We start from the raw sequence: 144,179 nt of genomic DNA on the forward strand, positions 1-144,179 counted from the left end.
ACCACTCTTAACCACTCTTGGTTTCTGTCTTTTTTTAGGAGACATTCTGAAAACACCACAAACATATTTCACATACCTTAGGTTTTGCTGAGATAAGTACATACATTTGGTCTAAGCTATCTGCATTAACTGTGGCATTTCCCGATCCTACAAATTACATGCTGGAAATTGAAGGTAGATTCTTAGAAAAGACAGACATGTTTTCAAATAAAAATATACTGCTTTCTTCATGGTGTATTCCAGATTGTTTTGGCATACTCCATGGACTGGTCTGGAAACTGGTAAGGAACTGAAGGGAAACATAATAATGAGGGTAGGGAGGTGCTCAGTGCTTTCCTTTTCTAAAGGGATTCTAGTTAAGCTGTAGGAGGAGAAGTAGTGAGCATTCTGGCTAGTGGCCCAAGAAGGACCATTGTCCTCTATCTGAGAGATCAAGGGAGAGGAAAAGTAGACAAGAACCAGGAACGGGGCCTGTTTCCCATCACAAAAGAAGGGGTTTAAGCTTGAGCACGATGTGCCAAGAGAAGAGGATAAGTGAAGAATCAGATGAAGGGAGGATCCCAACAAAGTTAAGAGAGTGAAGCCATTGCTAGTTCCATAAACAAAAGGGGAAAAAGAATTGGAACCCATGAATGAGAATACATGGTGTAAAAAGATATAGGACCTGAGTCTTAAGTGTCTCCTGCTTGTTTGAGTCCAGTGAGAACTGACCCCAGGAAAAAGGGAGAAGAAATTTGTCTGATATATAGAAACTGTACAGAAAGATACAAAGGAGAAGGAGAAGAGAAAGAGAAAAGAAATGGAACTTGATATACTTCCTTTCTTTGGTTACAAACAAAGCAATTTACATATATACAGGCACTTGTTTTGTACCTGGAGCAATGTAGAGTTAAGGCCCAAATTCTGTAACCAGCGCCTATTTCGGAGGCGCCCACCTAGATCGGCGCCTATCTAAATCGAATAACAAGCTCAATTAAGCTTTTTAATCAGCACTGATTGAAACGTAGGCGCCTATCAAGAAAGCGCGATTCTGTAAGAAGGCACCTCTAAAAATTTAGACGGCCTTCAAAAAATTAGGCGCTATGCATGTTAGGCGTGGGCATGGCTACGTGTTAGGCACCTTCTTACAGAATCGCTGCTCTTACGCGTGCTTATGCGCTCGCATGGGCGCCTAACTTTTAGTTGTGCCTAGAGCTGGCCTATTTAATGGGCGCCTGCTAAACAGTGTACTTCTCAGCGTGATTCACTAAACAGCACCCAATTTTATTTGAATCGCGCTGAGCAGTGCCTATATCGGCACCCAATTTTTGGGCGCTTCTTATAGAGTTTGCCCTTAAGTGACTTGCCCAGAGTCACAAGGAGAAAGGATCTATTTTGTAAAAGCACTGAGAATCTGAGAAAGATAGAGGTTACCAAAGTTCTTATCTACTGAGAGACACTTACAGAAGAGCATCATCATACTTTATTTTTATGGACTGTATATCTATCTATCTATATAAAATCGGAGGTATGTATGTGTGTAAGTGTGTGTGTATGTGTGTATGTGCCGCGATCACGCAAAAACGGCTTGACCGATTTGAACGAAACTTGGTATGCAGATCCCTCACTACCTGGGGTGATATGTTCTGGGGGTCTCGCGGCCCACCTGCACACGTGGGCGGAGCTACAAACAGAAAATCAGATTTCACCCATTCATGTCAATGGAAAAAATGTAAAAAGCTGCCATTCTCACTGTAATTCAAAAACGGCTTGACCGATTTGAACGAAACTTGGTATGCAGATCCCTCACTACCTGGGGTGATATGTTCTGGGGGTCTCGCGGCCCACCTGCACACGTGGGCGGAACTACAAACAGAAAATCAGATTTCACCCATTCATGTCAATGGAAAATATGTAAAAAGCTGCCATTCTCACAGTAATTAAAAAATGGCTTGACCGATTTGAACAAAACTTGGTATGCTGATCCCTCACTACCTGGGGTGATATGTTCTGGGGGTCTCGCAGCCCACAACTCTATGTTGCTTGCTCAAGGGTGGGTTCACTCAAGAATTTATATGTTCTTGCTCCAGGAGGTGAAACTAAAATTGTTGTTTATAATCACGTTTTGCGTTAGTTGTATTGTATTCATTTTGTCAAATATTTCACATTATAATTTGAATATTGTACTTTTTATTAAGCTGTAAAAAAATAATTTCATTCACCACTATAAAGTATCTTTATTTGAATCCATTTACAGTGTTATTGCTATAATTAAATACCCGTGCAACGCTGGGGCATCAGCTAGTATATATATATATATATATATATATATATATATATATATATATATATATAAATTTTGATTAAAAAGTCATATACTGTAGTAGTTAGCTTTGGGAACCATGTGCTCTTCTGGGCTGGGATATTTTTGGATTGGGGGTGGTATCTTGTAGCTGGGGGGGAGGGGGCGGGGGGGTTTGCTTTTGACTTTGAGGGGGTTTTGTGATGGGAGGAGGGGTAAATTCCTGGGTCATCTTGTGTTGTTGTGGAGCAAGGGTTCGGAGATTATCAGAACACCGATCACCGAGCCTCTTGTTGTGGTAGGCTTGCTGGAGCTGGGATGCATCCTGTGGGTGAGAGGTATTGGGGAGGGATGGGAGGGGTGAGTGGATGTGTGGATGTGTGAGGGGGGAATGTTGTACTTTGTTGTGTCATATTCTTTACTTGACGTTTTGTTTATTGACAAATTAATAAAATGTTTCAACACTAAAAAGTCCACTCATAGCTTTGCAAATGTACTCTATCGTAGGCAATGTGCAATGGATTCTCTAGTCTGTGGAATTTTCATTTCTTCTTTTTTTTTTTGTTTTGCTCTTTCAATTATTTAATGTTATGCTTCCATACATTTTTGACAGGTATAGTAATACTAGTTCTTTATTTCAAACAATCCTAAAAGACCTGGATTCTCTAACCAGCACTGATTTTATTTTTTAGGCACTGGAAATGTAAGCCTGGAAAACCCTAGCCTACATTTCCGGCGCCTATCTTTCCCGGGGGTCCGATTCTCTATACGGAGCCGTTGTGTGATTGACACGCGATCGGTGCCTATTTTTTAGGCATGGCTCCTACTTAATGGCAATATTCAGTTCCCAAACTGGCTAATGAAGAGGATAAAGTAAGAACAGTAAAAAGTTTCAAGTTTATTATTATTTATATAGGCCCGGATTCTCTATAGGGCACCAATATTGGTGGCTGCCAATCGTCAATCATGTGACGGTGCCCTATAGAGAATCACACCTCTGGGAAAGATAGGCGCTGGGAAATGTAGGCCAGGGTTTTCCAGGCCTACATTTCCGGTACCTATCTTTGCCATGAAATGCGCCTATAGTCGCTTTAGGCTGCCTAATGCCACTTCTGGTGTTAGCCACATCCACAGTGGCATTAGGTGGTCTAAAGCGCCTACAGAAGCACGATTCTGTTGCCAATTTTATTTTATTTTTTACTGGGCTCGGGCGCCTTCCGGCACCTAAAAAATCGGTGCTGGTTAGAGAATCCATGCCTGTCCTCTGAATACTGGCTGGTGTTAACCTCTGGGTGACCGTGGATACCTGGATATTCAGTACTGGAAGCTGGAGATGGCCCAGCATTGAATATCCAGGCTCAGTTTTGCTTGTGGCAGTCAGCAACTTAAAAACTGCTGACTGCTGCCAGCTCAGTATTGATCCTGGTATTTATATACCATATGTCTACCAGCTTTCTCTAGTGTTTTTCCTCTTGTCGTTTACACGGGCATATCCAGAGACTGTTCAGAGATGGTTAAGCCGGCTTCCAGGGCCCCATTACTTTTTGTTCTGTGTACATGGGAAGAAACTGGTGAAAGAGATTGTAAAGTTTTATTTATTTTCAGTACTTATACAGTATGTCACATTAAACTAATGCAGTTATAGACATCAGACTTATCAACTATACTCACCTGTGGGATCTTCCTTATCTGTAACCTTGGCTATAGGCAGCTTTTAGCCACTTGGGCTAGTGGGGTACAATTTTCAGTCTCAGGACTATGCTCAGTTTACAATTTATTTATTTCTTGGATATACCACTAATTGTAAAAATTTCACATCTAGGCGGTTTACAGATTATAGGTAAAAATAACATTTTATAATAAAATAAAAATAAGACAAAATGGATAAACAATACATATTAATGAGGAATGACAGGATGGCATATGTAAAGAATATGAAACACAGGGTAAGCCTAATATACAAATGATTCAAACTGACAAAGGGTAGGGAAACTAGTGTGTGTGGGGGGGGGAGGGGGGAGGTGGGGGGTGTTAACAAACAAAGAGGAAAATGTCTCAGCTAACTTCCTAGTAGTGCCTTTGAAAACTGCCCTTCCTCTTGAATCCCTCATTAAGGAAGTCTATTCCTGGAAGTTAACATTGATAACTCCTTTGCTGATGTTGGCCAGAAGACTTATACCTGGGACACAAAAAAAAGCAAACCATCCGTGAGCTGCACAACGGTTGGATGAAGTCTGAGAGATTCTTGTGTACATGAGCTATCATAAATCACACCAACACACTGAGGCTTAGTGGTACTTTTATTAATTTCTCTGAGCGGTCTTTGCCCTTGTGGCTCATGAAGCCAAACGCCTTGTGAAAATCATTGATCATGAACTGGATAGCCCTTGTAACTTTCAAGTAGTCCAGTTGCTGGTGTGGAGGTACTCTTGGCCTGTCATGAGGATTTCTCTGAATATTGTTCACTTTTTTTAACCTGCTTTATTTGTATCAGCACCAATGTAAAAATATACTGTAAATAAAGAGTAAAAATAATATTTTTCTGCACTTGCTTTTTTTTTTTTTTTTTCAGGGGTTGGGTATCACATCATGTGAACAGGGCATTTTGTGGCACCCATTATAAAAAGCTGTGGATTTGCAGTGGGATATGATTGAGTAGAGAGCTTCTGGATGGCTCCTTTTACAGTCAGCTAACTACTCGTGGGTGTTCCACAGCCATCCATATCTACAACTTCATGTAATTTTCTAGTTGATGGAACCAGAACAAAGCAAAGATGTTGACCCAAGAAAAGGTGAGTTCATAGTGCTATTTGTGACAGATCGCTCGTAGCAAAGCTGTTTAAACCCTTATAAATTTTAAACAATTGACAAATTATACTTAATAATAAAACAAAATGCAAAACATTTTTAGAACTCGGTGCTACCAGAGGCATCGTGTCTGCAGTCCCCGAAGCTCTTTTGATCATTCTGCGGAATCCACTATTTATGAGACATCTGTTGTTAGTTTGCAAAGGGTTAACAGTTCATAGAACACAAACCAAAAGAAGCCACTGAATTTAGTGTCCTTGGCTTTGGCTATTCCGTTCATCTTTCAGTTATCTAACAGGATCCATATCAGCTGAAAAGCAACATTATTTTAGCATCCAATCCAGGAGCTGGATTTTACCACATGAATTACATCTTCTTTTTCAGTGTCATATTTGTAGGCTTTGGGTCCAGAAAAGAAGTAAATGAATCCTGAAATACAAAACACAATATGATGTCAGCTATTTAAACTCACTCTCATTCTATGACTAGAATGTCTGCCTTCTAACATGACTAGAGACAGAGAGGTGGCGCTGTTGCATTACATCTGAAGTTGTTTGCCCACTCTCCCTTTACAGGTTTTGTAAAGTGTTGGAAGGATGTGTTCATTGACAATAGTTGGAGAGAAATACACAAAACTGGGGAGGCCTGCTTCTGCCCCTCCTCCCCCCCCCCCTTTTTCCCTCCCGACAAACAGCAGTCTCAGTCCATAGTAAATTTTTATTGTAGGCCGCAGCATGGTTACATAACAATAAACAATACAGTAATTATCACCAACATGCAACTTAATTCCTACTTAGGTATAACAGTGCTTAGAACCAGCAATAACTACTTATCTATCACTTATTTCTACCCTGTCTAGTAGCTGTCCCAATCTAGACCCAGGGGCCACACTATCGCAAAAAAAGAAGGGGCAGCTGGGGCCGCTGCCATTTACATTAGTCATTTTCAGAGCGTGTAGCTGATTGTATATGAGTAGGCACCGCCATTCAAGCTGTGCTCTACTCCCACTTGGCCTGAGCCGCCGTCCAAGCTTCTCGGACCCCGCCGACTGCACCTGCCTCCCCTTTCGCCATTCCCGCGAGTGGTACCGCTGGTCACTTCTCGGGCATGCCCCTCCATCCAAGAGGGGTTTCTCATTAGCCATCAAGGGGTAGGAACTCTCACTTTAGAATGGCACAAATCCTAGTCCCCTTACTCCCACATGGACCCCCCCTCCACTCATCCTGTGGTCTCCTGGGTCACCAGTCTTGTTTGCTGTGAAGAGCTCAGCCGCTGCCCTAGCGGTTATGCCAGAAGTGCACTGACATGTAGCACAGTGGGTGGGAAGGTGGGTGTTCTCTTCCTCCTGGCGCACAACTGAAAGAATGGCTGTGCCAGGTGATGACCTGCTTTAAAAGAGGCCTGCACATACAGTAATTGGCATGCTGTATGCAAGTTGAACTAAATTTGTTTGGCCACCTTCTCTACTTGAGCATCCATAGAAAGGCATGAGTCCAAAAACATCCTAACCTATGAACTTTTGAACTAATTGCATCATCTAGACCAGGGGTAGGGAACTCCAGTTTTTGAGAGCCGTATTCCAGTCGGGTTTTCAGGATTCCCCTAATGAATCTGCATGAGATCTATGTGCATGCACTGCTTTCAATGCATATTCATTGCAGAAATCCTGAAAACCTGACTGGAATATGGCTCTCGAGGACCGGAGTTCCCTATCCCTGATCTAGACCCTGCACTTACAGATATCCCATATCCTGCTATAAAGATGTCCCACTGTTAAAATATCTGTTTTAGAAATATTCATTTGCAAACTATTATGCTGAAGCCAGTTTCCAACTGCTTTCAAATAATCTGCTAATAAAACTAAATATTGAGCTATAAAGAACAACAGGGCTGCTGTGGTGATGTCCTTCAAATAATCATAAGCATAGCCCTTTATTTCACTCACTTCCATCTTAAAAAAGATAAAAATAGTAGGGAATTTGATGCAATACAACACACAAAAGAAAAAAGGATAAAAATTTGCAAGTTCAGGAGTTTCAACAATAAGATGAATGTATTAATCTGGATAATTTATTGGCGACTGTAGACGATTCAGTAACAGTAATTGAGGAAAGAGCTACTTTTTTTAGCCTCATTTGTATTCCAATAAGCCCTCAATGCAGTAATGAAACTTTAATTTCGTAATGCTCAGATACCATATTTTAACAGAGGGTTTGGATTTATCCTGGAAAAGAGGATGGCATTTCTCACTTTGCGACAAGAGACAAGGAATTTATGTTTTGTCCGCTTTGCTGGGGTAAAATATATTTTTTATGCCCCAGACCAGTTGAAAGCCTTTCTAGATTTGAAGAAGATCTCTATTGGATAATGGATGTATGAATTAGGAGGATTTTGTCTCATAAGAACATAAGCAGTGCCTCCGCTGGGTCAGACCAGAGGTCCATCATGCCCAGCAGTCCACTCACGCGGCGGCCCATCAGGTCCAGGACCTGTATAGTAATCCTCTATCTACATGTCTCTCTAGAGCAGGGGTGTCAAAGTCCCTCCTTGAGGGCTACAATCCAGTCGGGTTTTCAGGATTTCCCCAATGAATTTGCATGAGATCTATTAGTATACAATGAAAGTAGTGCATGCAAATAGATCTCATGTATATTCATTGGGGAAATCCTGAAAACCCGACTGGATTGCGGCCCTCGAGGAGAGACTTGGACACCCCTTCTCTAGAGCCACAACAGACACTTGAAATGCAGGCCTGTACAATGCTGGCCTATATTTCATCTGAAAAAGTAGATGTGGCACAGGAATCCCCGACCAGCTGAGCAGAAGAAACAGCATCCACAGACACAAATACAAACAGGAAGATGGGCAATGGATAGAAGAGGGTTACATTTACAATGGCAATATTTCTATTTGCATCTCTTTGAGTCAGGGATCTTGAGAAAGCACAGGCTGGCTTTGCCTTATTGATGTTAATTCTAATATGTTGATTTATTAGGGACTCAAACCATACAAATTTAGAACGTGAGGTTCGGCAGGTGGCTCAGTTCTTAGAAAAGCCTCATGCAGGCACCGACCTCCAGCCAGCAGGTGTCAGTAAGCTACATTCAGCAGCTGGGTGCCCTAGCCTGTTGTACTTCTGCCTCTTCCTGTGTGCCAGAGCTTTTCTGCACTGCTTAGTTGTTGCCTTGTGCTTTGACTGCCTGCTATACTCCAAATTTATTCATTTTTAGATGCTCCTTTCTGCAGTATTACATCTTTGTAAAAGAACCCCTCTGTTTTTAGCTTGTAGCCCTCTACAAAATTACACTTTAAATGTAAAGTTTTCTGACATTATATAAGCAAATAGGTATTTAATACATAATACTCACCGTTCACTTCTACTGCTGCATCTACTTTGTCTCCTATTCCAGAGAATTCTTCTTCAATACTCTTTGGGTAGTCTTTTTCCATCTTTCTCTCTGATTCATCATAGCTTGGAAAAATAAAGATTGCTATTGAAATTTCACAATGACTAAATACAGAGGCAATATAGAAACTTCATTATGTTGAAAGGTCACTTGGACACACAAAGTCAGAGGCGTGAAGAAAGTACAAGAGGTTTATTACAGCATGCCGGACTCTAGTACAGTGAACAGCCTGCTTACTAGAGTGTTAGAATCAGGAAATGCATGGACTTTTATGCCCTTTTCACTAAACCTATGCAAACTAATGCATGCAAAAACTACAACTTCTCATTTGTTACTTCTATAACGTTTCTACAATTATTTTTGGTCCTAAGCCAACACTTATGATAGGTTCAGGGCTATAACTTATAGTCCTATAGGAAACTAGCTCATTTCTCTGCTTATCTAAATCTTACAGTCCTAAATGTTACATGTACAGGAGAGTAGGGTACATCATGGCTCAAACTCTTATCTATTTAGCTTACAATTTGGTAAGGTAGGGACATACATTTTAGGCAGATGAGGTCAGTAGATTGTACACTGTTTTCAGCTATGTAGGCCAGAGCAATATTTTAAACAACAGTTAACCATTCCATGACCCTACAATGTTAGCTTTAATTGGATCAATATTTAAACCTGCTAATAAATGCCTGCCATTGTTCAAAAAATACATATTTTTATCACTGCTATTCATAAAATCATAAGAATAGCCATACTAGGTCAGACCAGTGGTCCATCTAGCCCAGAGTCCTGTTTCCAATCCAGATCATAAGAAACCCAAACAGTAGCAACATTCCATGCTAGTGATCCCAGGGCAAGCAATGACTTCCCCCATAGCTAGGGCTACCAGACGTCCGGATTCCCCGGACATTTCTTCCTCTTCGAGGACATGTCCAGGGGTCTGGACGGCTTTTCAAAACCTGGCCGTTTGTCCAGGTTTTGAAAAGCTTTCCAGGTAATAGCGACATCGGGACGACATCTGCACATGCATGGATGCAACGTGGTAATGCCACATGCATGCGTGCATGTGTGCGATGTCATCGCGTTACGCCAGCGCATGCACGGATGCCCTCCCAACAAGCGACTGGTTTAAAAGGGGCGGGGCTGGAGGCAGGGCTGGGGCGGAATGGGGATGTGAATCAGTTGGAATGGGGCGGGCCTAGGGGTGGGGCCATGGGTCCAGATTTTCATTCCCGAAAATCTGGTTACCCTACCCATAGCAGACTATGGACTTTTTCTCCAGGAACTCATCCAATCCTTTATTAAACTTAGCCGCGCTAGCTATTCAGATAGGCAGTAGCGCTGAATACACATAGAGATTGCTCCCTGCCAGCATCTGTACATACATATTGCAGTAGTATTCTGGCACTATATAGATCGCTAAGAGATTTAATTAAGAACAGTCTTTGTGTATACTAAATATGTTATAGTTTCTTTGCTCTGCTAATGTTTAATTTCATTTTATGTATTAGAACAACACTAATAACATAACATACTAGATGACGGCAGATAAAGACCCGAATGGTCCATCCAGTCTGCCCAAACTGATTCAATCTAAACATTTGTTGGGGGGGGGGGGTTCTTCTTCTTAGCTATTTCTGGGCAAGAATACAAAGCTCTGCCTGGTACTGTTCATAGGTTCCAACTACTGAAGTCTCCATCAAAGCTCACTCCAGTCCATCTATATCCTCCCAGCCATTGAAGCCCTTCCCAGCCCATCCTCCACCAAACGGCCATATACAGACACAGACCATGCAAGTCTGCCCAGTACTGGCCTTAGTTCTTCAATATTTACAATTATTTTCTGATTCTAGAACCTCTGTGTTCATCCCACGCTTTTTTGAACTCCGTCATCGTTTTCCTCTCCACCACCTCTCCCGGGAGCGCATTCCAGGCATCCGCCACCCTCTCCGTAAAGAAGAATTTCCTTACATTGCCCTTGAGTCTCCCACCCCTCAGCCTCAAATTATGCCCTCTGGTTTTACCATTTTCCTTTCTCTCAAAAAGATTTTGTCCTACATTAATATCTTTCCTCTAAGGTATACATATTCAGGGCTTCCAGTCTCTCCTCAAACGTCTTTTGGTGCAAACCTCCTATCATTTTCGTCGTCCTCCTCTATAGATTATTGAATTAAAAAAAAAAAAAAAAAGAACAGTCTTTGTTCTGTTCTAAACTGCTTAGCTATATGGATAGTGGCTGAAAATCGCTGCTGTATGTATAGCTGGGCAGAATGCAGTCACTCCATCCTTGTGCTATTTTGACAGTGTCATAAGGCCTAATTCTATAAATAGTGCCAAATCGGTAGGCGCCAAGGGAAATGGTGCTGGCAACCAGGAGACACGCCGCCATGGTCTCCCGCGATCCCCCCTCCGCTCCCAATGGATCGGGGCCCGCTCCCCGCCGCGTGAGCAGCGGCCCCACGTCCCAGACACCGGAGTCGGAGGCGCCCAAAGGACGCCCCGCCAGCCTCCCGCTCTGCGGGAGCGCTCCATCCAGGTGAGAGACCAAATCCACCGCTGCAGTGGGTGAGCGGAAGGGAAGCCGCGTCCGCCTCGTGTGAAGCCGGATCGAAAGGGGCGATCTCCCCTCCGCTCACCCCTAATCTATCCTCCCCCCCTCCCCTCCCCCCCTAGACCTAGCCGATTGGCCCCAAGGCTTCGGCCGATTTGTGATCGCTCCTCCCTATGTGGTTCGGAGCTTGTTCTTAAGGCCTAATTCTATAAATAGTGCCAAATCGGTAGGCGCCAAGGGAAATGGTGCCTGCCGCAAGTCAATCAAATTTACCGTATTTGCCGGCGTATAAGACGACTGGGCGTATAAGACGACCCCCCAACTTTTACAGTTAAAATATAGAGTTTGTTATATACTCGCCGTATAAGACTACCCCTTCTTCCGATTCGCGACCCCCCCCCCAAGCCGGCAAAAACAGCTTTGCACCGCAGGCCCAGCCGCCCAAGACGAGTCGGAGGCCCCTACCCGCCGCATCCTGCACGTGGGCAGACTCAGCACAAACGCTGCTGATGGCCCCAATCGACACGCTGACCTCCCCGCGCACGCTGACCATCTTCTCTCTGCCTGCACTTTCCCCGCGGCCCTCTTCGGCGACTCAGCAGGGGCAGCGATCAAGACAGGCTGCAAACGTCGGGACCTTCCCTCTCTGAGTCCCGCCTATTTTGTTTCAACTTCCTGTTTCCGCATAGGCGAGACTCACAGAGGGAATGACCGCCTGTCTTGATCGCCCGAGGCTGGGAGGAACAGAAGATTTCTGCAAACACCATCGGGGCAGAAAATGTAACGGGTCCATCTCGCCGGTCCTGTGTGGACCGGCAGGAATTTTCTGCGGACCGGCACGTAAACAGTACCCGGCGTATAAGACGACCCCCGACTTTGGGGAGGATTTTAAGGTACTGAAAAGTCGTCTTATACGCCGGCAAATAATTTTCCCGTGGAAGATTTTTTGAAGCAGTTGCTCTCTTTCTAAAGATATTCCCCTGACGCAGCCACTTGGCGAAACAGGGTTTTGTCGGGAATACTGAGTTCATTCTTTGAAAAGTGTGTCTGGTTCCGTATTGGAGCAACGGATATTTATTTCCACTGCTTGTGGGAGATGAATGGAAGATAAGTGCAAGTTTTTACAGTTTTTTTTGCAGTTTAACTTGTGTATTTTAAACTGTATCTTTATGAATCTTTTCCATGGAGTTTTTTGACATGGGATGTGTTTTCTATGGCAGTTTATAACTGAACATATAGTTTCTTGGTTGTTTCCTTGAAACGCTGAGGTCTTTTTCTCCATGTTAGTTACTTGCCTTTCAGCCTGTTTCCTTCCACTATTAGCAGCTTTATTCTGAATATTTGTTGGTTATTTTTTTTTTTTTTTTTAAATCTAATTTAGGTGCCATTTGTAGAATCACCCCTTCTGACGCTTAAATTGAGTTAGGTGCCGGTAAGCATCTGCAACTTTTGCGCCAGTATGTTAGGGGCCAGGGTTTTCCAGGCCTAAAATACAGTCAAACCTCGGTTGGCGAGTAACGCGGTATGCGAGTGTTTTGCAAGACGAGCACAACACTTCAGCAAACTTTGACTCGCAAACCGAGTGTTGCCTCGGTAAACGAGCACTTACATGTCTATATTTCCTCTCTGTGTATGCAGAGGCAGCACCGGTAGAAACTACAGGGCACAGAAGGCAAAGGCTGCTGCGGGCAGGGCCCGGCACAGCTCCAGAGGCACCTGAGCGGCACATGGGGGTGGGGGAGAGAAAGTGGAGAGCGCAGGGAGGAAGTGGTGGAGGCAAGGCCGGCCTGAACCGCTGCTGTCACCAGAAAATGAAGGGCCGAGTCAGAGCATTCTGCGGGTGCCCACATGGCCAGCCCCCCTCCCCCTCAGTGAGGGCTGTCGAGCTACCGGCTGTCCACGCGAGGCCACTGGAAGCTGCTGCCAAGCTGTAACAATATGCGGAGACACCGGCACCACCTCAAACATTGCCGGAGTCTGAGAATGCCAGGGTTGTCGCGTGGATGCCTGTCCTCTTGCCAGCTGCGCACGCGCCTATTCATCCGCTTCCCACCCAACTGCGGGGCACTGGCAACCAAAAGAGAGCTCAGGGCTGCTGCCGTTGCACCATAAACAGGGCAATCCTGCGCTTTCCTGAGCTCAGGCAGGTGTTGGGTTGTTAAAAAGGCTACCGCTGACAATAAAGGACCCAGCTGGAGGACCTGTGGTTGTTAGAGGCGGAGACGCTGGCAGCCGGTTCGTGGGTGACGCTTCACGGAGGACTGCTAGTTCCTGGACTGCAGGTGGCAGTGGTGCTGGCACTCCGCCATGCCACACACACTGGAGCTCCCGACGCTAGAGAAGCTAGAAGTGAAGGAAGTGAGTCGGGCGATGAGGGAGGTACAGTAGTCGGTCTCGTTTGTTCTGGCTCCTTTTGGCTAAGGAATTGGGTTTCATTTCCTCTGCAGCTCCTTGTGGCTCTGGGCAGTCACTTAACCCTCCCTCTTCTGCGTCTGCTTACTATCCGTACCAGTTTTTGAGATGTGGAACGAATCATCCGAGTTTCAATTATTTTCTATGAGGATGGTGCACCCACATCTGGAATACTGCGTCCAATATTGGTCGCGTACCTTAAGAAGGCGTTACTCGAGAGGGTTCAGAGGAGAGCGACACGTTTGATAAAAGGGATGGAAAACCTCTCATACGCTGAGAGATTGGAGAAACTGGGTCTCTTTTCCCTGGAGAAGAGGAGACTTAGAGGGGATATGATAGAGACTTATAAGATCATGAAGGGCATAGAGAGAGTAGAGAGGGACAGATTCTTCAAACTTTCAGAAAATAAAAAAACAAGAGGGCATTCGGAAAAGTTGAAAGGGGACAGATTCAAAACTAATGCTAGGAAGTTCTTCTTTACCCAACGTGTGGTGAACACCTGGAATGCGTGAGCGGACCGCCGGGCTAGATGGACCTATGGTCTGCCCCGGCGGAGGCGACTACTTATGTACTTATGTACTTATGTTATAGGGCAGAGTACAGTACTTGGGTTTAAGAAAGGATTGGACAATTTCCTGCTGGAAAAGGGTATAGAGGTTTACTGCACAGGTCCTGGACCTGTTGGGCCGCCGCGTGAGCGGACTGCTGGGCATGATGGACCTCAGGTCTGACCCAGCGGAGGCATTGCTTATGTTCTTATGTTCTTATGACATGTGCTTTGATAAACGAGTGCTTTGGATTACGAGCATGCTTCTGGAATGAATTATGCTCGCAAACTAAGGTACCACTATACTGGCACCTAATGTCTTACATGCCCTAACTCTGCCCCTAACCAGGCCTACTTTTTCTGTAGGTGCCTTGCCGATTTCCACATGGAACTTAAATTAATAATTTTTAAGTGTTTTTTTTAAATTGGCTTTCAATGGAGTTTTCAATTGATGCCAATTAAGCCAATTATAAATTTGTAAGTTCTGCTCAGAAATTGGGCCTTGGAGGGGCATAATAAAAAAAAGTTTAAGTTCCTTTTTGGCTTAAGGCGCTAGGTGCCCAAAGTCGGCAGCAGGGAAATGTCCATTCTCGAAAAAAAAAGTCCAAAATGTGGTTTCTTTCGAGAATGGCCTACCTGTACGTTCAGGTGTTTAATCGCTACTACGTCTATCTTTAAAACATATTCCTGACCAAAAATTCACCCAAGTTCCAAATGCCCAAACCAAGACCTACTGGCGGACACCCCCCACCCCCTCAAAGGTAGTCCATCTGGATCCCCCGAAGTCCACACCCACTGCCCCCCCCCAGCCCACCCGTACCCCCTAACCTTTAATAGATGGCCGGACGGATGGGTCCTTCCTGCGTCCAGCTGGCAGACCCGCCTTCACTGGAATGGCGGGCCTGCCCCTTCCCAGTGCCTAAGGTCCTGATTGGCCCAGGCACTTAAGGCCCCTGTAGGAGGGGCCTTAGGCACCTGGGCCAACCGGAATTTTGAGCACCATATATAGTGTGGGGGAAAATATACAGAAAATTAATGCCTTATTACTCTTCATATTACCGTATTTTCACGCATATAACGCGCGCATTATACGTGTTTTTATAAACCGTGCATACCCTTGCGCGGTATACGCTTGAGCGCGTTGTACACATTTTTTTTTACATAGTTCCCCCCCCCGACATCCGATTCACCCCCCGCAGGACCGCTCGCACGCACCCGCACCCCCACCCCGAAGGACCGCCGACTCCCCGACACAATCGGGGCAAGAGGGAGCTCAAGCCCTCTTGCCCCCCTGACTCCCCGACACGATCGGGGCAAAAAGGAGCCCAAGCCCTCTTGCCCCGCCGATTTCCCAACTCTACTGGTTTTAGACAACACCATAGTACAGAACATTCACTAATTGGTATGACAACTTCAATTCAATATTTCTTGGATCATCATCAATCGGTGCTTTTAACATCTCTTGATCTCTCAGCAGCGTTTGATACGATTGATCACCAATTACTCCTTGCTAGACTTCAAGCTATTGGGGTTACAGATGATGTTCTAGCATGGTTTACATCTTATTTCAGTAATCGCACATCTACAGTAATTTTTAATGATTCTTCTTCTTCAACTTCACAAATATCACATGGGGTTCCACAAGGATCTATACTTTCACCTTTACTTTTTAATATATTTTTGGCACCTCTATTGACATTATGTCAATCTATAGGATTTCATGTTTTTGCCTATGCTGATGATATACAGTTATTGTACCCCCTAAACAATAACAACATAAATGAAATTTTGACAATTAATGAAAAACTTGAGCAAATTCATCATTGGCTGGACAAAAACAGATTGGCCCTCAATATCAAAAAAACAAATATCATGCTTTTTCCTTGGAAGGAAAGTTTTTCTTTAGTTGCTCCTATTTTGATTCAAAATATTCCTCTTCAATTAGTTAAAAATACTAAAATTCTAGGAGTAATTTTTGATAATAAACTTAATTATCATGATCACATTAGTAGTATTGTTAAAACTACCTTCTATAGGTTACGGAAAATTCGATCTATTTCTAAATTCCTCTGTCCCAAAGCACTTAATATTCTTATTCACTCTCTGGTGATGTCTAAAATCGATTATTGCAATTCATTATTTACAGGAATTGCTTTACAAGAAATTAAACGATTACAAATTATTCAAAATGCTTCTATTAAATTAATAACAAAATCTAAAAAATTTGATCATGTGACACCACTCCTTAAAAAGGCTCATTGGCTTCCAGTCATTCATAGAATTACGCATAAATTATGTACAATTATTTTTAAAACATTAGAAAATAAGACTCCAGCATTTTTATTTAGGTTACTTATCCCATATTCAGTTAAAAGAACCTTACGATTTAGTGAACGGAACCTTTTATCAATTCCTTCGTTAAAAATTATTAGTACAAGAAGACAATTTATCTTCTCATGTACAGCTCCCCAGATCTGGAATGCGCTTCCCATGTTTTTACGGGAGGAGAAGGTGTTTGGGAAATTTAAAAGCGAATTAAAAACCTTTCTGTTTAAAGATGCATTTGCAAATTAATTAAATTTTATTATAAAGTGTTATTTTAGTGAATTATTCTGCTTTTTTTTGTTTTTTCAACTTCCTTTTGTATTTTCCCTGTATGTTCTTTCTTTACTATAAAAAATGTATTTCATCCCCTCTTACCTTTTGTTTATATTATAATTAATTAAGTGTATGTAATGTTTTTGTTTCCTTATGGATGTATATTTTATTGTACATCGCTTAGAAATCCGATTAAGCGATTGAACAAGCCAATTAATAAACTTGAAACTTGAACTCCCCGACAATATCGGGCCAGGAGGGAGCCCAAGTCCTCCTGGCCCTGGCGACCCCCCCCCCCCCCGCTAGTTTTTTGGGCCAGGAGGGAGCCCAAACCCTCCTGGCCACGGCGACCCCCTAACCCCACCCCGCACTACATTACGGGCAGGAGGGATCCCAGGCCCTCCTGCCCTCGACGCAAACCCCCCTCCCCCCAATGACCGCCCCCCCCAAGAACCTCCGACTGCCCCCCCAGCCGACCCGTGACCCCCTCTGGCCGACCCCCATGACACCCCCACCCCCCTTCCCCGTACCTTTCTGTAGTTGGCCGGACAGACGGGAACCAAACCCGCCTGTCCGGCAGGCAGCCAACGACGGAATGAGGCCGGATTGGCCCATCCGTCCCAAAGCTCCGCCTACTGGTGGGGCCTAAGGTGCCTGGGCCAATCAGAATAGGCCCGGGAGCCTTAGGTCCCATCTGGGGGCGGGGCCTGAGGCACATGGGCCCAACCCGACCATGTGCCCAAGGCCCTGCCCCCAGGAGGGACCTAAGGCTCCCGGGCCTATTCTGATTGGCCCAGGCACCTTAGGCCCCACCAGTAGGCGGAGCTTTGGGACGGATGGGCCAATCCGGCCTCATTCCGTCATTGGCTGCCTGCTGGACAGGCGGGTTTGGCTCCCGTCTGTCCGGCCAACTACAGAAAGGTACGGGGAAGGGGGGTGGGGGTGTCGTGGGGGTCGGCCAGGGGGGTCGTGGGTCGGCTGGGGGGGCGGTCGGTGGTTCTTGGGGGGGGGGGGGCGGTCGTTGGGGGGAGGGGGGTTTGCGTCGAGGGCAGGAGGGCCTGGGATCCCTCCTGTCCGTAATGTAGTGCGGGGTGGGGGTAGGGGGTCACCGTGGCCAGGAGGATTTGGGCTCCCTCCTGGCCCGAACAACTAGGGGGGGGTCGCCAAGGCCAGGAGGACTTGGGCTCCCTCCTGGCCCGATATTGTCGGGGAGTTGGGGAGTCGGCGAGGCAAGAGGGCTTGGGCTCCCTTTTGCCCCGATCGTGTCGGGGAGTCGGGGGGGGGGCAAGAGGGCTTGAGCTCCCTCTTGCCCCGATCGTGTCGGGGGTGCCGCGGTTGGCTGGGGCAAGAGGGCTTGAGCTCCCTCTTGCCCCGATCGTGTCGGGGAGTCGGCGGGGCAAGAGGGGAAGCAGCAGGACACCGGTAGGAGCTTCTACATGATGGGAGGGGTCGGGAGGCTGTGGAGGTGCGAGCGGTCCTTCAGGGTGGGGTTGCGTGCGAGCGGTCCTTCGGGGTGGGGGTGCGAGCGGTCCTGCGGGGGAGGGTTGAATCGGACGTCGGGGGGGGATCAGGCTTTCAGGGTGGGGACAGGACTTCAAGGGGGAGAGGAGAGTCGGGGCGGGCGAAAGAAGAGTCGGGGTGGCCAGAGGAGAGTCGGGGCGGGCGACTGTAGAGTCGGGCAGCATGCACGGTATACGGGTGTGCGCAGTATACAAAAATTTCTGTACATAAATTTGTGTTTTCCGCGCGCTATACCCGTGTGCGCGTTTTACACAGGTGCGTGTTATCTACGTGAAAATACGGTACTTCTCCATTGGAAAACTCAGCTGATTTGTCTGAAAGCTCAACACTGTGCTTTAAAGAATAATTTCAGTCAATGTACCTGTAATATTCATTCCCCACAAAGAAAAGTGTCTTTTTAGAATCCTTTAGGTAGACAGCCGCATCTATTTTCTGCACCTTACTTGGAAACCCAAAGTCAGAAATAGTCCGGGGGGAGCCTTGCATTTGAAATCCTCTAGTTGCCCAGTAATGAGGGCCTGTAAAAGAGGAAATGTGATATGCACCACAGTAAGACAGAATAAGATCCTTGACTGCCTAGTTCAGGATTGTTTCATATGCTGCCCTATAAAAACTAAAATCCCGGGCTGCATTTAAACTAAGATAAACATTTTCTTCTTGGATGAATGAATATGAGTTCCTCCCCTCCCCCTACCTTGATGACTGATCATGTCTTCTCAGAAAGATAAATATGCCTGCATAAAATTCTTAACGATGATTTATTAAATACCTTTGAAGAAGTATGCTGTTCCTTTATCTGTGACCTCATATGCAGCGTCAACATTTGACATGAGCTGTGGGAATGAACTGGTAATTGAGCTTGGTCTAATATCCTTCAGCTGAGCCTGTCTTCTCCAAAATGACCTAATTAATGAGAAAGGGGAACAAAAAAGCATAGTTGAGAGCATAGTTTAAATTAGTGGTTCCCAACCCTGTCCTGGAGGACCTCCAGCCAGTCGGGTTTTCGGGATAGCTCTGCATATACTGGAGTTGACAGGCATGCAAATCTGCCTCATGCATATTCATTAGGGCTATTCTGAAAACCTGACTGACTGGTGGTCCTCCAAGACAGGGTTAGGAAACACTTGTTTAAATTGTAGATCAAAATACTTTTGCCCGGATTCTGTAAATGGTACCTAAGTCGGACGGCGCCTAGAAAAATTATGCTGGCCAAGTGTCAATCATGCTTAGGCGCAGTAACGTGGCAGAGTGAAATCCCCGATGGATAAGGCCAAGCAGTGCTGCCGGCCCGACGCTGCTTCAGTTGAAGGTAGGGCTCGCTCGCGGTCGGTGTGTGTGGGGGAGGGGGTAGGATGGAGGATCAGCAGGGGTTTGGCTACGCAGTGGGGGTCAGGGGTGCTCAAGGGTTCTGCTGCACAAGGGATTGGAGGGAGGGAAAGAAGTGTCATAGAAGCTGGGCAAGGATTATGCTGCACGAGGGATGGGAGGGAGGGAAGGATAGAAGCTGGGCAAACTTCTGCTGCACAGGGGGATGGGAGGGAGGGGAGGGAAGATGCTATACATGTGGGGGAGAGAAAGGAAAGAGAAAAAATTGGGGTGAAGGAGAGGGAGGGTGAGATGACCATGTGCATACCCTGAAAATAAGACCTAGTGCCTTTTTTTTGGGCCCCAAATGAATATAAGACACTGTCTTATTTTCGGGGAAACACGGTATTAAGGGTGGAAATGATCAATGTGGGCTAAAGTCAAGACCTGTTATTTTACTGTTAACTGCAGTTATTTGTAACTGGGTATTATTGCATAAAATGGGACCATTGCTAAGATAGTGGCATTAATGGTAAAATAAAGCCTTAACTATTGCTCACGTGGATAAATATGCTTTTAAAGGTTTATACTCCTGATACTTTTCTTACTTAGATTGAATTTACTATCTCCAAATTTACTTCATTGATTATATTTGTGCTTATAGTTGATCTTTTTACTATTTATATGTAATCTGTACCCACTGTATACTGCCATGAGTGAATCTGTCCGTAGGGCGGTTAATGAATCCCTCTAAATGAATAAATAAAGAAATAATATTGTGTAAGTGTACCTGTCTTTGAAGAACAGGAGCTCTTTTCCTAGTACTGTGACTGCATCGAATGACAAGTTAGAGTCACACTGTTCTGAAGTAGGTTGTTTCTGTGGGATATGCGGAGGACGGTGTGGACCAAAAGGCCTCTCTTTTCCACTTTGACGAGCTCCTAGAAATGTCAAAATATTTTAACAGATTTCATGAAACATTATTTATGCTATTTTTAGTTCTGTGGTGATGTGGGCAGGGCTTCAGTGGAGCCTGGGAGGAGCTAGCGGTTAACTCATTAGTTGTGATTAGGGTTACCAGATTTTTAAAGTAAAAAAAAGAGTATACGTGGCCCTGTCTTGTTCCCCCCACCCCCCACCCCCTTCCATTCACGTCCCGTTCCGCCCAAGATTCTAGGCTTGATGCCTCCAGAAATGCCTGTTTTTTTTTAATCATAAAAGTAGCCATTTAACCACACATCAGAAGTAAATTTCAAAACCTAGCATATTTTGAAAATCTGTCCCACAGTTCATCAGATCCTCTACCGTAACTTAAATTTATTGCATTCAAAATAATAAATAGTTTATGTCATACCATATAGAGCCTGGATGCCTTTTACATCATCCTTTGGAAGATGGAATCCATAGGGATGTTGATATCTATAGGTTGGGTACATCAAAGCAGTTGGATCAGTAGAATGTGCAAGACCAAGTGCATGCCCAAACTCATGAGCAGCGACAGTAAATAGGTTAAACCCTAGAATGTAAAATATATATATTTAAACATGTTGTTTTTCCTACTTATGTTTGGATTTGGAAAAAGTGACCAGTTAAATCTAAATCCAAACCTAAAGGACTTTGCTCTCGACCTTTCACAATATCTCAGATAAATCTTTCTGGCAAAATTTCATACCGTAGTACGGCTCATAGACATAATCGCGGAAGACAAAGGCGCGCGCCGAAGAAAATTACTGTTTTTAGGGGCTCCGACAGGGGTTTTTGATGGGGAGCCCCTCCCCACTTTACTTAATACAGATCGCGACGGCGATGTGGGGGTTTGGGGGGTTGTAACCCCCCACATTTTACGGGCAACTTAACTTTTTCCCGAAAAACAGGGAAAGAGTGAAGTTTTCAGTAAAATGTGGGGGGTTACAACCCCCAAACCCCCCCAACGCCCCCACAACGCGGTGCGATCTGTATTAAGTAAAGTGGGGGGGTTCCCCCCATGCCCCCCATCGGAGCCCCTAAAAACAGTAATTTTCTTTGGCGCGCGCCTCCGCGCTGCGCTCAATTGTCTGCGCGCGCCTTTGTCCCGGCGCGCTTTTGACCTGACACCCCGTAGTACTGTATATATTAGTGATAACAGTATACATATTGAGATCTTTAAGTCTGTCCCCATACGCCTTATGATGAAGACCACATACCATTTTAGTAGCCTTCCTCTGGACCGACTCCATCCTTTTTATATCTTTTTGAAGGTGCGCCCTCCAGAATTGTACACAATATTCTAAATGAGGTCTCACCAGAGTCATCAATACCTCCTTTTTCCTACTAGTCGTACCTCTTGCTATGCACCCTAGCATCCTTCTAGCTTTCACCGTCACCTTTTCAACCTGTTTTGTTTGGTTGTCTGTTAATTGGTGATAACAGAAACATATCTTGGATTACCAATAAGTTTATTGCCAGTTACCATAGTCTTTTCTCTGGTTATCCCTTAGTAGACAGAACAGATGTGTAACATTATGAGGAATTCAGCAGTGATGACTGTCTGAATTATTAGTGCTGTTATCATGATCATTATGTCTTACCAATGTGCTCAATGCTTTCATTACAATGTTCAATGCTGCTAAGGATGTTCAGCTAGAGAATGACACAGGGACAAATTTTCCCACCCCTGCAGGATCTATCTGTCCCCATCCCATCCCCATGAGCTCTGTCCCCGTCCCTGCCCCAAACCTGCAAGCTCTGTCCTCATCTGCACAAGCCTCAAACACTTTAAAATCATAAGTGTTCGAGGCTTGTGCGGCGAAGGCAGAGCTTGAAGGAATGGGACAGCGACAGAACTTGCGAGGATGGGATGGGGCTATTGAAATCCCCGTGCCATTCTCTAAGCACAAATCTCTCTGTTTGACATCAGCAGCCAGTGCTCCACTGGAGCGATTAGGGGTGGTCATCCCTTTAATTGCACAGTATTTTTGTTCCTCCCAAAATCAATACTTGCAAAGAAATATTGGACACTCTTAGAGCATAGGCTTTTGTTAATATTAAAATAGCTGGCTCACATGCATATTCTCCACACATGTTATAAAATACCAACACAAACAAACCACAGTGGAGATGTTTAGTAATGTTGGTGTGTGATTTTATTTCACAATTTAAAGAAATCTATGCGATGGATTGACACGTGTGTGCAGAAGTCTATACCGTATTTTCACTCATATACCGCGCACACGGGTATAGCGCGCGGGAAACTGTAATTTATGTAAAGAAATTTTTATATAGCATGCACACCCGTATACCGCGCATGCCGCTCCGACTCTCCCATCACCGCCCGACTCTCCTTTCGCCTTCCCCGACTCTCCTCTGGCCGCCCCGACTCTCCTTTTGCCCGCCCCGACTCTCCTCTCGCTGCCCCGACTCTCCTCTCCCCCTTGAAGTCCTGTCCCCACCCTGAAAGCCTGATGCCTCCCCCCCCGAAGTCCGATTCACCACCCCGCAGGACCACTCGCACCCCCACCCCGAAGGACCGCTCGCACTCGCACTTGCACCTGCACCCGCACCCCCACCCCGAAGGACCGCGCGCATCCCCACTGCCTCCTCCCCCCCCCATCATGGAGAAGCTGCCTACCATTGTCCTGCTGCTTCCTCTGCCGGCGGTCCCGCCCCTTCTCTGAGCCCTGCGTCTGCGCTGCTTCCTCTTCCGGCGGTCCCACCCTTTCTCTGACATCAGAGAAAGGGCGGGACCACAGGAAGAGGAAGCAGCGCAGACGCAGGGCTCAGAGAAGGGGCGGGACCGCCGGCAGAGGAAGCAGCAGGACAACGGTAGGCAGCTTCTCCATGATGGGGGGGGAGGGTGTGGGGGTGCGAGCGGTCCTTCGGGGTGGGGGTGCGGGTGCGAGCGGTCCTTTGGGGTGGGGTGCGAGTGGTCCTGCAGGGTGAATTGGACGTCGGGGGTGGGGGGGGAACTATGTAAAAAAAAATTTCTACAACGCGCTCACGAATATAACGCGCATGGTTATACTCGGTTTGTAAAATCGTATATAACGCGCGCATTATATGCGTGAAAATACGGTAAGTATCTTCTAATAGCATCCATAGTATTCTACTAAGTTTTCCATCGACTATGGGCTCCTGAGGCAGGCCATATTGGCCGAAACATGTGCATTTCGAGACATTGCACAGATTTCTTTAAATTGTGAAATAAAATCGCAAACTAACAATACTGAAGATCGCCACTGTGGTTTGTTTGTCTTTGGTGAAATTGTGGAGGTTTTCTCCTGGTTTCTCTGACCTAAAATACCAACATATATATTTATGTTGCTGTATTAACCCCATTGTTAGTTTAGACCAAAGGTTCTCAAGCCAGTCCTCGGAACACGCCTAGCCAGTCCGGTCTTTAGGAAATCTCCAGTGAATATGCATGAGATACTTTTTCATACAATGAAGGCAGTTCATTAAAGCCTATCTCGATCATTTTTATTAAGGTTATCTTGTGAACCAGATTGGCCAGGTGTGGCCTGAGGACTGGCTTGAGAATCCTTGGTTTTCGACATTGATGCTTCTAGAATGGATGTTCCTGCCACATGTAACTGGTGCATACATGTCTATTACTACATGTGTTATAAAACGGGCTATATGTCGCCAAATCCTGTTTTAAAATGCTAGTGGAACTTGACACATCCTAATCTGGTCGTTTCAATTTTGATTTGGCCATTCTATCTAAAATATGTCTCCTTATGTACCATATAACAAAGAAACTCTTATTCTACTGCTTTTTTTTTCTCGTTGGCAAAATATACTGCCTTTTTAATTATGGTTTTACCAAAAGAACTTTAGCGGTTCCCGTAAAAATACTGCATAACTCCTTTAGACAACAAAATCATACAACAATAGATTGACCTCTTCATTAAGGGGAATTCAACAAGGAGTACTAAAAAATTTATCACACACTAAACGCTAAGATGCCCATAGGAATATAATACGCTAGCGTGATTAGCGTACACTAAATCGGTTAGGGCCCCTTGATGAATTCCCCTCTAAAAGCACTTAATACTATGCAAAATGAAATATTGTGAGTTTTCCAAATAAGAGAAAAATAGTTCAGATTCATTTTTATTTCTTAATTAATGTATTCAAATTTATTAATTGTGCAATCAAAAAGTGCTCTAGTTGGCACACAGATTCATATGAAAACAATATTAAAAAATACATAAAAATTATAAACAAACACACATTCATATGAAAGCAATATAAAAAATACTGATAAATTATAAACAGATATGTTGAGGGCCATTTTCAATAGGACATCTGACTTTGGACGTTTCCAGCAAGACATCCAAACTTGAAGGTGGACAAAAAACTATTTTCAAAACCAGTAAAACTGTTAGACATTCATATTTTTAGTTTTTGAAAATTGCCTAATTAGACATCTTCAACGCCAGGCCATCCAACTTTATTATATCCAACTTTATTCACCATTTTCTACCACAGAAGCGCCCAAGTGCAAAACATCCAAATCCAGACCATTTGGACATATAGGGGCAAGCATTTAATGGACTGGACACACAGACATTCCAACAGAGCAGTGCCTTCAAGGGCACTGCTGCAAACTTCACATAAAGGGTGCTAGATGTACATCTCACCATATGCCTCTTATAATTTATGCTGAGCCATCCAAGACTCTCCCAAAACCTATTATACCCACCTGTCTACCATCCCAATAGTTCTTATGCTGCAGGTGGCACCTCTATGGCAGTATAGTAGGATTTGGGTAGGTTTTGGTAGGCTTATGGATGTTAGTGGCTTATGGGCCTGGGTCCTCCTGTCTATGGCTCACTAGCCCACTTACCAGGCTACTTAAGACACCTGTATGATGCTCTACTACGCTTTCCCATACGACAGGTATGTACTGTTTCATTCAGATTTTTGGTGGGTGGGAAGGGAGGTCAATGACCACTGGGGGAGTGTGGGGGAGGGCATGTCATAACATAATACCTCTAGTGGTTATCTGGTCAGTTTAGGTACCTTTTTGGCGCTTAGATGCTTTTAAAACAGGTCTAGCTCACAATGTCTAAATGCCATCCAAGATGTTTTAGGAAAGGTTTATTATCGCAAGACGTCCAAGTCTCAGCCTGCCCAAAGACCACCCAGAACATGCCTCCAACATGCCTCCCTTTTGTTTTGGACACAAAGTGGCTGGGACGCCTCACAAGAGATCCAGAAAGATAGTTTCAAAAATTGGCTTTTGGACGTTTTGGTTAGAAAAACATTCAATTGCAAATGGTTGTAGTTTTTTGGGATGTCTAAGAGTTTTCAAAAAGGCCCCTAATAATATATTAACAAAAATAAAAATATAAACAAGCCAGCAGGTCATAAAGGGCCATTCTACTAAATGGTATTAAGCACCTAGAGGTATACCACAAGCCACAGTATGACTAGTAAAATAACCCTAGCTACTCTTTGGAGCATCAGACCACCAAGCTGACCTCTAGCACTAGAATCGCAAGCCTAATGCTAGCGCTCATGGCTGCCATTTTAGCCATATTAGAAGGAAGAGCAAGTGGGGATCGCTTCTGCCCCAGATACTCTACTGGACTACCAGGGGTAAGGTAGGACACAAGAGAGGGGGGTGCTGTTCCTGGGGAGGAGGGGGGCCTGATTGTGGGGGCTGTGATCACAGGGGCTGATCTGGTCAATGGGGGTATCCTAAATGGAGATCAGAATTGGCTGGTATGCAAGGTGGAGAAATATATGGACAAATGCTCTCATGTGAATCCCAGCCAATATTCAGACAGTATCTTATTTGGGTCCTGGCTAAATATTGGCCTGGACCTCAAGTTTCAAGTTCATTCAAAATTTGTTGTACACGCAATGTCAAGTACTTCAATGCGTATAACAATTTAAAAATAAGAGACAAAAAATAAAACAATTTTATACAAATAAACATACAGCATATATGTACAAATAACTACCGATACACAAGGAAAGGGGAAAGAACTACAATTTTTAAAGAAAATAAAGAAACATTTAGGGAAAATACATCTAATCAGACCCAAATACTCAAAGCCTGTGCCTAAAAATATGCTGTCTGCCGCTGGCTGAATATTGAATGGATCATATTTTCTAAGACTCATAAAATATATTCTAATAAGTGAATATGTACCGTTCACGCCCATGGTCCATTTTTCAGCATTGTCAAAGTGAGTGTCTCCTCCTAGTCCTTCACCTGGAGCAAAAGCATGAGCTAATGTTCCCCTTGGGCCATCAAATGGGTAGGAATCGCCATGATCTAAGAAACAAAGAGCATTTCATCAAGAATTACTCCGAAGAAATGTTTAGTCTAATGTGATGCATATGGCTTAAACAATGTACCTCCATTTTCAAAGGATATCACAATATCAGCTTCTCCTTGTTCTGTTCTGACAAAATTCAGCGGGGCGGCATCACTCCAGGCTTTCAAGCCCATCTCCACAGCTTTATCCACCTCAGGACGACTCAAACTGGAAGTATATTTTGCAACTCTAGAAAAGAATACACATACAGATGAATAAATATTCTTATTTTCAAAAATATTAAAGCTCATATGCTTTTAAATTAAATTTAAGTTTACCCCTGCTCCCCTGTTAATATAATACAATCTGTTAACTGGCAAAAACTTAGGGGTAAATATGCCGCTGGCAGCAGACAGTGTTTATTTGCTGCTGCTGGCATTATGCCCAGATGTTCAATGCCGAGCCTTGTCTGGACCACAGCATTGAATATCTGGGAATGTATGAGCAGCTGTCACTTATCCAGTTAAGTACAATATTTAGCACTTATTTATTTATTTTAAAAATGTATTACTCGGGGCTGCATTGAAGAATCAAATGACCAAAAAAAGAAAAAAAAGATACGATGTCCAAGGTGTAAAAGTCTTATCTTTATTCAAAGAAATACAATGTAGCATTCCAAACAGTGGTTCTCATGTATGAGTACACAGGACCCAACACGGTCCGTGTTTCGGAAAATACTCCTTCCTCAGGGGTCCGGGATGTTATGGTACATAATCCCAGAGAACCTTATTAAAAAAACAGGTAATCCTTGAAAAATGACTTGCAAGTCTTTTGAGTTGCAGCTGGACAAAAAGTATTATGTTGCCAGTTTTTTCAAGAGCGCCTCGGAAAGCTGGGACTGTTCACCCTCGAAAAGAGGACACTGCGAGGGGATATGATAGAGACTTTTAAAATACTAAAAGGATTCGACAAAATAGAGCAAGAAACATCGTTATTCACATTGTCAAATGTGACACGAACAAGAGGTCATGGACTGAAACTGAGGGGCGGCAGGTCCAGGACAAATGTCAGGAAGTTCTGTTTCGCACATCGAGTGGTGAGGAGACTACTATTCTGGGATTCAAGTGCAAGTTGGATGCACACCTTCTTGCAAATCACATTGAGGGATACTGGTAATCAAGGTCTCCATCAGGGAGCACCTAGCAGCTTGGCCTCCGCGTGTGCGGGTCACCGGACTAGATGGATCTAAGGTCTGATTCGGTGAAGGCGTTTCTTATGTTCTTATGTGTCAAACTTGGATGCTCCCACAATCATGAAGCTGCCGCATTTTGAGCCAACTGTAATGCTTGAATCATGTACTTTGGCAGACCCAAATAAAGAGAATTACAATAATCAAACATAGGTGGCAGCATGGCCCCTATAACCGTTCGAAAATTCTCCACTGACAGATACTCTCTTAACCTTCTTAGCAAACGATGTCTAAAAAGACCTTGGAAATTCCCATCTTGACTTGTGGCTTAAAAGATAGCATCGAATCCAATATAACTCCAAGATATTTACACCGACTTGACACTGGAATCACTGTATTATCTAGCACAACCTCTGATGGAAATAAATGCAGGCGCCTTTCACAACCAATACACATACGACACTTCGGTCTTACCCGCCTAGTTTAAACTGGACAAAAATAGACGTGTGCTAAATGCTCAATATTAGTAGAACCCCCCAAAAATGTTAATGGATATGTGTGGAATTGTATTACTTACCCCCCCTCTTTTACTAAGGTGCGCTATGCTTTATAGCGTGCGGTAAATATTAGCACACGCTAAACAGGTGCTAAACGCTAATGCATGCATGTTATCCTGTGGACGCGTTAGCGGTTAGCGCACGTGTTGATTTAGAGCTTGCTAAACGTGCGCTAAAACGCTTAGCGCACCTTAGTAAAAGAGGGCCTTAGTGTTCAGCTGTGCATTTAAAATTTTTTGCCTAGGGAAAAAAACAAAACACTTCAAGCGCCCGCGGCTGCCTGATTTTAGAACTTGTCTTTACAGGCCAGCCTCTTGCGAGCTGTCATTAGTCAAAAAAACCCTTGTTTAAGGTATATCTATTCATACAGTATTTACATATTTATACGATGATGTAAACCGGTAAGCACAAATTAATAGTGATTGTACTTAGCTTAGTATCATAATGTCCAAGCTTGATATTGGTGCTCAAGGGTACTGTTATAACTTAAATCTCTCAACACAGTGTCCCCGTTTCACTCTTCTTTGAGCTTCGTCAGGAGTGTAATTACCTTGTTATTGGCCTACGCTAAGGAAAAATGATTGATCTTCCTCAGTCAGAGCGGTGTGTCTGCCCCTCATACTACCCACAAAGTTGCCAGCTATGAGTCTGGCAGATAGTGTCCATGAAAATCAGCAGATAGCCTTGCACAAGCGATCTAACGAGGCAGGAGCCTCTCCTGTGTCCATTTCAATTGCTTTGAATATCAACTCCTTAATGACACCTTAGAGACGTGTTAACTTTTTGTGCTACTGCTCACATCCAAACGTCTACTTTACCATAGGGACATTGATACCTGTGTTAACGCACGTCTCTTTTGTATCTCATTAAGCCTGTCCATAATGCTCATATTAAACATTATGACCCAGATTCTATAAATGATGTCTAAAGTCAGGTGCCTAGATTGCCCCACCTAACCAATCATGGCGCCTATCTTACGGCCCCTGCTATCAAGCTGCACTAGTTTGTAGAGCGGGCCAGTGCGGTAAATGCTCTGATGCTGATAGGATTCCTATGAGTGTCGGAGCATTTACCTCAACAGCCTGCTCTAAAAACCTCTAGGGCAGCTTGATAAAAAGGAGAGAACATAAGAATAGCTTTACTGGGTCAAACCAGTGGTCCATCAAGCCCAGTAGCCTGTTCTCACGGTGGTCAATCCAGGTCACTAGTATCTGTCCAAAACCCAACGAGTAGCAATATTCCATGCTACCGATCCAGGGCAAGCAGTGGGAAGGGGGCTAATTGTTTAAGAAGCCTAATTGGCACCGATAATTGGCAATTAAAAACTTGCAATTGACATTAATTGAACATTATTGGATTTTAGGCATTTAACATGGTAGGTGCCTACCAGAAAGTACGCATGGTTAGGGGGCAGATATTGACCATGTTTTACTTAGGTGCCGGTATTTAGGGCAAGAAAATCGTGGCATAAATATGATGCGCCTAAGGTTAGGTCATCTGTCGATGCCTAAGATCACTTTAGGCACCGTTAGGTGCAATTCTATAAAGTGTGCCTAATTTTTATAGAATCATTATTAAGTACCTCACTACTCGGTGCCTACGTTTTAGGTGCAATTTATAGAAACAGACCCTATGGGCCCAATATTTAGCGTTTTGCTGACCACCACTGGCATCATGTCCAGAAATTTAATGCTGACCATATCCAGGCTCTGACCCTGGCAATTTCCAGATTTATGGAGCCCTTGAAACCACAGCCGCTTAAGGCCAATATTCAGCATTTAATAATAATAATAATAATAATAACTTTATTCTTCTATACCACCACAATCTTGCGACTTCTAGGCGGTTTACAATCAAGAGAGCTGGACATTCAGCGAAATACAATAAGTAGATATTCAGAGGAAATACAGAGATCAGAGACCTCAGGAGGCAATAGTATAGAAATACAATTTGCTGAGCGAAAATGTAATATGTACATTTTAGTAGGTAATGTCCGACAGGACCTGTTGGGGATAAAGTTACGATAAGATGAAGATAACAGATTATATTTATAACAGTGCTGTAAGTTCAGGTGGAATAGGGAGGGGGGAGAGGGAGCGCGGGTCAATTGTCATTTAAATGGCTATGAAGAACTGCTTAAAGATAGGACTGACTTTTATGCGGCCCTGACTTAAGAGAATGACAAGGAGACAGAATTTGTCCCCATCCCTGCGGTTAACCTTGGGAGACCATCCCCATGTCATTCTTTAAGGAGAGAGGGACGAATCAGAGTATGAATAGGCTTAGCCAGTGAAAAATGCTGGCGTAGAAGGACTGGGGCAGAGACAGACACTAAAGAACGACACCGGATGGTTACTCGCAGTTACCCCCATGTCATTCTCTATCAGCAGTTTACCTTGGTCAGGTACTGAATATTGGCACTTAATGGGTCAAGTTCTGACTCTGCCCTCCAGAACACCCCCAAAAATTGCCAAATTTTGCTTTGGGTGCTCACTGAATGTTTTTTTAATTGCCTTTTATTGCACTTTTGAAATTTACGTTTCCCAAAGGAAAAATAACAAGCAATTACTTAAATTTACCAAGAAGAGAACAAAAAGATACAAACTGTAAAGGAAACTGTAAAGGAGTGTGTGGTGCAGTGGTTGGATCTACAGCCTCAGCACCCTGGGGTTGTGGGTTCAAACCCCGCGCTGCTCCTTGTGACCCTGGGCAAGTCACTTAATCCTCCATAGCCCCAGGTTCATTAGATAGGTTGTGAGCCCACCGGGACAGAGAAGGAAAATGCTTGAGTACCTGATTGTAAAAAACCGCTTAGATAACCTTGATAGGCGGTATATAAAATCCTAATAAACTTGAAAATATCCACAAAATAACTGAACATTTTTAGTATCACTATATACAGACTCCTGTACCGTAATTCTGCTTTGTCTTCCGCTGTATTAATACCTATGCTAAACTATGTACAGTCCCCTGCATTGTAACTTGCTCTCAACTGCATAGTACATTCCCTTACATTGTACCATCGCTGTATATGTACAGTCTCTTACACTGTAAACCGCTCTGAACTGTTTGTGGTACTGCGGTATACAAAAATAAAGTTATTATCATTATTATTATCCTGTTTCGTGCTGCCGAAATTATCGTGTGAAGGTTCAAAAACAAATCCTTCCCAAAAAGATATATAATAATGAAACACAAGTGTGGAATTTTATCAGTCAGCACGAAACAAGCGATTTAACTAGCTAGGAGTTATTTTAGGACAGTTACGAGGGAGCGCTGAAAAGCTCTCAACCCAACCAAGAAGGGAATAATCAGACGGAGCAAGATCTGATGAGTAGGGTGGATGGTCTATGCACTGAAACCCCAACTGCATCAACATATCCTTTGTTTTACCAGCCGTGTGAGTGGGTACATTGTCTTGCAAAAAGAAAACTCCTTTCCGCAGCTTCCCTCTCCTTTTTTTCCTTTCAATGCCTCCTTTAATTGGATTCAGTTGTAAAGATACAGCTGTATTCTGCATTAACTAGTTGGCCCCTTAGTCAGTCATTACCACACCTTCCTGATCCCTGAACACTAAGGCCATGACCTTTCCTGCTGACTTTTGGGTCTTGAATTTCCTTGGCCATGGAGATCCCGGGTGCCTTCCATTGCATGGATTGTTGCTTTGTTTCAGGATCATAGTGGTGTAACTAAGTTTCATCAATAGTAACCAGTCGTTCCAGAACGTTGGCACAGCTCACTGAAAATGCTGCTAAAATCAACTTGGAAGTGTCCCCTTGATGTTTCTCATCAGCATTCAAACATTTGGGCTGACAGCTTCTGCATACCCAGCTGCTTGTGGATTATACACCCAACATGCTCCCTGGATATCTCATAACCATAAAATCATATATTGAATGAAAAAAAGCATAATACAAAGGTTCTTATGAGGACAGCTACCATACGCTAAAATCGTGTGGCATTCTGAAGAACTTTATGCAATAAGAATGGTGGCTAATTTAAGTTAAGTTTGTTCATTGATACGAGATTTTGTGCACTTTTTTTGTTTTGATTCGTCCCTGGATATCTCAGCAATTGTTTTAGTTGATATTCGCTGATGTGCCAAAATCAAGCCAAGGGCATGGCCAGTAATTTCAGGAGTTGACACCGTTTGAGGCCTCCCAGACCTTGCTGTATCTTTGGTTTCAAAATCTCCACACTGAAAGTTTGCACGCCACTTCTTCACTGTGGAGTATGATGGGCATTTGTCACTCAATGTTTGCATCAAACATTCATGGATTTCCTTAGGAGTTTTCTACTGCAGGAATAGAAACTTCATGATGGCTTGGAGCTCCACACTTGAAAATTCCACACTTTTTGTTGACATGGTTCAATCGATGATATGAAAGAATGTCAAAACATAGCATTACAATTCTGCAAATTGGTACTTTGCAAAATAAAATAACTGTTTTCAGTTACAGTGGTGGCAAAATAACACTTAGAATTTAGGAAGTGGATTGGGCTGAGAACTTTTCAGCACCCCCTTTGAATATTGACCCCCTACCATAATGGATAATGTTAACACACCTTAGTACATTGGCCCATAACTTGTTTATTCTGTTGCAAGTGCTTGTTGTACATGAGTGGAATTTGCATACATCCACATAGGAACATAAATGATTGTATCATTCATTTCTAGATCAAAATGTTTATGGTTTGAATTTATGATACAGTTTTACAGAGGTTTATCTAATTACCTGTATGTCAAAGTACTTTTTGACCATTTGGGTTCTCCTGGAAATAGGCGGTAATTTGCCACATCAGGGACACCACAGCGTGGCCTCTTCATTACATCCATTGTTGAATAATCCAGTTTTCCAGTAACCCGAAGACCAAAGAATGACTGCATTTCTTTGATCTTACCTGCAAGAGGTATGCTATCAGCTATCATTTCACCAATCTGCAGTCTTCCTTTCTTGGTATAATATTTGTCAAGGTAGTTCTGTGAGTTGAAAAATGATAAGAAACTGCATCATTTGCTTTGGCCGCACTCTTCATGCACAGTATTTTATAAAAATAATAATCAAATGTTCATAGTAAATCGGACATCTAATATAATAAAATGCTAGGCCGCGCATGCGCACTCCCATCACGTGGGTCCATTTTCCGTGAGCTGTAGCGACCCATAGGAAGTGCGCATGCGCGGCTTACGGTTCTTTGAAGATGCAGCGGTGGCTACTCTCACAATCCCCGCCTGCGTCGGACTTTCGACACAGGTGGGGATCATGAGAGGAGCCACCGCCACGTCTTTGAAATAAAAAAAAATACGGCAAGGCGGATGTCGGCCGCAGCGGCTGTCAGCGGCTGCAGGCCGCGGCAGCTGTAGCCCGCTGCAGTCGAGCACGGAGATGGGCCAAAGTTTTTTTCAACTTCTCAAAGACGCTGCAGCGGCTCCTCTCACGAGCCGCTCTTGCGTCGGAGAAGGCGGTGATCATGAGAGGAGCCGCCGGGAAGTTACACTGCTGGGGGCTCGGGCTGTTAGGTCCGTGCAGGCTCCTCTTGCGGTAAATAGAGGGAGAGGGAATGCTGCGGCTGCTGGACAGGGAAGTAGGGAAGGAGATAGGAAGAAAGACACAGGGACAGGGGCAGGGAGAGAGACAGAAAGACAGACAGCGGGAGGAAGAGAGACAGAAAGAAAAAGACAGGGGTATGGAGAGAAACAGAAAGAAAGACAGACATATATTCTACCACCAGGGGGAGGAAGGGAGACAGAAAGAAAAGAAGAAAGACACAGGGACAGGGAGAGACAGAGTAAGACAGACAGACAAAGGGGGCCAGGGACAGAGACAGACAGAAAGAAAGACAGCAGGACAGAGAGAGAGAGAGAGAGACGGAAATAAAAACAGACAGACAGACATATATTCTAGCACCCGTTAATTTAATGGGCTAAAATACTAGTAGAAATATATAAATTGATAGCACAGCAAACCGCCAGGGTCATATAATCTGCTGACGATATTACAATTGTTATCCCATGTTGTACTACATTATCCAACCATACTCAATTTATTGAGTCTGTGCTAAATACGATGGAATTCTGGATGCAAGAATTCAAGCTGAAACTAAATCAGGAAAAGACTAAATTCTTCTTTGTGTCCTCACAAAAGATTATCCCTGAACCAACAATTAAGATCAATTCAGTATCATTAACAATAAGCTCCACAATTAAAAGTTTGGGAGTTGTTTTTGATCAGTGTTTGACTATGAAAACTCCAATAGAAGCAGTGGTTCAGAAGAGTTGTCATACCTTGTGGAAACTCCGTACCATCAGATCCTACTTTGACATTACTTTTGAGTATTCTAGACTACTCTAATATTGTATACTTGACAAGTTCTAAGAAAAATTTGACCAGACTGGCCTCGGTCCAAAATACACCTGTAAGAATGATTTATGGCCTGAGGAAGTACGATCATGTCACTCCTTATTATCGTGAGCTGCATTGGCTCCCAGTGGAGGCCCGGGTGATTTTCAAGTTGGGATGCCTATATTATAAAGTTGCTTTTGGTGTTGCTCGATCATATCTTGTTGATAGATTTGTTATCATGACACACGAGAGGAGTAGAAAATCTCACGCCCTATTTACATTCCCTTCAGCAAAAGGCTGTAAAAGTATGAAACATAATGGGCATTGTCCTTCTTATCAAGCTGCTTCTTATGATAAAGATTTCCATCCATTATTGATTAGATCTATATCGTATAAACATTTCAGAAAACTTTTGAAGACTTTTCTTTTCTCCAAATTCTTGGCTAGCTACTTTTATATGCATCATATTATTTCTGTTTTTTCCCATAGCATAATCTTTTGTTAACCGCATTGAACTAACGGTTATGCGGTCTAGAAATCTGCTATTATGTTAAGATATGTTATATTCTTATATCCATTACAGTTGCTTTATCTTCTATCCATTACTTGCTTTATCTTCTTGATTTCCAAGAACACTGCTGTTCTACCTTCATTGCTGTGCAATTGCATGCATCTGCCTCTTTTGCTGTGAAGAAATACTTTTGTTTCTAAGCCTGTCCATTTCTATATTCGAGTTTATGAATCAACATATATGTATGTTACTAAATAATTTATGCCCATTCTTGTGGCTCCTAATTAAGTGGCTCCTAATTAAGTGACTCCTAATAGAATTACCACTTTAATGGTCTTACTGGTTTAATAAGTAGGACTATGCATTTGTCAGCATATATTTGATGCATTTTGAAGTCTAAAGATGTTTGTATGCAAATTGATTTGTGCATGCAAAAAAGTTTAGCATGTGCACAAAAACATAATGCATAAAATCATAATTAAAAAAAACCCTACATGAACATTATTTATTTGGTTAGTTTTATATCCCATCCTCCCCAACGAGCTCAGATAGGGTAGAAGGGTTGACATACGTAATGCACAGACAATGAATTTACATGTGTACAGTAACATTAGATATACAGAGTCAAGTTTGGCATACAATGTGGTCATTTTAAGTTAACATATAGTTATTTTAAGTTAAAATATAGTCATTTCCATCTTCAGTTAACAAACAGAGTTGGTCTAGTTCTGCATACATTAGAATACACGGTGGCCTCTTTCCCGCAGTGGCTTGCTTGTTTGGCTGAGGTGGGCCGCTATGAAAAACAGCGAACCCCCAAGTCAGGGCAACTCCGGTGTTATATTGCCCTTTGGCGGAAGGTCTTGCTCTTGTGTCCTGGCAATACTGTTGCTGCTGTAGATCCTATGCACTGACCCCTAGGGGGACCAGTACCGCTTCTTCCCTGGGTAGATATATGGTTGTATGGGGGTATGTGTGGTTGGGTGCATGGTGAGTGTCTGTTATGACTTTGAGGATGGTTGGCTGTGGGTTGATTGTGCATGGTTGGGGGTTTCTTAATACTTAAAATGTCAATTGTGATGGGCATCTACTGAGGGTTTATTGTTCCTTTTTGTACTATCGCTAGCCTGTTTTCCCCTTGCTGTGGTACCTTGCCGTTTTGCACTGATATTATTTGCACCCCTTTTGATTGTATGTTCCTTTTGCAATTGCTAAGAAATATAATTGGGTGAAAAAAAAATACATATGGTTGGAAGGGAGAGACTGGATTTATGGGAAGAGGTAGGTTTTTATTGCTTTCCTGAAAGTTCGGAAGCAAAAATGTTTAAAATGAAGACTGCACACTCTTATTGATAGGGAATTAGGGGAGAATTCATCAAGAGGCACTAAACAATTTAGCATGCAATGTATTAGCACGCGCTATAGGCTGACATCTATTATATTCCTATGGGTGCCTTAGAGCTTAGCATGCGCTTAATCGGTTAGCGCTCCTAGATGAATTCGCCCCTCACGTGTACAGATTTTTATTGCTTAACTAACTTATAATATCTTTTCCTTTCCGATGTATTCTCTCAAGGGCATCATTGGGGAGTGTGTGATGCAGTGGTTAGAGCCACAGCCTCAGCGCCCTGAGGTTGCGGGTTCAAATCCCACACCGTTCCTTGTGACTCTGGGCAAGTCACTTGAGCCCAACTTCTGTAACTGGCGCCTGAAGTTAGGCACCTATTTTGGAGGCGCCTATCTAAATTGAAGAACAAGCTCAATTAAGCTTTATAATCAGCACTAATTGAAACCTAGGCGCCTATCCTTGAAACAAGGCGCCTCTAAAAATTTAGGCGGCCTTCAAAAAAATAGGCGCTATGCACGTTAGGCGCCTTGTTACAGAATCGCTACTCTGAAGCGTATTTAAGCGCTGGCATGGGCGCCTATATTTTAGTTGTGCCTAGAGCTGGCCTATTTATTGGGCGCCTCCAAAATAGGTGCCGTTCAGCGTGATTCACTACATTTACTTGAATCGCACTGAACAGTGCCTATTTCGGCACCTAACTTTTGGGCGCTTCTTATAGAATTTGCCCTTTAATCCCCCCATTACCCCAGGTACATTAGCTAGATTGTGAGCCCACCAGGACAGATAGGGAAAAATGCTTGAGTACCCAAATGTACACCGCTTAGGTTATAAGTGCTATATAAATATAAATACCGTATTTTCACGCATATAACGCGCGCGTTATACACGATTTTACAAACCGTGCATAACCGTGCGCGTTATACATGTGAGCGCGTTTTACAACTTTTTTTTTTCATTACGATCCGGCATCCCCCCTGCGAACCGGCATCCTCCCCCCCCCGCTCGCGTCACCCCCCCTCTCCCACGATCCTACATCCCCCCAGCACCATAAAACATCTCTTACCCGATTGGGCACCGGCACCATCACCAATGCACAGAACGTGCCAGTGCCAATGCCCGAAGATCCTCCCTCGTTGGGCTGGGCTGTGTGGTGCAGGGAGATCCTCCTTCTTCCCTGTGCCGGGCTGGACTGGGCTTTGAGCATTTGCGCATGCTCAAAGCCTTCTGATCTCGCTCTCTCCGAGATTCTCAATCGGGTAAGAGATGTTTTGCGGTGCTGGGGGGGATGTAGGATCGCGGGGGTGGGGGGGTGACGCGAGCGGGGGGAGGATGCCGGTTCGCAGGCCAGAAGAGTAAGCCTGAGTGGGAGGAGGTTATAGCAGCATGCACGGTATACGCGTGTGCGTGGTATATAAAATTTTTTTTTTACAGACATGCTTTGGACCCGCGCACTATACGCGTATGCGTGTTATACACGCATGCGCGTTATATGCGTGAAAATACGGTAAATTGGATTAGTGGTCGGTAGTTTATCTTGTAGTATATTGAGAATACTGAACAATTTGATTTAAATGTACAAACCAGAGTTAGGATTTTGAAAACATAGCTGTTCTCTTCTGTAATGTTTGCAGCTTAGACTATGAAACTGCTGGTGTATTTAATGTGGCCACTACAATCGTTGAGAAGGATACACATTATGTTTAGTTTGTATTCAATCATGCAATTAGCCTGGCTCCAAAGAATTTGTACTCGGCATCCATTTACCTGATCCTTTAATCTATACAAAGTTGTTTTTCAAGAGTCGGAGGGGTTTCACTACTTCTTTAAAATGCTAATAACTACTAGAGGACCAGCAGACCAGCCGACGTTGCAGGCTAAGCACCTTCTAATGTGTACATGTCTTCTAAGAAAAATGACATCATGTCACGAATAACAACAATTATTTTGTGTGCACAGACTAAAGCGATATGACACGTGTACGCATGATGTTAGCTAGGCTTTGGGCTTTTAACTGTTCCAGATGGGGCATCGAGTGTCAGTAGATACCCACTCATCATGATTTTTGATTAATTAAAAGATATCCCTGAAAATTAATGTCAGCTTCATTATCTTTATTGATTGCATTTCAGAACTTTGCAAAGTATACAGGAGGAAGAAAGGATGTTAGTCTTCCATCTATATTAATGTTAACCAAGTCATATTTATACTGTCACATAGGGCTGGATTCTATAAACGATGCCGGTATCAGTGGCCACCTAAGAAGCGCCAGCCCAAGTGTCAATCACGCATAGGCGCCGTTCATAGAATCGCGGCTGTTTTTTTTTTTTTAAACAGGCGCCTTAAATGTATGTCAGCATTTGAAAGGCCTACATTTAAGGCGCCGGTCTCATGCCTACAGAGGGGCATAGGGACCCCTACGTACACCTAAGGCCACTTCCGGCACAAACCATGTCCCTGCCAGCCTTAGGCATCCCTATGCGCCTCCATAGGCACGGAACTGGAGCCTTAGAACAGCGCCTTCAATTATTTTTAAAAACGTGCCCCCTGATTGGTCAGTTAGGTAGTGGTAGGGCGTCTACCGCCTCCTATGCGCAGCGTATCATTTACAGAATTTGGGCCATAGTGTCTAGTACGAGAAAAATGATTTTAATAGTTTGTAAAGCTAAAGGGTTCAATTTACTTATTTCAATGCTGGCCAGCGAACTATGATGTTCCCTTTAAGAAAATTCAAGGTGCCAGAATATGATGAAGCCACAAGTGCAGAGGTCAGAAATGTATTCACCTGGGAGCACAAATCTAATTCACTGTGGGCCAGGGAAAGCAGGGAAGCAGTTAGAGAGTACCTGTGCTTTCTACTGTTCTGATAATACAGATTCTCCTTTAAAGCGTTGTCAACTCTTCATTCATCTGCTGGCTTTGGTTATGCCAAGACCCTAACAGAAGAGTCAGGCAAAATTATCTTACATGCAATCCATATGTTAGAGGTAGGGCCTTTGGGACCTCGAATAATGAGTGTATTACGAGTACATATAAAACCTTCTCTAATCATGGCATTCTTACTACCACAAACTTGTAGAGCCAAAATTGAAGAGGGGTCAATGAACAATGTAAACTAATACCATAGCAAAACAAGGAAAACTGCAGACGCACGTACAATGATGCAGGCTAATTTTATTATATCACACAAGTGCAGTTAAAATTAACATCTTAAAACAAACCAAAGGACCCGACACGGTCCGTGTTTCGGAAAAGACCTGCTCCTAGTTCTGTATCCCTGCGGAGAAGTTAATCTATTATAAACAGCGGGACGTGCCCCTGAAGAAGGACACGAAACGGGGTACTCGGTAGGGCAATCACCGGAGGCACCCCCTTCTAAGGAAGCATTTGAACTCTTGCGGACATCGTAAAGATAAGTTTCCATTTATATTTATTTTTTGAATTGTGGTGGAAACTTTCTTTTTTATAAGGACCTAAGGGACTCATAAGCGAAAGAGAAAAACATCCAAAACCCAGCCAAAGTCGGCACTTGGACGAACATTGTCAAAATACGTCCAAGTGCCGATAATGAAAACGGGTTTTGGACATATTTCTAAATGACATAGACCTTCATGGTGCCACTGAATGACCAAAGCTAAACGGGGCTTTTCAGGAGGAGTGTCGAGGGCGGGAGTTGGGCGGGACGTGGGCTGGCTTAGACTTAGTCGTACAGCATGTATAACCGAAAGACGAAACTTGGACACTGTGACTTAGACCATTTAAAACATGGTCTAAGTCACAAAAATCCACCTAAAGTCACCAGATAAGCACTGCAAACACATAATACAGACCCCCCACACACTACCCCAGTAATCACCGACCCCCCACCCCATAAAAATCATAATCACACCTTTAAAATTCAGCCTCCAGACCTTCATCACTTGGCAACCTCGCATAGGAAAGCCTAGTCATCCAGCACAGAGGTGGGTTAGGGACCCATTGGAGAGGAGGACCCATGCCCATAAGCCCCTGTAATCACTGCATTGATACTGATACATGTGCACTCACCAATACACCCCCAAAACCCTTTTGTACTGGCATATGGATTAGCGGTATATAAGAAATAAATTACATTACATTACAATATGGGTGGCTCCTGCAGCCATAAGGGCTATTGGGGTGGTAGATAAGTGGGTCTAGGGGATTCTGGAGGTAGTTTGGGGGGCTCACCATGACCTATAAGGGAGATGTAGTAAGATGATGACATGGCATCCCTTTTGTGAATTTCACAGCAGTGCCCTGTAAGGTATTTAGGTGCCATGTCTGGGTGTTCAGTCCATCACTTTGCAGAACAGGGCTTGTTCTAGGCGTTTATGATTTGGACGAAAAGTTGGACGAAAATGTGGTATAAAGATGAACGATTTAGCGACTTGGATGATCAGATCGGTAGGACGTATATTTAGACAATTTTCGAAACAAAAAAAAATTTTGGACGTATTTTTCGAAACTGTGTCCTAGGCTGTTTTTTACTTTGGATGACTAGCGACTTAGACAAAAATGGACTTAGACGTTCCTTTCGATTATGCCCCTCTAAGGGTCTAAGCGACTTTACACTGAATACAACCTGCTTCGCCAAGATAGAGAGGGTAAGTTGGGAGGTGGGGTAGCACTTTACATCAAAGAGAACATCAAGACAACTAGGATCACAGATGTCAAGTACACTGGGGAATCCATCTGGGTAAACCTGGCCAGAGGCGGAGAGAAATGCCTATACCTCGGTGTGGTATACAGACCTCCAAGACAATCGGAGGACAAGGACACAGAATTAATTGAAGACATTGAGAATATCACCTTAAGGGGGGACGTTGTCCTGTTAGGGGACTTCAACATGCCTGATGTAGACTGGAACACATTCTCAGCAACAACTTGTAGTAGCAGGAGGATATTAACATCCATGAAGGGAGTACAGCTCAAACAAATGGTGCTAGAGCCCACTAGGGCCCAGGCCATCCTGGACCTGGTACTTACGAACGGGGAAAGCGTCACGGAAGTCTCGGTGGGAGAAACGCTGGCAACCAGTGACCATAACATGGTATGGTTCAACCTTAGAAAGGGCTTCCCTAGATCACAAACAAAAACGAAGGTACTCAATTTCCGGGGTACTGACTTCACAAGCATGGGTGATTTCGTCCATCAAACGCTACAGGCTCAAGAAACAACGGATGATGTGGAAGCTATGTGGTCAACACTGAAAAGGACACTACACGAAGCAACTATCCGCTACATAAAATCGGTAAATAAACAACAAAGAAAGAAGAAACCCCGTTGGTTTCTATGTTTCTTGATATGGCAGCTGGGCTTCAACGCCAAGAAATATAAGGTCATGCATCTCGGTAACGGAAATCCTTGCAGAACTTACACCCTGAATGGAGAAACTTTAACCAGGACTACGGCAGAACGAGACTTAGGAGTAATCATCAGTGCTGACATGAAAGCAGCCACTCAAGTGGAGAAGGCTTCATCTAAAGCACGGCAGATGATAGGTTGTATCAAGAGAAGCTTCGTCAACAGGAAACCTGAAGTCATGATGCCATTGTACAGAGCCATGGTGAGACCTCATCTGGAGTACTGTGTGCAATTCTGGAGGCCACATTACCGTAAGGATGTGCTCAGAATTGAATCGGTTCAGCGGATGGCCACCAGGATGGTCTCGGGGCTAAAGGGTCTCCTGTATGAAGAAAGACTGAGCAAATTGCAGCTCTACACTCTCGAAGAGCGTAGGGAGAGGGGAGACATGATTGAGACATTTAAGTACATCACGGGACGGGTCGAGGTGGAAGATGATATCTTTCTTCTCAGGGGACCCTCGACCACAAGAGGACATCCGCTCAAACTCAGGGGAGGGAAGTTTCGTGGAGACGCCAGGAAGTGCTTCTTCACGGAGAGAGTGATCGAGCATTGGAACAAGCTTCCAGTGCAGGTGGTCGAGGCACGCAGCATCCCTGACTTCAAGAACAAATGGGATACCCATGTGGGATCCCTACGAGGTCATGCCAAGGGATAGGGTCACTAGGACTTGAATGAGCGGGTCAGTAGAGTGACAGTATAATTACAATTATACTTTAAGGGGTCAGAAGACTTAAGAGGGTGGGTAAATAGTGTGGGCAGACTTGATGGGCTATATAGCCCTTATCTGCCGTCATCTTTCTATGTTTTTATGTTTCTATGAATATTTTTGATTTCTCTATTTGATTTTTGCACTTAGCACTTTTAAAACATTTTAAACACAAAATAGCACTTTTAAATTTAAAAAATCACATATAGGGTGGTGTTATATGGTGATTGTGGGTAAACCCTGCATTGCACTCTACGGTTTAACACAGTTTATTTACTTGGAGAGGTTTGATATTGCTCTTCTTGTGCCAGGGCTCATTGTGTTTCTCGTGTTCTATGTCTGTGTTATAAATAAAGAATTACAAAAAAAAAAAAAAGAATTGATAGAAGGTTCCCACTGATGAATCACCCTTTATGAATAATGGCAAATTGTGTATATAAGGGTCTATGTTCAAATTAGAAAATTAGAGAACTCGGAGCAGGTCTTTGGTATTAGAATTCATACTACCAGATATGCTTTTAAATTCACAAATTTTACCTGACACGACAAAATCCTAAATTACGTTGCAATTTAGATACAATTTAGATCCATTAACATGGATATGTACTCTTCTGATCTTATCTCAAATATGTCTTCAAAGCTTGATCCAATAGCCGACTAGTGAGCTCTTAATGGCCTCCAACTGAACTCCTACAAAACTGAGGCTATTTGTTCTCCTGGCAGCTTGTTTCCTCTCGTCCACTGCTATCTTTTATCCATGGTGTTTGAATACCTCTGAGAGGTTCCATCAAGATCCTGAGAGTAACATTTGATAAACATCTAACTTTTGATCTTCACATCTCCAATGTGGTTATAAAATCTCTTTTTGCTTTCTATCCACTTTGGGCTTCTATCCACTCATCATTTAATGCCTTGACTACTCTAACTCATTACTTCAAGAGTCAACGCAAATTTCAGCTACTATGAAATACATCAGATAATACATGGTGCTAAGAAATTTGACCATGAAATTCTAACCTTTGCTCACCGCATCTTTCATTCTGGCATCCTGCCCTTTCTTTATAGCTTACTAGAGAATGACACAGTGACAAAATTCATCACCGTCCCCGTGGATAACTGCGGGAAACCATCTTCATGTCATTCTTTAAGGAGAGAGGAAAGAATCAGAGTATAATTGGGCACAACCACTGACCCGCTTTGCTTTGAAGAATGCTGGTGCAGAAGGATTGAGGTTGAAATAAATACTAGAAAATGATATGGGATTATTTCCCGCAGCGACGGGAACGGTGATAAATTTTGTCACCGTGTCATTCTCTATAGCTTACTCATCCCATAAATACTTTCCTACTTTATTGATATCAACAGCTGAAACAAAAAATGAAGAGGCAAAAAAACTATAATCCTATGAGCATAATATGCAACACAAAATGTTCACGGACAAAAGATATATAAAGAATTATTTTAGCACACAAAAAGCTTGAAAAACTGAAAAGGTGCATTCCTATACTTCTGCAATTCATTTCTATTTGTTTGTAGCAGTTAATCTTAAAAAATTTTTAAATGTTTTAAAAATGTTTATGAGAATTTAAAAAATGTTTATGTTTCTGGGTATGCTCCTCATGCACGGTGTCCTCGGTGCCAGTCTACCCCTGCAGGCTTGCTTCATATGTTCTGGTCCTGTGATCGTATCCAAGCCTTTTGGTCTTTTGTTGCACTGTATTTGCAGTCTGCTCTGCACAAGCAGATTCCCTTGCGGGCAGACATTCTGATTTTTCTCAGGGAGCGCCTTTGGGCTTGTCCAGAGGGGGTAACCTGTTATTGCAGAAGGTCTTCTTGTTGGCCCGGAAGTGCATCCTTTTGTTGTGGCGCCAAGCTGAAACGCCTATGTGGAGAAATGAATTGTTTACTTTGTTCAAATTTGAATATCTGGATGTTCGGAGGGGGGGAGGGGTCCTGGGCCTTGGAGGAAATTCAGGAGGATATGGGCTCCTGTTTGGGAGGGATTGTCCCCGAGAGCTCGTAGTTCTTTACTGAACTTTTGAAACTGGAGTGTGTGGGAAGGGGGGTGGGGGATTCTGGTGGGTTGGGTGGGGTTGGTTTCTGAGGGTCTTCGTGAAGGAAGACGCGAATGACCCGACTGTTTCTGCTGTTGTCTTGTTTCTTTTATTGGTGTGTTTGCATTGCTTGCTCTTGTACATTTGAAAAATTAATAAAAATGATTAAAAAAAAAAAAAATGTTTATGAGCTCTTACAGCAATCCTGATGTTACTGCAACAGAATACGTATATTGATCCAAAATTAACAGCTCCAGCGTAGACTATGTTTTGCCTGCAATGGGCAGTGTCGAGAAGTGGATAATTTCAAGGTCTCTGCTAAGTATTCACATAGCAGCAACATCAAAGCAGGTAAGCAAACAACTACTACCACCATAAATTAATGCTTTAATGTTGTTGACATGCATCTACTTATCGGAGACCTTGTAGACGGTTCGTTCCTTGACAGTAAGGGTGATTTGTGTGGGAGGCTAGTTATCCTTATACATTGTCACAAAACTGGAAAATCGGAGATCTAATAAATCTGAACTCACTCCAGCATTCTTTCCAAGGATCCTCCTCTAGCTTGACTCAAAATTCTGTTACAAGTAGCTCTGTTCCTCCCACTTTGTCTACAGAAGAGAAGATGCATTGAGGTATAGTTCAAATATATACCCTTAGAGGTTAGACCAAATGGAAATATAATCATCACCCTGGCCTTTTTTATAAGGAATGCAGCTAATTACAAGTAATAAACACCAAGGGCTCCTTTTACTAAGCTGCGCTAGCGGTCTTAGCTTGCGCTTAGCACGCGCAACAATGCCCTGCACGCTAGACACTAACACCTCCACAGAGCTGGCGCTAGTATTTTCCGCATAGCGTGGGGGTTAGCGCGCGCTAATCTTCAGGGCGCAATAAAAACACTACCGCAGCTTAGGGCTCCTTTTACTAAGCTGCGCTAGCGGTCTTAGCTTGCGCTCAGCACGTGCTACAGTGCCCCGCATGCTTGACACTAATGCCTCCATAGAGGTGGCGTTAGTATTTTCCGCGTAGCGCAGGGGTTAGCGCGTGCTAATCTTCAGTGCGCACTAAAAACACTACCGCAGCTTAGGGCTCCTTTTACTAAGCTGCGCTAGCGGTCTTAGCTTGCGCTCAGCATGCGCTACAATGCCCCACATGCTAGACGCTAACACTTCCATAGAGCTGGCGTTAGTATTTTCTGCGTAGCGCGGGGGTTAGCGTGCGCTAATCTTCAGCGTGCACTAAAAACACTACCGCAGCTTAGGGCTCCTTTTACTAAGCTGCGCTAGTGGTCTTAGCTTGCGCTCAGAACGCACTACCACGCCTGGCACGCTAGACGCTAACATCTCCATAGAGCTGGCGTTAGTATTTTCTGTGTAGCGCATGGGTTAGCGTGCGCTAATCTTTAGCGCGCACTAAAAACGTTACCACAGCTTACTAAAAGGAGCCCCATGTGTCACTAACCCTGAGTGAGAAAGGAGATATCTTTTTTGTAGCATTGTTGGCCACCCTTGCTGTGATATTGTATATACTGGGTTAAATTTTCAAACATTCGGGAAACAAGAGAATGATTTACCCAGTCCCTCCCCCCATTTTTTTTTTTTTTACAAAGCGTAGCATGGTTTTTAGCACCGACCATGGCAGTAACAGCTCCGATGCTCATAGAATTCCTATGAGCATAGGAACTGTTACCGCCGTAGCTGGTGCTAAAAACCGCACTCTGCTTTTGTAAAAGGGGGGGGGGGGAATCAGGTTTACCCACATGAAAATGTGTTTTGATTCTTGCCCACTCTCCTCACCACATGTGAAAATATGCACACTGCTCACAAAAAGTAGGAAAGGGGAGAGGTCAGGGGAATAAAGTATCGAGGAAGATGGCACTGTCACACCTCTGTATATTTACTGCATTTGCACCTGCTCCTATCCATTTTGTATCTCTCTTGTGCGCCTCAGCTCTTGGCAGGAGTTTCCCTTTGAAATGAGCTTGCAATCCCATGAGTGCTTTGCAAATCCCATAAGCATCTTACAAATACAGTAGAAGATCTCATGTCCTGTTTATTTTTCCATCGTTTCAAGGTTGTAAAAGCAAGAAATACTTGGATCATGCATTAGCATTTCAGGCAGCTTCCTACGACAAAGAATTTTGACCGCTGTTACCTAGAGCTTGTTCTTACAAACATTTTAGAACCCTGTTGAAAACCTATCTTTTCTCAAAGTATTTGGCCAAATAGTTCTAGGCATTTTTAATGTTATTTTATTATTAATTTTTTGTTAACCGCGTTGAACTTCTGCTTACATGGTCTATAAGCATGATGTTATGTTATGTGCACTTACTGCCTTCTTAAACTTTACAAAAAAAGCTGGACAAAAAAATACCACTGACCAGTCTAAGGACCCCTATACTATAACTATGAAATTACATAATGAAAAAATATGAAAATAATATAACATATGAAGGAAAAGCCATGTGCTCAAGCCTACATCATCAGGAGCAAAGCACAGTAGCCACCAAGTTCATCATTGCACATGAAAAAAACCTCCACCTAACTCAATAATATTTGCAAAATTAAATATAAAAAATATAAATTCTTATCTTTTCTGCCGATAGGGAAGTCTGGAAAAATATTCTTCCTCATAAGAAGAATCTTTCATTTATGTCAGATGTCTCATCCAGTTAAATACTGGCTTCTTCAGGGAGTGCAAAACCTACTTACAGCAAAACTGCATTTGCCATACAAATTTTCACCGACAAGGTTCACTCATCTGCTAAACCCATGTCAAGAATAAAGCAAACTTTAGCCAACTTGGAATAGGGGCATATTTTCATAACTTGCACAAATCTGACCAAAGAAAAAAGGTTGTCAGGGAAGAGAGGGGCAAGCTGGGATAGAAACATAGAAACATGATGTCAGATAAAGGCCAAATGGCCCATCCACAGCATCCACTGTCTCCTCCTCTCCCTATTGGCTAAGGCTCTTAACACTTTCATTGTGATGTCATAGAGCTTTATGGTTATAGAAACATAGAAACATGATGGCAGATAAAGGTCAAATGGCCCATCCAGTCTGCCCATCCACAGTAACCATTATCTCTTCCTCTCTCTAAGATCCCACGTGCCTATCCCAGGCTTTCTTGAATTCAGACACAATCTCTATCTCCACCACGTCTTCTGGGAGACTGTTCCACACATCTACCACCCTTTCTGTAAAAAAGTATTTCCGTAGATTACTCCTGAGCCTATCACCTCTTAAATTCATCCTATGCCCTCTCATTCCAGAGCTTCCTTTCAAATGAAAGAGACTTGACTCCTGCATATTTACGTCATGTAGGTATTTAAACGTCTCTATCACTGCATTTTCAAAAGTATATATCTAGATGGCATCTCTTTAAGGTACCTAGCTATATACTCCTTTGTTTACATTACATGCAAGTTCTTTTAATATAAGCGTGTATAATGGACTCGATATTTAACTAATGGCCATCAAGATAGCACATATCTATGCACTGGTATTCAATGGGAGAAAAATCATCTGAAAAGTATATGCTTGACTTTACAATAGAGAGTTATCCCTATACAACTGCAAGGAGTACTAGCTGCTGATCTCTGCCTGATAGAAAAAGCAATAGTGACAATAGGTTGCTGAAAGATTGCCACTCCTATGCCACCCCTTTTCCTCTAGCTTATCCTCCTGGGCTAACACGATGATATAAGTTGCAAAGAATGTGGAATAGTTTCTTTAAAAGAGAGTGACTATACGAGTGGCAAGGCCTTTAAGAGGGGAGAAAGCTTTGTCAACTTTCTTCCCTGTGACATGTCGCAGAGTAAAATGCCATGACTTGGCCAGCTAAGAAATTTAATAGAATCCCTCCAACATACTTTAAAGCAGGGGTCTCAAAGTCCCTCCTCGAGGGCCGGAATCCAGTCGGGTTTTCAGGATTTCCCCAATGAATATGCTTGAGATCTATGTGCATGCACTGCTTTCAATGCATATTCATTGAGGAAATTCTGAAAACCCGACTGGATTGTTGCCCTCAAGGAGGGACTTTGAGATCCCTGCTTTAAAGGTAGCTATCTAAAGAATGTTCTCTCTTAGGTAGAAGGAGACATATAGCTAGGCTCTTTGCATTGATGATGGCAGACTCTGTTCCTCAGATCAGCTGCTCTTAGCTGTACCCTTCTCCTCCACTGCCAATTTCAGACTTTGTTCCTTTCATCTAGCTGCCCCCTATGCCTGGAATAAATGACTCGAGTTTGTCCACCAAGCCCTTTCCCTTATCTTGTTTAAAAGCAGACTGAAAACCCACCTTTTTGTTTTTATATAGCCTTCAATCCATAACCCTAATCCCCACTGTCCACCAACCCAGCCAGCAGATTAACCATCCCCCTTTTATCTATTTCTTATGCCCTTTTATCTATTTCTTATGTAATAAGTTGTCCTTTTATCTATTTCTTATGTAATAAGTTGTACCCTCACCTCCTGCATTCTGTAATTCGCTGATTGTCCAGCCTTCTTCGATGTGAACCGCCTAGAAGTCTTTCGACTGTGGCGGTATAGAAGAATAAATTATTATTATTATTAACTATATCCATGACATCCTGTTTGGCTGCCTTGTCTGTTTAGATTGTAAGTTTTTTGAGCAGTGACTGTCTTCTTTGTGACTCTGTACAGTGCTGTGTACATCTGGTAGTGCTATAGAAATAATTAGTAGCAGTAGTAGGAAATTAAAGGGAAGGGATTTGATATGCCTTTCTGTGGTTATATGCTATAAACAGGTATTTATTTTGTACTTGGGGTAATGAAGGATTAAGTGACGTGCTCAGAGTCACAAAGAGCTGTGGTGGGAATCAAATCCTGTCCCTCTAGTTCTCAGGCCATTAAGCAATTTCTGCACTTGTTTTGTGGATGGAGCAAAGGCTGTTAGTAAAACCATGAGCGGTGAGTTAGTTTCCAGAGCGCCTCAAACTTCTTTTTAACGCTTTCCCCCAATATATTTTTGTTTCTTAAATTTCCTGCCTTTACAGCAGCGACAGTTTGGCAAAAAAACTCAAATGTCCCCAAATATTTCCCGAAAGAACTCAAGATGTTCAACCTACGTTATTAATGCCAGTCATATTTTTAATATGCTGCCAGGTTACTCTCGACGTTACGACATGGGCGTTTCTGAAGCACAATGAAATCTTTTTTGGGAGGGGTAGAAGATGTCATATGAAAGCTTTCTTATTCTTTGATTCCACATGGCCCAAAAAGTGTTCATAACTGGTAAAAACGAATAGCATATGTAAATAATACATTTTTAAGTGCAATTGCTCTGAAAAACTGGAAGTGTTTTTGCACCGTTCAGCTGCACATCTATCTGCCAGGAGGTATGTTGGAATGCTATCAGTTCTGATAATCATTTCATTGGTCAAGACTGTTTGAGCTGTTGGTGGTAAAGCAATACGATTCCACAGTTTTCACTTGTGTCCTATGAATGTGCTGGTAAAGAAAATGTCCAAGAGGTCAAACAAGTTGCCAAGTGCCCTGTAAAAAAGTAAGTTCTCCCTATGGAGTAAAATTCACTGTAGCTCCATAAAGCCTTACAATACTACTGTAAATATATAGAGACAAGAAGACATCAAATGCTTCAAAAATAAGCACATGTCAATTAAACCCCAGGCAGTAACAGCTAATCCACATGTTTGCTCTCTAAATTCACCACCTTTTCCTTAGTTCACCCTCTGGTTTTATCCCCCCCCCAGTGAACGGTTAAATCTTTACCAACCTGTGCAGCGTAGAAATCCTTCCAGTGCGCTCTTCCTGCAGTTGCGAATATTGCTGGTGCCCCTGAGCAAAAATTCAGAACTCGGTCCAAAAGAAAAGGAAACCAAAGGGCACGAAGCCATTTCATTTCTCCTTTGCAGAAAAATGCCTTGTCGTGTAAAGCCAGATAGAATAACGGTAGATATCAAGTGAGGCAGAGCGTGCCCTTCATTTTATAGAGCAAAGCGTGTCTATGAAATTACAGCCGAGATGATTCATGTCTCAGAATGTAATTATACAGCTGAATTTGTTGATGAAGGGTTAAGACAATGGTGTATATAAATGTTAGGAACGGTTGAATTCATTTCTACTCAGAAAAGGTAGAGCTCACCAAAAGAGAGAGAAAGTTGCACAACAGTGTTAATAAAAGTGAATAATTAATAGTGGTTGTAATTTGGGCATTCATGCAGTCTTCCAAAAAGTTAGCAACGTATAATATAGTAGGCCACAATCTTGAAAATTCTCATTTACTGCATCATTTATACCTGTAGGTTGTACTCTAGGGCAAGAAATAAGTTTGTAGCGATATACTGCGGCACAACAAATCGGACTGAAGGGCAATATTCAAAGTCCTTTGCCTGGGTTTGGAAATTGTCTTTGAAAATTGTCTTTCCATGCCTGACTAATAGTAAACTGGGTTTTCATAGTGCGCTCAGAATAAAGAACCTGATGGGTCAGTACTATTTATGCTTTCTTTTAGCCATATTAAAAAGTTGCTGGTCCAGTCTACTATACTGTCAACTCTGGATTATTGTAATATTGTTTATATGGGAGCTACCAAAAAAGATTCGATTAAGGCTTCAATTAGTTCAGAAGGCAGCAGTTCGTTTACTCTTTGGTCTCAAGAAGTATGATCATGTTAGTCCTTTTTATGCTAGACTGCATTGGCTGCCTTTTGAGGCCAGAGTATTTTTAAAGTTTGGGTGTATCTGTTATAAAGCTCTTTTTGGTTTATTAGCTTCCTATTTGGTATCTTACCTGAAACTGTTTAATTCATTAAAATGTACCAGAAATTCAGGTGTGTTCCTCTTCCGTACCCCAAGGGCCTGTCGCTATAAGACTTTTTTGGACAGGACACTGGAATATCAGGCAGGGAAATTGAACTCCTGGATGAGTCCACTGATTGTTCAAGCTTATTCTTATCTTACATTTAGAAAATTATTGAAAACTCACCTATTTGATAAACAAGAATGTTGATATTTAAGAAGGTTTTTATATTAGGCTCTGTATTTTAAATGTACTTTTAATCTGATGCTGTATTTAATGGATGTAGTAGTTATAACAGTTGTGTTTTTTGAAATTCTATTTTTTAATTGAAATGTTTCAGTTCTTCTGTTGTGAACTGCCTAGAACTGCTGGTGGGGCGGTATACAAGAAAATTATTATTATTATTAATAATCCTAAGGCCATTCAACAAGGGGCATTCTATTTTCAAATATATGCAGGCTATTTTGTCTCTACTCAATTATGAGCACAAATAGTAGATGCTAAATATATGGCCATTTTTTCACCATCAAAATTACCCCGCCTCCCCCTCCCCCTTTATACAAAGACGCAGTAGTAGCTGCTGTGTGGCAAATGCTCTGACGCACATTGAATCCCTATAGGCGTTGAAACGAAGGGAGCCTTATGTTCTTAATTTCATAAGGTACATAAATTTACTTCCCCTTTTACTAAACCATGGTAGAGGTTTCTATCACTGCCTAGAGCGCTAAATGCTCCAACGCTCATAGAATTCCAATGAGTGTCGGAGCAGTATCAGAGCATTTAGAGCTCCGGGCCGCGATAGAAACGTTTACCGCAGCTTAGTAAAAAGGGGGGTGTTAGATATCTATGATGTAGGTAAAGCCACGTGTTATGATTAAATTGGGCAAAATTAGAGATCTAATGCTGATTTTAAGCATCATGCAACTAATTTATATGCATAACAAACATATGCAGTGAAACTTGTACTTAAAAATATTAGCATGGGTTTGCAATAATAGTTAACTGTCCTGTTACAAAGTCACTTACCCTCAAATTCTAAATATGGCGCCTAAGGTTGGGTGCACACATTGGTGTACATAGCCAATGTGTGTGCACAACGTAATTGAATAATTGGCCTAATCAGTGCTAATTGTCAATTAACACCTCTTAATTAATGCTTATTGACATTAAAAGTTACATGCACAATTCTATAAAATGTATGCACTAGTTACAGTGCATGAATTTGAAAAGGTGGCGTGGTCAGGGGAGGATCATGGGCATTTCAAAAAGTTATGTGCATTGTTATAGAGTATGACCAAAGCACGTACAACTTAAGGGCAGGCCTTTAGTTTTATCAAAGTTCAGTTTCAGTTTATGATTCCTCATCCAATCTTCCATTACGTTGATAAGCTCATTGACTCGTCTTGACCAGTGGTTCCCAACCCTGTCCTGGAGGACCACCAGGCCAGTTGTGTTTTCAGGATAGCCCTAATGAATATGCATGGAGCAGATTTGCATGTCTGGCACCTCCATTATATGCAAATCTCTCTCATGCATATTCATTAGGGCCATCCTGAAAACCCGACTGGCCTAGTGGTCCTCCAGGACAGGGTTGGGAACCACTGGTCTAGACTCTTTTGATGATAAGGAGGGGATCGGAAGGAGGACAGTGATGCTATTTAGCCATTTAGCTATGGCTTTTTACTCCTATGGATACCAGTTAGCTCTCTGGTGAGCACAGGTAGATGTTAAATAAGAACAGTAGGAGAATAGTAAGATTAACTAGGTCAAAGGTACCGCTGAGGTCGAATTGCAAGACTAGAGCACCATGTCTTCTGCTGAATAAGTGGTGAGTATCATTTAACAACGATGCTAGTACTGTTATGGTGCTAAAAATTGGTCACAATCCAGACTGGGAGTCATGCAGTATGCCATGCTGTTCCAAATAGTCGAGCAGCTGTTGATATACGAGGCCTTCCAGAGCTTCACAAAGAAGGGGATGGATTCAACTGGGTGGTAATTAGTGACCGAGGAGACTAATACATTGCTGTGTGTAACAGTTAGTGTTATCAAGATATGCCCTTTGCCATCAGGAAAGGTGCCATTGTCAAGCATCTTATCAGTCCAGCAGAATAGCAGAACCTTAAAGGTCAGTGGGGAGGACTGCAAGAGACCTAGTGGGCAAGTTTCCAGAAAACAGTGTGCATGCACATATTTGGCAAATAGTTTTTGGAATAGGGCAAAGTCAGGGGCACTGAGGGTATATCTCATAGATTCTAGAAAGGAAAAAAGGTCCCTGATAGGATGGGTGTCTGTGAGCTCCAAATGTAGATTAATGTCTCCTGCTAGGAGGCAATAAGGGGTCGATAAAAAATTTCTGAGGACAACGTCCATGAAATTGTGTTGAGTGGTTATCCAGCTCCCTGGGGGTATGTAGAACAAAATGCAGGTGAGAGGGCAGTTATCTTTAAGATGTCAACAGAATTTCCAGGTTTTCAGTTTGGTAAGAGTCTAGGAAGGTAAATTTGAAGGATTCCTTGACCATGAGTGCCTGTCTTCCTCCTCTCTTATTGAGCATATGAGCATAACTTATTTGAAGTTCCTCATGAAAGCCTCTTGAGAAAATTAAAAATCAAGGGATAGGAGGCAATGTTCTTTTGTGGTTTGGGATCTGGCTAAAAGATAGAAAAAAGAAAATAGGGCTACATGGAAGGTGAATAGTGGCGAATCCCATGGATCTATCCTGAGACCAGTGCTATTTTATATATATACTAGCTGATGACCCGGCGTTGCACGGGTATTTAATTATAGCAATAACACTGTAAATGGATTCAAATAAAGATACTTTATAGTGGTGAATGAAAATATTTTTTTACTTTATAAAAAGTACAATATTCAAATTATAATGTGAAATATTTGACAAAATGAATACAATACAACTAACGCAAAACGTGATTATAAACAATATTTTTAGTTTCACCTCCAGGAGCAAGAACATATAAATTCTTGGGTGAACCCACCCTTGAGCAAGCAACATAGAGTTGTGGGCCGCGAGACCCCCAGAACATATCACCCCAGGTAGTGAGGGATCTGCATACCAAGTTTCGTTCAAATCGGTCAAGCCGTTTTTGCGTGATCGCGGTACATACACACACACATACATACACACATACATACCTCCGATTTTATATATATAGATAAATGATCTGGAAATGGGAATGACGAATAAGGTGATTAAATTTACAGATGCCACAAATCTATTCAGAGTTGTTAAATCGCACGCAGACTGTGAGAAATTGCAGGAGGACCTTAGGAGAATGGAAGACTGGTCATTCAAATGGCAGATGAACGTTAGAACATAAGAATTACCATACTGGGACAGACCGAAGGTCCATTAAGCCCAGTATCCTGTTTCCAAAAGTGGCCAATGTGGAAAGAAAAAAAGGTGATACACTAAGGGGTCCTTTTATTAAGGTACGCTAACTGATTTAGTGTGTGCTTTCCTCCACTAACTCCCCAACCCCCAGAAATAACATACTCTACTCTTTATTCTCCCTGAAAATGACCAGACATCTTCTGTAATCCACATTCTATAACTCTTTTGTAATCCGCCGTGAATCACGAGGTAATGGCGGAATAGAAATCCCTAATGTAATGTAATGTAATAACATCCGCGCCTACGTTGAGTGCTGGCATTATACCAGATTTCATTACTGAACATTAATTGTGAGATCTGTACTAAGCTAGTATTCTGGAAAGGGTGTACAACCTGTGCAGAATGCTAGTTTAGCGCGGATCTTTTTGGCATCTATCCTTGGGTGCCATTTACTGAACCTGGCCCAATGCACAGAATAATCTAATCTAAAATGTATGAGTCCCTCTGTACCTGACTAGGTTCAAGGCGACGTACAAATCAATAAGAATACAAAATGTATTGACGGACATGGAGGTTAAGTGGACAGTGATTAAGAGGGAGAGAAATATAAGGAAGAGAGGATGTAAAGGGAGCTATGAAGATGACATTAGAGGTACAGATAACACTGAGTGGAGTTATGACGCTCGTTGAAGATATTGAGTTTTCTAACCTTTGTCAATGGAGTCTATTGTCCCGAAGAAGACAGCTTTTAGTTTCTTCCAAAACCTAAAGTAGCGGTGTTCTGCTTTGAGATGTTCCAATTCTTTTTGCCAATGTAGGTGATGAGTATGTTAAATATATGCTTGGTGCAGTGATTAAAGCCATAGCCTTGGCACCCTGAGGGTGTGGGTTCAAATCCCACACTGCTCATTGTGACCCTGAGCAAGTCACTTAATCCCCCATTGCCCCAGGTACATTAGATAGACTGTGAGCCTCCAGGGACAGATAGGGAAAAAATGTTTGAGTTCCTGATTTAAGCCATTTAGAGTGACTATAAGTTGTATATAAATGCTTAAATAAATAAATAAAATAAAATTTTAGTGATGGAAGGATCAGAAGGAGTTTCTTGATGTTTCTGGCTGAAAGGGACCTGGAACTGATGAAAAGGTTTATGAGAGCTTCAGCAGAGCTCACATATAAGATGTGGTACCTTATGCATGATATTTTGAAGTTAATACATGCAGAGATAGGCAACCAGTGAAGGCTATTGTAATAAGGCAATATGGAGTCAAATTTTCTTAGTTTGAAGATGTCGTATTGCCGTGTTTTGAATTTGTTGTAGTTTGTGGTTGAGTTCAAAATTTATGCCTGCATAGAGGGAGTTGCACTAGATCAGTGGTTCTTAACCTTGTTGGAGGTACTGAACCCCACCAGTTTCATATGCGTGTTCACCGAACCCTTCTTTATTGGAAAAATAAAATATGATTTTTACAAATTCAAAACATAGGTATACAGTGAGGGAAAAAATAATATCAATTTTGAAAACAAAAAAGTTCTCCTATATTTCGAATAATAATGCAATTAGGACGCTGACTCCCGTCACGTTCCGACCACTTTCGTATTTTGCTCGACATAGTTAGTAAGGGATTCAAATATTAAGATAGGTATCACACGACGTACCATCACAACAGTTACAATTCGACTACTGTGCGCATCAAATCCCCTGCAGCACAGATAGGCCAAGCAATGTTGCGTGATCACCTGCAGCCAATTATGGACAAGCGGGGCGTATCATCACGAATCATAAGCGCTTCGGTCACGTTCAATCATCTATCAGTTAAATCACAAATTTTGATCAGGAATTGATTGATGCATATAAGGCGTTAGTTACAGATTGATAGATCAAGAAACCGAGTACACGATCAGTCTTGATCAAAATCACTGAATAACTGATTGAACTGATAGATGATTGAACGTGACCGAAGCGCTATATGAGTCGGAGGTGTGTTTTGACCTCCGCCGAACCCGCGAGACTGACTCACCGAACCCCTGGGGTTCGGTCGAACCCAGGTTAAGAACAACTGCACTAGACAAAAATGTGTAAATGGAGGAAAGTCTTAAAAGTCTGCAATGGGGCTCTTATAGTAGAGTGCAAGATGCTGTAGCTTTGGGATCCCAAATAAGATAATCCTTTAGCATGTTTACTTCAGCGTTCTAGATTCTGAAAGGTTGCAATACAATTCTATCACTATCAATTATGCTAAGTGCAATTTACTATAGTGAACTGTATTTTGGAAGTCAGTGAGAGATTTTTTTTTACAATTACAGGGTGCTCTGTGTATGGAACTTCAAAAGCGCACATAGCACATTCCGATCAAATAGTATACTGTCAAAATGTTGTTCTACAGAGCCTATTTACCAAATTATAGGGTAATTTAAACTTATGAATCAGCATTTTTTTAAGAACATAAGAATTGCTATAGTGGGACAGACTGAAGGTCCATTAAGCTGTTTCCAACAGTGGCCAAACCAGGTCCCAAGTTCCCAGCTAGATCCCAAGTAGATTTTATGCTGCTTATCCTAGGAATAAGCAGCGTATTTCCCCAAGCCATCTCAATAATGGTATATGGACTTCTCGTTTAGAAAATTACCCAAACCTTTTTTAAACCCTGCTAAGCTAACAGATTTTACCACATTCTCCGGCAACAAATTCCAGGGTTTAATTACACATTGTGTGAAGAAATATTTTCTCTGGTTTGTTTTAAATCTACTACTTAGGAGCTTCATTGCAAGCTCCCTAGTCCTAATATTTTTAGAAAGAGTGAATAACAGATTCACATCTACCCTTTCCACTCCACTCAGTATTTTATAGACCTCTATGATATCACCCCTGAGCCATGTCTTCTCCAAGCTGAAGATCCCTAGCATCTTTAGCCTTTCCTCATATGGAAGTTGTCCCATCCATTTTTATCATTTTTGTCATCCTTCTCTGTACCTTTTCTAATTCTACTTTATTTTTTTGAGATACGGTGACCTGAATTGCACACAGTATTCAAGGTGCAGTTAAACCACAGAGCGATACGAGGGCGTTATAACATTTTCATGTTTGTTTTCCATGCTTTTCCTGATCATTTCTAACATTCTATTTGCTTTCATAGCCATGGCATCTTTCTTTTTCAAGCTTACAGTTGTATAAAGTCCTGAAAAAAAGTTATTCTGTATAACTGATGACGTTGCACCCATTGAATGTTTATCCTGAGGTTCTTGATATTTCCAAGTAAAAAAAATCTTCATTATAAGAACATAAGTATAGCCTTATTGGGTCAGACCAATGGTCCATCTAGCCTGGTCCATTTTCATGGTGGCCAATCCAGGTCACAAGTACCTAAGAAAAATCCAAATAGTGGCAACTTTCCATACTAACAATCCAGGGCAAGCAGTGGCTTCCCCCATTGTATGTCTCAATAGCAGAATATGGATTTTTCCTCCAGGAACTTGTCCAAACTTTTTTTTAAAACCAGCTCTGTTAATCGCTCTTACCATATCCTCTGGCAAAGCGTTCCAGAGCTTAATTATTCTCTTAGTGAAAACTATCCCCCTGTAACTTTGAGTGCCCACTAGTCTTTGTAATTTTTGATGAAGTAAAAAATTGGTCCACTTGTATCCATTCTACACCACTCAGGATTCTGTAGACTTCAATCATATCTCCCCTTAACCATCTCTTTTCCAATCTGAAAAGCCCTAACCTCTTTAGTCTTTCCTTAATCATCCCGGTCACTCTTCTTTGAACCTTTTCTAGTTCCACTATATGTTTTTTGCGATAAGATGGCCAGAATTGAACACAAAACTCAAGGTAAGGTTGCACTACAGAGCTATACATTCTTAGTCTTGCTTACCATCCATTTTCTAATAATTCCTAGCATTTTGTTTGCTTTTTTGGGTGGACGATATCAGCGTATTGTCTACAATGTCACTCAGATTTTTTTTCTTGGGTGCTGACCCCCAAAGTGGACCCTAGCATTTAGTAACTGTGTATGATTTGGGTTATTCTTCCCAATGTGCATCACTTCGCATTTGTCCATATTAAATTTCATCTACCATGTGGACACACAGGGCCAAATTCTGTAAAGGACATCTGAAAGTTAGGTGTCGATTAGACATCTAGTGGGAAAATGCTGAGCATGATTCTATAATGTATAGATGTCCTATAGAGAATTGCGCTCAGCGCCGCTCAGCGAGTCTAGACGCATCTAAATAGTTAGATGTCCTTTACAGAATTGCCTTTTAGGTGTAACATGGACATCTTCACATCTAAAATGTTATCGCGTCTCATTATTATGATGTCATTAGAAAGGCAATTTTATGCAGTTCTTCATTACAATTGTATGTAGTGAAATGCTGGCACCACTATTACATTTTATTTATTTTTTAATGCTTTTTTTCACTTTGCTTCTGTCACAGAGAGCAGAGTGGGATTTGAACCAACAACTGAAGGGTGCTAAGGCTGTAGTTCTTACCACTGCACCACACACTCAGAATTAAATTGCATCTCAATTTCAAAACTAGGTCATTTGGGCTTTATTTGGGCGCTGGTTAGGTGGGCACGACCTAGATGTCACTTAGGCATGCTGGAGGCATCCACATATAGGTGAACAGGGCTTTATTTTGGGGGGTATAGAGTACTCCAGGTTGATATTAAGGTCAAAATAAGGGAGAGTGTGGTGCAGTGGTTAAAGCTATAGCCTCAAACTCACACTGCTCCTTGTGACCTTGAGCAAGTCACTTAATCCCCCCATTGCCCCAGGAACATTAGGTAGATTGTGAGCCCACCAGGACAGACAGGGAAAAATGCTTGAGTACCTGAATAAATCCATGTAAACCGTTCTGAGCTCCCCTGGGAGAACGGTATAGAAAATTGACTAAATAAATAAAAAAAATATGTTTCATAATGCATTACTTAAACAAAGCACATGAAAATATATATACAGGTACTCGTCGACTTACGACCTATTCAAGTTACGACTGTTCGACTTTACGACGCATTTACTACAGTTTCCCCCACCAGCTGTTAGCAGCGCCAGTCTCCCGCACTCCCAAGTCTCGCTACGCAGCAGTAATAATATAAAGTGGAGGAGGCGCCATAACGAATGTTCACCATAAAGGGATTGTGCTGTGCTTGACTTAGAAAGTAAGAAAATGTTGATAAAATATCACTTTAAGATGATTACAATATCATTACCCAGTCTAATACAGTATTCTTACCTTAGTCTAACATAGGCCGACTTATGTCCCGATCAATTTATGACCTGTCAGTCGGAACAAATTACGGTCGTAAGTCGACGAGTACCTATATATATATTGCATACTAAAGCTTCTATTTTTATCCTAAAGAGGACTCTTCTTTGTTAATAATAAAAAAAAGATGTTTAGGTGATGCATTATTAAACATATTTTGAGCTTAATATCAACCTGGAGTCCTCTATACCCCTCAAATAAAAGCCCTGTTCACCTATAAGCGAGCGCCTACGGCATGCCTAAGAGACACCTAAGTTGTACCTGCCTAACTTGCATCCACTTAACGCCCAAAGTAGACCTGGTTTTGCAACGCCTACATTTTAGGCGTTAGATAGACGCGTTGGGGTGCTGAGCGACATGCGATTCTCTAATTGGACGTTCAAATCAAGGCCACTCCCATGCCTATCTTTTAGATGCAGCTTTTTTTTTGGGCATCCACGAAATTGTGGACGTCTGTTTTGTGAATCGTGCACAGCCTTTGGACGTCTAACTTCCAATTAATGCTCATTAAGTCGTTAATTGGGTTTGTTATCTACTTTATTTGGACGCCTAACTCACACCTAAAGTTAGACGTCCTTCATAGAATTGACCCCCACAGTCTTCCAATTTCCTAAGGTCTTCCTGCAGTTTTTCACAGCCTGCATGCATTTTAAGAACTTTGAACAGTTCAGTGTCATTTGCAAATTTAATCACCTCACTTGTCATTCCAGTTTCCAGATCATTTGTAAATAAGTTAAATTGCACTGGTCCCAGAGCAGATCCCTGTGGCACTCTAGTATTTACCCTCCTCCAATGAGAAAAATGTCCTCTATTTTCTGTCTACCTATCCTACCCTCTATTTTCTATCTGATAATCAATTTCTAATCCACAATTGAACATTGCATCCTATCCCATGACTCTTTAATTTTCTCAGGATCTTTTCATGAAGAGCTTTGCCAATAGCTTTCTGAAAATCTTAACTACATCAACCTGCTCACCTTTATCTACATATTTATTCATACCTTCAAAGAAGTCAAGCAAATTGGTGAGGCAAGAACTCCCTAGGCTGAACCTATGTTTGTCTACGTGTTCCAAAATTTTATTTTTTATAATTGCTTCCACTATTTTGCCCAGCACTGAAGTTAGGGTTACTGGTCTGTAATTTCCTAGATCTCTCCTGGAATACTTTTTAAAAATCAGCATAGCTTTGGCCTCCCTTCAATTTTCAGCGACAGGTTATAGATCACTAACAGAAGATCAGCAATTTCATGTTTGAGTTCATTCAGTACCCTGGGATGTATACCATCCAGTCAATTTGGCTTATTACATCTTCCAGGTTCACCGAGCTTTCTTTGAGTTCCTCCGCATCATCACCCTTAAAAACCATTTCCGGTTCAGGTAGATTTCTTATATTATCTAACATGAAGATCCATATTTTTCTTGTAGGCAAATATTGAGAAACAATGACTGCAATGACTATAGGATGAAGATGGGAGAGAGATTAAGTAAAATGTTCATTGATCCCACCAAATTTGTCAAAGTATAGGAGCAGAAGAAAGAATTCAACTCCATGTGCTATGCCTTAAAGATGAAATTGTGTAATCTTTGCTTGTAGGTACAAGGTGCATTGTATATCATTCACCCTGAGATGTTGAATCAGAAAACTGATCCCATGATCCTACCCTGGACACTTAAAAACTGTGAGTTTCAGCAAGAAAAACTAAAAATCTAGTAAAAGTACATTGAACATTTTTTGGTGATTATTACAATGACCTTAGTTTTAATTTTTATTGACATATAAAAATAATAAAAACACAAGAATAGCCGTACTGGGTCAGACCACTGGTCCATCTAGCTCAGTAGCCTTCTTCATGGTGGCCAATCCAGGTCACTAGTACCTATCAAAAACCCAAATACAAACAATGGATCCCTATGCAGTGCACCAGAAATCATCTGGGAATGTTCTGCTTTGAGTGGCCATGGGAGAGGACATCTTTTTTATACTCATGGAAAGCAGAATATTGCTGACCCCCCCTATCTTATCCCCCATAACCCTCCCCCATCCCAAGGAGCAAGTACTGCTCTTGAGAGCAGATCCAGAGAAAGTTGGAGCACCAGCAATGGAAACTGAGATGTTTGATTCAATAAGACCCGCCTCTGTGTGTGATGCCATCAAATTGGCTACGGTGGGAGTCTCTGTCCCCAACAACTCAGCTTCCACTGCTCCTCCAGGGCTCTCCAGCTGTCCCTCTCACTGGGCAAGCAAGAGTGCCTCTCCCTCCACAGAGCCTTCTTTCCCAGGTTGAAGAAAAGCCTGAATCTCGATCGGGCTAAGAGAATACCTGATCTAAACTAAGGTTCGCCACGATATCTGGCATTCCTCCTGAGGCTGGTAGCATCTCTCTCTGATGACGCGGGCGTCAAGCATCATCTGGATAAGGTTTCTGGAGCTCGAAGCAGCCGGAGGATTCGGTCGCGTAGCTCCCTTTCTCTTCGCCATTGAGCGCTGTAATGAATTCAAGCAGGCAAGCCGCGAAGATCAAAACCAACAATCCGAGAGCGAACAGGGTCAAAAAAATTCAACCCTGCGCTTCAAACAAAGAAAAATACAGCTTCCTACTGAGGGAGAAGGAGTAAATCAGAGCTCAATGCCAGACGTCCGACTCAAACACCATCTTGGATCCATAAGGTCTCCTTTTATCAAGCCACATTAGGGCTTTTTATCGCCGGCCACTGCGGTAAAAGCTCCGATGCTCATAGAATTCCTATAAGTGTCAGAGCTCAGTGATAAAAAACCCCTAACGCGGCCTAAGTTCTTTTATATGGTTCATAGACAACCCCGCGAAAGACAAAGGCGCGCGCCGACAACTGAGCGCAAGATGGAGGCGCGCACCGAAGAAAATTACAGTTTTTAGGGGCTCCGACAGGGGGTTTTGTTGGGGAGCCCCCCCCAGTTTACTTAATAGAGATCGCGCCGGCGTTGTGGGGGGGTTTGGGGGGTTGTAACCCTCCACATTTTACTGTAAACTTAACTTTTTCCCTAAAAACAGGGAAAAAGTGAAGTTTTCAGTAAAATGTGGGGGGTTACAACCCCCCAAACCCCCCAACGCCCCCACAACGCGGCGCGATCTCTATTAAGTAAAGTGGGGGGGGGTTCCCCCCCATCGGAGCCCTAAAAACAGTAATTTTCTGCGGCGCGCGCCTCCGTGCTGCGCTCAATTGTCTGCGCATGCCTTTGTCCCGGCGCGCTTTTGACCTGACACCCTTTTATATAATTCATAAAGTTCTCAGCCCAACTAACACAGCTGGGGTAGTCTTCATCGAGGGCTATATACTTAGTCCAGTGATTTTCCACTTTTTTCATTCCAAATTTTTCTGACAGAAGGTAAAAAGTAGAAAAATCACTGGACTAAGTATATAGCCCTCAATGGAGACTGCCCCAATGTTGTTGGTTGGGCTGGGAACTTTTGAGCGGCCTCTCATAAACCATTTTGATTGTAACCATAGAAAGGAGGCATATCATATCCCATCCCCTTTCCTAAATTGGTCCATCGAGGGGCAGAGAATAATTTGAGGGTGTTTCTCTCTTTGCTGTAAGGTAGTTTTTCTGTGATGTGCAATTATTCATGGTGAGAGTATGATTTATTATATTAAAAAATTAATGATATGATTTTGAGGATGTTTCAATAAATGTTATTTTTCATAGTTTTTGTTTGAAAATTATAATCCATAGCTTCTTTGGTTATTTTATTCTTCATTTAAAAAAAAAATATATGGATAAGAGTGTTTTGGCAACAATTTTGGGGGGAGGGATTATTGAGGAATTCCTGTCTCAATCTATGCTTACAAGCATTTGCATTAACTTCCTATGAAATCTGTTCTATCCAGCATTAGGGCTGTCGACACTGTTACCAGAGTTTATTTTCCAGGCTTCAACCTAAACAATTACAGAGCAGACATAATGCTGTCTATGCTACATGCTGTAATTTCAGAATACCTACCTACTATGGCAGTGTAGTTTAACTGTACTGCACCACCAAAATGACTACACCAGCAGAAATGAAGCACACACACACATGGATATACGCACACACACACACATGCATACATGCACACACACACACACACATGTATACACACATGCACACACATGCATACACACACATACCTGCATACACCCTCCCCCCCACATATATTTTTAAATATTATGCTTTAGTCAATGCAACAGAAGAAAAAGTAAAGGAAGACCAATATAATTCCAACATGGGGGTAAATTTATCAAATTTTGATCAGTCTCGATTCAGATCTGTGTTCTGGCACAAAGGTGCTTGCCTCTAGAGTCAACAATTCAATGTGGACGACTACAAGTAACATATTCAATATTCAATAAAATGCACACAATATTCAATAAAATGCATAACACAATATTCAATAAAATGCATAACTAGAACACTGAGCACAGAAACATAGAAACATGATGGCAGATAAAGGACAAAGGGGGTGGGGCTGGGGGCAGAACGGGGCCTGACTAGGGGGTGGAATGGGTCAGGGCCACATGTCCTCTTTTTTTTTTTGTACTTTAAAAATTTGTTCATCCTAAGTATTGGGAAACTGAAAAATAATATTTTGGTTATGTGCTGGTGTCAAGAGTTCCTTAGAGATATACATAAGGACATAATCTGGTCCCCCATCCTCGCCCTACCCCCGACCAATTATTTTCCATCTACCGCCTAACCCCATCATATCGCCATCATCCCTGTGGATTTCATGTTATCCCTGTCTCCGTGTACATCTCTTTCCCCACCTTTATCTTATTGTTCTGCAAGCCACTGAGGCTTCAGGTCCACTTTTCACTGGGAGGCATGCGGTAGCTGCTGGGGCACCAGGCCCAAACAGATCACTGGAGCTCTAGGCCTAGTTGCTGGTACTTCAGGCCTGTACCATTTGCTGGCATCAGAAAACTACAGTGGTGCATCCATTTTAAGGCTACCCCTTTAAAATGGTCGGAGCTCACTGGTTAGCAGCAGTTCCATCACATCTTGTCATCTTTAAGGAGCAGACTCAGATTGCTTTAGCTCTAGCATACCACTAGCCAGCATCGCTATCACCCAGCAACTGAGGCACCCACCAAGAGATGCCTGATTACCTCATAGGGCAATCTGCCACTGGCAAAGAGGTAGCATGGCAGGTTGTAGTCATTCCAAAGTAAGGCTAGAAGTTCTGTATTACTATTTACTGCCACACATGCCAACAAAGTAGGGGCTTTGGCCTTATCAAAATACAAGTTTTACAAACTGAAATAAGCACTATAATCTGAGTCTGTATATGCTTAGTTTTGTCTTTTAGGACTCAAATGCTTACTTTTTTCTTTTTTTTTTTTTATTTCCACCATAATTTGCAGTTTTAGGATTATAAGGATTTAAAGTACAAGATGGACCAGTAAAACCTTTGCAGCAGATCATTTCAGATTATGTAATTACACCTTAAGATGTTTGTTATTCCAAATCAAGTCCAGTCATGCCTCATATCCTAGAGATCCTCAGCCAGTTTTTAAAGCCTCTGTATTATCTTGTCTGTAGTCTTTGCCTTTTCATATAGTTGACTTTATATTGAGGTTGTAGTAAATGATCTTCCTGAAGCTGAATGAACATTCGGTGTGAATGGAATAAGACTGTCACGTTGATGATAATGTTATACATTATTTTATCACCAGGCAATGGTTTACTCTGTACAAGGTGAGGGAAAGGCTAGGGATCGATGATCATTTGCAAAATGAGCACATAATTTTACGACTGTTACTTGTGATGGATGAGGAGGATGTGAAATAAAAATTAAATCCAAGATGACGGAAAGCATGATAGTCTTTTAAATTAATAAAAAATTAAGCCACAGAGGTCAATGTTCAGCTGTCAGTGGGAAGCCTTTTACTTAGCATCAACAAAGTTATTCCCAGATATTCAAAACCTGGTCCTGTGTGGGATATAGGCCAATAAACTATAAATAAAAAATAAAAACCAGGCAATACTTTGAGTGACAATAGGAGGACTGATGTCACTGTCATTTTGTTCTCTACAATACAGTACTCCCCCGATATTGTTGGGGGTTCCGTTCCAGGAATCTCCGCAAATGTTGAAAAACCGTGAATACGGTTTTTAGCGGGGGAGACAGGAGAGGGCAGCTGGAGAGGCAGGAGAGGGCAGCCGGAGCGCCGGCGAATGAAGGAAATCACTCGCGGTATGCTCCGACCGCCTCTTCCTGCACTAAAGTCGGGCCTCACCAATCAGGAGCTGAGTGTCAAAGCAGCTCCTGATTGATGATGCCCGACTTTAGTGCAGAAAATACCGTGAATGACTGGGACAGCGAATCGCCAACCGCAAATGACCAGGGGAGCACTGAATTGCTAAAATCAGACCCTTTCTGTCTGAGTGCACTGCCAAGACCCTCCTACATATCCTCATCACCTCTCACCTAGACTACTGCAACCTGTTCTCACTGGTTTTCTGCTAAACCATCTCTCTCCCCTTCAATCTGTTCAGAATTCTGCTGCTCGCCTCATATTCCATCAATGTCGCTAGGCCCATATTATTCCTCCCCTCAAGTTACTTCATTGGCTCCCTGTCCATTTCAGCATACAGTTCAAATTCCTCATACTGACCTACAAGTGTATTCGTCCCACTGTATCTCTCCTCTTTCCTCTCTCCCCCACACTCCCTCCTGGGCACTCCGCTCATTGGATAAGTCTCTCTTATCTGTACCCTTCTCCTCTGCAGGCAATGTCCCTTCTACCTTATGCTTGGAACAAACTGCTTGACTTGATACATTAGGCTCCATCTCTGGCAGTATTCAAAGCCAGACTCAAGTCCCACTTCTTTGAAGATGCTTTCAATTCCAAACTTCAACTCACCTTCTAAGCACCAATATGTGTCTTATCATTCCCTCTCTAATTCCCCAATCTGATGCACCTTCTTGTCCAATTTGTCACTTGACTAGATTGCAAGCTCTTTTAAGTAGGTTCCTATAAAAAAAAATAATCAGCCGATTGAGAATAATACAAAATACAGCAATTCGTTTGATTTTTAGTTTAAGAAAGCATGATCATATCAGTTTATATTATCAAAAACTTCATTGGTTGCCATTTGAAGCCAGAGTGTTATTCAAATTTGGTTGTATTTGTTTTAAAATCTTATTTGGTTTAGCACCAACTTATCTCTCTTCCCATTTTAGATTTTATGCTATTAAGAAAAATACCCGAAGTTTAGGTTGGTTCTCTTTCCCCTCAGTTAAAACATGCCGTTAAAAAAATTTATGGATAGGACTTTGGCATTCTAGGCAGGAGTAATGAATTCATGTTTGAACGCTCTTATCTCTCCATCCCTCGCCTATTATCAATTCCAGAAAGATCTTAAAACTTATCTATTCAAAAAATATGAAATACAAAATTGATTTTATTTTTTAAATTTATTAAGGTATTAAGCTTCCAATCAATTTACGATTATTCGTACAATCAACTATATTGTGCAATTTCTATTTACTATATTGTAATTAATAGTACTGTGTAATCATTACGTTCTACAAGTCTTACAAGGTTTTATCTTTTGCCCAGTGCTTTTATTCTGAATTTTGTTTTCTCTTATTTTAACAATTGTTTTATGACTTTGTATTTTTATTCCCTAGTGTAATATCATTGTGTAGTCCACCATGAACTTATGGTTTAGCGGTATATAAAAATAAACTATTATTATTTTAAACTATTATTCTGTGTTTTGATGTACAGTGCTGTGCATGTCTAATAGGGCTATAGAAATGATTAGCAGTGATAGTAGTATTCCAGAACTCCAGGAATGGACGGGCAATCAGATTTTCTCTCTGAAAATCAGCTCTGACTATGAGGGGAAGAATAACGGTTCTACTCCTGCACTGAGATGGTCAGAAGATGCCCTCTGCCTGTGCTGAAGAAGTGGTAAGGCATATACAGAAAGCTTCCTGCAGGAGTTCATGTTATAATTTTCAGTATACAGAGCTCTGCAGCATCAAGCTATTCTTAACCTCTTTAACTGTGTATTATGGAGAAATGCCAGTTACCAAAGGGGTCATTACAGTCCTGTTCCCTAAAGTCAAGGTCCAGAGGCAGTAGAGGAGTTATATATTAAAGGTAAACACACCAAACAAACACAAAGAGCTCCTTACTTTTAAATGTCTTCCTAGGGTGAAGGAGAAAAATATAGCTTACTTTAAGTAAACAGCCCAGGTGGAGATAGTGGTTACCGCGGATGGGCATACTGGATGGGCCATTTTGCCTGCCATCATATTTCTATAACCATAAAGCTCTATGACAACACAATGCAAGTGTTAAGAGCTGTGGAGGGGCATAATCGAAAGGGACGTCTAAGTCCGTTTATGTCCATCTCGCAAGTCCTCCAAAGTTAAAAAGAGCCTAAGACACATTTTCGAAAGAGACATCCAACTTTTTTTTACTTTCGAAAATCGTCTAATTATATGTTCTGCCGATCTGATCATCCAAGCCGCTAAATCGTCCATCTTTATACCACATTTCCGTCCAAGTCCAAAATGCCTAGAACAAGCCCTGTTGGACGTGGGAGGGGTCTGCAAAATGATGGACTGAACACCCAGACATGGCACCTAAATAGTGGGGTACCTTACAGGGCACTGCTGTGAAATTCACAAAAAGGGTGCCATGGCTTCTCCTCACTACAGCTCCCTTATAGGTGATGGTGAGCCCCCAAACCACCTTCAGAATCCCCTAGACCCACTTATCTACCACCCCAATAGCCCTTATGGCTGCAGGAGCTACTTATATGCCAGTCAAAAAGGGTTTTGGGGGTGTATAGGGCAGTGCACATGTTTAAGTATCAATGCAGTGATTACAGGGGCTTATGGGCATGGGTCCTCTTCTCTAAGGGTCCCTAACCCATCCCCAAGATGACTTAAGCTGCCTCTGGGCTGGACGACTAGGCTTTCCTATGCCAGGTGGCTAGGTGATGATGGTCTGGAGGTTGAAATTTAAAGTTGTGAATATTATTTTTATGGGGGTGGCGGGGCTTGTGATCACCGGTGTAGTGTGTAGGGGGTCTGTGTTATGTGTTTTCAGTGCTTATCTGGTGATTTTAGGTGGTTTTTTGTGACTTACACCATGTTTTCCATGGTCTAAGTCAGTGTTCTTCAACCACCGGTCCATGGACCGGTGCCGGTCCACAGAAATTTTCTGCCGGTCCACAGGGCCAGCACGTGCATCAGGCCCAAAACAGTGTTCTTCAACCGCTGGTCCACGGTGCGATCGATGCGGAGTTATCATCGAGCCAGCTCCCTCTTCCTAACTGAATAAAGCCACGGGCAGTGGCTCCTATGGGCATCCTGCGCCTGAACCGGAAGCCTTCTCTCTGCCGTTGCAACGTCAGAGGGAAGGCTTCCAGATGAGGCATGGGACGTGCAAGGTGCAATTAGTACTATTATGGGGGCGGTGTCTGGGGTGGAGATTGGGTAGAGATGTGTGGGGTCTGGCCCACAACTTAGCCCAGTGTTCTTCAATTGCTGGTCCATGGACCGATGCCAGTCCACAGAATAATTATTTTATTTCTGCCGGTCCATAGGTGTAAAAAGGTTGAAAAACACTGGTCTAAGTCACAACGTCCAAGTTCCGTCTAGGCTCTGTTGTTAAACTTTCGGTTAAACATGCTGTACGACTAAGTCTAAGCCGGCCCACGTCCTGCCCAACTCCCGCCCTCGACACACCTCCCGAAACGCCCCATTTAGCTTTGGACGTTGAGCGGCACTATGAAGGCCTAGGTCATTTAGAAATACGTCCATAACCCAGTTTTATTATCGGCACTTGGACGTTTTTGAGAAATGTTCATCCAAGTGCCGAATTAGGCCGGATTTTGGACGTTTTTCTCTTTCGATTATGAGCCCCTTAGCCAATAGGGAAAGGAGGAGACAGTGGATGCTGTGGATGGGCCATTTGGCCTTTATCTGCCATCATGTTTCTATGTTTCTATAAAAAATAAATAGAACCAAGAGAGGCTGTTAAATAAATCTATATCCACATAGCACAACCTCAAGAGTATAGGATAACAAGTCCAAGTGTTACTCTTAAGGGAGAAAAGACCTCAGTGTCTAAAAGGGAAAATCAAAGCAACCCATATAGACAGGCTAGTTGCAAATATCACTTACAGCCAGCAGATACATCCTCGGTCAAAAACTCCCAAAAAGTTGAGGACACAATTTCACAGTGAATTTCAACAGTCTTAATTCTAAGTCTCAAAAAGTTTAAAAAAAACAACACTTATCTAAAAATTGTTGTCTTCTCAATCAAATTGCAAACACAAGAACGTGATCCTGGAGCTTGGAAGCAGGAGAAAATCACTCCATAGGACAGAAATTGAAGCGGGTGAATCGATGCTGTGAGTTGAGCTGCAGTGGAATATATGTTTTCCTGTCTTTTTAGAGTTTTTTTAAGCTCTGTTTTTTTCCAGCAAATCCCTGAAGAAACACACCAGCGAAACAGGGAACCCTGTTGGATTATGCTAGTGGTGATATTTAGTAGCTGCTATGCTCTGAGTTTGTCTCCTATGGAGTGATTTTCTCCTGCTTCCAAGCTCCAGGATCATGTTCTTGTGTTTGCAATTTGATTGAAAAGACAACAATTTTCAGATAAGTGGTTTTTTTTTTTTTTAAACTTTTTGAAACTTAGAATTAAGACTGTTGAAATTCACTGTGAAATTGTGTCCTCAACTTTTTGGGAGTTTTTGACCAAGGATGTGGCTGCTGGCTGCAAGTGATATTTGCAACTAGCCTGTCTATATGGGTTGCTTTGATTTTCCCTATTAGACACTGAGGTCTTGTTATCCTATACTCTTGAGGTTGTGCTATGTGGATATAGATCTATGTTTCTATATCCATAAAGCTAACTTATTGATGCCTAAGTCATACCACACCTATTCTTCACCCCTAACCATGCCTATTTTTGGGTACGCACTGGTAGGCGCCTCGGTTTAGGCATCGGTAGGCACCGTGCTGAATTCTGCGTGGAAATCGTAATTGTTTTATGCACTTCCTGAAGCAGAGAAGAACTGTTTGGTTTTGTCTGCGCCTTTACTTTCTGTCCCCACAGCAATAGATATCAAAGTGGAAAGGAAGCTGCAATGAGAGACTATGGCTCCATCTTCATCTGCCTGGGACCCACTCTGCCTGCTGCTAGTGTGTTTATTAACATGGCTAAGAAGCAGCTAAGGGGCAGTTCAAAATTAGCTTTTGCAATGACAGTTTTACCCTGCGAGGGGCACCAGCCTGGCTAGATAAAAAACACAATTTGACTCAATATCAACCAGTTGACAAATCTAGGGTCACTGCATTTTAGTACATACACCTCTAGGTTATAAAATGATTGGTTTTGTAGTTTTATGATCTTTGTACATCACAGATGATTTGTCATGTCTGTTAAATCACCTTTTTTTTAAAATGATGGACCCAACACGGATCATATTTTGGTATCTCTGCCTGCGTTAGGGGTCAGAAAACCTTGCAGTTCAGTGTAAAAGTTTAAAACAAACAAACAAAAAAAATCAATGAACAAAATTTTGCCCAAACTTGTGGAAAACATTAACTTAGATTAACAATTGTTAATCTGATACCACAGAGAGCTTATGCTTATGATTTCAATGTGATATTATGGTTGAATGATTGAGAACCCCTGCAAACTTGAAGGTCCTTTGTGCTTTTTTTGTGTTCCATTGTAGTTTGCACTTTGAATCCTCTTCTTTTCTAGTTTGTTAAATCATTTTAACATGTTTGCTAATTCTAGTGCATGTTTAGTTCATAGAACCCAATATTATATGTACAAAAGAGCTGGTCTACCACTTTGAACCTCCCTGCTTCTCCTGTATGGTATTCTTCATTTTGTAAGATAATAGTGCCCTCTAATGGACATTATAAGAATTGGTATCATGGAAAAAATTTCTCCACTTCCAGGCAAAATTTTATTAAGGGTTTGATTTATTAACGCTGTTATCTCATTCTGAGTCTATGCAATACCATTCACACTAGGCTCACACTTGAAAATCACTACTTGTGTATAAAAACTTTCCACCAAAAAACACAAGTCCACTTTGAAATAAATCAACTCCTTATTCAAAATATTTTGAAAAAAAAAATTAAAAAAAAAATGATGTGCTCAGATCCATAACCAAAATGCCACAGGTAAGACAAGGGTTACTCCGGGACCATCATAGCCACATCAATGTCCCAACCACTCGTGCCTTATTATACTTTTTATCAGCATCTCTTTTCTATCTATCTATCTATCTGTCTGTCTATCTCCAGTGTACTTATCTTTATACTGTGACTGGAGGTTCTTCCATTTCATGACTTGCCTTGCAACCTGGACATTAATACCCTGTTTGAAATGCAACACACAGACTCCCCCCACCCCCACTTGAGTTTCACTGATTTTGGCTTCTTCAGGAGGGAATGCCTACTGGCTTTACACTCAGTCCACCGTTCACTTCTCGTCAGACAATTGTTGCTTCAAAGTGTCTATTGTTGCTTCTGAGTCTATGGGGATAAAATCTTGGTAAAACAGTCCCCAAGTTAATTATTTCTGCTATTTTCCCTGTAGAGCATAGCTCACTGCTTACTGCCAAATTCCTATGCATAGATTCAATAAAGATAACCCAAGTTAGGCGTGGGAATGTTCTACACTAAGCTAGTATTCTATTAAGGGTGCTCTGGGTGGAATGCCCTTTACAAAATAATGCCTTGGCATGCTTTCCACACCTAACTTTAGGCAGGAACACTTACCCCTGCCAAAAGGTGGTGTAAATGCTCATACCCAATTGACAGCAGTTGGGCCAGCAAATGCATGCATTCAATATCACACTTAATTTCTGGGCATGCCCATTGTACACCTATGGCCACGACTCCATTGCAGTTACACCTCGAATACTGAGTGCAATTCTGGTCATCATATCTCAAAAAAGATATAGCGGAATTAGAAAAAGTACAGAGAAGGGCGACAAAAATGATAAAAGAGATGGGATGACTTCCCTATGAGGAGAGGCTAAAGTGGCTAAGGCCCTTCAGCTTGGAGAAGATATGGGTGGTGATATGATAGTGGGTGATATGATAGAGGTCTATAAAATACGGAGTGGTTTGGAAAGAGAAGATGTAAATCCCATGTTTACTCTTTCCAAAAATACTATGACTAGGAGCCATGTGGTGAAATTACTAAGTAGTAGATTTAAAACAAACTGGAGACCATATTTCTTCACACAATGTATATTTAAACGCTGGAATTTGTTGCTGGAGAATGTGGTGAAATCAGCTTAGCAGGGTTTAAAAAAGGTTTGGAGAACTTCCTAAAAGAGAAGTCCATTGGCCATTATTGAGAAGGCTTGGGGGAAATCCACTGCTTATTCCTAGGATAGCAGCATAAAATCTGTTTTCTTACTTGGGATCTAGCTAGGTACTTGGAACCTGGGTTGGCCACTGTTGGAAACAGGATACTGGGCTTGATGGACCTTCAGTCTGCCCCATTATGGCAGTTCTTTTTTATAACTTTATTTTTATTGAATTTAACATACTTTACAAGTATAACTACTTGATTTAGAAATACAGAATCATGTTCCAAAAGGAAAGCATCATTAAACATTACGATCTTTAAAATAAATATATATGAAACTTAACTCTTCCTTAGACCTCAATTAGAAGGAGGAAAAAAAAACCAAAGATATTATAGGGAGTAATATTACAATGATACAACAAAAAAATAAAAGTAAAGACTTAAACGCTAGAACCCAGCATTTCCTTTAAGCTACATTCCCTCCACTAGATAAACCTTTGAGATCTAAAAAGGAACGTAGATGATCTGGTGTAAAATACACATATTTCAGGCCCTTAAACTTAATGACACAGTTGCATGGATAGGCTAGCAAAAAAGTAGCACCTAGCTTCCTTGTCTCTTCTCTCATGCCCAAAAACATTTTCCGTCTTTCCTGGGTTATTCTAGTTACATCATGATATAACCATGCATTCTTGCTTGACTTTTAGCAAACTTTCAGAAAAGTTATCCATTTTCTTAACCATTACCTCAATATCTGAGGCAGTCTTCTCCACCTTCACATCCAGTCTCTTGATAGCCTCCAAAAGTATCTCCAGTGTCACTGCTGGGGTGCTTGTTGGTGCTCCTTCTCCTTCAGCAGCCCTTCCACCCAGCGTTCCAGCTAGGGAAGTAGCTCCTCCCATTGCCTGCTCCGGGGTCTCCAACTCCTCTCCCTCGGGGCCAAGCTCGACACTCTGCGCCTCTGCTGGACATGGAGGCGCAGAGAGATGCGGTGGAGACAACGATGTCAGCAAGTCCAGAGACCCGAGTGCTCCCTCACTCAGGTCCGACGCGGAACTCTCCCGCCGCGGGGACATCTGGGCGTCGGCTGGGCTCAGCGGCTGCAAAAACCGCTGAATTGACTGCTGGGCTGGAGACGATGTGAGCAATGGCAATTGCCCAGCTCTCACACTCCCCTTCCTCTTCGCATGAGGCATTCCGACAAAGTAAGTATCTGGTTCAAGTATTGATATGAAGAAAAAACGCTAAGCCTGCCGAGCACAGCTACATAGCGTCCGCCAACTTGTATTCCTCCTCCCCATTATGGCAATTCTTATGTTCTAATGTGAGCCAAGTACAGGACAATCAAGGCATTGTGACATCACTGATGGGTTTGACTCTTAGGCATTGGTGGAATGAGGCTTTATGACATCACAATCTCAGCTCTGGAATCTTGCTATTTGGGTTTCTGCCAGGTACTTGGAACGTGGGTTGGCTACTGTTGGAAACAGGATGCTGGGCCTTCAGTATAGCAATTATTATGGGCTCAATAAAAAAAATTATTTAATTAAGGGCATCTCAATCATTCAACTATAATATGACATTGAATTCATAAGCACAAAAACATGAAAAGTAAAAAACAGTGGAGAAAAACATACCTCAATACACAGACCGCCGGGACATACAGTACCCTAAGCAGTCTGTATCATCACTGGTCTGTAAAAATAAAACTCCACACATACATATACTTTCTCATACATTCATACAGCATTTATATCAAAAATGTAGATGTGCTTTCAAATAGAGGGAATATCAGAATTCCACAGCAAAAAACTAGAATGGTGATGACTACTTGGTACTGGGGTTCAAAAAAGGATTGGACAATTTCCTGTTGGAAAAGGCGATAGAGGGGTATAGATAGAGGACTACTGCACAGGTCCTGGACCTGTTGGGCCATTGCGTGAGCGGACTGCTGGGCACGATGGACCTCAGGTCTGACCCAGCGGAGGCATTGCTTATGTTCTTATGTTTTTAAGAGTGATATAACACTGAAGGCTCCTTTTACTAAGCTGCGGTAGCGTTTTCAGTGTGCGCTGCAGATTAGCGCGCGCTAACCCTCGTGCTCTGCAGAGAAATTAGCGCCAGCTCAATGGAGGCGTTAGCATCTAGCGCGCATAGCAATTTAGGAAAAGGAGCCCTGAGTTTTCTGTGATTGATATCTGTCTAAGATTGTGTGTTGGATTTTGCCTCTACTTTGACGGTTCTATCTTCCCCCTGGAGTGCTATCTCCATTGGGGAACCTCTCTTTGGACCAAAGGGCCGCCGCGTGAGCAGACTGCTGGGCATTATGGATCACTGATCTGACCCAGCAGCGGCAATTCTTATGTTCTTATGGGATCTTTTCCAGATAAGCCCCGCCTCTAATGGAAAAAGTGGACGCGCCGAAAGTTAAGCCCCGCCACCTTTTGCCAGCGCACGCCACCTTAGCCAGTGAAGTTCTCAGCACAACGGCCCCACAACGCGGCGCGATGTGTATAAAGTAAAGTGGGGGGGGGGTTCCCCCCCACGCCCTCCCCCGTCGGAGCACCCAAAAAAGATTATAAAAAAGAGGATATGAAACTTAACATTATAAAAAAATAGGATAAACTGTCGACCATTTTTTTAAGGGCTCCGACGAGGGGGCGTGGGGGGGAACCCCCCCCCCACTTTACTTTCTACAGATCGCGCCTCTTTTTTATAATTTTTTTTGGGTGGCGGGGGTTAACTTTTTGGCGGGGCTTATCTGGAAAAGATCCTTCTTATGTTCTTAGTTGCAGTGTTGTTCCCCTTCCCACCTGTATTTGAGGCTTTTCTCCTTCCCCCTCCTGCCATGTGGAGAATCTGGATTTAGTTCTCAAGCCAGAACTCTGCTTTACTTGCAGAGCAGAGACTGTATTCACAGTTTCTAAGAGGAAAGAATTTTAATTACTATTCAGTGTTTCTGGCTGTAGGCCATGATTAAATTTTACCTTAAAAACAAATTACAAGATTTACCTGAATTTTAATAGTTTTTTGGAGAGAAAGGCATGTTTTATGCTTGACTGAAAAAAGTCGATGCTGCTTCTCCCCTCCTCTCCCTTCCTTTTCTCCAATAGTGCAGCAGGAGAATGTTGTTGTTTTTTACGGCGTTTTTCTGCGCATGTGTCCATCAGTGCGCGCTGCAGATTAGCGCGCGCTAACCCTCGTGCTAGGCAGAGAAACTAACGCCAGCTCAATGGAGGCGTTAGTGTCTAGCACGCACGGCAATTTAGCGCATGCTAAAACCACTAGCACAGTTTAGTAAAAGGAGCCCATCAGTGCCCATCAGTGAAGGGCACAGGCAAATGTAGGAAATCTTCGCTGCCGTCCGCCAAGCTTATTTGCATGCCCAATTCTTTATGAATGTCTCGGATTTTTAGATTCGGTATCAAAACGGCTGCGGTAGCAGACCGTCGCTTTTTAACGCGGGCTTTTGAAAATCCTGCCCTTAGTACTGAAATGTTTTTTCCACCTACGCATGCTGAGGAAACTTAGACGTTTATTCCATCAGCAACACTTTAAAGTGTTAGTGCAGGTGATCATCTTAGCTCAGTTTATATGTCTTTGAGTAAGGGAAGTTTAAATCGACTTCAATTGATCCAGAATACGGCAGCAAAATTGATATTTGGAAAGAAAAGGTCTGACCATGTGTCTCCTTTATTGCAAACTCCATTGGCTCCCTGTCTATCTAAGAATACAGTATAAATGTGCATGTGTAGTATTTAGAAACATAGAAACATAGAAATAGATGGCAGATAAGGGCCACGGCCCATCAAGTCTGCCCACTCCAGTGACACTCCCTATCTATCTTTGCGGATAGATCCCACATGTCTATCCCATCTGGCCTTAAAATCTGGCACACTGCTGGCCTCAATAACCTGTGAAGTGGAAGACTATTCCAGCGATCAACCACCCTTTCAGTGAAGAAGAACTTCCTAGTGTCACTGTGCAGTTTCCCGCCCCTGATTTTCCACGAATGCCCCCTTGTTGCCGCGGGACCCTTGAAGAAGAAGATGTCTTCTTCCACCTCGATGCGGCCCGTGAGATACTTGAATGTCTCAATCATATCTCCCCTCTCTCGACGTTCCTCGAGTGAGTAGAGCTGCAATTTCCCTAACCGCTCCTCGTACGGGAGCTCCTTGAGTCCCGAGACCATTCTGGAGCCATTCTCTGGACCGATTCCAGTCTCAGCACATCCTTGCGGTAATGCGGCCTCCAGAATTGCAAACAGTACTCCAGGTGCGGTCTCACCATGGATCTATACAGTGGCATAATGACTTCAGGTTTACGGCTGACGAAACTCCTGCGTATGCAACCTATGATTTGTCTTGCTTTGGATGAAGCTTGCTCCACTTGGTTTGCAGCCTTCATGTCTTCCCTGACAATCACCCCTAAGTCTCTTTCTGCTTCAGTTCTTGTCAGAATCTCGCCATTTAGGGTGTAAATCTTGCATGGATTTTGGCTTCCCAGGTGCATGACTTTGCATTTTTTGGCATTGAATTTAAATTCTTTATTCAAGTTTTAAACTACAGAAGTGCATAATAATAATAATAATAATAATTAATACATTTACATATAATATTAAAATTAAAGCACCTTAACTTACAAAAATATATAAAAAGGAAAATTAATTCTCCCACCTATTAATAATACATAATAATAATAATAACTTTATTCTTCTATATCGCCATAGTCGAAAGACTTCTAGGCGGTTCACATTCAAAGAAGGCTGGACAATCAGCGCATTATAGGAAGCAAGAAGTGAGGGTTACATAAGAAGTAGGTAGAGGTCAGCAAATTACATTGAGGTAGAGAGAGGGGAAAAATATCATTGAGAGTAGAAAGGCTTCTGTTTATGAGATTAATTTGTCAAACAGAACGGTTTTAATTGATTTTCGGAAAGCGCCGTAGGTCAGACTGGCTCTATTTATGTAGTTATCCATCCAGGACTGCTGTCTGCCTGCATGGAACATGAAGGTCCTGTCCAAAAAGGATTTGTATTTGCAGCCTGTGATCTTTGGGTACATAAAGGTGTTTCGGTTTCTGGTTGGTCGTGTGGGGTTGTGTAATATGAAGTGAGGTAGCAGGTAGGAAGACGCTAGACCCCAGACCTGCTTGAAACAAATACAGGCAAATTTGAATAGAATACGCACCTCCATTGGCAACCAGTGCAACTTTTTGTAGTAAGGGCTGATGTGGGCGTTTTTCCTCAAACCAAAGATCAAACGAACTGCTGTGTTTTGCACTATTTTTAATTTTCTTTTTTTAATACCTTCAAGAACAATCAATACATACCCCTGAAACCAATTCCATGATGTACCCACCCTGGATGTGTATGTTAAAAGGACAACTAAAGAAATCAATCCTTACAGTATTTAGTTAACGGTTCCCAAACATCCATAAATTTCTTGTAATTTCCCTGCTGAATGGCCATAAACCGCTCCATTGTAAAAATATAGCAAAGAGATTCCCATCAAAATGTGTAATTTAGTCTATCCCAATTTTTCCAATTTTTTTAAAATAAGCTACATGGCAACCCCTATCAAAAGTATTTAAACTTCTACATGATATATTCATATCCCTACTTCCTCTGTGTTTGAATGCTCGACGACTCTCTCACACTAGGAATATACATCAATTTAAACTCTCCTTCCCCTCTCTAAAAGGGATTAATTAGATCAACTGGTAAGCTCTGCCGATCTTACTTATATAGATTTACTGAGATTTGGAACAAAATTCCATCTTCTATTAGGATTCCTACTTCCTTTCAAACCTTTCGAAAGACTCTGAAAACCTTCTTATTCTAACAATAACTAGACAATTGCCGTATGATGGGAAAATAACCTTTGCATATCGCCGATAGCGATCCTTGCCAATTTAGGTAGTATCAAATTTTGTTTTAAGCTTATGTTCTATCAAAAAACTATGAATTTGTTTTCATCTTTCATGTTAACCGAATCGAGCTCCAATTTGGGGATGATGCCATATATAAACCTAAGTTTTAGATTTAGGGCTCCTTTTACGAAGGTGCGTTAGGGCCTTAACGTTCGGAATAGTGCATACTAAAATGTCATGCACGCTAGCCGCTACCGCCTCCTCTTGAGCAGGTGGTAGTTTTTCAGCTAGCGTGCGCCATAGCGCGCATTAATTTGGTGCGTGTGCTAAAAACGCTAGCTCACCTTTGTAAAAGGAGCCCTTAGATTAGAATTCCATTTGTAAATGATCCCATAATGTGAAAACGGAAACTATAGTGGCTTGCAGATTAATCTGCGGGCTTATAACGCTGGATGAGCCAGCGAAGATTGTTTTTGGGGGGAAGGGGTTAATTAAATAGTAGTAGGTAGGTAAGAGGATGAGTAGTGGGTTGTTAGGCAGGTTAGGTAAGGGGAGGAGTGGAAGTAAGAAGGTAGAGATAGGTGTAGGTGAAAGCGAGCAAGGATTGGCTAGAAAAAGGGGCTTAAGGATTGGTGGAATTTTCTGAGGAGATTTGGTGGGCAGTGGAGAATTAGGGGTTTGGAGGGAGTGGGAAAGGTTAGGGTTAGAGGAGTAAATTGTCCCACCCTCCCCTTCCCTATTTTGGGGGTTCTCTCTTTGGTGGGTTTTTGTTTTGGGGGGTGGGGTTGGTCTCAGTTTGGTTGCGGAAAAAATTATATGTTGGGGAAACAATTTTGGATCAGTGTGGCTATGCAACAGATTTGGTGACTAAATTTTGTAACTGCTCATGTGCGATACTGCCATGGGTGGCGGCTGGACTCTGCGGCACCGCGAGTCTTGCTGTAAGGGAATTGGGGAATGGGGGAGAATTTTGGAAGAGGAGCTAGTTCGACACCGAGTAGCTCCAGAATTTTGAGTATAAGCTACACTGTTTTTTGAAAATGTTGATAAGTTGATTTGATTAAGGTTTGTTCTTAATGAAAATAAAGCTGCGGCCCATTTCTTGCCACTATATCTGAGTTGGTGTATTTTATTGTGAACAATCTGAGTGTGGTGCGAATTCCAGTGTTATATATATTAGCATTTTGGAGGATAGTGTTAGACGAGTTCTGCAAAGTGGAGGAAATTAAGAATAAAATTATATTGAAAATAAATCCGTACAGATAGTAAACCCTCTGGAAATCTGTGTCAGTAGCACAGTTATTGTTTGTGGATTTTGGCCATGAGTTACACTGAAATGAATCAACATTTACCTGTTGGAAAAGAGGCTGGTTATTAGACAGATGATTCACTTGATTACATTAGGGTGTGTTATCTGAAAATGAAATGAATAACTGATTAGTAAGAAATATGTACATTTTATGCTGGAAGGCAAGACAGAAGCAATGGTGAACTGGGGTGGGATGCTTTTGCGTCTGTGCGCAAGATTTATGCATTCATAGGTCTATTGTTTGAAAATGTATGACAGGCAGAGAGTCAACGGTTGAATCAGCAACCTTTGAAATCGCAAGACCCTGTCTTCGTGAGATCTGAAATATCTTCCTCTGTTTTAATGAATTAGCTCATTACATGGTAATTACTCAAGGAGGAAAATTCCCATTCATATCAGTTGCCTAAGGAAAGAAACAATTCTCGTAGTCTACGTTAATTTTAATCAGATGTATAAAAGCTTCACTCGGCTTTCAAATCTAAAAAGTCACCAGAGGATCCACGTGGGAGATAAGCTATACACATGTACTGAGTGTAATAAAAACTTCACTGATAGATCAGGACTGAAAAAACACCAAATGATCCACACAGGGAACAAACCATTTACATGTACTGAGTGTGATAAAAGCTTCACTCACCTTTCTTATCTAAAAAGACACAAAGAAGGGCATAGAGAAAGTAGAGAGGGACAAATTCTTCAAATTTTCAAAAACTACAAGAATGAGAGGGCATTCGGAAAGATTAAGAGGGGACAGATTCAGAACCAATGCTAGGAAATTCTTCTTCATCTAAAGGGTGGTGGACACCTGGAATGTGCTTCCAGAGGGTGTAATGGGACAGAGTACAGTTTTGGGGTTCAAGAAGGGACTGGATAACTTCCTGAAGGAAAAGGGGATAGAAGGGTATAGATAGAGGATCACTATACAGGTCCTGGACCTGATGGGCCGCCGCGTGAGCGGACTGCTGGGCATGATGGACCTCTGGTCTGACCCAGCAGAGGCACTGCTTATGTTCTTATGTTCTTATGTATTGAGGAAAACAGGCAACATCCATGTAGAGCCTATGGTTTCCATAGAAAATTAGACTTAGGTAGGCTGTGATGCCTTTCTTATTGGCTTAATGGTGGCTTCTTTCAAACAAAGCTCATATCTGTATAGTTTGCAGGTATTTTTTAATTTGCGGGCCTAACATCAATTTTCAAAGAGAAACATCTCCTTTCAAAAACTGACCTGGGAAAATAGGTGCACAGGTGTGTACCTAACATTTATGAAGGTACTTTTTATGTATACTTTTAGAGATACAAAAACATACATGTACTGTAAGAGTGATGTCCGTCCCAACTCCTCTCCCAAGGAGAATCTCCTTAATACATGTGTTGGGCCCTTGACAATTCAGGAGTAAGGGATGCCTGCTTAAATTCTCAGTGCTTCTAATTTAATCAATAGAAGAATACACCATAGACCCTACTGTATATAACGTAGCTCGCAGGGCCGATTGCAATGCGGTCAAGGGATGGACCCCTTTTTTTCCTTTTGCTATGATTTATTATTCTTTGGACTCCCCCATATAACATGGATTCACTTATAATGTGGCCAGATATCTTGGACCCCAACATCAGTGTTATACGGGGCCTATGGTGTACGTTTACTCTGACCTCAGAAGTAGGCAAGTAGACTATGATTGGCCAAGTACAATTTCTAGCCCTTTCCAGAAAGGTATTCAACCCCCCCAAAAAAAACAAAAAACAAACCAAAAACACAACAAAAAAATCCCCAATAAGGAATAAACTAAAACAAGAAAAACAATACCCCCTAGATAAATATACAAGAACAATCCAACAAAAAAATAAGGAGTGCCTAACTCTCCAAATGATACTTCAATAAAAGAATATAAGAGAGAAAAGATTATGCATAAAGTAAAAATTAGAAATTATTTTTAAAAAATATTTTATTTCTTTATTGAATTTCAAATTATCTTAACAAACAAGCATAGCAGTACTTGAGTACAGATTTTACATTATATATGAAAGAAAATTAATTTTTCTAGCATCACTTAGTGTAATGTAAAGAAAGAAATTGAATATATTATTTAGTCCACAGAATAAGGAATATATATATACTGTATATATATATATATATATATATAGATCCAAGTACAGTAAAACCTTGGTTTGTGAGCATAATTTGTTCCAGAAGCATGCTTGTGATCCAAAGCACTTGTATATCAAAGCAAATTTACCCACCTGAAATAATGGAAACTCAGAAGATTCGTTCCACAACCCAAAAACTTTAATACAAAATACTGTATGTACTCGTATTGCAAGACCTCGCTCGTTTAGAACAGTCACTCCACTCCTGCAGCATCAGAGAGAGAAGTTGGCTCAGTTGTGATGATGTGATGCATGTATACTGTATGTACTCGTATTGCAAGACTTTGCTCGTTTAGAACAGTGATAGTAACATAGTAAATGATGGCAGATAAAGACCCGAAGGGTTCATCCAGTCTGCCCATAAGTTATACTCATTAAAAAATACATGATTAGATTAACTTGTCTCTTCTTTGATATTTCTGTGCCGTAGATTGTAAAGTCACTACACTCTTGCAGTGTCAGAGAGAAGAACCATCGGCTCAGTTGTGATGTGTATAAACTGGATGTACTTGTATAGCAAGACATTGCTTGTATATCAAGTTAAAATTTAATAAAATGTTTTGCTTGCAATCCAAGGTTTTACTGCATTTGTATTAAAAAAATCAAGGAAATATACTAACACTGGCATTCGCATCACTCCTTATACTTACTGTACATCACTGAATAAAGACACATAACACTTAGTAATGGCAAAGCATGGGCCGCAGCTTTATTGAACTTATCCATCAATGAATTTGTAAAACATAACATTTTATACATAAATAATTCAGTGTAGCTTAACAACCATAAACCTTGGAGCTATTCGGTGTCGAACTAGCTCAACTCACAAAACTCAAACCCCTTGATGCTAATCGGTGTCGAATTAGCTCAGCTCAACAAATTCATCACATTCCATGAAACCCCACTTCCCCCAGCAAGACTCGCGGTATCGCAGAATCATGCCGGCCACCCATGGCGGTTCCGCACATGAGCAGAATAAGCACATAAAATATATAACTTCATAAGCCACACTGTGCACAATTCACCCCATAACACATTTCCGCAAAAGCTGCGACCAACCCAACCACCACCCACCAAAACCAAACCACCCAAAAAAACTGGGAGGGTGGGAAGGGAACAAATTTAACCCTGCCTACCCACCTTATCCCACACTCCCACCCTTCCCAAACTGATTTAACCCGCCAAATTCACCCTTAATCCCACACAATTCCTCCATCAAATCATCCCTCACCCTTCCTCACAACCAATCCTCCTGTCCTAGCACCCCAACCACCAATCCCTGCCAACCTATAGCTCCCACTACCAACCCTCACATTCCAACCCCCCACCTCCATCCCCAGCCCACTGTAACTATGGTATAAGAGTTCGCTCAGCCACTGTTATCAGTTTACAGCTAAACTGTAAGCTCCCTTAATATTAAGAAAAAAACAGTTTAGGAGACATTGATAGATCCCCCAATAGCCTGGACTTAAACTGCTGGTAAAGCTATTGGACAAATCATGACTTCTCCACCCCCTTCCTTCTTAGCAGATATAAATTCCAACAATTTCTTTAGTTAAAAAAATAAAAAATGTTTCCCTTGTAGTGATACACAATATTTGGATGGAAATTTCAAAATAAAGGATGCTCCCAGAGCCAAAGCTCTGGATTTATAAAGAAATTCTTTCTGTCTCTTCTGTGTCACTTGAGCAATATCAGGAAAAATCCTAATTGTTGAACCAAAGAACTTATCATTCATATGTCTGAAGTAAAGTTTAAAAACAAAGTCTCTGTCATGTTCCAAGGCAAACGTTACTAGCAAAGTTATCCTTTCTGGTAAAAATCAGAAATTATATTTTTAAAGACAGGATTTCAGTATCAGGGGACCAACTATTTTCTATAGGGAGCCCCCCTAGTTTACTTAATAGAGATCGCGCCGGCGTTGTGGGGGATTTGGGGGGTTGTAACCCTCCACATTTTACTGTAAACTTAACTTTTTCCCTAAAAACAGGGAAAAAGTGAAGTTTTCAGTAAAATGTGGGGGGTTACAACCCCCCAAACCCCACACAACGCCCCCACAACGCGGCGCGATCTCTATTAAGTAAAGTGGGGGGGGGGGGTTTTCCCTCCCCACGCCCCCTCCGTCGGAGCCCTAAAAACAGTAATTTTCTGCGGTGCGCACCTCTGCGCTGTGCTCAATTGTCTGCGCGCACCTTTGTCCCGGCGCGCTTTTGCCCTGACACCGGTATCTCAGAAGCAAAATAGAATCTCATTATAACAAAAGATACTATGTAGAACAAACAATAAACAAATACTGTGAACAAGGCAGATGCTAAATGAATTTGCAATTCATTTGTATATAAACACATTGGGCTCCTTTTATGAAGACGCATTGGGGCTTTAACGCGCGCTAAAATGCCACACGTGCTAGCCGCTACTGCCTCCTAATCTAAGCTAATCCTTAGGTTTGTATACCGCATCATCTCCACGTTCATAGAGCTTGGCGCGGTTTACAGTAGAAGAAATAGGAAGGAACTACAACAGAGGGTTAGAGGTAGAAGTGTGAAGAAAATTTAGAGGACTTGGGATGCCAAGATGAAAGAGTTTCCTTGATTCCTCTTGAGCGTACCTTCATAAAAGCAGCCCATTGTTTTATGCTAGCCAATGCTGGAACTCACACCTAACAATTCTTTAATCTGTTTATTTCACTTGCTTATACAGTGGTACCTCGGTTTGCGAGTGTTTTGCAAGACGAGCAAAACACTCAGCAAACTTTTGACTCACAAACCGAGCACTGCCCCGATCAACGAGCACTTACAGGGGATTCCTCTTCCGTCTTCCGGCCAGCCTTCTATATCGGGTGCCTTCCGCAGGTTGGAGGACCTTTGTCTGGGCCTGCGCGGCTGGGTGCTGTCCCTCCTGTGCGTTGCGTGGGACGCGCACAGCATCAATCATCGGCGTTGTGCATGTCGTGCGCGGCGTGCGGGTGCGGCGGCGCTCGGCTGCGTGGGCTCGGGTGGGGACTCTACAGCATGCAAGGGGTATCCGACGTGGAGGGCTGGCCGACGGATGGAGGAGGCATCCCTCTGAAGGCACTGCAAGGTTCTCCGGCGGCTGGCATCCCCCTCCCCCCCCCCCCCCGAAGCGGCACTGTGGGGTTCTCCGGCGGCTGACATCCCCCCCACTGTCGGGTTCTTCTTCCGATGACGGATGGAGGAGGCAGATGAAGGAGACGGCGCTGCAGCACCCGGCCCCGACAGGTACAGACTCCGGGTTCTGGAACCAATCATTGCTGTTGCCACTATTATCTATGGGGAACTTTGTTTTGATAAACGAAGATTTTGGATTACGAGCATGCTCTTGGAGCGGATTATGGCTCGTAATCCAAGGTACCACTGTACTAATATGTTGCATAGTATTGAAACTAAGCTTTCTTCCATAACATAATGATATTCTTATTTTCTCCTATCCCTCCAATCTCTCATCATTATAAAAGAGAGTACTTCTAAATCCAAAGCTGCACATCCAAAGAAAAAAATTGATAAAAAGCCCTTATACTAATTCTAGTTCTCTCGGCAGCCTTAAACATGGAAACATTTGATTTAAAAAAAACATTAAGGTATTGATGGACATATTGCAGGAAAAAGAGTGGGGCATATAACGATCAGTTTTCAGATTAGAGAGTTGCATGGAGACAGAAATTTCACCCATCCCTAATGGAATTTAAATTATAACCACCGTTACCCACTAAGATACATTCTATCCCTACAATTAATCTCCTCCATCCCACTCGTACCCCCAGGAAACGAAACTACTATTTACTGCTTGCAACCCTCTGTTTCCTTCCAACCCCAACAATCTCCTGTGGCATTTTGGATGGTATTCACTATTCAACCAATGAGTGTTCCAAGCCTCATTCTGGTGCTCCAATTGCCTCACTCAGTGCATTCCAAGTTTTACTGTGGAGTCACCAGAGATTTTGACTATAATCCTGTGGGAATCTCACGGCAACTTCTTCCCTCTCCACGGGAATTCCATGGTAACGTTTTGCATCCCTGCAGGAATTCCATGGTAACTTCTTCCTTATACAAGGTTCCATGGAATTTCTGCAATTCCAATTAATATGCAACTCTCTGTTTCAGATGTCTCATGGTATTCCCATTCAAAAACAGATGAAAAATCATAACCAGAAATTCAAAAATAAAACTAATAAACCAATGGAGTATTTGCAGAGGGCCTCTTCTCCTGACATATGAAAATGTTGAACTATCTACTCAATGTGAATAGCTTAGCTAAGATATAGAAGAAGCATAAATTTCTATAACAATGCATAGAACTCAAGTGGTACAGGCTTCACAATCTATTTTCTGCTTGCTAGTGAAAAATTAACAGCCTCTAAGGAAGTTGTGAAATCTTTAATTGGCCTCACAGGAACAGATTAATTACTCTGCGCCCTAGCCAGCAGCTATTATTTTCACGTCAGCACCTCCCTACAACACACCCTATAGCCATGCATGCAGTCTATTGAGAAACAGATAGGCATGTGCAGAACTTGCCTGGAAAATGGGGAAACTCCAGGAAATCAGAAGAAAATAGGCAGGTAATCTAAGGAAATACTTTTCTACAGAAAGGGTGATAGATGCATGGAACAGTCTCTCAGAAGAGGTGGTGGAGGCAGAGACTGTGTCTGAATTCAAAAGGACCTGGGATAGGCACGTGGGATCTCTCGGAGAGAGAGATATAATGGTTACTGCAGATTAAATGGGCCATTTGGCCTTTATATTCCATCATGTTTCTATGTTTTTATAACCATAAAGCTCTATGACATCACAATGCAAGTGTTACGAGCCTTAGCCAGTAGGGCGAGGAGGAGACAGTGGATGCTGTGGATGGGCCAAAAAAGGAGGACACCTGCCCCTCCCACCCCATTCTGCCTCCAGCTTTGCACTCAGCCAAACCTCCTGTCTCCTTCCCCGAGATCTGGAGGGCCTCTGCACATGTGCGGATGTCGACACGATGACATCACATGCATGTGCACATGTATATGATGTCATCACGTTGACATCCACTCATACGCAGAAGGTCTCCAGACGTGGGCCCAAGCTTGGAGACTTCTAAAACCCAGACAAACTGCCAGGTTTTGGAAATCCTTCTGGGCACCCAGACAGTCTTCTAAAAAATTGCGTAGAACTTTTTGGTAACGCGGTCTATAAGTATAATGTTATGTCATATTTTCCTGGACGTCCCACGCTTTTTGCATCAGTGTTTGTTTTGAGCGGTGCTGGTTGTTGGAGACCCCTGAGGAAGGCAATCTGGTCACCGAAACTCTGGGTTTCCTTTTGATCTTTGTGAATCTTAAACTATGGCCGTGTACAGACTCTTCTAAAATTATAGTGCATGAAGTCATTCCCATGCAGTTGGATACTCAGGCCCAAATTCTGTAACCAGTGCCTAAAGTTAGGCACCTATTTCAGAGGGGCCAACTAGATAGGTGCCTGTCTAAATTGAATAACCAGCTCAATTAAGCTTTTTAATCAGCAATAATTGAAACTTAGGCGCCTATCAAGAAAAGGCGATTCTGTAAGAAGGCGCCTCTAAAAATTTAGGTGGCCTTCAAAAAGAATAGGTGCTATGCATGTTAGGTGTGGGCGTAGCTACGTGTTAGGCCCCCAGAAGCAGCCGGGAACCCTCCTGAACAGGAGAAGCCCCTGGCGCAGACACACACCCAGCTCCTCAACCCCATCATCTCCATCACCCCGTCACCGGTGAGAAGCCGGCCGCTGAGCAACATTAACCCGGCAAAGGCACTGCAACTGCTGGCTTTGGCCATGGAGAGGAGCGTCCCCCACAGCCACCGCCGCCACCGCGAAGGGGAGGCCATGGTTAGGCTGGATGGCATGGTCGCCGAGGAGCCGCGCACGGTCAAAATGGCACAATACCTGTCCAAAAAGAGACAAATTCATCAGTTTTGGCATGCAGGAGGAGGATGTGAACATCTCGGTTGAGTTCGAAGACCAGAGACACTAGATCTGGGGCTTCCGGTGTGTTGGCAAGGATCGGATGATACCTGGTGAAATTTGGTGGCCTAGCAGTGAAGTCATCTCAATCTGGACTTTAATCAGACTGTTCTGATTTTTATTTTCACTTTTTTTCCAGTTTATGTTTTATTGTTAATTTCATTCATTGATTTGCCCCTTGTTTTGTTTTATTTTTAACATTTAAATTTCTCCAAAATTCTATTGCTCAACGGTTCCTCCTTTCTGCAGCTATTCCTATCTCTCTTCTTTTCTACCTTTCAAAGTCCTTAGATCAATGTAGTCTTGTTAGAATGTTTATTTTCTTATTTTTTTCTTCTATTTCTATTTCTTACTTTTATTACTCAACTAATTATTATTTTTCCAGGTACTTCAGTTAGATTGTGAGCCTTCGGGACAGTAAGGGAATTTCAAAGTACCTATTCTTTATTTATTTATCTTATTTTTATTGTATCCTTTAATGTTTATTTCTCTGTTAACCTATATTACTTATAATTTCAATGCACCCTATTGTCTATTTTCTGTAAACCGCTTAGAATCCTCATCGGAGTTTAGCAGTATATAAGAAATAAATTAAATTACATTACATTACAATCACTGCTCTTAAGCGTGCTTAAGCGCGCGCATGGGCGCCTAACTTTTAGTTGTGCCTTACAGCTGGCTTATTTAATGGGCGCCTGCAAACTAGGTGCTGCTCAGCGCGATTCACGAAACAGCACCCAATTTTATTTGAGTCGCGCTGAACGGTGCCTATATTGGCGCCCCACTTTGGGCGCTTCTTATAGAATTTGCCCTTCAATGTCTTAACATAAAATAGATTAGAACAGAACAAGCTTTGTGCTTTCTCCCTACCCCCTTCACTAATGTTTTCGTATCTCTATTTTTTTTTTTTCTTTCTCTGTCCAACACTATAACCAACTAACTTCTTTTTTTCTCAGTAAATCGACTGCATTAATGCAATTGTTGCTTATCTTCCCTCATATCTGAGCTAAAAGCCCATTCTTTTCGAGGTTACGAAAATGTCCCTGCAATTAACATCAGCATGCGACCTGTACTAACCCTTATTAATACATTGCTGGAGGATACAATCCTCTGCTGTTAAATCTTTCATTATAGCTTCTGGTGGAACTCTTTATGCCATATATATAAAATGGAAAGGTTTATTGCAGTACAGCGGGGTTATTTTAAAAAGTTTCAGGATGTGTGGAAACCATTAATGAAGTATTGTAAAGATTAATTCAAAATTGGTTCCCTTATATTTATTTGTTAATTTAAGGTGCAGGGAGGGGGGGATTTTATTATTACATGTTTCATATGATAATGGAATATATGGGAGGGTGGGTTGGAATAGGGATGGGGATAAGAATTTGTGAGATGTGTCAATGATTATTTCTAAGTGATGTATTTATTGTTTATGTGATTGAATATATTTTAACACTTAATGTAATCTTGAAAATGAATAAAGAATATATATATATTAAAAAAAAAAATCTTTCATGCTGTTGTAGAGTTATTATAATGTAGCCTAGTACCAGGGTGGGGTTTTTTGTTGGGTTTTTTTTTAAACCTTACTGAAACTTTTTTCAATAAGGAATGCATTTGAAGTTTCTTGACTCCATTTACATGTTTATATACTTTCCTTTATAGAATATGCACCAATCAGATGCTGTCTGGATGCCTATATATGCGCACTGTTATAGAGCTGTCTTCCACATGGGTACACAGATATACAGAAAACCCAAAAATAGCACTATTAAGTAAAGTTAGGCAATTTTTCTGTGTAATAGTAAAAATGAGCTTACAACTAGTAATGATCAGATACCTTCTTCCCCTGATATTCAGTCGGCCTGTTTTTTTAAATGCTGATATTCACCAACTAGTAAATTATCTCCTGATATTCAGTGCTGGCCTATGTCTGGGCATCAGAATTGAATATCAAGGTAAATTCTGGGGGGGCCTGACTGCTTGGAGCTGATGTGGGCCAGGCTGATATTTAGCCAGGGCCACATAAGAATATTGAGCTGTGACCCACATACGTTTCTTTAAAAAAAATTCATCCCCTTCAAGCCCCTGATGACATTCTCTTCTCTCTCTCCCACACCCCCCATCCTGCAGCCACAATTAGTTCCCCCGTCCCAACCCTGAAATGCCTCCGCCTTCCCACCCCCAATGTCTAGATAGACAACCTCCCCCCCAGCCTACATCTCTTCCTGATGGTCCAGCAGAGGTTGGTAAGGGCAGAAGCACAATCACCTCACCCCTGCTCCTAGTGGTTCCTGTTCAAAATAGCTGCCATGATCTCTCGCAGCAGCTCACAGTACGACATGAAGTAACACGAGATGCTGCGAGAAGTCACACCAGCCGGTCTGACCAGGAACCAAAAAAGGTAGGTCTTGGGGGAGGGGCTATCTAGACATTTGAGAGATAGGGAAGGGGAGTGGCTTGTATCCACAGGGAGAGGGAAGGGAGAGAGTGGGATGTATCAGGGGCTCAGTGGGGTTCAAATTTTTTTTAAAAAAGCTTATACAGGTCCCGGCCTGATATTCTTCTGGGGGGGGGCCACATAAATTAAGCAGGTGAATATAGGGCAGCTTAATTTAGCTTATGTGGGCTTTGGCATAAGTCCAAGCTCCTCCCCAGCACCACATCCTGGCCTACTCATGTCCAACCCACTTTTTAGGGGGCCAGTCAGAAGCGATATTCAGTAGCATTGCCTGGCTTAGTACAACTGAATATCGATTGTTGAGTGACGACAGGTGATTTAAGTGGGCCAGAACCTCTCTAGCCCACTGAAATCACTCTGAATATCTGTCCCATAATGTTTATGTTTATTCAGACTTGATATACTACCCTTCATGTAAGACAAACAGATCTGTTTGAAATAAAGTTCAAAATAAGGAAAGGAACTTCATTTCTTGTACAGTATAAGACACAGAAAAAAGAACAAATTATACTAACAGGAATAAAAACTGAAATATAAGATATCAGAGATACACATTTCCCAAAGCTGACAATTACAATTAATTCAGAAAAATTTGGGGTTTTTTTTTCTACTTTTGTTGGCTGAGCTTTGCTTTGATCCTAGTGTCTCTTTTTTGTTTTTCTGAACTCTTTTTCCAGGATCTGCTGTCCTTTTGACCTTTCCATCATCCATCTTGCCTCTACATCCCTATCCATCGTGTGCCGCATCTCCTTTCTGTGTCACTTTCCCTATCCTCCCTCACATTCAGCATCTCTCCTCTGTGTCTCTGAGACTGAGATGAAGCAGTTGTTTTAATTGAGTTGGACTTCTGTTTTATTGTTTGTGTAAAATATTATGCATGTTTTTTGTCCCTGTTCAGAATGGTAGATGATGTGGATTATAAGTGTTTTAAATAAATAAATAAATATTGCTATGTATGTGCGTATCCTTGTCCCATCTCTGGTCAGAATCATCCATTTGTGCCTCTGCTCCTATGTTTCCTGTTTGCTCAGCGTCTCTCTATGTGTCCCTATCCCTCCACATGCCCAGCTTCTTTCCTCTTTCCTGCCTTCCTCCTGTACCTCCCACTCTGGAGCTAGCATCTCTTCTCTTCTCACTGACTCCCTTGCCCAGGATTTGGCATCTCTGTTTGCCTTCTTCTCTTGGTCTAATGTCTCTCTCTCTCTTCCCCTAACATAAGAACATAAAAATTGCCAGTGGTCCATCATACCCAGCAATCCGCTCATGCGGCGGCCCTCTGGTCAAAGACCAACGCCCTAACTGAGACTAGCCCTATCAGTGTACATCCTTGTTCAGCAGGAACTTGTCTAACTTTGTCCTGAATCCCTGGAGGGTGTCTCCCCCTATGACAGACTCCAGAAGAGCATTCTAGTTTTCTACAACTCTCTGGGTGAAGAAGAACTTCCTTACGTTTGTACAGAATCTATCCCCTTTCAACTTTAGAGAGTGCCCTCTCGTTCTCCCTACTTCAGTACCTTGAATGTTTCGATCATGTCCCCTCTCAGTCTCCTCTGTTTGAGGGAGAAGAGGCTCAGTTTCTCTAATCTTTTGCTGTACGGCAGCTCCTCCATCCCTTAACCATCTTAGTTGCTCTTCTCTGGACCCTTTCGAGTAGTACCGTGCCCTTCTTCATGTACGGGGACCAGTGCTGTACGCAGTACTCCAGGTGAGGGCGCACCATGGCCTGGTACAGCGGCATGATAAACTTCTCTGATCTGTTTGTGATCCCCTTCTTTATCATTCCTAGCATTCTGTTCGCCCTTTTTGCCGCCGCTGCACATTGCGTGGACGGTTTCATCGATTTGTCGATCAGAACTCCCAGGTTCCTTTCCTGGGAGGTATCTCCAAGTACCGCCCCGGACATCCTGTATTCGTGCATGAGATTTTTGTTACCGACATGCATCACTTTACACTTGTCCACGTTGAACCTCATCTGCCTTGTCGATGCCCATTCCTCTCCCACCCACACCCCCTCACTCTCTCTCTCCCCCTCTTTCTTTCTTCCCTCCATTCCCCTACCCAGCATCTCTCCCTACAAGTCATAATCAAAGCTAATTTTATATAGTGTTACAATAACTCTCATATTCTAATAAACAATGCTAGTCATTCAAAATAAAAAATAACCAATTTATTTTCTTGCACACTATTTTTCTCTGTAATTCTGACACTCATCTCCATAGTTTTCTTTCCCTTTTCTTGTACCCAACCCATATTTAAGCAATCTTGTAAATTCAAGAAAAATGTATTCTTTTATTGTTAACACTTTATGTTAAGCAGGTAAGTATTGGTAAGTAAGCTGTTTTCTTAAATATCAAAGTTCACGATGTTCTTGCTGTTCCATAATCTGGTCCCCGTCCCCACAATGTTCTCGATGTGACATAGGGCTCCTTTTACTAAGGTGCACTAGCATTTTTAGCGCACGCATGAAATTACCGCACGCTAAATCGCGCAGTATGCTTCTAGAATAACGCCAGCTCAATGCTGGCGTTAAGATCTAGCGCGCGGCAATTTAGCGTGTGCTATTCCGCGCGTTAAGACCCTAACGCACCTTTGTAAAAGGAGCCCATAATCTGGTCCTCTCACCACCCATCCCCAGTCAGTTTGGATCCAATCCCACCTCAACCCCAGCTGACTTTTTTTCCAGCCCCACTCCATCCTCGTCATAAATGGATCTTTTGGCACCAATACTGTGGACTCCCCATGCATCGGTGGTTCCCATCAACCATGCACACCTCTGACTCGAACCCGTGCTAGGAAAATAAATCAGGGAGACTTCCTGCACAATGACAACACAAGCATGCACACGTGCATATGATGTCATCGCGTTGACATCCACGCATACGCAGAAGGCCTCCAGACGCGAGCCCAAGCTCGGAGACTTCCAAAACCCAGACACAATGCCAGGTTTTGGAAATCCCTCTGGGCACTCAGACAGTCCTCTATAAAATTTTCCCGGACATCTGGTGACCCTACCTATTCACGACCCACACTTCAAATATACCAGACTAATGCAGCTATACATGAAATATAAAATGCTTTATTTTTTGACATTTAAATAAAAAATGTTAATATAATAAGTTAGAAATAAAATAGTGCTCTATACTAAAATTTTAAATAGACATTGAATGTAAAGGCTGCGTTTTGACGATTACATTTATGGCATAACAAAACATAGTAAAATATCACAAAATTAAATATTCACAAGAAGGTTTTATGTGTTGTAATAATCAGATCAAGATGGTTTTAGTGTTTTAACAACCCAACCAGCTGTTGTTCTTCAAGATTTTCATAACTCTTTTAGCTGTCATACTGAACTCATATTGTCTGTGTCCGCTGAAGAAATACAAAAGTCCTAGAAATGAAAATACACAAAATAAGTGGAAAAAAGATGATCTGTTTCCTTCTACTTTTAGAAAATAAGATAGGGCTAAATTCTATCACTGGCTTCTATATAGCTGCGGTAGAGATTTCTACCGCATGCTGGCGAGGTAAATGCTCCAACGCTCATAAGAACTGTATGAGTATCAGAGCATTTATCTTGCTGGCCTGCGGTAGAAACCTCTGCCATGGCTTTGTAAAAGGAGCCCTATATAAGGTACCCCAAAAAAATCAGCACATAAAAAGCCGCACTTAAAGTTTGGCACGGTTTATAGAATCCAATTCCAAGAGAAGGAGCAGAGTGTGCCCGGTCTTCAAACCCTCTTTATTAGTTGCAAATAAAAAGTATGCAAGTGTACTAAAACAGTCTAAAGTCACATCGAAGTGTTGCTAAAACAGGGAGTCAACACGGACTGTGTTTTGGATGTGGTGCCTGCATCTGGAGTTCCAAATGATAACCACAAACTAATAATGAAATCCAATTGCTGGTAAATGATAAACACAAACCATTAATGAAGTCCAGACATTGGTGAAGCAGGATACCAACTGCTAACTCATTCAGTGTCAAGCCAAAGTTCGAAAAAAAAAAAAAAAAAAAAAAAAACAATTTATAGAATAGCACTCATGCCAGGGAAACATGGCTAAATTTGGACATGTAGAGAAAAATCACCACTTAATATAACATATCCACTGTGTAAGTATCTTACAGGAGGGCCTCAGATTCGGAGCATACGCGTAGTCCTATCACAGACTCAACTGTCAGCGTATTTTTATAGCTCCATGCGCCAGTCATAGGCCCATACCAAAAAAAAACAAAACAAAAAAAACCCAACCGATTGAGATAAGTGATTTAGCTGCCTATTAAATAAGGATACACTGTGAATATGACTGAATTTTAGTATCTTAACTTCACCTTTAAAAGTTTTGGATTTTTAGTCACTATACTTAAGTTCTATTTATGAAAAAGTTTCAAAAATTCAATTGGGGTATGGGCCTATGACTGGAGCATGGAGCTATAAAAATACGCTGACAGTTGAGTCTGTGATAGGACTACGCGTATGCTCCGAATCTGAGGCCCTCCTGTAAGATACTTACACAGTGGATATGTTATATTAAGTGGTGATTTTTCTCTATATGAGTAAGTGATTTTCTGACCACTTGGGTTAATTATATTTAGTAAATTTGGACATGGCCATTTGCACCAAGGAAAATGTGTTGCAAATGTCTGCACTTAAATTTATTCTATAACTACACCCTAGACTGAAAATCATGCTCCCAACCCCCCATGACTTGCCCATTTTTGCGCCTTCGTTTTTTGACTCATATGTAAAATTTAGGCATAGATCCCGTGTCTATATTTACACGCGCAACTCTTAATTGATTTTAATTAGCACCAATAATTGCTTGTTAAGAAGCCAATTAGTGGCGCTAATTAGCTTAATAGTCAATAAAATTGTATGAGCAATTTGGGTACATGACCAATTGTTAGTGCTTCCTATGGAATTTGGGGGATGGGGTAGATTCAAGAAAGGGCACTATAAGTTAGGCACAAAAAATTAACACCAAGCAAATATGCTATAATAGCAAAGTTGGGTGGTAAAGCCATGATAGAATACAATCCTAAATTGGTGTTTTAGAGGGAAAATATATAAGAGGCACCTAAAGATAGGTGCCTAATATAGGCATCTATTTGGCACCTAACTTAATTAGTATATTGGCTTCAATTTTGAGCTTTAATAAGCAGTGGATTTCCCTAAGTCATCTCAATAATGGCCTATGGACTTCTCTTTTAAGAAATTATCCAAACCTTTTTTAAACCCTGCTAAGCTAGCTGATTTCTCCACATTCTCTGGCAACAAATTCCAGAGTTTAATCATACACTGTGTGAAGAAATATTTTCTCCAGTTTGTTTTAAATATACTACATAGTAGTTTTCTCGAATGCACCCTAGTCCTAGTATTTTTGGAAAGAGTAAACAAGCTATTCATATCTACCCTTTCCACTCCACTCAGTATTTTATAGACTTCTATCATATCACCCTTGAGCTGTCTCTTCTACAAGCCCTAGCTGCTTTAGCCTTTCCTCATAGGGAAGTCATCCCATCTCTTTTATCATTTTTATCGCGCTTCTCTATGCTTTCTCTAATTCAGCTTTATCTTTCTTGAGATATGGCAATCAGAATTGCACACAGTATTCAAGGTGCGGCCGTACCATAGAGCGATACAAGGGCATTATAAAATTTTCAACTTTGTTTTCCATTCCTTTCCCAATAATTCCTAACATTCTATTTGCTTTCTTAGCTGCTGCAGCCCATTGAGTTGAGGGTTTCAACATATCCTCAATGATGACACCTAGGGCTCCTTTTACCAAGGTGCGCTAGCGTTTTTAGCACACACAGGATATTACCACGCACTATGTGGCTAGAACTAGCACCAGCTCAATGCTGGCATTAGCGTCTAGCGTGCACGGCAATGCAATGCGCGCTATTCCGCACGTTAATGCCCTAACACAGTTTCGTAAAAGGAGCCCCTGGTTTCTTTTCCTGGGCAGTGACTCCTAACGTGGAATCCTGCATCACGTAGCTATAGTTCGGGTTCCTCTTTCCCACTTTTCACTTGCTCACATTAAACATCATCTGCCATTTTGATGGCCGACGACAGAACTTATCCCAATGGTGGCCCTATTGAGTTTGCTATCCAGATATCTTGTTCAGATAATTTACTGCTTTCTAACTTATACAGTACTTATCCAGATACCAGAATGAATATGAGCACTATCTGAATAAGTTCTGGGCTGCCTGGTACTATCCACCTAGTGCAGAGAAGATCTGTTAGGATACTCAGAGCCATTATTCAGATCCTGTTACTGAATATCCCCATCAGCAGCACTTATATAGATATCAAGTACTGTTACGCTGCAACCTTCCGCCCAATGTGTGGCCGTGGCCAAGAAAGCAATCAAGATGCTAGGAATTATTAGAAAAAGGATGGTAAACAAGATAGGAATGTTATAATGCCTCTGTATCGCTCAACGGTGCGACCTCACCTTGAGTATTGCGTTCAGTTCTGGTCTCCTTATTTCAAAAAAGATATAGCGGCACTAGAAAAGGTTCAAAGAAGAGTGACCAAGATGATAATGGGGATGGAACTCTGCTCGTATGCGGAAAGACTAACGAGGTTAGGGCTCTTCAGCTTGGAAAAGAGACGACTGAGGGGAGATATGATCAAAATTTACAAAATCCTGAGTGGTGTAGAACGAGTACAAGTGGATCGATTTTTTTTATTGCATACAGATTTACAAAGTCTAGGGGACACTCAGTGTTACAGAGAAATACATTTAGTACCAATAGGAGGAAATATTTTTTCACTCAAAGAATAGTTAAGCTCTGGAATGTGTTGCCAAAGGATTTGGTACGAGTAGTTAATATAGTTGGTTTTAAAAAATGTTTGGACAAGTTCCTGAAGGAAAAGTCCATAAACTGCTATTGAGAGATCCATGGGAAAGCCACCGCTTGCCCTGGATTAGTGGCAAGGAATGCTGCTACTATTTGGGTTTTTGCCAGGTACTTGTGACTTGGACTAGCCTCCGTGAAGACGGGATACTGGGCTAGATGAACCATTGGTCTGATCCAGTAAGGTTATGCTTATGCGGTTTCTAATAGAAGCAGTTGACAAACTTTACCATTATTCTGGAACACAGCGTGAACTTTCTGGCCAATTCCAGGAAAACCATCTTTAATTCGTTTTGGTGAACCTTTGTCCATAGTGTGTCTCTCTTCATCATAACTGAAGGAGAAAGAAATTGGATCAGTCTAAATATTATGAAAAAGTAAATTTAACTCACACAATGCAATAGTTACTAGCCAGAAAAGAAAGCGTGACCACTGAATGCATGTCCAGTCAGTGGATAAGGGCCTCACCTTTGATCTACCATATCTAATTAAGGGCCTTATTTACTAACGCTGGCTTTTACTAAACCGCAGTAGAGCTTCTTACCATGGTCTGGCAAGGTAAATGCTCCGACGCTCATAGGAATTGAATGAGCGTCGGATCATTTAAAGCTCTACCATGGCTTAGTAAAAGGAGCCCTAAGTATTTTTCCCACAGACATAGGAGAAACTTTGGGTTAATAGGTCCATTGACTTGCAGGCAGTTTCTTGGGAGTGCAGAGGCAATTGCAAAAACAAGCCTGACAGTGATTTCAAGAACCCCTCAATTAACTCCAAGCATTCTTCCAAATTATCTGTCTTCCTGATCTACAGGAGTTTAGACAAGCAAAATGGGTCTCTGAATAGTTTTCTATAGAGCTACACTGATTTAGAAATACGCTTTAATAATTCAAGGTCTTATTTCTAAAAGCTGCTAAGTCCATTTTAGTTGCACCAGAGAAAAATCTAATTGTCGTATGAAAATAAATCCTGAAAACGTCACTAGCTGGCAGCCCTCAAGGATCAAAGTTGTGAACCCTTGCCCTGAAACAATACAAATACTGTCTTTAATTAGTTCTTTGAGGAAACAATTTAGGAAATAATGATGCAATTTGAATAATATCCATATATTTTCTGGTAGGTATAATATTATTCAGAACTCCTTTCATTTTTTTGTAAAGATAATCTTAGAATTGTCACTCCTTGACCATTCTCCTGCTACAATAAATACATTATAATAATTGCTTGTGCTGGGGTTACAAGTGGAAATTCATGCCATTGACCTATCCCTGATCCACTTGATGTTACAGCCTTTGAACTATAATTTTTATGGAACCCTATGTAGCTTGCCATATGCTACTGCTAATCCTTATAGTCCGTCCTCCCCAGGAGCCCAGAACAGGTTACAATAAAATAAAATTAGGTACTTAGAATGTCCCTATCTGTCCCGAAGGCTCACAATCTAGCTAAAGTACCCGAGTAAACAATTATTAAATAGTAAAGATAACAAAATTTAGGGCGTTTTTAGCACGCGTTGCAGATTAGTGTGCACTAAACCCCGCGCTACGCGGAGAAACTAACGCCAGCTCAATGGAGGCGTTAGCATCTAGCACACGCTAAAACCGCTAGCGCATCTTGGTAAAAGGAGCCCATAGTAATAAAAAAATTAATTATTCATAATAAAAAATTATAAGAAAAATTAAAAAGAAACAAAAAAAATGAAATTAAAGTACCCCCCTGAAAACCCCTCCCCTCAAAGTCCCGAAGAAGTCCAAGCAAGACAGATGAGGTACTACAGGTCTTTCCTTAATTTTATAGCAGAACTGATTACCGTCTGAAATGAATTTGTTATGGAATTTCTGAGAATTTAAAATAGATAGTGAATAGAGTAACACAGCCTGCACTCTCCAAGCTTAATAGCTACAGAGATGTCGGTATATTGAGTGGCCCTTCCTACCTCCTTGATTTCAATACATTTTACTTGACTGTTGCTTTTCTTCACATTTCATAGATGTCCTACCTCCAGTACTGGTCAGCGACAAAGAAATATATTTTCTGTGCGTCTTCATCATAAACAGCTGCATCGATTGTCTTTACAGTTCGGGGAAAGCCCAATGTGTAGATGCTCTTGGGATAACCTTGCACTATGTCATATCCACTAAGAGCCCAATATTTGGTTCCTGCAAACAAACATTAATTATTTAATAGAGCAACTTTAAGATGATTGTGTTTATTTTGGAAGAATGATTTGCATTTTAGAGAGGCATAAATTGGCATTTCGACATTTATATATATTAATGTCTAAATTCCAAGTTTACAAAGTCAGGCTATACATATCTAAAACTCTAAAAGTTTCAAGTTTCAAGTTTATTAAATTTTTACTATACCGACTATCAGCAAATATCTAGCCAGTTTACAAGTTAAAATAAGATAAAAAAAATAAAATTTATACAATATATAAAATAATTGAAAAGAAAAAGAAGGGGGATTGTGAACATTTAGACTTTAACTGGACATACTGGAAAGTGATGGTAGGGAGAAGTAGTGGAAGGGGAAAAAATACATAGTTCAATTAAAAAAAAAAAAATTGGAAAGGGAAGGATGAAACATAAGGAATGGGATCGCTTCCTAAAAGCGGTTGTAGTATTGAAGAATAAATTATATTTAGGAGCAGGAAAACGCGTCTTGGAATAAGAAAGTTTTTAGTTTGGCCTTAAATTTATCAATTGATGTCTCGTGACGAATGTGGGATGGCAATGAGTTCCATAGAGCAGTGGTTCCCAACCCTGTCCTGGAGGACCACCAGGCCAATTGGGTTTTCAGGCTAGCCCTAATGAATATGCATGAAGCAAATTTGCATGCCTATCACTTCCATCATATGCAAATCTCTCTCATGCATATTCATTAGGGCTAGCCTGAAAACCCGATTGGCCTGGTGTTCCTCCAGGACAGGGTTGGGAATCACTGCCATAGAGTAGGAGCGACTACAGAAAAGTTAGTCTTTCTCGTATAGAAGAAATCTTTGATTGTGGGAACAGATAGTAGGTTTTGATCGGCTGATCTGAGGGTCCGTGATGAGCAGTAAGGGATGAGAAGTTTATCTAGAAAAGAAGGTTGGCGGAAGAATCTAACAGACCTATGGCACAGGGTATGCCTTGTGTGTATATTGGGCAAGACTGGAGTGGGCCTAAAAAATAAGGGGCCGATTCAACAAATTGCTTCTTAAGTTAGGCGATGGTAGATGTCCTGCTACCACCTTAGGCCCTCTTTTACTAAGCCACGGTAAAGGTTTCTACCTGACGCTCATAGGGAACTAGACAGCTATAGAGAAATGCATTACTGTTTCAAGACAGCATTACTGTATAAAGACAGCGAATGGAAAGAATATATTTAAGAGAAATCTTATTGAGATCCAGACTTACCTTTGAATAGAAAAACTTGATCCTTCTCAGGAATTTCATAGGCAGCTTGAATCCCAGATGGCAAAGATGGCCAGAACTGTTCAATTAGAATCTCTTCGGCTGGAGACTTTTGGGGAACCTTGCGCCAGAGGGTCCTAATTTTTTTTTAAAAAACAATTAATTGCAGTTTTTTGAGTTACCAGTTCAAGGTTATAACATCTATCATTAATTCTAAAGCTGTACAAATGCATACCACTTCTCTTGCTAGTTTATTCACATTAGAATTCATAATTTTTTTTGCAAATGTTTACTACAATTTAACTGGAGGAATACTGATGAATTTTAAAAACAACTCTAGATTTCTTCAATTAATAAATATTTCAAGACTCTCTATGCAGAAGATATGAAGCACATTTTCTGGGATGTATGGGCATTCATAAATGTAGATGGGTTTCCAAAACATGCCACATTAAAATCCTCTTGCATACCCTGACTTATTCTGAAAATTTGGTGTTGAGAGGACAGCAAGCAAATATGTCATTAGGTAAAACACAAATGAAAGAGGATAAGGACAGAAGAAGCAGTCAAACCTCATGGATAAAACAGAAGAAAAGGGGAGAATGAGGTGTAATGAGGCCAAATGAGCCAGATGTGTAAGAAGAACTCTTTATTTAAGTAACTCGACATGGCCATGTTTCGGTGTTGACATCTGCCTCAGGAGTGGTCTTCCAAGACAGGGTTGGCAACCACTGGTCTAATGAAACATGAAGATTGCTTTAATTGTGTTGGCCTCTAATCAGCGCCATTAATTTTATCACCTACACTGAAGCCAGAGAAATACTAGCTCCTCATAAGCAGGAATACCGACTCCTGAGGCATCTAGAAAGTTAGCTCAAGAAATTATGCTTTCTTGAGGTGAACAAGTTTACCTGTCTTTAAAGAACATAATCTCTCCACGTAAGGTAGTGATAGCATCAAATGTCACATTTGTATCACATTGGGAAGAGGAGGTAGGTTTCTTGGATGGTACAGGGTTTGGCGATGATCCTGGTGGAGGGGGGAAAAAACAATGAATGGATATATTTAAAATGCAGTGAAATGTTTCAAAATGTATATAAAAGTTAACTGGAAATTATCCAGGCTGGAACTGGTTGAGAAACCCATTTTCCAGAAGTATCTTACTATGGATATTGTTACGTTCTTTAAAACTAGTTTCTGGTTTTAATTTCAACAATCCAAGGGTCAACAAACTCATCTGAAAATATTTTCTATAAAATAACGTTGCATTCGATTTTTATTACAGCATATAATCTCTGAAGCTTTACCTACCATAGAGAGCCTGAATGCCATTGACATCATCCTGAGGTAGGTGGAATTCATTAGGGTTGGTATAAGAGTAAGTTGGGTACATCAGTGCACCGGGAATGCTGGAATGAGAGAGGCCCAGTGAATGGCCAAACTCATGAGCAGCGACAAGAAATAAGTTGTACCCTAGGAAGGAAAGTTCATACAGTATTTTAATATCATTATCACCACAGAGGCCGTGTAAATTTGAACGATTACTTTTTTTTCCCCATTTATATCTATATCCAAATCTATACCTGCAGCGGCGTAGCGAGGGTGAATGGTGCTTGGAGCAGTGGCACCCCTCCCCTGCTCCTTCCCGACCCCCTTCTGCCACGCGTACACACCCTTCCCTTTCCCGTACCTTTTTAATTTTCCCTGCATGAGCGGCATCATGAACTTGCTGACACGTCGTGCCAGCTCTCCCTCTGAAGTCACTTCCTAGGCGCGGGACCTGGAAATGATGTCAGAGAGAGCCGACACCGACGTGGGCAGCAAGTTTGAGATGCTGTTCGCGTCGGGAAAATTAAAGAGGTATGGGAGAAAGGAAGGGAAGGAGTGGAGGGGGTGCAGAGAGGAGGAAGGTGCCCACAAAGATGGTGCACAGGATGGACCGCCTCCCCTTTACAATGCCACTGTATACCTGTCTCTTTATAGCAATAGCTCTATCTGCTTTGCACTGACCTTATTAAAGATCAATTTTTTTTAAAAAAACTGGTTATGTACAATACTCAAAGCGTATTGTGTAGTGTTTTAGAATACCTACGAAGGGGGGGGGGGGGCGCTAAAAATTCTCAGCCCAACCAACTAACTTCCTAAATTCTGCGCGTTATTTTGCCACTGTTGCTGAAAAGAGTGCTATCGTATTTCATTTATTTGCAGAAACGAAATTCTCTGTTTTGACATTGTTTCAGATCATTGATTGAACCATATCTGCGTCATTCTCTTCTTGGTCGGGCTGAGAACTTTTCAGCACTCCCTCGTAGAGAGAAAAGTTTCAGTTTCTGGTAACCAGAGCTGAGATAGTGATGTCATAATGCCTCATTCCACCAATAAGAGCTAACTTCAACAGTGATGTCACAATGGCTTGATTGTCCTATATTTAGCTCACTTTTATTACATAAGAATGGGTGCTAAAAAGTTCTCAGCCCAGCCAACCAACCTCCTAAATTCTGAGCATTATTTTGCCACTTTAGCTGAAAAGACTGTTATCTTATTTCATTAAGTGCCAATTTGCAGAAACAGAATTCCGTGTTTTGACATTGTTTTAGATTATTGATTGAACCATATCCATGTCATTCTCTTCTCGGTTGGGCTGAGAACTTTTGCAAAAGATGGATATATTTGTATTTAAAACCCAATAATGAAGAATTGAATTATTATACAATAAATGTAAAATATATATATTTAAAATATATAAAGTAACATGAGACATATCAAGCTGAGTCAGATCACAAGTCCATCAAGTGTGGTGCAGTGGTTAGAGCTACAGCCTCAGCACCCTGAGGTTGTGGGTTCAAATCCCACACTGTTCCTTGTGACCCCAGGCAAGTCACTTAATGCCCCAGGTACATTAGATAGAGTACGAGCCTGCTGGGACAGATAGGGGAAAATGTTTGAGTACCTGAATAATTTGTAATCCACATACAATTGTAGGATATGCAGAATATAAATAATTAAATATATATAAATAAAAGTCCAGCATCCTATCTCCAACAATGGCCAAAATATCTGGCAGGTCTCAAAGAACAGATCCATTTTTACATCTCCCTCCAATGGATAAGTGATGGCTTTCTGATATCTATTTTGACTAATAATTATTTATGGATTTCTTTTCTAGGAATTTGTCTAAACCCGTTTTAAACCCAGCTGTACCAACTTTGACAACAATAAAAGGTCGATCAGCTGTTAAGTGATAAATACTTTCTCTACGTAACTTTAAATCCGCTAGTAGGCAGAGAAGGTGTGACTACTTGCCATATGGAACTTTGAACTATTGCATCAGTATTTTATGGTTAAGATTGCCTTTTGAAACTATAATCTCTAATGGGGCAAACACCTAGACCAACTGCTTTCGCCCACTACTTACGGGGAATTTAGGACATGCCTAAAAACATACCTGTTCCAGAAATACCTAAACAATTGACCCGCCTATTCCACCAGAACTTACAGCACTGTTATATATATATTCTGTTATCTTCATCTTATCGTAATTTTACGTTGCTATTTATTCCCAACAGGTCCTGTCGGACATTGCCTACTAAAATGTACATCTTATATTCTTGCTCAGCAAATTGTATTTCTATACTATTGCCTCCTGAGGTCTCTGATCTCTGTATTTCCTCTGAATATCTACTTATTGTATTTCGCTGAATGTCCAGCTCTCTTGATTGTAAACCGCCTAGAAGTCGCAAGATTGTGGCGGTATAGAAGAATAAAGTTATTATTATTATAATAAACACAATGATCTTGTATCTTGGATTCCGTGCTTACAGTCATTTTCTATAGCTGCTCTCAGTATAAAACAAATTCCCCTTCCCTGGATCTTTTGTCATAGCAACTATTGAAAATCTTTGTACAACTGTAGACAGCATTGGCCATTTAGTCATAAAGATTAGTAGGAGAGCTGATCACCATGGTGTCAGGTCAAAAGCGCGCCGGGACAAAGGCGCGAGCAGTCAATTGAGCGCAGCGTGGAGGCGCGCGCCAAAGAAAATCACTGTTTTTAGGTCTCCGACGGGGGTGTGTGGGGGGAACCCCCCCCACTTTACTTAATACAGATTGTGCCGCATTGTGGGGGCGTTGTGGGGGGTTTTGGGGGTTGTAACCTCCCAAATTTTACTGAAAACTTCACTTTTTCCCTGTTTTTAGGGAAAAAGTTAAGTTTACAGTAAAATGTGGGGAGTCACAACCCCCCAAACCCCCCACAATGCCGGCGCGATTTGTATTAAGTAAACTAGGGGTGCTCCCCAACAAAAAACCCCCGTCGGAGCCCCTAAAAACAATAATTTTCTTCGGCGCGCACCTCCATCTTGCGCTCAGTTGTCGGCGTGCGCCTTTGTCTTCCGTGTTGTTGTCTATGAACCGATCACCATACATATCTAACCATTTTGTTTTCATTGCAAATCATTGAGAATGCCACTGTAGATTAGTGATCTCTACATATTTTTAACCAAATATATTTATAATCCGATATCATAAATTTAAAACATGGTTTAAACAAGTGAACAAATCACCCTGAAATTTGATAGAAAAGATTGAGTGCATCTTAATAATGATTTTATAGTCCTTAAAAATGCTGTATTATCCAACTAGCACTTAATCTACAATTGCCTTCATTCACTCTGCATGTTTGAACTGCGCATTGGAGAATGACGTGGGGACAAATTTTTCCCCATCCCTGTGGGAACTCATTTTCTCATCTCGTCCCGTCCCTGTGAGTTATTTTCCTGTCCCTGTCCCATTCCTCCAAGCTACGTCCTCATCTGCACAAGCCTCAAACACTTTAAAATCACAAGTGTTTAAGGCTTGTGTGGTTACGGCAGAGCTTACAGGAATGGGGCAGAGACAGCGACAGGATGGGGAAATTGAGTTCCTGTGTGGACAGGGACAAATTTGTCCCTGTGTCATTTGCTACTGTGCATATATGTGCTTTATGTATACCTCTAGTGCAATAAACTGGCCTATCCTACAATATTCTGACAGAATGCATAATGGGTGTTTTTTGATTACCAACTGAGCCTTTGGTCCAGTTTTCATCTTCATCAAAGTGGGCATCTCCCCCAATATCTTCACTGGGTGCAAATGCATGAGCGAGTGTTCCATGTGGTCCATCAAACGGATAAAAATCACCATGAGCTAAGACATTAAAACAAAGAATAATAAATCCATGAAGACCATGGGATGAGGGAATGAAAGAAAATATGTTCTATAACCGTTATAGTTTTTATGACATAGTACCTTCAGCTCCAAAGGAAATCTGAATATCAGAAATGCCATCATAGATCCTGGTGAATCTCAGTGGTGTCACATCACTCCAGACCTTAAGGGCTTTATCAATTGCTTTGTCCACATCAGCCTGTTCCATATCTGGTGTGTAGTTTAAAATTCTGTTCAAACAAGAAGGAGTAGCAAAAGTTAGTGTTACAGGAGTCTTTGTGTGCTACTCAATGTGCATATGTAATATTGCTTTTCAGATGAAGGAAAGAATATTTGAAAACTTACCTGTATGTAATTTCTTTCTTTTTCCATGTAGGCCGTCTAGCAAAAGTGCTGTAGTCATCAACATCAGGAACTCCACATCTGGGCTTTTGCATCACTTCAAGTGTCTCAGAATCCAGTGAGCCTGTCACTTCCAGTCCAAAGAATTCCTGCATTTGCTGAATTTTATCAGACAAAGGACTGCCGCTCTTTCTCACATATTTCTTGCCGTCTGTTTCAAGATCGTAGTATCTTTTCAGATATTCCTGATAAAACCAAATACCACTCAGTGGACACATTTTTGAGAAGTTGCCATTATTCTGATCAACCCCAACTGTGCCTAAGCAGGTGTGCAAACCATAACAGCTCTATTCATTTTCTTGGTTACAATAAAGAAATTGATAGAGTTTTTAAAAATTAGTTGCCTTTGTTAGAAACAAAGTATCCATATTCTACTAGAAAATATGCATAAAGCTAATTGTGTTTGCAAAATATAGCAAATATAATTTTTCCATTGCAGTGGCACACAATTTCTGTTAATAATTGCATTTCACTATTTTTCATATTAAACAATGTATATATGTACATATAAACGGATACATATAGATGTGTATATATAGGGTCATCCATTGCTTTCAACGGAAGTAAAGCCCAGATGTCTCAATCCATCCTCCTTTTTCTGAAGCCATCTATCTGTAAGTACATATATATATATATACAGTGGTAAATTGTATTACGAGCATAATCCGTTCCAGGAGCATGCTCGTAATCCAAAATGCGCATTTATCGAAGCGAGTTTCCCCATAGGAAATAATGGAAACTCACTTTGATATGTTCCCCCCCCCGCTCGCAAAGACCCCCCTCAACGTGAACCAGCACCCCCCCTAGGCGAGAGGGAGAATTAGAAGTCCTTGAGCATGCGCAGATGCATGCTCAAGGCCGGCAGAAGCAGGAAGATCTTCTAGCGGCACCGGCACGACCTGTGGGCTGCGTGACGGTGCCAGACAGGGAGGTTAGGTTTAAGTTGTTCGAGCGGGGGGTGCCAGTTCGCAGGGGGGGGGTGCCGGTTCGAGCGGGGGGGGGGCCTTTGCGAGCGGGGGGGGAGCGATGCCAGTTATCGGGGGCGTGCTCGCAAATCAAGTCAACACTCAGTTTGCGAGACAGGTTTTTCGAGAATGTTTTGCTCGTCTTGCAAAACACTCGCAAACCGAGTTACTCGCAAACCGAGGTTTGACTGTATTTGCAATTTACATAAAAGCCAATTAACTGGAAAAAAGTATTTTATTTAATCCGTTACTACAAGTTTCTGAACATCTTTTTTTAGTTATCAAGCTCCAACTATTTGGAATACACTTCCTCTCACTGTTAAATCAGAAACTAATTATTTAGTTTTTAGAAAGCTTTTAAAAAAACAGTTTTTTTAAAAGAAATTTTTGAACTGATTGTTTTTATGATTTTTTTTTTCAATATTGCCCGTTTAACCGGGTTTGTTTCCGGTCATCTGCTTTATTGTAATCCGCCTGGATCTCATAAGGGCTATGGCGGAACATAAAAAGCTCTGTAATGTAATTTTTCCAACAGTGTCACCACAAAATACACAAGTAGTAAACAGATATAAGTTAAGAGCACAGAATGTGCATCCACTCATTCCTTTGGTGGGCAGAAGATATTCAACTTACCTCAGCAAACTGCATGTCCTGCTCTTTAGCTTCTGTTTCAGGAGCTGTGGGGAAGGCATGAGAGAAAGCCACCCAAAGTGTCAGCAGCAGGAGCTTTTCCATTCTGCTCTCTGCCCTCTGCTCTGCTGGCAGTTCTTTCAACTTCTGAAGTAGAAGCACTTGGTCTCTACCACTCAATCTCTCAAGCGCCCTCTATTTATACTACCTGTGTGGCTTGTATTGCTGCATGATTCACACATTATGACTTCCTCCAAATCACAACAACGGAAGCAGACAGGGCATTGGTATTACTGCCCATGTTTGGAAAATCTCTTTGGTTGTCGCAATCCTTCCATATGATTAATAGGCAGGAAGGGGTTTTTCTAGAAAAAGAATCCTTAGAAATTTTCTTAGAATGTCCAAGATGAGCAGAGAAACAAAATACTTTTCACCATACCCATATAACAATATAGTACGATCATATAAGTAAAATATAAAAATACTTTGAATGTCCTATCTGAACATAGAGAATGCTTAAGCTATGTTATTTTTGCACACACAATCCTGAAGATGTACAAGTGGTGTATTTCTATCGTACCGACTCTTTCTTTAAAAATGTTTTCACCAACGTGTTAGTAGCAATTTAAAGTGCAAACGTGTGGCATGATGAGGAATATGGCATAGGAAATATTTTAGGATAATGATTGTGATACGCTATACAATTTTACCCCTACTGAAAGTTTCTAGCAAGCTGGATTGAAGATTTAAAATTTGTTCAATTTTCTATACTGTTCTCCCCAGGGAGCTCAGAATTTATTCAAGCTCACAATCTATCTAATGTACCTGGGGCAATGAGGTGATTAAGGCCCCAATTCACTAAAGTCAGCGATCGTCGCTAAACCTGTTTTCATAGGTTTAGTGACGATCGCTGCTACCCACCCGATTCACTAAGCAGCCCACTGTGTATTTTCCGATCTGATGCGACCCAACCCATGCACATGAGTAAAACCCCATGCAAAATGGCCAAGCGATTAATTCACTAACATTTGCTTGGCTATTTTGCATCGGGTTTTACTATCCTAAAACCCGACTGCTGTTGGCCAATCAGGGACTTCCTTAGGCTCATCCCTAAGGAAGTCCCTGATTGGCTAAGGTGCCTCAGGCCCCTCCCCTTCTACCATATTTTTAAGCGCGGGTGTTTGGTGGGTAGGTGTGAGGTATTCGGCCGGCCGCGGGCGGGTAGGGGAAGAGGGGGGCCAATGGCAGGAGGGATCGGGCATCCCTCCTGCCATAAGTTCAGTGGGCAGGTGGGATCTATCTAATTGCATTAATTTTAGATGGAGTTGTTTTGGGGGACCCTGCAATGTACTTGTGTGCTAAATTAGCGCCTGTTGGAAACAAGTTAAATGGACATTTACTCTGACCCAATATAGATAGCCTTACACTTTTATGCCTGATTCTAGGCAAACGGCTAAGAGCTATTAAATGCTGCATTGAAGTAATTTTAAAGATAACAACACAAATAGCAAAAAAAGAGTGCTTTACTTAGGTGTTGGATGCAAAAGATATATGATATCTTATTTTTAAATAATAATGCTGGATTTTTCAAAAATTAAAATTAGAATTGTCAGTAGCTGTGTTGTATATTTTTATTTGAAAATTAATAAAAATTTTAAAAATATTTTTTAAAAAAATTAGAATAGTGACATTCACATTATAAGTGAGCACATATATTTTAAGGACCTGATTCTGGAAATGGCACCTGCTATTGTAGGCGCCTGCAAAACAGGTGCCTACCACGTGATAATCACTGGTAGACGCTAGGTCCAGAATCACATCTATTTTTTGTATAGATCCCTTAAATGTAGGCCAGTGTTTTACAAGCCTACCTTTAAGGCATCCGACACATGCCTATGGACTCCTAAGGCCACTTCCAGCATAAGCCATACCAGCCTTAGGCATCCCTAGCAGCCTCCACATGCATCGATTTATAAAAAGAAAACATGGCACAGCGGAGGAAGGCCCTGGCAGGGTAAGATGCAAGCTTCCTTTTCAGAGTGCTGCCTTCGTCGGCCGGCCGACGACAGCAGCGCTGCTGCTCTAGGAGGCCCAGAGGTATGTCAGATCTCACTGAGGGGTAGGGGGTGTTGATCACTGAATCAGAAAGACCAATTTTTTTCAGACAACGAATTGATCTGAATTGATTCACCAAAGTGAATCAGTACATTGATTTGAATCAGCGAATCGGGCAGCACTATTGAATACTAGCATCTATGTGCCCAGCTGTCTACGTTTAGGTGTGAGCACTATGGCCGGGTGTGGCCGATTAGACACGCCCAGGTGGCTAATACCCTATGCCATACAGACCTCGGCCGAGCAAAAGCGAGGCATGGGTAGCTGGGAAAGACTGCAATAAAGTTCAAAAATAGTGTAAAACACCAGGGTGCCACAAAATAAATCTTTATTTCACCAGACTTGGTGCATGTAACTTAGGTTAGTAGTAATTCAAAATGAGTTCCAAAAATACAAGCAAATAGTCCTTGCACAAAATACAAACAAAAACAATCCATTTGTTTCCTTTATTTGGCATGGTGCCATGCACTGGCTTCTATTTCAACCTTTTCATGGCCTTCTCTGAGGCTTTCAGGCCTACACCTGGCACACAGGGCTAGGCCCTATCCGGCCCAGCCACTGTTTGCCACCTGGCCTGTTCAACCAGATTCTGCTATGATTTCTTATAAGTCCTTTCACTGGAGAAAAGTTCACCTTGGAGTTTTATTAACCAAAATACCCCCAGAGGGGTTGGGATCTGTACTCGCCCTGTAGATTTTGGTGTACAAAAATCCCAACCAAGATCCCACTAGATTTTGAATATAGAGTTCCCCAGTGTCCTGTGGCCAGCAGTGCCTTAAGTAACCAATTTTCAGTCTGCCCCCAAACAGCATTACAGCAAAACAAACTCGGTCCTGCTTGGATTTAGGCTGTGCAGTTTTCCCTGCAAGTTCTATGCAGCAAGGGGTGGGGGACACCCTCTTTCAGCCAAAGGCCTTGAATAATACAGCCTGGCTAGTCTGGAATCTTCACCAATAATTTCCTCTTGATAAACTCCAAACTTTTCCTACTATGCCTCAGCCCCACTCCATTAATTGAGGGTCAGTAGCGCATGTAAAATCCTCACTCATTTCTTCCATACTCTGAGCTTCATTTATTTCTATATCATTTTCATTTATGAATGAGTCCTCAACAAAAATCCTCCTAATCCTGAGGTCCTACCTGCCCTTCTGGAATATAAAGGTTCTGGTACACTTCTGTTTCCTGGCAGAGAAGGTCTGATTCCCTTCTCTCTCCTTGCTAGGTTCCTCCTGGGTAGCTCAATGTTTGGCTCCCTGCAACTAGGAACCCCACCCTTTTCCCTCTCAGTGGCTAACTGCCTGTGCTGGAGTGCAGGTGTGCCCTTAGTTCTGGCTAATTCTGAGCTCAGGTGCTTGTTGAGCTGGCTCAAACCAGTTCTGGATTTGCTAGGTCCTGGAGCTGTATCAGTCTTGGCTTTAGGAATTCTCTGCTCTTGGCCTGATGGGATTTGTAGTCCTGTTACCTTGCTTTTCACTTGCTGCTTAGAAAAACGTAAACAGGCATGAGGAGTCTCTACCTCCTGTGCACTGCTATGCAAAGGCATTTTCTTTCTTGGTAGTGCCCTAGGAGGAATTTTAGGTTAATCTACTGTTTTCTCCTGGGACAATTCCCTACTTTGCTCATCAGTTCTGGGGCACTGCAAGGATTCCTTTGTCTTCACAGGGACAGAACTTACATCAGCCATTGAGCTAGTGTGCAGGCTTGCACCAAAAGTTAGGCCTATAAATATGGACTTACAATAGTGTACAGTAATAATAATTGTACATGCAATTGCCAATATAGAATTCATGCAAGCGTCATCCCAACATCTAACTTCAGGCAATCTGTACAGAGCTGCCCCTTTCTGTCTCTGTAGAATTTGCTTTTCTTTTGGATGCCTCTGCTGTGCAAGCAAACTGTCTTGCAGGCTCTTGGCACTTTTCCCCTCTTGGAAGTTAATTCTAGTCCTGCAATTCCAACTCCTGATTTACTTTGTCTCATAAATTATGTTGCAAATTAGATGTCAGCTCATTACCAATGTTAGCTAAAAAATATTTTAGGCTGTTTGAAATGCACATCTGTTTGTGGTAACAAGGAAATGAAGCGCGTTTGTCTCAAAATAATCTTTGCATGCAATCTTGATGTGTTGCAGCTTGCAAGATAGAGCTTAAAAGCTTATCGGCCACATGCCTGTGATTTCTGGGATTTTGATGAGGCAACATTCAAAAAAAGGTCTGATGGAATTAGTTCTATTCAGAATCGCAAATAATAGAATAAAAGAAAAGCCCTCTTGGGAAAATTAGTTGAAAAACAACTCAAATTGTGATGAAGGTATAATTTATTTAGAGAAGAATTTCAGTAAACATGATGGAAATGGGTGCACCTCAAATGACCTTATTCATGAAATCATGCAGGAATTTTGAATTGAATTATGGGTAAGTTATAGAATGAAGAGCCCATTTCAAGACTCTTATACTAAAGGGCATTTCACCCTAATACGTGCTTAGGCCTTGATTCTATATATGTTGCCGACTAGTGCAGCACTAAGCATGATTCGATAACAGGTGAACAGCCTTAGATGCTTCTAGGGGTCCTATTTGGCGTACCATATTTATGCCAGGGTTTTCTTGACTTAATGCTTGCGCCTAAGTTAGACGCACGATGGCACCTAAGTCAAAAACAGGCACCTGCAATCCACCCCTAATCATGCCCACTTTTAACTATGTATTTTGGACTAGGTGCCCACTTCATATAGAACTGCATTTTTTTGAGTTATGCACCTAACTCTCAAGTCCAATTAACACCAATTATGATGTTTTAAGTGTCAATTATTGGTGCCAATTAAGCCTATTCATGGAATAGGTTTGGTACCTACATTGGCTAGCTGGGACTTTATAGAATTTGCCTCGTAGTGCGTGAAAAATAAATTATACCACAAAATATGGTAAAACATTTTATGATACTTTGCCTTTTAGCACTCGCTAAGCATGCGCTAACTGTTTTAAAATATTTTTTGAGGGGGGCCTGTTATGGGCAGAGAATGAAAAAACAAAAAGAGAGAACCAACACAGTCTGCAGTGAATGAATAACAAATCAAAACAAAGAGAACTGCAGACAAATGTACAAAGATGCAGGCTAAATTTATTAAAACAGAATTTATGAATGCGGTTAATGTTACCACCTTGAACCAAACCAAAGGACCCGACACAGTCCATGTTTCGGTGAACACGCCTTCTTCAGGGGTCCCAGGTGGATAAGGTATCAAATGAAACCGCAAACAAAAACTTAGCCTGTGCGAGGAAAACAGCCTTACATTTTCACATGCCTTTATGAGCTTCCGCTTCCCGCAGCATCTTTTTTTTTTTTTGCTACGGTGGAGTTTTTAAGGCGATTGTTTTACTGCAGAGGCTAAATTTTTGTTTGCGGTTCCATTTGATACCTTATCCACCTGGGACCCCTGAAGAAGGCGTGTTCACCGAAACATGGACTGGAGCGTACAAGCACCGGACTCACAAGACTTCACCTCCGACGCCAATCGCTGCCTGGCTGGCCTGGAACTTCCTTCTCAAAGGTAGAATTGACATCGGATATGAAGTCTTGTGAGTCCAGCGCTTGTAGGCACTGGGCCTGGCTTGGGGAAGCAGCAGGGAGAAATCGCGTTGGTGGCTTGGGGGTGGGGGTAGGGAAAGAATCAGGGAAGTGGAGAAATCAGCACGATGGCTTGGGGAGGGGGGGGGCAGGGGAAGAGAGAAAGAAAGACAGAAATAAAGAAATATTGGCTTTACAGAAGAAGGAAGTGCAACCAGAGACTCATGAAATCACCAGACAAAAAGGTAGGAAAAATGATTTTATTTTTCAATTTAGTGATCAAAATGTCTCCGTTTTGAGAATTTATATCTGCTGTCTATATTTTGCACTATGGCCCCCTTTTACTAAACCGCAATAGTGGTTTTTAGCGCAGGGAGCCTATGAGCGTCAGGAGCTGCGAGGGGTATTCAGTGCAGCTCCTTGCGCTTAAAAACGCTATCACGGTTTATTAAAAGGGGAGGGAGTATACAGTATTTGTCTATTTTTGTATAGTTGTTACTGAGGTGACATTGCATATTTTAAAGTCCATTGGAAGAGTTGCTTACACATTGCATATTTTAAAGTCATCTGCCTTGACTTCTGAAAAAAAACCCCGAATAGAAATGATAATTAACATTTTCTTTGCGTACAGTGTGCTTTGTGTTTTTTTAAATTTTATTGTTGGTAGATCATTTTGACTTGGTCATTTTAAAAGTAGCTCGCAAGCCAAAGAAGTGTGGGCATCCCTACATCCTAGTTGTCACAGCTTCCAATAAGAGGTATTAAGAGCACCCATGCTATCAGTATGAATTTACCATGGCCAAAACTGTAAAATTGAAAACCCAAATACCCCAATCAGTTTCTATAATCTACTCCCTCTCTCCACCCCTTGATGAGCGTCCATAACCTACCAGCCCCATTAACGCCAAATGGCACTTTGAGTTGTACATGCAAATTTGGGTGCCCACCAAATCTGTGTACACATCTTAATTGAACAATAAGCCCATTTGCACTGGTTTTCATTTAAATTTGCATCCAGTGCCAAAAAGGGGGGCACAGATACGGGAGGGTCATGGATACATCGTGGGAGTTCCTCAAAGTTGCTTGCATAATTATAGAATAAGAGACGCCGGCACTTAAATATAGGAGTGAGGTTTGCACCGTATCATGGTAAGGAACTGTAGCTATATTAGCAGCACAAGGCACTTACAAAATGTAAAGACCAGATATACCCTGAGGAACCAAAATGTGACTCATTTCCTGCATAGGGAAACTGTTTAATTTTATGCAAAAAAAATCAAATAGATAATTGGCTAACACTCTTAATCCCTTGAGGGGAATGTTTGAACTAGAAAAAATTTTTAAATAATGGACTTCAGTATGAGCCCTTCGGAAGTAAACGAGGGATTATGGGCTCGGGCAGTGACTCATAGGTGACCAGCACCTGACATAAGTCTAAATGAGGACTGCCCCATACATCATTTAGGGTGCCTTTTTACAAAGGCGTGCTAGCGGTTTTAGCACATGCTTAGCGCGTGATAAAATGCAACACGCACTAGCCGCTACCACCTCCTTTTAAGCAGGCGCTAATCTTGTGCGTGCGCTAAAAATGCTAGCGCACCTTAGGGCTCCTTTTACAAAGGTGCGCTAGCGTTTTTAACGCACACACCGGATTAGCGCACGCTAGCTGAAAAACTACCGCCTGGTCAAGAGGAGGCAGTAGTGGCTAGCGCTTGCGGCATTTTAGCACGCACTATTCCACGCGTTAAGGCCTTAACACACCTTCGTAAAAGGAGCCCTTAGTAAAAGGAGCATTTAGTCCTGTTTTATATAATCAGTTTAATATGAATATTATTTGAATCACTTATAAACATTCACACCAAGGGAAAAAGGAAAATAAATCTAAAAAAAAATGATAATAATAAACATTAAAAAACTCCCCAAATCGTCACAATAATTGACATCCTTAAAGTGCAAGTGCTCACAAAAAATTCATGCTAAGATTATTCAATAAACCATATAATGCTTTACAGGTATGGAAAACCTTACATACACTGACAGACTGAAGAAGCTGGGGCTGTTCTCCCTGGAAAAGCGGAGACTCAGAGGAGATATGATAGAGACCTTCAAGATCCTGAGGGGCATCGAAAAGGTTGACAAGGACAGATTTTTCAATTTGAAAGAAACCACAAGAACAAGGGGTCACTCGATGAAATTGAAGGGGGACAGGTTTAAAACAAACGCAAGGAAGTACTTTTTCACACAGAGGGTGGTGGACACATGGAACACCCCTCCGGAGGCCGTGATAAGAAATAGCACAGTACAGGGTTTCAAGGAAGACCTGGATAGGTTCCTGGAGGACAAAGGGATTGAGGGGTACAGATAAGAGCAGTGGAAGGTTTAGAGATAAGTGTAGAGGTAGGTATAAAATTAGTCAGGGACCGCTGCTCAGGCAATATGCCTGATGGGCCGCCGCGTGAGCGGACCGCTGGGCTGGATGGACCTCTGGTCTGCCCCGGCGGAGGCGACTACTTATGTACTTATGTACTTATGTACTGTGTATCATTGAAATTTCATGATGTTTCTTAATAAACTGAGTGCATAAAAATATTAACTATATCAACTATAGCATGAACTTTTATTAATAATTTTATGCATTCAGCAATCACATCTAATTAAAACATGTACAGATATTTATAAATACAGAGCATTATCATAGTCTTCCTTCAAAGAAGTCCTGCATGAATCAAATGCCCAAGATATTTTGGCTAATGCCAGCCTCGGGGTCTTTTTTGAAAAACAAGATGCTAAAATGGGATAAGCCAAAAGCCTACTAGGGGTTCAATGCCCCAAAGGGAGAATATGGTCAGGAAAACACCCTGTCAATATCTCTACACTGAATGATTCTTGTGTAGAGAGACGTGATCCTACAGTGCTTCAGCAATATTTGCTGGCCACATAACCTGCTAGGCTTGTCGTTGGCAAGCAATTGTATCAATTGATTTAAGGTTACTCTCCTTAGTTCTTTGTTTTTCTTTTAAGACCACTGTAAAGTATAAGAAAAATGTTTATAATGCATCCTTACGCTAGGACCGGTGTTCATGCAGGTGCCCCCAAATCCTGAAATTTTTACACTGTGAAAACTCCTCGATTGCACATGCGAATTATCAGGACCTTCAACGCTTGCACAATTCACCTACATTAGAAATGTTCGAATGCCTTCCAACTGAAAACCCCTTAGGAAATCATCAAGAAAAGGACCGGATTTTCCAAGAAATCATCTGCAAGCAAAATTAAACTGAAAGCTGGTATTGCTCTGTGAAATCTTGCTCCAGATGTGCGACATGACTCAATTCTTAAGCATAGTTTGAAGCTGTTTATTTAACATGATCAAATGGGAAAATCTTGCTTGTCTGGAATCTTTCTAAACTGAATTGACTTGGTTTATATCAGCTTTTCTACATTTTTTTTTCTCATAATTCATAATCCTCCATATTCCTTTCTTTTCATTCCTGCATATTCTATATTCTCAGCATACAATAGGGGAAAATGTATACAAAAACTGCATGTGTTTTGAGGGGGGGAATCGTATAATATGCAATAATAAAAAACCCACAGTATAATAAAGTGACACTGACTTCCAACTATGGGTTCCTTTTACGAAAGCGCTTTAGCGGTTTAACATGCGCTAAACTGCCAGGAGCTAAGGAGCCCTATATCTACTTAAGGTTTAAATATATTTTACATTTTGGAACCCTATCACAAAAGCCGTGGTAACAATTCCCCTAAATCTAAAATAGACTAAACCTTAATAAGCTTATATACTTCATCCTCAAAATTTACATTTTTGACAATAGCCAAGTTTTCAGTTGTTTTCTGCGTTTCGAGGCAATTGGGCAAAAGTTGCAGCTGCTTATAAGATGTTAAAATGAATTATCAGGCATCGGCTCTTCATCTGACGTCGCATCCAGGAAGTGAAGTCAGAGGAAGAGCCGACGCTGGTGCGAGCAGCAGGTTAGGAGTTGCTGCTCATGCCATGAATGTTAAAGAGGTATGAGGAACGGAAAGGGGAACACACGTGTGTAGTGGGGGGTGGGGAAGGAGTGAGGGGGACAGAGAGGAGGACGGGTGCCGGTGCCCCCACTAAGACGGCGCCCATCACTGAGTCCGTGCCCACACCCCATGGCAGATCTACGCAGAAAGACTAAGGGCCTCTTCTATCAAACTGCGCTAGCAGTTTTTAAGGCAGAGAGCCGTGCTGAATGGCCCGCACTGCTCCCGACGCTCATAGGAACTTTATGAGCGTCGGGAGCAGCGCAGGCCATTCAGCGCGGCTCACCGCGCTATCAAACTGCTAGCGCAGTTTGATAGAAGAGGCCCTTAGGCTCAGATTCTGAAAGTGACACTAATCGGAAGGCACCTGAAAAAGTGGCACCGGTCATGGGTCACTCAGATTACGGCGCCTTGTTCAGAAACGTGGCCTGCGTTGAAGGTAGGCACCAGAAATGTAGGCCAGGGTTTCAAAGGGCTACATTTCCCATACCCACCTTTGACATTTGCGCCGTGTCAACCCACCCATAACTACACCTGTTTTGACATATGACGCTGCTAAGCAAATGCGTAGATGCAATTCTGGCAGCGTGTTTTGTAGACACCTTGTGGTGCCTACTTTTTTTTTCTTTTAATTTTTTTCTGGTTTTTATCAGCACGGTCAATTGCCATGCCATTAATAACCAATTAACGTAGGCGCCTTCCAAATTGAGCTGGTTTTAGAATCTGGGCCTATTCTTGAGTGTTTTTGCACGGATCTGTCATTTTTGCCCCGTTTTGGTGCCTCGCATCCCTCAGAATGCTTTTCTGCGCCAAAGTAGCACCTAATCTTGAGCGCCACCTATAGAATTCCCCTGTATATGTGTTTTGTTATTGTTTGTATTATATCATTTATGATTTAGTTTCTGCTGTTCATAGTTTTCATGTACCTCAATCTGAGCACTTCGGCGATAGAACTAATAATGCCATAAATTATTTCAAGAAATTAAATTAAATCCATGTTACCAATAGGTGATTGATATACAAGATTCGTCCTTTTGATCTTTAAACTCTCAAGTATCTGAACGCTCTGACAGAAATTGAGCATAGGGTATCATCTTTCTCTATGCCCACTGATAGGACACATCCCAGAATGATTATGCATTTTGGAATGAAATATTAATCAACCTTTTTCATTACAACATCATAGCTATTTCTCTCTGCTTCCGAAACAAAGGTGAACAAGTTCTAAATGTTCTCAGCTTCACATCCCATTGCATAAATAAAGAAGCAAGCTTTGGCTTCCTGTGACTTTGCATGTTTTACAGAGTTGCTGAATCATGTAAATAAGGGCTTAATTTGCAAGTCAGGGGCAGGAGCACCAGGAAAAGAGGGGCCTCACAGAGCACTTAATGGCTGCTGTACTTCAGTCTCCCCCCTTCCCTTAACTTAAGCCTACGTTTGCCATTTGAAATAATAATAACATTTTTTAAAGTCCTGACTAAAGGACACCGCTCAACTATGGGCTCCTTTTACTAAGGTGCGCTAGCGTTTTTAGCGCACGCACAAAATTAGCACGCGCTAGCCGAAAAACTACCGTGGTAGCGGCTAGCACATACGCTAAAACTGCTAGCGCACCTTTGTAAAAGGAACCCTATATTATGCAAATTCCCCCAGAAAGGGACTACTTTTTTCAATATAAAGAACTATGTTATTTGGAAAAGAAGCTTATCCACGCCAGAGATACCCTGCCAGTGACAATTTATGTACTGCATTTTATTAAAAATGTACACAGTTTATGGGTTCATAGACAAAACCGCCCAAGACAAAGGCGCGCGCCGACAACTGAGCGCAAGACGGAAGTGCGCGCCGAAGAAAAAGTGTTTTTAGGGGCTCCCACGGGGTTTTTTGTTGGGGAACCCCCCACTTTACTTAATACAGATTGCGGCGGCGTTGTGGGGGGTTTGGGGGGTTGTAACCGCCCTCATTATACTGGAAACTTAACTGTTTCCCTGTTTTTTAGGGAAAAAGTGAAGTTTTCAGTAAAATGGGGAGGGGTTACAACCCCCCCAAACCACCACAACGCCCCCACAACGTGGTGTGATCTGTATAAAATAAAGTCACACCCCCGTCAGAGCCCTTTAAAACAGTCATTTTCTTCAGCGTGCGCCTCCACATTGCGCTCAGTTGTCTGCGCATGCCTTTGTCCCGGCGCGCTTTTGACCTGACACCCAGTTTATGATTTCACCCTTGATCTCCCCAAATTCCACAGCAAAAGATGCCTATACCTCATAAAAGTAAAGGGAATGGGACTTGTATACTGTTTTTTCTATGTGGTTTACATATTTTAGACAGGTATTTATTTTGGACCTGGGACAATGAAGTGTTAAGTGACTTGCCCATAAGGAACTGCAGTGGGAGTTGAACTCATAACCTCAGGCTGCGGAGGCATCTGCTCTAGCCACTTGACCACTCCTCCACTTCAAGCAGTCACCTCATGCACTTTTATGCACATAGCCCCCGTTATAATTTTACAAAAGCCCTATTATGTGCAAAAAACAGAGACTTATGGAAAAAAGGTTATAAAATAACTCATTAGATTTCCATAACCTCAAAAGTTATAATTATAAAACAAAGCTTACATAAAAGTTGATCTTAATGAACAATGAGAAGTGAATTCAGCATTAAAATAAAATAAACTAGCCCATCCCAGTAAAATTTTGCTGGTATAATTCAATGTGCAGACAAACAGAATTGTGTATATAATTAGAGCAATTTATAAGCAGGCATGAACATACAAATGCACCAGATCCTGTGGCTGACCAGGGACCTTTGACATTTGTAGTGCATTATTCGACAGATATATCACCTAAACATCAACTACACCAAACACTAATTCCAATTCTATTTTCCTAATATGTCCCCCCTGAAAAATTCTAAACAAACTGCTTTATGTAATTTCGCCACTTTATCTAAAAGGACTCCTCTGAAATTCTAAAAAAAAGGACCCCTCTGAAATTCTAAACAAACTGTATATATTTCACTAACTATCTGCATATTGTAACTCGCTGATTGTCCAGCTCTCTTCAGTTGTAAACCGCCTAGAAGTCACACGATTATGGCGGTATAGAAGAATAAAGTTATTATTATTAAACTTACAGTAAATTATCCTTATGGGCTGGTAACAGGAGAGAGCCATGTCAGATGTGTCACTATGTCATTCTCCCCTACCATGAAGGAATCAAGAGAATGGTATACTTGTAGGAGACGAAGTACTTCTGTGTACAAAAGAAGAGTGGGGCTTGGGGGTGAGTGTGGCTGATGATCTCAGGGTGGCAAAACAGGTAGAAAAGGCGATGGTCAAAGCCAGGAAGATGCTTGGGTGCATAAGGAGAGGAATAGCCAGAAGGAAAAGGGAGGTGAAAATGCCATTGTATAAGTTTCTGATGAAGCCCCATTTGAAATACTGTGTATATTGTGTACAATTTTGAAGACGGCACCTTCAAAAAGATGTAAATAGGATGGTTAGTGGTCTTTGTCATAAATCATTAGGGGACAGACTTAAAGACCTAAATATGTATACTCTGGAAGAAAAACGGGAGAGAGGGGATATGACAGAGACGTTTAAATATCTCAGTGGCGTTAATGTGCACAGGAATGAAAGCTCCGGAAGGAGAGGACAAAGGATGAAGTTAAGGTGTGATAGGCTCATGGAATAATCTAAGGAAATACTTCTTTACAGAAAGGGTGGTAGAAGCGTGGACTAGTCTCCTAGTAGAAGTGGTAGAGAAGAAGACTGTATCTGAATTTAAGACAGTGTGGGACAAGCATGTGGGATGTTGTGGGTGGGCAGGCTAGATGAACCATTTGGCCTTTATCTGTCGTCATGTTTCTAAGATGCTAGGACCATTTTTGAGCCTGGCTGCAAGAACAGCAAAATGGTAGAAGGTTGACAGTGAGCAGAGACAGAGTTATCAGGGGGGGGCCAACCCACTCACTGGGAGATTTAGGGTCTGACCCCAGTTTATTCCTACCCCTCCCATTGCTCTGCCCAGCCCCACCTATTGCTCTGCCCCAGGCACAGCTGATTGGTGGCCAGAGGCAAAAGTAGTGGCCTCTCCATCCAACAGCAGCTTAAACACCTTCATGAAAAGCCATCTCCTGCTGCCATGAGATCTGACAGTTTAAATTCACAGCACCGACAGCGTTCTTTTGACGATGTTACCACATCGCAAACTTGAAGCATTCTATCAGCATTGAAAAGGTTTTTCAATTTACATACAATAGGGTCTCCTGAAGAAGGAATCGAAACGGGGCCACGTAGAGACCCCGAACCTGTTATAAACTGAATTATCAAACTGCTCTCAATTTTCTCACAGAGCGATGTTCATTTGAAAAGATTTGTAAAGATAAGAAAAAACAAAGTATTTTCATACAAGTGTTTGAAAGACTGTAAAGACATTTATTTATTTATTTACTTTTGTAATCAAACTTGGAGCGTAACCAGAACTAATAAAGTTGCAACGACTGAAAAATATACTTTGGTTCATCACTAGAGGGCGCAACTCTCTTCTTGAAGAACTCTATACCTCTGAGTGACTTTCAAACGTGACGGTTGCAATCCTGAAGTTTGGTTACCAATTTGAATGAGAAGACAGTTCTTTTATTTGAACTCTAATATTTTTCTGACTTCCACTAATATTTAACTATTAGTACCCCAGTGACATTATAAAGAAATAGCCATGAGATCTCTAGCAGCTGGAGATGACCATTTCTGAAGGTGTCTCCCGCTGCCATTGGATGGGGAAGCCATTCAGCAGGAGATTGCATTTACCCAGTGGGAGTGCGAGAGAAGACTCGCAAAAGTGGGTTGGGAGGTCTACAAAGGGCCCAGGAAAAGTCCTCTAGTTCTATTACCCCACTCCAGCCTAAAGACAGCCCTTACACAGCATGCTATTTAACATAATGGGCTCCTTTTACTAAGATGCACTAGCGTTTTTTGCGTGCGCACTAGCTGAAAAATTGCTGCCTGCTTAAAAGGAGGTAAAAGGAGCCCACAATGTTTTTAAAGACTGAGCTCCATAATCCTTCCAGAAGATTAGCAGTGTGAATGGTACTGAACTGTATTCTAGTTATTTGTTGAGCCAGCTTGTGTTGCATCTAAATGAACGGAAACCCAGGAAGCCATTATGAAACAAATATGATTACATGCTATTAGACTCACTTCCTGATGTCTGAGCAGTATCAACATATGTAGAATATGCTCCTCACTATAGATATAAGAGCAGCAATGATATTTGGGGATCATTCATCCAGAGTTTTAAAGGAAAAAATGTGGGAGGCCATAAGCAGGATCGTTGCCTTCCCCCCTTTTTCAAGTTTCAAGTTTATTATAAAATTTGATTAATCGCTTTTTCCAAATTCTAAGCGATGAACAAATCGATAAAATTACAAAGTTAAGGGGAGACAAACATAACTAACAAAAAAGACTAAATCTACAATAAATAAAAACCAACTTTGCAAACATAATAAAACACAAGAAAAGAAATACAATCTGATTAATAAAAAGAAAGACAATTAAGGTCAAAAACAATAGGAAGGGGAAGGACAAAAACTCTCAAAAGATATAAAGATAAAATGAAACTCCTGAGCAATTCATTTATTATTTAAATGCATCTTTAAAAAGAAAGCTTTTGAGTTTGTTCTTTGTTGAAACGATGAATCTCATCAACAAAGAGGATGGTTTTCCTCTTGAAGAGTCGAGGGTCAGTCTTCATTTTTTATTTTTCCATAAATATTTCATTAAATTTAATAAAAGAAGAACAATACACAATGCACCATAATAATCAAAATATAACACTGAGTACAAAATATTAGTCTTGGGATACAAAAAGGTACCATACAAACACCACCAGGTAATATCTGGGGAGGTTTGGGCAGCCTGCAAAAAGAAGAAAATAAAAAATTGCGAATAACCGAATTTGCAAATAGGGAAACCGCGAATCCAGAGGGAGAGCTGTATACATTATGGGCCCCTTTTATCAAGCTGCACCTAGAGGTTTATAGCACAAGCTGGCGCATAAATGCTCTGACACTCCTAGAATAGCTATGAGCAATTACCTCGCTGGCCCACGCTAAGAACCTCTAGGGAAGCTTGATAAACATGAGGAGTATGTTTAGTAATTGAGTTAAAAGAAAGAAGGATATTGAAAATTGTACAAAATCAAAAAGACGCTACTAAAGAAGCCGATTCAGCATTCTTAGAATATGGGGCAAACAAATTTGCCATTCATATAGACACTAGGAGCACAAAGACCAATTATGACCACTTAAATGAGATGCACTGAACACACTGAAAGGAAATAGATGAAAGAAGACAATGTTCAGATTTGCACAGAAGTTTAAAGTTACCCCAGGGGATTTACCCATGCATATGTATACAGATAGACAGATAAACATAGGGTTACCAGACGTCCGGATATACCCGGACATGTTATATTTTTAGAGGACAAGTCTGGGCGTCTGGACGGCTTTTCAAAACCCTGCTCTTTGTCCGGGTTTTGAAAAGCTTCCAGATTGCATCCGTAGGGGGCATTACACGGATGCCCTCCCGACTGACGAGAACAGACTGAGGGGACGGGGCTGGGCGCAAGGCTGAGGCGTAATGGGGTGAATCTGGGCGGCCTAGGGGGACGGGTCTGTGGGTTTGGATTTTATGCTAGTATAATCTGGTAACCCTAGATAAGCACACACTAATATTTGTTAATATGTGAAAAAGTGACCCCATCTCTATGCTCAAGAATGCATATTCTCACTCTACATAAACATGTGTGTATGTTTACTTGCATACTGGGATGGCAATTTTATAAAAGCTTATTTCTGCAGGTAAAACATGGGTTTACCTACAAACATGCCTTTGACAAATGTAAATGAAAGGATATCATATACGTACAAATAAGACTTTTGAGGCTCTCTTTCATGTAAGCGCTTGCTAAGGTCTAACCTTTAGTAGGTGCCTCAGGTGTTAACCTTTCACATTGCACACGACGGGGCTCATTTTCAAAAAAGAAAGATGTCCAAAAAGTGGCCTAAAGGGTTCCGAAGGGTACTTTTCTTGCCCAAATGTCTCCATTCGCTAATTTCAAAACCTACTTTCTAGACCAGTGGTTCTTAACCTTGTTGGAGGTACTGAACCCCACCAGTTTCATATGCGTGTTCACTGAACCCTTCCTTATTGGAAAAATAAAATATGATTTTTACAAATTCAAAACATAGGTATACAGTGAGGGAAAAAATAATATCAATTTTGAAAACAAAAAAGTTCTTCTATATTTCGAATAATAATAACATAATAATGAAATTTACTGCAAATCAGTGTGACTTCTGCTGTTGCCTCTCAGAGACCAGTTCAGAAATGCGCGGCTTTACCTTGGCAAGTGCCACTCTCATGTCATTTTCGCAACAAAGTCTGTTCCTTTTCTTCGTTTTTATGATTAAACGTGACCGAAGCGCTATATGAGTCGGAGGTGTGTTTTGACCTCCGCCGAACCCGCGAGACTGACTCACCGAACCCCTGGGGTTCGGTCAAACCCAGGTTAAGAACCACTGTTCTAGACGGATTTCTATGCTGTTCGTCTGCAGTTTGTCTAAATCTCAAAGGGTCATGTTAGAAGCGTGATGTGGGCAGGGCTAGGGTGGGCTTATGACTTGTTTTTCTGCTATAATCAAACATACAAAAATATGTCCAGGGCACAATTTGGATATCTGGGGCTAGACCTGTTCTAATAATGACTATGTGTCAAAAAGGAACCCTAACTGACCAGGTGATCACTGGAGGGATGTAAGGCCCAGACACGACCGTGGGGAGGTATCTGCACAGCCATGGTTTGCAGGGCCGAAGTGCTGTAGCTATTTCCGAGATAGTCTGACATTTGCATCGTCCCAAAACTAGGATACCTTGGGCTATTTTGTGAGTCTTCAGATGAGCTCCGTGATGGATGTGAACGGAGAGAACGCCCCGTGATTGTAATGTAATGTAATTTATTTCTTATATACCGCTACATCCGTTAGGTTCTAAGCGGTTTGAAGAAAATATACATTAAGATTATAAATGAGAAGTAAGAAGGTACTTAAAAAATTCCCTTACTGTCCCGAAGGCTCACAATCTAACTAAAGTACCTGGAAATTAATAAAGAAGAGAAAATAAAGATGGTTGAAAAAAGAAAAATTCTATGTGAATTTATAGGATGGAAATTAAACTGACAGTGAAGAACTGTATGAAAAATACATATGGAATGCAGTTAGAGAGGGTAGGTTACAATCTATTTATGGTATTTGTTTAATTGGACGGTGTTAAGGTGGGTAATTTGGGGGAAGGTTATCTGAAGCTAGGTGAATCTTCTGGAGGTAAAAGAGGAGGGGTTAAGATATTTGGATGAATTTTTTGAAAAGCAGGGTTTTGATTTCTTTTCTGAATGTTTTGAAGTTGTCTGATATTGTCATAAGATTGGAGATGGAATGGTTGATTTTTGCTGCTTGTGTTGCCAGAAGGTTGTCAAACATTTTCTTGCGTTGTGTGCCTTTGAGTGGGGGGAAGGCGAAAGGGTTCGAGGTTCTTCTGTGTCTTGAGGTGGAACTAGCGCACCATTTCCTTCAATGTAAATGCCACCAGGTATGGGTAGATAGTTTAGGTCCGGTATGCTCGGATCAGCTCCTTGTAACTTTGCGTAGAGCCCATGTATGGTAACACCGGGCAGAAACTTGAGGCTCTATGTAACTCTGCAAGGTATCATCTCGACAGAAGCTCATGTAACATAACACTAGGGTTACCAGATTTTCCATTTGGAAAATCAGGACCCCCTAGACCCGCCCCCCAGGCCTGCCCAGTTCGACCCATCCTGTTGATAGCAAAAAAAGTGGCAACATATAGCCTTGCAGAACCAAATGATGTAAACACTCAGAGGCTTGTCTCTCTGCTTGGACAGCAGGGAGACCGTGTGGCATGACTTCAACAATCAACAGGTAATGGCTCCTTCCTTGAAAGGGGTTGGGAGAAGGCGGGGGCCAGCTTGAACGGTTCTCCCCAGGAGAATGATGGTAGCACGATGGTAGCAAGGCCAGATATGCTGGGTAATCCACGGATGAGTTGCTGGTTATAAGAAATAATATGCAGCAATATGATGTTGCGGATTAGTATCTAAAATGTTCATTGTTAATGGTTTGGTATGTTGGTATTTGCTATTTGAAGACGCATGTAGTTTGGCATCTGTGGCTGTGGCCATGAATAAATCCACGGGTCTGTGTGGTACTTGCGGGTGTCCAGAGAGGAAGGTGGGGGGGGGGAGCAACAAGTGTCAAGTGCCAATTTTGTTAAATTTTGAGAAATGATTGGAATTAGTGATTGGTAGAAAGCATGAGTGGGTATATAAAGGAGTGAGTGATTCCAATATTTGTTCTATTATTTGTGTTAATAAAATTCATAATGTTGGATAATTCTGCGTAGGCTTCAGGATGCACCGAAAATGTGTTTGTGGTTGTAGGGGACGCTCCTTGAAACAGCTTCTCTGCGAAATGCTGAATTCACGTTGGAGCCCCATTCAGTGTATCAACTTTAAGATAAGTTATTTGAAGTTATTTAAAGTTTTTATACTATAAATTATTTGAGTCAAATGAAGAAACATTTAAATTATATTGATGAATTTGAGTGCAAAATAAGATTAAAGAGTGGCCGATGAGAAGGCTGGCTACGTTATAACCCAGGTTTTACATGAAATATGAAATCCATGTGTAGCCGCTGAGGTTACATTAAGATGAACGATTAGAATGATGGAGTAATTGTGGATGAATTGATATGAAATAAGAAGCAAGCAGCGAAAGAATATTATTATAACAAGCGAGTGATATCAGTTTTGGAAGTGACTGGAATTAGATTTAGACACGTTTGCATCCTCTATTCAATTTTTGTATTCTTGGTAATATGTCCTCACAATCAGGAAATGAATATATACTTGCATGAAGTAATTTTCCTTTTTCAAATGTTCTATGAGCTTCTGAGTATCATGTTGCATCAAATCCATGTAATGTGTTTCAATAGCATATACTCATATGACCACAGATGCTTTGTGTGGGTTTTAGCCAGTATATATTCTAGCACAAACCCACACAAAGCATTTGCAATCAAATGAGGGCATGCTATTGAAACACATTTTTCTCTCCAGCCATTCTTCCTATTTCTTCTCTTCCTTTGTTCCCCTGAATTTTACATTCATCCTAAGAACCCTCATTCCAGAGCTTCCTCAGTTCCTCTCACTTGAAAGAAGTCCACCTCCTGTGCATTTATACCACAGAAGTATTGAAATATCTCTAGCACGGTATTACTTATTTTCTTTTATCAAATTTATATCCCACCTATCTGACCCATCTAAGTGGGTTACAAAAGAACATACATAAATCAAAAAACATACAAAATGCAATGATTCTAAAAAAAAAATAAAAAATCATAGCATCAATATAATAAAACCGTAGGCGGCGCACGCGCACTCTTATCGGCGTGCTTCCATGATCCGTAGGTCCGTGGCCGCCAAGAGTGCAGCATGCCCCGCGCTTACTAGGGCCCCACGCGCAGCTGAGAGATTTTAAAAGGCAGCACTCCCTGCTCTCCTGCAACGGCGGTTTCCCCAAATAGGGGAAAACTCACTCCCTGCTCTCCTCAGCACGGCGGTTTCCCCAGATAGGGGAAGATGAACAGCTCACTCCCGGCTCATGGTCCTGCCGCTGCTGCCGCTCCTGTTCACAGCAGCCTGCACGTCGCTGACTCCACCCCACCCGCAACAACCGCTACCGCTCATGTTCATAGCGGCCTGCTGAAGTTCGCGGCCGGCTGTAGCGAACCTCGCAGGCCGCTCTCCACATGGTAGCACGTTCCCTCTGACGCGATCGCGTCAGAGGGAACATGGTACTGAGGTGGACAGCGGCCTGCGAGGTTCGCTACAGGCGGCCGCGAACCTCAGCAGCCGCTTTAAATAGGAGTGGCAGCGGTGGCAGGAACCATGGATGGAGGGAGGGGAAGAGGAAAAAGAAGGGCCATGGAGCAGGTAGGAAAGGGGGCTGTTTTGGTGGGAGGGTTGTTCTGAGTGCAGACAGCATGGAGCAGATACGCATTGCAGAATAGGGGGGAGAGGGAAAGGGGTCTACTTTGGGGGGGAGGGGTGTGCTGGGGCACACAGCAATCAGGTGGGGGAGGAACAGAAGTGGGCCACAGAGCAGGTAGGCATTGCAGAACAGGGAGAGAGGGAAAGGGCGCTGCTTTGGCAAGCAGGGGGGCCAGGGAGACAGACAGAAAGAAAGACGGACAGACAGGGGACCAGGGAGAGACACAGACACAAAGAATGAGAGACAGACAGCGTCCAAGGAGAGAGAGACAAATAAAAAATAAAAAAAAGACATACAGACATCTACTCTGGGCGGCGGGAGGAAGGCAGTACAGAGTGCTGCTGGAAGTGGCTGCTGGGAGGAGGGCTTCGAGCCGCAGAAGACTGTCCACAAAGCCCCTGCGGAGAGTTGGCCCAACCTCTCCTTCCTCACCGACGCCAAAGAAGCTGCAGGCCCCGCTCCCTCTCGCGCTCTGAGCACTCACGATTGGCTGAAGGGTGTCGTGCCGGTGCTGCAGGTACAGGGGGATGCTTTTGTTGGAGAGGTTTGCTGGGGGGCAGACAGCTTTGCTCGGAGGGGGGGGGGCAGGGGAAGACAGAAGGGGGCCATGGAGAGACAGTCAGGGAGAGGAATAGGGGGCTGCTTTGGGGGAAGGGGTATGCTGGGGGCAGACAGCTTTGCTCTGGGGGGGGCGGGGGAATGACACAAGGACACAGACACAAAGAATGACACACAGGGGGCCAGTGAGACAGATAGAAAGGAAGACATTCAGGCAGCGTCCAAGGAGAGACAGCCAGCGTCTAAGGAGAGACAGCCAGTGTCCAAGGAGAGAAAACCAAATAAACATAGACAGACAGACAGCGGCCAAGGGGAGAGAGAGAAAGAAAGAAAGACAGACACACACATCTATTCTAGCACCTGTTAATGTAACGGGCTTAAAGACTAGGGTTTATTATGTTGTCTGGGAAGTATGTCTGTTAAATTCAGTTGATGGAGTTTTTAGATAGTTGAAACTTTGCTCTACATGTTTGTATGCATTGTTGCTTGGGGAGGGGAGAGCATTTTAAAGCTCTCACGCTAAGTTTTCAGTAAATTTAATAAAATATTAAGATTGCACATCTATTCTAGCACCCGTTAATCTAACGGGCTTAAACACTAGTAAAATATAAAATAATTACATCCTATAAAATTCATATCTCCCCTCTCTTCCCTTCCTTCCAAGTGACCAGTTTAAAATGTAAATGCCCACAAAGAGTGCAGTTTAAGATTGTTGCAATTATACATTATATCATGTTTCCCCAAAGATCTTACAAGAATTTTTTAAATCTATAAACTGAGAAGAGAGCTTAGAGATGTAAATGGGATGAAACTAAGTTTGGAGGGTAGAATGTCGACTATGCATGCTAGGATCGGAGCTGGCTGGCGTAGAACTATGGAATGCCTTGCCTGGTATCCTGCGATTTTGTATGGGGAGGATGAATTTTAAGAAAATGCTGAAAACTCAATTATTTGCAAATGCCTTCTTAAGCTAAGGTTTCAGTTGATAATCGCCTTTTAGAATTTTTCAGACATCAATCTATGATTTAAAGCTTGCTTGTATTTCTGAATTGATTGAATTTGTGCTCTATCCCTATTATAACAGGGACGATTAACAATGTTGTTCAGACATGTCTACGTTATATGTGATAATCGGAGGGAAACAAGATTTTATTTATGTGATATGGAAACCGCACAGTTGTATGCGATATATAAATTTTTTAAATAAAACCAATGACACAGCATTTAAATACACAGAGCTACATGGATAACAGCTAAGCATGTTAAATTAGGAGAGATGTAAAGATCTATTAGCCCTTCTTCAAAGGCACTTGTTCATACAGCGGTGGTTACTCTACAGATAAGTGACCTATTCATGTATTATCAGAGGCACTATAAGGGCAATTCTATAACCTAAGTGCTAACATTTACACGTATAATACATATATAAATATGTAGAATACAAGCATACACTGTACATGTGTATCTGTGCATATGCACATATGTATGCCAATATTCCATTTAGTACTATTTTGTAAATTCACACCAACTTGCAGTGGAGCAAATAAATGGGCAGGACATAGGCAGTGCTCCCGTTTACGAGGGGCCACTGAAAAGTTCTCAGCTCAGTCAAGAAGAGAATGATATGGAGCCATGAAACTTACAAGATATTCCACACTTTTCTTGATACTTTTCATTTCAGTGAGGCAAATGCATCTAGCAAATGTGACATCACCGATGAGGTTGTCTCTTAGGCATTGGTGGAATGAGGCATTATGACATCACAGTAGGAGGGGCTGCTGTAAAGTTCTCAGTCTAATCAAGAAGAGAATGATATGGAGCCATGAAACTTACAAGATATTCCACACTTTTCTTGATACTTTTCATTTCAGTGAGGCAAATGCATCTAGCAAATGTGACATCACCGATGAGGTTGTCTCTTAGGCATTGGTGGAATGAGGCATTATGACATCACAGTAGGAGGGGCTGCTGTAAAGTTCTCAGTCTAATCAAGAAGAGAATGATATGGAGCCATGAAACTTACAAGATATTCCACACTTTTCTTGATACTTTTCATTTCAGTGAGGCAAATGCATCTAGCAAATGTGACATCACCGATGAGGTTGTCTCTTAGGCATTGGTGGAATGAGGCATTATGACATCACAGTAGGAGGGGCTGCTGTAAAGTTCTCAGTCTAATCAAGAAGAGAATGATGTGGCGCCATAAAACTTACAAGTTATTCCACACTTTTCTTGACACTTTTCATTTCATTTCATATCATTGAAACAAAAAGTGTCAAGAAAAGTGTGGAATAACTTATAAGTTTCATGGCTCCACATCATTCTCTTCTTGGTTAGACTGAGAACTTTTCAGCGGCCCCTCGTACATACATAGAGGAACATTTTCAAAAGGACATCTAAGTCTAACTTTGGATGTTTCCTGCAAGACATCCAAACGTTGGGGTAGGAAAATGTCTATTTTTGAAACTGCTAGCAGTCCAGATTCCCCCCCCCCAAAAAAAAAAAAAATCTGTTTGAACATTTTGCCAATCAAGACGTCCAACCTCGGATGCCTAACTTTGTTCGTCATTTTTGACCAGAAAAGCATCCAAGTTCAAAATGTCTAAATTCAAACCATTTAGACATGGGAGGGACCAGCATTGTAACGGACTGGTGACACAGATGTGACCAACAGAGCAGTTGGACAACTTAGAGGACAATACTATGAATTGGTGAACCCTCCAAAAACAACCCTCAAACCTACTGTACCCACCTGTCTACCACCCCAATAGCCCTTATGGTTGCAGGTGACACATTTATTGCAATACAGTAGGGTTTTGGTGGGCTCACACTTTCCACCATAAATGTAGTGGCTAGAGTGGCTTATGGCCTGGGTCCTCATCTCTATGTTTCTCTATCCCACCCACCAGGCTACTTAGGACACCTGTGAACTGCTCTACTAGGCTTTCCCATACCAGGTGCTGCTGCTCTAGAGACAACGATGTACTGTTTCATTCAGATCTTTGTGGAGTGGGAGGGGAGGGTCAGTACTTAATCCCTCCAGGGCTCATCTGCTCAATTTGGATGCCTTTTTGGCACTTAGATGCTTTTAAAACAGGTCTAGCTCCGGATGTTTAAGTTCCATCCTGGACATCTTGGGAATCGTTCGGTTATTGCCACAAGGCGTCCAAGTGCTAAACATACCCAAAGCCCACCCATAACACACCTCTAGCATGCACCCTCAAGCGTTGGATGCACAGTGGCCAAGAAGCCTAGCAAGGCATCCAGAATGTTGGCACGTGGGTATTTTGGCAAGAAAAGCGTCCAAGAACACTTTATGCCATCTTTTTTTTACATCTATCTTTTATGAAAATGAGCCCCATAGCTTATAGAATATTACAAGTTATGTGTGCCGATACCACATTTAGATGATCTATGGCTGGTATAAGTGCAAGCACCCAAGGTTTAGGTGTGTTGATACTGGGTTACACTTAGGGCTACCAGATATTGCATCTTGTAAAGGAGGACACATGGCCCCGCCCCGCTCCACCCTCAGGCCCATCCAGTTCTGCCCCTGGGTACTCCCCGTTCCACCCTCATCCCCGCCCCGTACTGCCTCGCAACCCCAGCCCCACGCAAACCTCGTCTCTTCGGGACGGGTCTGGAATGCATCTGCACATGCATGCCACACTCGGCCCCGATCGTACCAGCTTTTCGAAACCCTGACAAAGTGCCGGGACAAGGGGATAGAAATCATACATAAAAAAGCTAAGTTGGGCTTTATATATAAAAAAGTATTTATAAGATAAATTATTTATTTATTGAATATAGAAAAGAAGACACAAGCAAAAAGTAAAAAGAAAAAAGGAAATAAAAATCGATAAAACGTCATATATGCTAGGCTGGAAGTAATGGAGATTAGAGAATGACACGGTGACAAAATTCATCACCGTTCCCATCCCCGCGGATAACCGCGGGAAACCATCTTCATGTCATTCTTTAAGGAGAGAGGGAAGAATCAGAGTATAATTGGGCACAACCACTGACCCGCAAGCTTTGCTTTGAAGAATGCTGGTGTAGAAGGACTGAGGTTGAAACAGACACTATGGAATGACAGTCTCTGGTATCCAGAGCAGATATTGTGATGTCATAATGCCTCATTCCACCAGTGCCTAAGAGCCAATCACATCAGTGATGTCACAATGGCTTCATCATCCTTGGCTCACATAAGAATCAGAGTATGAATGGCCACAACCACTGACCCGCAAGCTTTGCTTTGAAGAATGCTGGTGTAGAAGGACCGAGGTTGAAATAGACACTAGAAAATGACATGGGATTATTTCTGGCGGTTATCCGCGGGAACGGGAATGGTGATGAATTTTGTCACCGTGTCATTCTCTAATGGGGATCTCACCACCATGAGTTATACTACTCGGGTGGCTATCTGAAAATCCCAGGATGCCTGAGTAGTGACGTGTTTATAGTGATATATATTATAACATCGATTCTTTATCATTTGTGGAAGTAATATATAGGAACCCGACACAAGCTAGTTGTTGCTGAGTTAGACTGTGGAACACTGCTCTCTTTCGGCTAAGAACTGCCTCAACCTGACTAGTGATGCTGTTTTTATACATCGCTTGGTTTGCCTAAACCCCTGATGCAGCTCCTGCGCAGGTAAAGCATGGCTTGTGTTGGGTTTCTTTAGGTGCATTGCGTCTTCACTACGATTAACTGATTTTGGTTACTTCATTTAGGCAGGTCTGCTGTGTTGATCACCATTATGGAGGTGATAAAGGGATTAGTGCATAAATGCTGATATACACACATAAAAAGTCTTTTATAAAGTTACCACTCGGCCCTCATGCTATGAGAAATATATATTGCATAATTGGAAAAATCTTTCTGAGACAGACTACAACACATGGTGGAATACACTTTGTCTGACAGCTAAATATGAAAGGGCTAATGCAGAAAAATCTTATACTTTCAGCTTCTATTATAATACTTGGGAGCCATTATTTTCATATTGTAATACAACACATTGAAACTGTTTGTTGGTATTAATAGCACTATGTAGTAACATAGTAATATAGTAGATGATGGCAGATAAAGACCCGAATGGTCCATCCAGTCTGCCCAACCTGATTCAGTTTTAATTTTTTTTATTTTTTCTTCTTAGCTATTTCTGGGCAAGAATCCAAAGCTTTACCCAGTACTGTGCTTGGGTTCCAACTGCCGAAATCTCTGTTAAGACTTACTCCAGCCCATCTACACCCTCCCAGCCATTGAAGCACTCCCCAGCCCATCCCCCACCAAATGCCATAGTACTGACCGTGCAAGTCTGCCCAGTAACTGGCCTAGTTCAATATTTAATATTATTTTCTGATTCTAAATCTTCTGTGTTCATCCCACGCTTCTTTGAACTCAGTCACAGTTTTACTCTCCACCACCTCTCTCGGGAGCGCATTCCAGGCATCCACTACCCTCTCCATAAAGTAGAATTTCCTAACATTGCCCCTGAATCTAACACCCCCTCAACCTCAAATTATGTCCTCTGGTTTTACCATTTTCCTTTCTCTGGAAAAGATTTTGTTCTATGTTAATACCCTTACAAACAAACGCTGTCACACAAGTCAGTATTACTACCTTATATAGGTATTTAAGAGAAAAACAGGGGTCTCAAGTGCTCACAATCAAAGGCCCGAGATATACTTCAAAGCCAGTGAATGATGTATTGAGCTATCATCAATCCCGTTTATTTTCTCTGTATTTTATAGTGGTTAATATTCTTTTTCTTAGTTAATATTCCTTGTGTTTAAATAATCATTCAATAATTTATTAATCCTTTGCCATTAAGTGCATTTCAGAACTACTTAGCTTTTTCTCCCTCTTATTGATTTTCTATTGACTCTCTTAGAAAGACCGCAGGGCCTAGAGAAGTGACTTGCTAGTGACCTGCTAGTATGAGCTGAGGACCAATGATTGTTAAGAAAAGTAACACGTGAAAAGTTTTTTCTCGAATTCAGTTGTATAGCCAGAAGAATGTATAAATATATCTGTAACGTCCTGGTTTCGGCACTTCTGAAGCCAGCTTGGAGCTTGGGAGTCGCATACGTATGCTAATAAACCATCTGTGCTTTCTTCAAGTCTCTAGGTTTTTTGGCTGCCCAAAGTGACCTTTCAGTGCCTTTTTAAAGGAAACCTGAAGTAGCTATTATTTACTTAAATTTAGCTTAGGCTTTTATTTTAGAAGCTCATGATGAGTTTCATTCAGATACAGTTTATTAGGTATTTATCGGTCCCTAAAGGGCTTACAATCTAAGGGCCTCATTTACTAAAATTATCTAATGTGAGTTAATTCAGGTTACGTGCATAGTCAGCAAAGAGGCCCCAGTGAGAATAATGAGGCTTCCATTATTTAACATGAATTGACTTAGGTTAGTAAATTAGACTATAACTTTGTATCAAAGGTAATAGTTAATGAAGCGATTTGCTCAAAACCACAAAGAGCATCAATGGGACTCGAGCCACAGCTTTGCTAGTCTTCAGAGCAGTGGGCTATGCCTCTGTTCTACTCCATTCCACTCAATGGAGCCCCCCAAAAGTTCCCTTATCTGATTGTGTATCTTCATCAGATTTCACTGATTTTATATATGGCACCCAGCATGGAACAGCGTTGCAATGGAAGGAAGGTGCTAAAACAGCCCAGAAATGGCAGATCTGCGTGGAACCGTAACTCTTTCACATGTGTGGTGCAAAGTACAACAGTAGCAACAACACAGGTGATGCAAAAAAAAAAAAAAATACAGGGGAGGAAAAAGCCTCAGAATCGAACCCTCGGTAGTTTAAAGGTGGTCAAGCAATAGCCTCATTGGTGCAAAAAAAACCTCCCCTGATTTTTGAAAAAGCTTTGTGCGGTGCAGTGAAAAACTTAGAGTGTAAAAGACAGATGAAAAAAATCAACTTATATTCGGGTCAATCTACATGGAACTACACGTTTACACACATTTATAGAATGATGCCTAAAGGGCAAATTGTATAAGAAGCACCCAAAAGTTAGGCGCCTACTTAGACATTGTTCACCGCGATTCAGGTAAAATTGGGTGCTGTTTAATGAATCACGCTGAGTGGAACCTATTTTGGAGGCACTCAAGAAATAGGCCAGCTCTAGGCACAGCTAAAAGGCGCCTAGCTGAGCGCATAAGCACGCTTAAGAGCAGTGATTCTGCAACAAGATGTCTAACATGTAGCCACGCCCACACCTAATATGCATAGCGCCTATTTTTTTTTTTTTTTTGAAGGCTGCCTAAATTTTTAGAGGCGCCTTGTTACAGAATCGTGCTTCCTTGATAGGCGCCTATGTTTCAATCAGTGCTGATTATAAAGCTTAATTGATCTTGTTATTGAATTTAGATAGGCACCTCTGAAATAGGTGCCTAACAGGCGCTGGTTATAGAATTTGGCCTTAAGTGTTTCTGTGCGGATCTTAAAAGGAGGTGTAACAATGGGTCATGAATGGGGATATGAATGGGTCAGAAGCATTCGCTTTCCACTTGGTTTTCAATAGCAAGATGTTCTTTTCAGTCTTTTAACTTTTTTTTATGTAGGTGCCCCCACCCGGCGGATATAAAATCTAAACTTACATGTGTTTTTATTAGAGAAATGAAGCAGGAGGGTGGCGGTGGGTTCTCCGACAGCAGATATGCCGCTGAATTAAAGCAGGAGGGTGGCGGTGGAGCTATCAGGAGGCAGAAAAATGCTGCTTCCTTCTCCAGCTCTTGCCTTCGCCGAAAAGGGCGAACTCCCTCCCACTCCTCGCTTATCTACCCCCTCCCCCCCTACTTTCTATGGCAACGGCTTTCGGCCAATTTGTCTTCGCTCCTCCCTATGGGGATCGGAGCTGATTCTTAACCTTTTTTTATGGTGTATACCATAAAAAAAGGTTAAAAAACTGAAAAGAACATAATTTTAAGAAAGAAAACACCCATCCATAGAAGATCATTCAATACCATACAGTCAAGCAAAAATCCACTCAGTGTTTGCCAAGGGAGCTAATTTTCTTCCTGGCTATTCCCGTAAGTGCAAAGTAAATTATTAACAGAAAATTATGGTTTTTCCAGAATGGTTGAGCAAAGCTTTAAAGGACAGATAACCAGACCTGTTTAATTGTTAGAAGACCGAGATGCTTTCCTATTTTATATTCCGACTTGGATTGGCAGGCATCTGTGCATTTGAGATTATCACAGAAAGGAATGCATTATTGAATGCATTAAGCTTAACCTTGATTGTACGTCACAACAGATGTTTTCAATCAGATTAATGTGAAACAGGAATATAAAAAGGTGAAATGCTAAAATAACCATTTGATTCTCTCCAGTATATATTTAAGAAATTCACAGAGTCAAGGACTAAACCACTTGGACTCCCTAACCAATTGGTTACTTAAAATGTCTGCCAAGGGAGAAGGAGGCAAGAAGTTATAGATCAGGGGTGTCCAACCTTTTGGCTTCCCTGGGCTGCATTGGCCGAAAAAAAATTTTCTGGGGCCGCGCAAACGATGCAGCAAGACAGAGGAGGGAGCCGGCAAGATGGTAAACACCCAGGGGCAGCAGAGGAAATCACTGCATTGCCCTCGACCGGGGCCCACAAAATACTTCATGGGGCCGTATGCGGCCCTTGGGCTGCAGGTTGGACACCCCTGTTATAAATAGACTAGTGTTTAAGCTCGTTACATTAACGGGTGCTAGAATAAATGTGTAGACTTTAGCACTTTATGTTTTTGTTCTCTCTCCCTGCCCTCCTTTCTTTCTTTCTATCTCTGTCCTCCTGTGTGTCTCTGTCTGTCTCTTCCCTGCCCCCCCCCCAAGTCTTACTGTCTCTCTCCCTGGCTGGCTGGCTGTCAGTCTTTCTTTCTTTCTGTATCTTCTCCCTTCCTTTTACCTCCCATATCCCCTGTCCAGCAGTAGCCTTTCTCCCAATCACACCCCTCCCCCCAAAGAAAACCAAGATAGTTTTTTGTTCTCATCCAATTAAAGCCCTCCCCCCAAATCAAAGCAAGATCGTTTCCTGTCCCCAACAAATCACACCCTCTCCCCAAATGGAAGCAAGATTGTTCCCTTCCCCCCTTCCCAACACCCCCCTTTACCTAAAGTAATGTAAGATCGTTCACTGATTCCCCAGCACACACACCACCCAAATTAAATCCAAATATTTCCCTCCCCCAAACAGGCTTATTTGAGAAGGGGCACGGTGCAAGCCATCCTGTTGAGACTTGGAAACCGCCTCGCGCAGAACACAACCGCTGCGGGCTTAGGGTGTAGGCGTCAGTGACAGCAGGTTATCTGACCACCAAGGTCTGGCCCCCCAGTGAGGCAGCAGGTATTGCGGCGCTGGGGCAGTGCAGAAGAGGAGGAAGATGGGTGTGTGGCTCTCTTCTCTTCCTTTCCTCCTCCTCCCTCTCCTGCTCCCGCAGTCTCCAGAGCCCTTTTGCGAACTTTTCGCGAGAGGGAGCGTGACAGCGGGGCTGGGGCGGGTGCCAAGCATGTGCGGCGGGGCTTCTTTTTTGGCGTCAGTGGGGCAGGAGAGGATGGAGAGGGATTTTTGCCTGCGTAGGTTTGAGGCGCCGCCACCCGGAACACCTTCAGCTCGCCAGTCCCTTGCAGGGGCAGCGGCAAACCCTCCGCCAGGGCCTTCAGGAGAGTCCTCAGTGGCTCGGAATTGCAAACAAAGAAGGGATGGCGTTTCTGCTGCCGAACTTCTTGCCTCCCACCCCCCTTCCCTCCGGCTCCGATGCATTGGAGGGCCAAGAGTCTGGGGCAGTTGTAGGCGCGCATGCGCACTCCTTCCTCCACGGACATACAGATCAGGGAACACGCTGGTAGGAGTGCGCATGCGCACTTAGCATTTTATTATATTAGATAATAGATAGATATGAATTATTATTTCCTTTTTGTTCAATAATTTTTATTAAAATTTGCATATAATGCAATAAAACTTGAATCCAATGTATACATATAAAAAATGATAAAGAAACATTACAGTACAAACATCAAATAACAGTACTCATTAATGCTTTCATAGATACAATAGTAAAGCCCATGTGGATGTACACCTCGCAAAACAAATCCTCATATTTTATCAGGTGCATAAGAGTAATAATCCACTTTTTTATTTGATATGAATTATTTTTAAGACAATCTAAAAGGATCAGAGGCTGTTAACAGTATGATTTACAGTGAATGAATCATAGTCTGCCTTAGAAGGATACTGCCTAGTAGAGATGCTTCTTGATCTCTTTTTTTCAGAGGCAAGATCAAGCATGGGGTCTGAGTCATGAACTTGAACTATAGACTGAGATTGAAAACCTAGAGGATGAGGAGTTAGGGGAGAGTGTGGCGCAGTGGTTAAAGCTATAGCCTCAGCATCCTGGGGTTGTGGCTTCAAACCCACGCTGCTCCTTGTGACCCTGGGCAAGTCACATAATCCCCCCATTGCCCCAGGTAAATTAGCTAGTTTGTGAGCCCGCCAGGACAGACAGGGAAAAATGCTTGAGTACCTGAATAAATTCATGTAAACTGTTCTGAGTTCTCCTGGGAGAACGGTATAGAAAATTGAATAAATAAAAATTATCACTTGATCCCATTTGATACACAGAAGTATTAACCACACCAAAACAAGTAAGGTTAATCTTTGTTTTAAAAATTATAATTGCCATTTTTCCTGCTCATGTGATTTTGTATCAGTGTAAATTAGTAAACAGGCAACTTGAGCATTAGTGCATGCTAAGCATTGGTGCAGACCCAGGCAAGCAGCATGGTAGCTTGACGTAGAGAATGTCATGGTGACGGAATTTGTCACTGTCCCCTTCCCCATATCATTCTTTAAGGAGAGAGGGAAGAATCAGAGTATGAATGGCCACAACCACTGACCCGCAAGTTTTGCTTTGAAGAATGTTGGTGTAGGACTGAGGTTGAAACAGACACTACAGAATGACAGTCTCTGGTATCCAGAGCAGATATTGTGATGTCATAATGCCTCATTCCACCAGTGCCTAAGAGCCAATCACATCAGTGATGTCACAATGGCTTCATTATCCTTGGCTCACATAAGAATCAGAGTATGAATGGCCATAACCACTGACCCGCAAGCTTTGCTTTGAAGAATGCTGGTGTAGAAGGACTGAGGTTGAAACAGACACTACAGAATGACAGTCTCTGGTATCCAGAGCAGATATTGTGATGTCATAATGCCTCATTCCACCAGTGCCTAAGAGCCAATCACATCAGTGATGTCACAATGGCTTCATTATCCTTGGCTCACATAAGAATCAGAGTATGAATGGCCACAACCACTGACCCGCAAGCTTTGCTTTGAAGAATGCTGGTGTAGAAGGACTGAGGTTGAGACAGACACTAAGGCCCTCTTTTACTAAGATGCGCTAATCGACTAGCGTGCGCTAATCGATTTAGCACATGCTAAACGCTAACACGTGCATGTTAGTCTATGGATGCGTTAGCGTTTAGCACGCGCTAATTTGATTAGCGCGTGCTAATTGGTTAGCGCACCTTAGTAAAAGAGGGGGGTAAAGGATGACAAGGGATTATTTCCCACGGTTATCCGCGGGGATGGGGGACGGTGATGTTTGATTGCATAAGTGATATTGGACTAGAAAAGGGTGAAATATTTGATTTGTTCAGTGAAAGGGCAAATTCTATAAGAAGTGCCCAGATATTGGGTGCCGATATAGGCACTGTTCAGTGTGATTCAAATAAAATTGGGTGTTGTTTAGTGAATCACGCTATTTTGCAGGCGCCCATTAAATAGGCCAGCTCTAGGCACAACTAAAAGTTAGGCGCCCATGCGAGCGCATAAGCACGCTTAAGAGCAGCGATTCTGTAAGAAGGTGCCTAACACGTAGCCACGCCCACGCCTAACATGCATAGCGCCTATTTTTTTGAAGGCCGCCTAAAACTTTTAGAGGTGCCGTCTTACAGAATTACGCTTTCTTGATAGGCGCCTATGTTTCAATTATTGCTGATTAAAAAGCTTAATTGAGCTTGTTATTCGATTTAGATAGGCGCCTATCTAGGTGGGCGCTTCCGAAATAGGTGCCTAACTTTAGGCACTGCTTACAGAATTTGGGCTTAAGTTCCTCTGGTTTGTAGTCTTCTTGACCAGTGTTTTTCAACCTTTTTACACCTATGGACCGGCAAAAATAAAAGAATTATTCTGTGGACCGGCATCAGTCCGTGGACAGGAGGTTGAAGAACACTGGGCTAAGTCGTGGGTTAGACCCCGCCCATCTCTACACCCCAGACCCCGCCCCCATAATAGTACTAATTGCACCTTTCACGTCCCATGTCTCATCTGGAAGCCTTCCCTCTGACGTTGCAACGTCGGAGAGAAGGCTTCCGGTTCAGGCGCAGGATGCCCGTAGGAGCCGCTGCCCGTGGCTTTGTGCACTGAATCAGTTAGGAAGAGGGAGCTGGCTCGAAGATAACGCTGCATCGATCGCACCAGCAGTTGAAGAACACTGTTTGGGGCCTGATGCTCATGCTGGCCCTGTGGACCGGCAGGAAATTTCTGTGGACCAGCACTGGTCCGTGGACCGGTGGTTGAAGAACACTGTTCTTGACTATTGTAATATTATTTATCTGACAATTACCAAGAAAGAACTGGCATGACTTGTATTAATACAGAACACAGCGGTCAGAATGATTTACGGCTTGAAGGAATATGATCATGTCACGCACTTTTTTATTGTGAGCTGCATTGGCTGTCTGCGGAGGCTCGGGTGTTGTTTAAGTTGGGTTGCTTTTGTTATAAGGCTCCTCTTTACTTGGTTAATAGATTTTCTCTAACTTCTTACAGACACAGTAGGAAAACTAATCCCTTGTTTAACTTTCCTTCTGTTAAGGGCTGCAAAGGTAAGAAATTTTTAAAGAATTTCAAATATTCCTGCTTACGGCTTATTCTTACAAACATTTTAGAATGCAATTGAAGACCTACCTTTTTTCTAAATATTTGACTATTTAACTCATCTTATTCCACGCATTGTGACTATTGCCAGTAATCTTTTGTAAACTGCGTTGAACTTATGGTTACGCGGTCAATAAGTCCTATGTAATGTAATAAAGTTACATCTTTGTTGCACCACAGTTATTTGGGTTCACAGTCACGAGACAAACACGCGCCGACATATGAGAGCGGACAATTGAGCGCAAGACTTCAACGCGCCGCTCTAAAAGCTTATTTTAAAGAGCTCCGATGGGGGGGTGGAACCCCCCCAGTTTACTTAATAGTGTTGGCACTGCCGTTGGGGGTGGTTTTGGGGGGTTGTAACCCCTATTATATAGAAAACTCAACTTTTCCCCTAAAAAATAGGTAAAAAGTTAAGTTTTCTGTATAATATGGGGGGGTTACACCCCCACATCCCCCCCAAAATACGGCAGCGCAAACTCTATTAAGTAAAGTGGGGGTGGTTCCCCCCCCACACCCCCCATCGGAGCCCTTTAAAATAAGCTTTTAGAGCGGCGCACTGAAGTCTTGCGCTCAATTGTCCGCTCTCAAATGTCGGTGCGCGTTTGCCTCGCGCGCTTTTGTCCCGTCACCGTTATTTAGTGTGGCGTGTTATTTGGTTGTGAGTACATGACTGTGCATTCTCCACATGCACCTAAATTAGATGCCGATCCTCCCTTATTCTATAACTATGCATACGAATTGAAGGAACACCCCCCAAACTTCCCATGACCCTCCCATTTCTGCACCCTCTTTTTTGGACTTGTCTGTAAATTTATACAAGTACATTTTAACTGAAATCAATTAGCACCAATAATTGCTCGTTCAGTTCCCTTCAGTCTCCTTTCCTCCCCTTTTCACAGTCCTTTTCATTTTTATTTTTTTTTTACTTCGATGTATTTTATTCTCCCAACCAGTCAAAGGGCTCCTTTTACTAAGCCGCGTTAGGGCTTTAACGTGCGGAATAGCGCATGCTACATTGCCCTGCGCGCTAGACCTTAATGCCAGCA

The 144,179-nt window shown here is 42.1% G+C and overlaps 2 protein-coding genes across 5 annotated transcripts; both read right to left on the bottom strand.

Moving 5' to 3' along the window:
• Positions 1-3,669: 3,669 nt before the first annotated feature.
• On the bottom strand, positions 3,670-74,597 carry LOC117362355 (matrix metalloproteinase-20-like). Its single transcript, XM_033948612.1, has 11 exons — positions 74,268-74,597; positions 61,457-61,542; positions 33,160-33,429; positions 26,778-26,926; positions 26,569-26,694; positions 20,782-20,943; positions 20,218-20,368; positions 18,892-19,025; positions 18,484-18,640; positions 8,458-8,561; positions 3,670-5,518 (listed from the first exon to the last, which is right to left on the bottom strand). The coding sequence occupies exons 1-11, from the start codon at positions 74,595-74,597 to the stop codon at positions 5,418-5,420; spliced, it is 1,770 nt and encodes a 589-aa protein (XP_033804503.1). The 3' UTR covers positions 3,670-5,417.
• A 19,765-nt stretch (positions 74,598-94,362) lies between these two features.
• Positions 94,363-112,184, bottom strand: LOC117362513 (matrix metalloproteinase-18-like). Of its 4 annotated transcripts, XM_033949002.1 has the most exons (12): positions 112,027-112,184; positions 108,980-109,136; positions 108,775-108,818; positions 107,120-107,361; positions 106,856-107,004; positions 106,628-106,753; positions 102,881-103,042; positions 102,481-102,598; positions 101,573-101,706; positions 100,171-100,330; positions 98,405-98,508; positions 94,363-94,697 (listed from the first exon to the last, which is right to left on the bottom strand). In XM_033949002.1, exons 2-12 carry the CDS (start codon positions 109,011-109,013, stop codon positions 94,597-94,599), a joined length of 1,374 nt encoding a protein of 457 aa, XP_033804893.1. In that variant the 5' UTR covers positions 109,014-109,136; positions 112,027-112,184; the 3' UTR covers positions 94,363-94,596. The 4 variants fall into 4 exon arrangements, with proteins under 4 accessions (XP_033804893.1, XP_033804892.1, XP_033804895.1 ...); XM_033949001.1 differs by having other exon boundaries at positions 108,775-109,150; positions 112,027-112,171; XM_033949004.1 differs by lacking the exon at positions 108,775-108,818 and having other exon boundaries at positions 108,980-109,150; positions 112,027-112,170.
• Positions 112,185-144,179: the final 31,995 nt, after the last annotated feature.

The sequence above is a fragment of the Geotrypetes seraphini genome, chromosome 6 (assembly GCF_902459505.1).
Source record: "Geotrypetes seraphini chromosome 6, aGeoSer1.1, whole genome shotgun sequence".
Classification (NCBI taxonomy): Eukaryota; Metazoa; Chordata; class Amphibia; order Gymnophiona; family Dermophiidae; genus Geotrypetes; species Geotrypetes seraphini.

Coding starts and splice junctions, on each gene's coding strand:
- LOC117362355 (XM_033948612.1), bottom strand. CDS start 74,597: ATGTCCCCGCGGCGGGAGAGTTCCGCGTCGGACCTGAGTGAGGGAGCA. Junction 20,944..26,568: donor ATGGACCATGGGCGTGAACG/GTACATATTCAC, acceptor TTTACATTCTAG/GGTTTAACCTATTTACTGTC. Junction 5,519..8,457: donor TGCAGCAGTAGAAGTGAACG/GTGAGTATTATG, acceptor TTTGTATTTCAG/GATTCATTTACTTCTTTTCT.
- LOC117362513 (XM_033949001.1), bottom strand. CDS start 108,876: ATGGAAAAGCTCCTGCTGCTGACACTTTGGGTGGCTTTCTCTCATGCC. Junction 103,043..106,627: donor CTGGACCAAAGGCTCAGTTG/GTAATCAAAAAA, acceptor TTTCCTTCCTAG/GGTACAACTTATTTCTTGTC. Junction 102,599..102,880: donor TGGCATTCAGGCTCTCTATG/GTAGGTAAAGCT, acceptor CCCCTCCACCAG/GATCATCGCCAAACCCTGTA.